The sequence below is a fragment of the Sus scrofa genome, chromosome 12 (assembly GCF_000003025.6).
Source record: "Sus scrofa isolate TJ Tabasco breed Duroc chromosome 12, Sscrofa11.1, whole genome shotgun sequence".
Classification (NCBI taxonomy): domain Eukaryota; kingdom Metazoa; phylum Chordata; class Mammalia; order Artiodactyla; family Suidae; genus Sus; species Sus scrofa.
The window spans coordinates 21,743,226-21,886,490 of NC_010454.4; the positions used below are offsets into that span (position 1 = coordinate 21,743,226).

At 46.8% G+C, this 143,265-nt stretch overlaps 3 protein-coding genes and 1 long non-coding RNA gene across 8 annotated transcripts; all 4 read left to right on the plus strand.

Annotated features, from left to right (window-relative positions):
• On the plus strand, positions 24,828-35,668 carry KRT222 (keratin 222). Of its 2 annotated transcripts, none has more exons than XM_021067019.1 (6): positions 24,828-25,360; positions 28,982-29,110; positions 30,084-30,304; positions 32,559-32,635; positions 32,813-32,948; positions 33,352-35,668. In XM_021067019.1, exons 2-6 carry the CDS (start codon positions 29,006-29,008, stop codon positions 33,578-33,580), a joined length of 768 nt encoding a protein of 255 aa, XP_020922678.1. In that variant the 5' UTR covers positions 24,828-25,360; positions 28,982-29,005; the 3' UTR covers positions 33,581-35,668. The 2 variants fall into 2 exon arrangements, with proteins under 2 accessions (XP_020922678.1, XP_020922677.1); XM_021067018.1 differs by having other exon boundaries at positions 24,830-25,278.
• Positions 41,185-63,945, plus strand: SMARCE1 (SWI/SNF related, matrix associated, actin dependent regulator of chromatin, subfamily e, member 1). 2 transcript variants are annotated; one of them, XM_021067015.1, is made up of 11 exons: positions 41,185-41,685; positions 43,672-43,723; positions 43,899-43,942; positions 47,171-47,275; positions 52,608-52,688; positions 54,298-54,429; positions 54,691-54,862; positions 58,369-58,541; positions 59,065-59,166; positions 60,288-60,498; positions 62,663-63,945. In XM_021067015.1, exons 2-11 carry the CDS (start codon positions 43,717-43,719, stop codon positions 62,869-62,871), a joined length of 1,236 nt encoding a protein of 411 aa, XP_020922674.1. In that variant the 5' UTR covers positions 41,185-41,685; positions 43,672-43,716; the 3' UTR covers positions 62,872-63,945. The 2 variants fall into 2 exon arrangements, with proteins under 2 accessions (XP_020922674.1, XP_020922675.1); XM_021067016.1 differs by lacking the exon at positions 47,171-47,275 and having other exon boundaries at positions 41,206-41,685.
• On the plus strand, positions 85,105-103,078 carry LOC110256013. Of its 3 annotated transcripts, none has more exons than XR_002337112.1 (6): positions 85,105-85,315; positions 90,760-90,884; positions 95,507-95,698; positions 97,474-97,603; positions 101,908-102,040; positions 102,753-103,078. It is a non-coding gene; the product is annotated as an uncharacterized LOC110256013 (long non-coding RNA). The 3 variants fall into 3 exon arrangements; XR_002337114.1 differs by having other exon boundaries at positions 97,524-97,603; XR_002337113.1 differs by lacking the exon at positions 90,760-90,884.
• On the plus strand, positions 114,061-125,986 carry CCR7 (C-C motif chemokine receptor 7). The gene is made up of 3 exons (NM_001001532.3): positions 114,061-114,122; positions 120,801-120,853; positions 123,954-125,986. Exons 1-3 carry the CDS (start codon positions 114,113-114,115, stop codon positions 125,031-125,033), a joined length of 1,143 nt encoding a protein of 380 aa, NP_001001532.1. The 5' UTR covers positions 114,061-114,112; the 3' UTR covers positions 125,034-125,986.

The following is a 143,265-nucleotide window of genomic DNA, read 5'->3' on the forward strand; positions in this document are numbered from 1 at the left end:
GAATTGGCCCTGTGCCAGCTGACATCAACGGACCTGACTTTGTCCGAGACTGATCTGGAAACGCAGGTGGAAACGGGCAGAGGAGTTAGCTGATCTCAAGACGAAACACGAAGATGCCGTGCCCCCACACAGAGGCACAACTGGCCCCTTCCTTACGTAATTGGTGTCTTCATTTTCAATGTAATGATGACGTCAAAGAGAACATTAGTAAATGAAGGGAATTCCACCGTAGAATTCCTTGATGGTTGTTTCTAATTCAGGACATTAAAAGCCTACCAGCTGATGCAGGCTCTTTTTTTCCTTCTTTCTCTTTTTTTTCCTCTTTATGATTGTACCCAGTGGCATATGGAAGTTCCCAGACTGGGTCAAATCGGCGCTGCATCTGCAACCTACATCACAGAGGTTTCTTAATCCACTGAGCGAGACCAGGGATGGAACCTGCCTCCTGACAGACACTATTTCAGGTTCTTAACCCAGTGAACCACAGCAGGAACTCCTGATGCTGGCTCTTGATAGGTGCGTGGAGCTGGACACTGCCTCTGAAGCTGATCTAACCAAGCTAATCAATGGTTACTAATCTATTAGATCTCACTCTGAAGCAGTGACCAAGCCAAACTCCAGGGATGCTGAAATGACATTCAAAAACAAGGTAAACTAAAAACACATTCAAGGTCAGAAAATTAGTATGACCTCCCTTCACTGGTAAATGATTGTTTTGAAGGGTATTTCAGAGCAGAGTGCTACAGCAGCAGATGGCTATCACTGCTGATGCCTCCAATTCTGCTAAGACTGAAATGAAGTCACTGAAGCAGACTTTTCAAGCCCTGGTGCCAGAACTTCAGTCTGCAGGAGCCCTAGTAGGTAAAAATCTCCCCCTGGATCAATACACTGAACACCAATTTATCCATACAGATAATTTTATGATTTCACTTCAGCAACATGCTTCCAAAATATGATATTCCCTAATATTTATTTTTAAAATCCCTTAAGAAAATTCCGCCATCTTGGACTTCTTCAGCCAGTAACTTGGACAGGAAAGTTTCCATGTCTGGAAGCAAAATTATTAACTACACAGATTAGCCTCTATTCTGCAAATACTACAGGCCCTGAATTAGCTGAGACACCGCAGTTATCAATGTGAGATCATTGTTAGGGGAACACTAGGCTGGCTTGTTTCCAGAAAAAGATCACTTGTTTCTACCCTAGGTGGTGGGGTGAGATTGCTGTCTGAAAGCTTAAGGGTATTAATCTAGATAAAATGTCTTCTTGTAGATCAGCTAGGATTTCATTCAGTATCAAGGAGTATAGGAGTCCCTGGTGGCCTCTCGGTTAAGGAGCATTATCACTGCTGTGGCTCTAGACACTGCTATGACGTGGGTTCAATCCCTGGCCCAGGGAACTTCCACATGCCGCACACTGAGTTAAAAAAAAAAAAAAGTGTATATACTGCGTTTTAATTAAGGAAATTTAATACACTTAAACTTGAATAATAATGTTTCCCCCCTTTTTTGATCAGGCTTGAGGCACGTGGAAGTTTCCGGACCAGGGATCGAACCCGAACCACAGTAGCAAGCCAGGCAGCTGCAGCAACACCACCACATCCTTAACCTGCTGCAGCACAAGAGAATGCCTCGCTGCTTTTCTTAAATATCCTTACCTATCATTTTTTTTTCAATTGAAGTATAGTGGATTTACAATGTTGGGTTTTTTCAGGTGTACAGCAAAATGATTGCTATACTTTTTTTTCAGATTATTTTCCTTTACAGTTTTTTTTTTTTTTAATTTTTTGTCTTTTGTCTTTTTAGGGCTGCACCCAAGGTATATGGAGGTTCCCAGGCTAGGGGTCGAATCAGAGCTATAGTTGCCAGCCTACACCACAGCCACAGCAAAGCCATATCCAAGCCGCGTCTGCGACCTACACTGTAGCTCACGGCAACGCCAGATCCTTAACCCATTCAGTGAGGCCAGGGATAGAACCCACGTCCTCATGGATACCGGCCAGGTTCATTAACCACTGAACTACGACGGGAACTCCTCCTTTATAAGTTATTACAAAATATTTTATTTTGCTTTTTAAATCAATTTTCACTTATACTCCAAAAACTAAGATGGTTCATGATGAGCATTTATAGTGTCCAATGTTTCAGGGTCAGAGAGATTGGAGTCAGGACAGAGGTAGCATTTCTATCTTCTGGGAATTACAATTTCACCGTAGGGAAGCTTTTATTAAACTAATTCTACATTAGCAAGTTGCTATATTTTGTATCAACTTGGTAGACCTGAGCCCTAGTCCCGGACTGTCTCTAAACTCAGTATATAACCTTAGATAAGTCACTCTTATCCACCTCATTTCTCCACCTCATTTTCCCTTTATTTGTAAAACAGTGGAGATGGTGATCCCTAACTGTTCTAAAATCTACGACTCTATGCAACTCAATTTTAAAAACAATCAGAAAATTATCAAGGTGGTGAAATGAGTGTTATAGCGAATTAAACTGAGATCAGGAGTTCCCTGTGTGGCTCAATGGGTTAAGAACCCCATATAGTGTCCATGAGGATGCAGGTTCAATCCCTGGCCTCACTGTGGGTTAAGGATCTGGCATTGCTGCAAGCTACAGCGTAGGTTGCAGGTGCAGCTCAGATCTGGTGCTGCCATGGCTGTGGTGTAAGCCAGCAGCTGAAGCTCTGATTTGACCCCTAGACCAGGAACTTCCATATGCCACAGGTGTGGCCACAAAAAGAAAAAAAAGGGGGGGGATCAGATTTACCCTAATTCAAGGAATTTGGTGAAACTTTGGTGATCCATTACCTCCAACATCAGGTTCTAAGTACAGTGTATCAACTTTGGCACTCTACATATTTTAGGCTGGTTAATTCTTTGCCGAGGGGGTGGTCGTCCTGTGGTTTGTAAGACATGCAGCAGCATCTATGGTCTTCAACCACTAGACACCAGAATCATCCCCCATCACCAGCTGTGACAACCAAAATGTCTTGAAACAGGGTCACCCGTGTCTCCAGCCCCATGCTCCACCCAACCCCCAGCAAAGGAAGTGCATATATAACCCCTGTTGAGAATTCCTTCTCTCCAGTATGAAAGCAGCTTCTTCCTACCCACCAAAGCAAATGTTCACCGTGGTACCAAATGCTCAGCTTGGTAAGAAACACACAGTATGACATATCCCCCTTCCCTCAAATCCAAAACCTCACCCCCTTAAAACATGGTGTCCAAGTGGGAAAGGTCACCTCTGGTGTCTTTTGTCTTTTTAGGGCCGCACCCCTGCTTGAAAGAGAAGGGGTTAGAACAGAAGAGAGAGAATGTTTGTGTTATCGACTTCTTTCTTGAAAAGTGAATAGAAACACTTTCTGAAACGAATCTACCTAAATCTTCCTTTCGTCTTTTCTCTTGAGAAAATGTCAAACTTCACTGCACCCTCAAGAAACATCCCTGAAAGCCGAGCTAACAGAACCAAAGGCCAGCTTTCATAGACCGGGGGCAGACGGGCACCTTGTTGATCCAGTTCCTCGCAGTCTGCAGGGAGACCGAGAGCCAGAGCACAGACCGCCGGCAGCTCCTGGACACCAAGCAAGATGCACCTGCGGGAGGAAATTGAGACCTGCCACTGCCTGCTCTAGAGGCAGGGCTGCTACGGGAGAAGCTTCAGGTTTAATGAAGAAGGGGATCGGGTGGGGCTGGTGGCAAGGGGTTGAAATGTACACCTACATAAATAATAATAAACATCTTAGAAGCGCTTACTACATCACATTTAAATGATTTCCTTCCATTGTTCAACTCAAAATGTGGGGAGACATTTTTATGTACATTTACTCTGAAAGGTCAAAGGAGGTAAAGAAGGAAAGGAGACAGAATAGGGTAAAATGTTCAATGGAAGATAAAAGGTGATGAAACAAAGTTTAAACTTTGGTTGTAGACTAGTTTAAGACTGTTTTTCAAGCCACGGGTTGTGAACTGTTAGTAGATCTTTTAAAATATGGGGACACAATCAGCATTATTAAATGGAATGGAATAGAAATGATCAAAGTACATGTTATCTACAAATGGTAGATATTATTTTATAAAGGTCTTTTTATTTATTTATTTATTTATTTATTTTGTCTTTTTAGCTATTTCTTGGGCCGCTCCCGCGGCATATGGAGATTCCCAGGCTAGGGGTCAAATTGGAGCTGGAGCCACCGGCCTACGCCAGAGCCACAGCAACGCGGGATCCGAGCTGCGTCTGCAACCCACACCACAGCTCACGGCAACGCCGGATCCTCAACCCACTGAGCCAAGGGCAAGGACCGAACCCGCAACCTCGTGGTTCCTAGTTGGATTCGTTAACCACTGCGCCACGATGGGAACTCCTATAAAGGTCTTTTTAAATTATAAATGTGTGTGTGTGCTGTGTACTGAGGTCGTGGTATAAAATGTATTTCCTCTTGTGAGCTACAGTGAAGAGTTGGAAAGCTACTGCGTTGTTTTGTTTTGAAATCTGGGGGATGGATGCAGGCTGTCTCTCCCTCCGTCAGTCCCCCTTCCACACGGCTGCCCCAGAACAGCTCCCAAATTCACATCACATCATTCTGAGGTTTCACATACACCGGCTCCCTGCTTGCTCCCTCCTGCCTTTATAAGACCCCACACGCTTCACCATCTGACTCGCATCTACTCCTCTCTCCATTCCTCTCTCCTATAAGCCACCCCCAGGTCCTGCCCTGCATAGGCACCTTAAACTCCAGCCATACTGAACTTCCCTCTGTTCCCCAAACTTGCAAGTTCTTTCACCTCCCTGTAGAATAGACATTGGTCTAAGGATTCTATATTTATCAGCTAATTCACCACTCACTATGACCTGAGGAAGAAAACTCTTACTATCCCCATTTTACAGGTGAGGAAAATCAGACACAAAGCAAGTTAAGGAATTTGTCCAAGGCAGCTGTTAAGTGACCTTTCCAAGTTTCCAACACAGGCAGTCTAGCTCCAGAGCCCATGTTCTTAATGCTTTGCTAATTTTTTTATTCTTTCCCTTAATGGTCCTCCCTGACATTTTCTTTGCTTTTTCTACTTGGCAAACGCCTATTCCTTCCCCAAGACCCAGTTCAAAGTCACCCAACTCATCTATGAAAACTTCCTCCACAGTCCTAGACAGACGTAGTTGTTCCATCCTTTGTACATGTTATTTTTTATTGTGACAAACTGGACTCTTAGGATGGAGAGGGCACCTTCGGAGGTGAAGAGGGGCCCAGATGTAATAGCCCTTTTTTTTTTTTTTTTTTTTTTTGGCCCTGCTCATGGCATGTGGAAGTTACCAAGCCAGGAACTGACGCAAGTGACCCAAGCTGCTACAGTGACAATGCTGGATCCTTAATCTAATGAGCCACAAAGAAGCTCCTATAAGAGTTTTTTAAGTTCCATTTCCTCATCAAGGATCATGAAAGGCACTCCATTCAAGGAGGGGTGTGCAATCTGATGCTCTTCAGGGAGGTCAAGACTCAAAATCTACGGGATTCAAGGAAAGAACTTCTCTCTCTCTCCGGTTTTTTTTGTTTGTTTGTTTTTGTTTTTGCTTTTGTTTTGACCTCCCCCATAGCATATGGAAGTTCCCAGGCCAGGAATCAAATCCAAGCCACAGCTGTGACCAATGCCACAATGGGAACTCCAAAAATGTTTTTGAATGTTTTTGTTTGTTTCTTTGTTTTTTGGTTTTTTTAAGGCCACACTCACGGCATATGGAAGTTCCCAGGCTAGGGGTTGAATCGGAGCTGTAGCTTCCAGCTTACACCACAGCCACAGCAACACCAGATCCGAGCCACATCTGCCACCTACACCACAGCTCAGGGCAACACCGGATCCTTAACCAACTGAGCAAGGCCAGGGATGGAACTAGTATCCTCATGGATAGTTGGATTCATTACTGCTGAGCCATGATGGGAACTTCCAAAATGTTTGAATTTGAAGGAAGGATTTGAATAGGCAAGACATGAAGCCAACATGAATGAAGACAAAGTAATGGGATAGACCATGATTTACATGCAACTATGAAGCTGAATCTGCAGAGTGAAGAACTCACCTTGGAGAACCACAGGGGTAAGACTAGATACGTGAAATAAGGTCAAACCATGAAGAGTCTTTAAGGGCTTCTCTGAGGAGAAAAGAATAATCTTAAATTCCACAGTGAACTCTTAAAAGCCTTAGCTTAGGAGTAAGCTACCAAGGGTTGAGCAAGAAAATTAATATACCCTCTGCATGCAAGACGGATTAGAGAGATTGGAATAGAGACCAGAGACACAGTGAATAGGTTACTGTAGCAATTCAGGGATACAGTGACATTTTTCTGAACTGAAATAATCCTAGGAGAAGTAAAGAATCTGAGAGATAGGATTTGGTTCATTATAAGACTTTAAAGAGCTCAGAGTAAACAAAATTTTTTAAGTTTCAAAGTGGAATAAAAATTAACACATGGGGGGAGTTCCCGTCGTGGTGCAGTGGTTAACGAATCCGACTAGGAGCCATGAGGTTGCGGGTTTGGTCCCTGCCCTTGCTCAGTGGGTTAACGATCCGGCGTTGCCGTGAGCTGTGGTGTAGGTCACAGATGCGGCTCGGATCCCACGTTGCTGTGGCTCTGGCGTAGGCCGGTGGCTACAGCTCCGATTCGACCCCTAGCCTGGGAACCTCCATATGCTGTGAGAGCGGCCCAAGAAATAGCAAAAAGACAAAAAAAAAAAAAAAAAAAAAATTAGCACATGGGGAGGAAGAGCAGAATTCGAAGGAAAGATAATAGAGCGAGTTGTAAGTATATTGAGTTTGATGTAACAATGGAAGACCCAACTGGAAATATTCAAGAGAAAACCAGAGATACAAATGGACAATTGCCTACAAGTTGCACTAAGATAGCTAAGTAAAGCATGAAAAACACAACAGTCTTTTTTGTTTTTCTTTCTTTTCGGCTGCGCTGGTGGCATAAGGAAGTTCCCAGGCTAGGGACTGAATCCAAGCCAGAGCTGTGACCTAAGCCACAGCTGCAGCAATACCAGATCCTTAATCCACTATGCCTTAATTGCTATGTAAAATTTATTATACACAGCAAAAGTCCTAACCAACTAGGAAACATTCAAATGTTTAGAGTACATTTTAAAAATCACTTTACCACTAAAAAAACTCTAGAAATTTCAGAACTAAATATATTTCGAGGTATGAATTATCTCAACTCCAGAACCACAACAGAGAGGTCCTTTACAGAAGTGAGTCAGACACAAAAACATACATATTCAGAACAGAATCATGCAAAGTCTGTCTTATAGGTACCCGACTTCACTCCAAAAATAGTTATTGATTGTTTATAATAGGCAAGGACAGTAATAAGGTAATAGAACTAAACTACTGAAAGTATCCTATTCATACGGTTGAAAGAAGATCAGAGTTAATCCTAAAAGATTAACATTTTGGAGTCAACGAAAACTGAAAAACGTTTCCCTAGTTTTCAAATAAACACTGCTGACTTCAATGAACATCTCTTTCAAGACATGAGTCACTAGTTTTCTGCCTACTTGGAGAAGTTTCAAAGATAATGATTTTTAAGGGCAAATGAGCTTATGGTACCTATATGTCCACATAGCACCACGTTTCACTTCTGGAGTCAAAAATGATACGTGGAGTGAGCCACGGGTGAGAGGAGACATTTGAAAAAAGCAATTGCAGAGTTCCCATTGTGGCTTAGTGGTTAAGGAACCCGACCAGGAACCATGAACATGTGGGTTTGATCCCTGTCCTTGCTCAGTAGGTTAAGGATCTGGTGTTGCCATGGGCTGTGGGGTAGGTCACAGATGGGGCTGGGATCTGGTGTTGCTGTGGCTGTGGTGTAGGCTGGCAGCTGTAGCTCTGGTTCGACCCCTAACTTGGGAATCTCCATATGCCGCAGGTGCGGCTCTAAAAAGACAAAAGACCAAAAAACAAAACAAAACAAAAAACAAATTTGAAAAAAGCAATTGCGAAAGAGCTGAAACTTAATGGATTAAGTTCCTGGTCGGGTTCCTTAACCACTAAGCCACAATTGGAACTCTGCAATTGCTTTTTTCAAATGTCTCCTCTCACCCGTGGCTCACTCCACGTATCCTTAATGGATTAATGGACGTATTTGCAAAGTCCAGCAGAATGTGGAATCACGGAAAGGCTGCTCTTCTCACCTACCAACAGCCTTGTCGATCATATAGGCTGGACTAAACTTCAGAAAGTTTATTAATTTCCAAATGCAATTGTTTGTATCTTAAGCTAAAAGACATCTAAAAATGTATTAAACTTTATTTTGTTTATCTTCACTGAAAGCACCAGTGGTGTAAGAAGTAGAAGAGAAATAAAAGTCAAACTGAGGGGCCCAAAAAGTGAAAAGGAAATTTTTAAATGTTCATAAATGTCAGAACATTTTGTACCACAAATAGTTTTGCAGACTACAGTCTTCAAGAAGTCAGCAACATGCTCGCTTCTGCGGCACATGTACTAAAATTGGAAAGATACAGAGATTAGCATAGCCCTTGAGCAAGGATGACATGCAAATTCATGAAGCATTCCATATTTTTTGAAAAGGAACAGATATATGTATATGTATAACGGATTTACTTTGCTGTGTACCTGAAACTGACACAGCTTTCTAAGTCAACTATATTCCAATAAAATTTATGTTTAAAAAATAAAAATTTTTGTCATAGTTCCCTATTAGATTATGTGAAACACAAACATTACAATCTGAACTAGTCTGGAAGCTGGAAGCTTTTAAAACAAGGAGAGATTGGAGTTTCCTTCACAGCTCAGTGATTAATCTGACTAGCACTCATGAGGACACAGGTTCGATCCCTGACCTCACTCAATGGGTTAAAGATCTGTTGTGCCGTGAGCTATGGTGTGGGTCACAGACGAGGCTCGGATCTGACATTGCTGTGGCTGTGGTGTAGGTCAGCAGCTACAGCTCCAATTCAACCCCTAGCCTGAAAACTCCATATGCCACAGGTGTGGCCCTAAAAAGCAAAACAAAAAAACAAAACAAATAAAAAAACAAATTTAAAAAAAATCTTAAGGCGTTCCCATCAGCAGAAAAGAATCCGACTAGGAACTATGAGACTGTAGGTTCAATCCCTGGCCTCGCTCAGTGTGTTAAGGATCTGGCGTTGCTCTGAGCTGTGGTGTAGGCTGGCAGCTGTAGCTCTGATTCGACCCCTAACCTGGGAACCTCCATATGCCACGGGTATGGCTGTAAAAAGCAAAAAATAAAAATAAAAAACAAGTCAACAACTGTGTTAAGCACTAAATCAGAAAATGAATCTTGGACACTTTTACCTTATTAACAGCTTATCTTTCAAAGATAGCTCAAAAGTTACTGTTAACTACACAAAGTTATAGTTAAAAGTAAAAAAGGGACATAGCTAAACCACTGATGGTATCATATAGCATCACACAGCTGAGAAAAGGGTGAGCTCTGTTACACTCAGTTTTTAACACTGAGAATTTACCAAAGAGAATAGAAAATGTTTTCCTAATTTTCAAACAGTGCTGACTTCAATGAACATCTTTTTCAAGACCTAAGTATCTAGTCTTAGGGCCGCTTGGGGAGGCTTCAAAGATAATGATTTCTTAAGGGTAAAATCTCCAGACTCCAGCATTTCCTCCAAATGCTCAGAATTATTCCACGGAAGTAGAAATGTTATATGCATGTAAAATGATACAATCTATAGGTGTAATTAAATTGCATTAAACTGAAAATTGCTGGTATGCTGGTGTCTTTAATCGGAACACAGTCCCACACCCAAGAGGAAAAGATTATCACATTCAATCCTAAGCATACAACAGTAATCCCTAACAGAGCAACTTCTCTCCTGATTGTACAATAAGAAAGTCAAAACAAACCTGGGCCTTGCCATGAACATTCCAGACCTCAAAACATACTTTTAAGAGAAGTTCAACAATTACCAACTTATTTTCAGGACAAGCTATGAAGTCAATGACAGATAGTCTACTCTGGTCTTCATTCATTTATTCAAAAGCGCTAAATAAGCGTTAAGTCTAAGGGGTTTGTGGGAACACCCACAAAATTAGTTAGTGGGAATTAGGGCGGGTTCCAAAGAAACATGAGACATGCACATGTTGCCCTTGAGAAGTTCACGGTCTAGTTAAGGAGAAAACAATTACCAAGCATTGTGAACCTCACGTAAAAGGTCCTGAACTAATAAAATCTTTATTAACCCATGTATTTTATTTTTATAAGTTGAAAGTTATGTTTCATTCAGTGGATAAATCTGAGGACTTAAGCCTGAGAGGCAACACCTCAAGCAACCCTGAGAAAACTGCTCCTATATAATATATATAAAGCCTTTTTAGGGCTACACACACACATCTTATGGAAGTTTCCAGGCTGGAGGTGGAATCAGAGCTGCAGCTGCTGGCCTAGGCCACAGGCACATCTGAGATGCATCTGTGATCTACACCACAGAGTGCAGCACCACTGGATCCTTAACCCACTGAGCAAGGCCAGGGATTGAACCTGCATCCTCATGGATACTAGTCGGGTTTATAACCCTCTGAGCCACAACAGAATCTCTCTTTTTTTTTTTTTTTAACTTTTTTGAACATATATAAGTGTGTGTGTGTGTGTGTGGCATATGGAGGTTCCCAGGTTAGGGGTCCAATTAGAGCTGTAGCCACCAGCCCACCCCACAACCACAGCAACATCAGATCCAAGTCACATATGCAACCTATATCACAGCTCATGGCAACACCAGATCCTTAACCCACTGAGCGAGGCCAGGCATCAAACTCGCAACCTCACAGTTACTGGTCGGATTCGTTTCTGCTGACCCACAGCAAGAACTCCCATCTTTGGGATATTATGATTAGTGTTTCTATCCATAAAGATAGAAAGCCAATTGACGGTTACATGGGCTGGGGTATCAGAATGGGAATAGTTTGGAATTAAATAGATGTGTTGGCTACCCAAGGTTGTGAAATTACTAAATGAACTGTACATTTCTTTACTGGTTCATTTCATTATGTGAATTTCACCTCAATTAAAATGTTTTAACTGCAAGGCAAAGCCTCAGTTGCCACCTACCTAAAATAGGATCCTACCTGTGGGCTAAACTACAAATAAATAGGAAATGTCAGATATTTTAAAATAGCTTGCCTGTAACATGTAGGCTATCCTTCATAGATAAGATTGGACACTACTTGCTCTGGGAAGCTGATTGGGGAAATACAATGAAAAACAAAATGTTATCCTCATCCAGAAAGCCTCTCCACAAAGGTATTAGAGAAAGAAAACACTTTGGGGAGTTCCCGTCATGGCTCAGTGGTTAAAGAATACGACTAGGAACCATGAGGTTGCGGGTTCAGTCCCTGACCTTGCTCGGTGGGTTAAGGATCCAGCGTTGCCATGAGCTGTGCTATAGGTCACAGATGCAGCTCAGATCCCACGTTGCTGTGGCTGGGCGTAGGCCAGTGGCTACAACTCCAATTAGACCCCTAGCCTGGAAACCTCCATATGGCGCAAGTGCGGCCCTGGAAAAGACAAAAAGACCCCCCCCCCAAAAAAGAAAAGAAAAACAAAACACTTTGGCTAGTGTAAGCAATAAACCAGAATGTGATGCAAATCACATTCAATCCACTAAGACTGCAGATAGGAGGAAACCTTACACTTTTATAGCCAAGCAGATACAACCCATTATATCCCTGTTCTCAGGATAAAGGATAACTAGTCCTCAAGTAAGAGGACTTGACATCATCATTTGTCACACACAGTTCATCTGGTAGTCGGGGTGACTTTACCTGGCGATTGGGGTCACCATCTGTGTTTGCTAATAGGCTTCAAATAAAGGAAAAGTACACTTCCTGTAGCAGGAGGTAGTTTAGAATGGATTTCCCAAAGGAACTGGGAGAAAGGGGTGCTATTTTCCTTGGATGTTTACATCCGAAAGTATGGTTCCCAGGTCCTTGAGGAAGACATTCCCAGGTCATAAAGCTGGCCAAAGTCTTACTTAGCTTTTAAAAAGATTCGCTTACATTTGAAAGAGACAGAGAAAGAATTCTAAAGTAATTGCCCTAAGAAAAGGGGTGGGGGAGGCCGGTCCCTTATTTTCAATAGGGTGAATTAAGCCTCTTATTTTTAATTTGTATTTGCCCTTACAAGCCTTCTCTGATCTCCTCAACAAAAAGTAATTACTCTCTCCTCAGAGGTGCCTTCCCTGTGGCATTTCCCAGCTTCTACCTTGAATAAACACATATATATAGTTACAGAAATGCTATAAAGAGAAATACATTGGAGTTCCTGCTGTGGCACAGTGGGTTAATGATACGGCTTTTCTCTGGCGGAGGCACTGGTTCCATCCCCAGTCTGGTGCAGTGGGTTAAGGATCCACCATTGTTGTGGCTGTGGCCAAACATCGCAGCTCTGGCTCAGATTGGATCCCTGGCCTGAAAAACTTCCATTTGCTGTGGGTTTGGCCAAAAAAGGAAAAAAAAAAAGACAGTTGCCATAACTTCGGCGCAGGTTCAGTCCCTGGTCCAGGAACTTCTACATGCCCCAGGTGGAGCCAAAAAACAAAAAAATTTAGCAACATGGATGGACCTAGAGATTATCATACTAAGTGAAGTAAGTCAGAAAGAGAAAGACAAATATCATATGATATCTATAATATCACATATATGTAGAATCTAAAATATGACAAATGAATTTATCTCCAAAACAGAAACCGTCTCACAAACATAGAGAACAGACTTCTGGTTGCCAAGGCGGTGCGGGGAATGGAATGGGAGTTTGGGATTAGCAGATGCAAACTACTGTATATAGAATGGATAAACAAGCTCCTGCTGTATAGCACAGAGAGCACTATTCAATATCCTGATAAACTAGAGTTCCCATTGTGGCTCTGCAGGTTAAGAACCTGCTGTTGTCTCTGTGAAGATGCGGGTTCAATCCTTGGCCCGGCTCAGTGGGTTAAGGATCCATCATTGCTGTAACCTGTGGCATAGGCTGTAAGCTGTGGCATAGCCTCAGCTGCAGCTCCAGTTCGGCCTCTGGCCCAGGAACTTCCACATGCTGTAGGTGCATCTGTAAAGAGGAATATATATATGTGTGTGTGTGTGTGTGTATATATACATATACATATATACACACATGCATACATGTTTACACACATATATATCTATATCTTATGATAAGCCATAATGGAAAAGGTTATGAAAAAGAATGTGCATATATATGTGTATATATGTGTGTGTATGTGCATATATGTTTATATACATATGTGTGTATACATATACACACACATATGTACATGCATAACTGAATCACTTTCCTATACAGCAGAAATTAACACAATATTTTAAATCAACTATACTTCAATAATATAAATTTTTTAATATTTAAAGAGAGACAAAAAGAGGATAAAAATATAAAATCCAAGAAAGGATGAATGCAAGTAAAAGGGATCAAATTGTCTATAGAATAAACTCAGATGAAGGGAAAATAACTAAGACTAAACTCTCCAGGACAATTACTAGAAGACAGCAGGGTCAATGCCATCAGTTAGAGAAAGGAGCTTTAGAAAAACCAGTGTTTCAAAGGCAGGAAGGGAAGCCAAGGGAACACCTGTCAAATTAATGATGTCCTTAAGACCCAACAAAGATCTCTCCAGGGGACCAGAAAAGAAAGGCTATATTGTTGCTCAAGTGAGACCAGTGATGGGTGTACAACTTTAGCCTAAGAACTGTAACTTCAAAGATTGGGACTGCCAGATGAAAAAGGGATGGAGAAAAGGAAACTGGATTTCTAAACAGTTTTGTTTAGTGCTTATGGTCTGCACTGCTAACAATACAACATGAATTGTATTTGTAATACACTGAATCTGTATACAGTTGGGATCCTAAACAGGCCTCACCCTTTAGTAATGAAACCTAAACACCTCTGACTCAAACCCAGCCTAAACCCAGACTGGGACTTGAACCCACAGTTTTTTCATTAGAATCACTCACCTGGTATCTGGACTTACGGAGACTCAGGTTCTTTGTGTCTCAGTGCAGAAGGAATTCAGCAAGAGACAAAGTGATAGGCAAGACATAGATTTATTAAGATAGGACTCTTGTGAGGGATACAAGCAGGCAGGCAAGGAGGCTGTGCCCTGAGGATGAGGTGGGCTACAGTTTTATAATCCCAGGAGAGTAGGGAGGGGGGAAAAGACCACCTTCTTCCTCACTCTTGGAGCAGACATCAATCAGGCTTACATCACCAGCTCCTCCTTCGTATTGGGTAAGAGAGTATTTAACCTCCCTATGGGGTCAAACTAGGACTGTCATGATGTTTCTTCAAGTCAGCAGAAGGGTGGTAACATATGCAAAACATGCTGAACAATCTCAAGTTTCCGTATAATGAGGGTCTCCTACTTTGGAAGGTCATCCTTCCCTTCATTATCTTGCTGAACTTGAATGCGGGCCTCATTTTAACTTTCACCTTGATCTAAGGCATAGCTCATGCTTTTACTTACAGTTTTATAGTTAAGCAAGCCTGTTCCCACGATGTTCTGATGGCTTTTTTTGAGCAATTATTAACTTACGGTGATCTCCCAAAGTTCCCTAGGTTTCCCTCTCTATCTATGGTCCCCTACTGGGACTTGTACAACTACCTGTGTAACTATCCTACTCCGTCCCTATCAGTAATGCTCATTTTGGGAGCATGAGACATCCACATGTTGGACTGCAATGAATACGATAGAAAGGGGAAGCGCTACAGAAAACGCCAGAGGACCCAAAGGCCAAGTCTTTGGTTCAAGAAGTAGCCCTGGTTTTCACTTTTGCGTTACAGCAGCAAAGAATGTGTTCGGTATCTGCCAAGAACACACCCCTGTGTGTACGATGCCCTGATTCATCATTCCAATGCAATGCACGTGCTGGACATACGAAATGCATGTCAGCATTGCTCCTGCAGCTTGAAACATGCCGGGAAATGCTGACAAACACGTTCCAACACAAATCTGTCTAATTATATTCTTAATTCATACATGAGACACAAGATTAATCCATGTCATGTGGAGACATGCTCCTGTGAGAAAAATCAACACGATAACAAAAAGGGCACAAACAAGTAAAATAAAAGCCCGTCGCTCATAACAATTTTTTTAAGTACCAAAAAAGACATGTATGTTCTCTGCTGATGAATTATGCATCTATAATACTATTAAATAGGTGATTGATTTAAAAAAGAAACGATATCTTAAGGTGCTGAAGAAATTACACTTAATAAGCAAAATAATACCCAAGCTCTATAAGATTATCCCCCCAATTAAAAGATCAGCTGATATATCTGCCTAAAGAAAAGAGATTCATATTGATGACTGCCTGAAGGAGAAATCCATTGGATAGAAACTTGTGGCATCATCAGTTCTATCTGGTACTGATCATGACATTTATGTGTAGGACAGGCAAAACATTAAATGGGTTAAGATTTGTGACCCCGTATAAAACAAATTAAGTACCTTAATGGATGTCGGAGCGCATTACATCAGTAGCACATGCATATGTGCCCAAAGGCATTATGCACAAAGAAATTAACCTATTATTTTCCTTTCAATATTTTTTTTCCTTCAAGCAGAAATCCAATCTTAAGTGCCAACAGCTTAGAAGAGATGCTATTTCCCTCAAAGGTTAAATGCCAAAGTATTAGGGGACCATTGACTGAAACTTCCCACCTTGGCCAAGCACAGTAACAGCCACTTACAAGAGTTTTCTCACAACAGGAGGCCCTGATAAGAACGTGGTTCTTCAGGGAGGAAGGGGGAGGGGGCAGTAGGAGGGAGGAGATGACCAACCTCCCAGGAGCCTTGGCGCTAGAATCCATCTTGACTGAGAGGTGCATGTGCCACCAGGAAGGTCCCTGAGTCAGATCGAATATGGGCCAAGTAAGACTGGCCAGAGAGGACCCAGAAACTAACCCCGTTCCCATAAAACCTGAGACTTTGAACCACATGGCAGAACAGTTCTGGTGGGTTCCCTGAACGTGCTGTTCTCCTCCCAGGTGCTCCTGCCCAACGAAGTCTTTTGCTTTGTCAGCCCCTGGGTCTCCTCGGACAATTCATTTCTGAGAGTTAGACAAGAGCCCATTCTCAGGCCCTAGAAGGGGTCCCCCTTCCTGCAAAAGTCCCAACACATCACTCAGTAAAAATCCCCCAATATGGAGAATGGGAGTTCTCTTGTGTGGTGCAGTGAGGTAAGGATCCAGCGACTTCACTGAGCAGTGTGGGTTGCTGCGATGGCGTGGGTTTGATCCCTGGCCTGGGAGCTTCCACAGGCTAAGGGTGGAGCCAAAAAAATTCGTTGTTTTTTTTTTTTTTTTAAAGATGGAGGATGGACATGTGCGTGACTTGTTTGCATTTATGAACACTAAAAACGTGGGGAGTGTAATGGTTCTGAAGTACTTCTCTGTCTCCTGGTCTCCTGGTCGTCCACCACCCCCACTCCCACCTCCTCCAAACAAACAGGTACCCTGTGTTCCTTGCCTCAGGGGAGAGGGAAGCAAAGTCCTTGGTCTTAGAATGAAGAGGACTCAGAGTCCAAATGAAATTTTTATTTATTCATTTATTTATCTTTATGGCTGCCCCTGTTATATATGTAAGTTCCTGGGCTACAGGCCAAATCGGAGCAGCAGCTTCCAGCCTACGTCACAGTCAGGGCAACACTGGATCCAAGCCACATCTGCAACCTACACCAAAGGTTTCAGCATTGCTGGGTCCTTAACGCACTGATCAAGGCCAGGGATTGAACCCACAACCTCATGGACACTATGTCAGGTTCTTAACCACTGAGCCACAACAGCAACTCCCAATCCAAACTTTTAGAAGAAGCATCATTCCTTTTACACATATTTCCTGTCTCCCGTCTCACTGCCAGACACAGAGCTAGAAAGTGTTAAGGGAGCGAGGAACAGAACAGATCTTGGGGCTTACATTCTAGGATAGAATCTTCAAGAATAGGAGAGCTTCCCTTGGACAGAAGGGAGGGGGGAGAAAGGAGTGAAGAGACAGGGGGCAGCAGTGGGTCCCCAAGAGAGGAGCCCTGAGTCCTGCTTCTGAGTCAGAGCCCCTGCAAAGCAGCCAAACGGGATGTGAGTGCGGGGACCTGATGGCTTAAGAGCACTGCACCCTGCTTCTTGGAAGGAAGAAAGGGATGGGAGCCAAAAATGTCATGGTTGAGCAGTGTGTCTGGGCAGATGGAGCCACAATCTACCTGATATTTCCATGCCACCAGTGCACTGAAGCATCAGGATGGTTCTCAAGCAGAGAAGGAAGTATGGAAGGGAGCGGTGGGAAGCTACAAGGGCAAATACAAATTCAAACTAAGAGGCTTACTCTTCCCTGTTGAAATAAGGTAAGAGACACACACACACCCTACTCCTTTTTCTTAGCGCATTTATTTTAGAAACCGTGTAACTGTATGTTTTTCCTCTGTCTCTAAATCTAAGTAAATCTTTTTGAAAGCTAAATAAGTCTTTGGCCAGCTTTACAGACTCAGCAATGTCCTTCTCAAGGACCTGGGAACCACATTTTGGAATGTAAACATCCAAGGGGAAAAAAATAAAACCCTGTCTCCCAGTTTCTGCAGGAAAGTAGGAACCTCTCTCTAAAACTACCTCCTGTTAGAAGGAATCTGTTCTCCTTTATATGAAGCCTATTAGCAGACACAGATGGTGACCCTAATTACCAGATGAACTATGTGTGACAAATGGTGCCATCAAGTCTTCTTACTGGAGGACTAGTTAATGTTTCGGCTGAGAACAGAGATGTAAACGGGTTGTATCTGCTTGGCTACAGAAGGGTAAGATTTCCTTCAGTTTTTGCACTCTCTTGGCAATTCCTGAGATGTGCATCACATTCTAATGTAATGCTTAGCCAACAGCAAAAGAGGTTTTTTTCTCTACTACCATGGTGGAGAGGACTTCTGGATTGGGAGATTTTATTAACTGTTTCCCCATCAATGCAAATGGGACAAGTGAGAAGAATAAGGACTGACTCTGTGACCCCAGATTTGGACAGATGACATCAAAGATGATATTGGGGGCGGGCCTAGTCACAACTATAGAAGTTCCCCCAAACTTAGATGCAATGTTCTGAAGAAAAGGCAAGAAGCCCAATCGATCAGATTTAATTGCACAACCTCCACAGAATCAACGTGCAAGATAAAGATTAATTTGTTACAGAAAAATACAGCAACGTATATGTCCTGTCTGCCTGCGTCTATGGACTCAGATGTGCACCAACTACAGCCAGCGCGAGGACTTGCCAGGGTTTAACTTTGAGAGTCTGATTTCAGACACTTGAACTAACAACCCATTTTCTCTGAGTGAAGCATGAGAGGGAAATGACTGGAAGGAAACCTAACATTTGTAAGAGTGTCTCAAATTTCGTTGCACATTAGACTAGTTAATTGGAGGACTAGTTAATGTTTCATCTGCGAACAGCGATGTAAACGGGTTGTATCGGTACCTGGAAAATTTTTTAAACGCTGAGAACGGCTGGAGGGCGGCGCCAAGAGGGGGCGGAGCCAGGGAAAACAGGCCCAGGCAACGTCCTGAGTTGATTAAACACGGTCTGTACCGGCTTTGAAAGTTCCCCAAGTGAGTTCATTGCGGCCAAGTTGGAGAACCAGTGATTTATTTATTTATTTAGTCTACTTTGCGCGCGTCCCCCCACCCCCCCGCACGGCATATAGAAGTTCTCAGGGTAGGGGTTTAAATCAGAGCTGTAGCTGCCGGCCTACACCACAGCCACAGCAACACAGGATCTGAACTTCGTCTGCGACCTACACCACAGCTCATGGCAACACCAGATCCTTAACCCACTGAGTGAGGTCAGGGATCGAACCCTCAACCTCATGGATACTAATCAGGTTCATTACCACTGAGCTACAGCAGGAACTCGGAGAACCAATCATTTAAAATGGTCCTTCTCACACTTCAGTGTGCATGCAAGTCACTTAGAAATCTTGTTTAAAATGCAGCTTCTAGGACTTCTCTGGTGGCCTAGCAGTTAAGGATCAGGCATTGTCACCACAGTGGCTCAGGTCACTGCTGAGACCCAGGTTCAATACCTGGTCCAGGAACTTTCACAGCCAAAAAAAATATATTAAAAATATGCAGATTCCAATCTATGAGGTCCAGGATAGGGTCTGGGAGTCTGCCTTTCTAACAAGCAAGGATTTAAAGCCCTTTAGTATGTGCCAAGTGTTTTACTGTCTGATCACCAAGAAATTACCTAGCAGTTATGTTCTAAAGGGTAGGCTCAGGAGTCAGACAGCCTGGCTTTGGATCTTGGCTTTGCACTTCACTGGACTGCCAACATCTCCATTTATAAAATGAGGACAATGATGATGATAGTACCTCCCAATGCTAGTAGTAGTAATAGTATGAGGGGGTGTACCATTAGTCTCGTTTTACAGATGAGGAAGTTGAAGTTCAAAGAGTGTCAGTAATTTAACCCAAGCACACCTCGCTAATCATTGGCAGGCAGAGGCTTGACCCCAGATCTTTTCCCTTTTAAGGGTCTGGATTGAATTGAATCACTAACCACTAATGTTCTATTCCCAGAGAGTAAATCTGAATCATCTCTGCCCTCCCCTCCGCTCCCTTCATAATCACTTGCTAAAACGCCCTGATTTCATGCATGCCCCCGCCCCATGCCCATGGTTACTCAAACCCAGTTTCCTATGACCTCCCAGCCAGAACTTCAAAATATCTTTAGGTTCCTTTTCGTGAACACTGGTTCTCCCATTGGTGTCCTTACTCTGAAACCTTCCACACTACTCCCAAATTAATCTGGCCAGGTGGCTCCCCATGTCATAAAGCAGCAATGGTTCTCCATCACCTGTCAAATAAAATTCAGTCTTTGTAGGCTGCCTTGCTGTGGTCTGACCCTGAACTACCACCACTTTTTTTTTTTTTTTTTTTTTTTGTCTTTGTAGGGCTGAACGAGCGGCATATGGAGGTTCCCAGGCTAGGGGTCTAATCAGAGCTGTAGCCGCCAGCCTACGCCAGAGCCATAGCAACGTGGGATTCCCAGCCATGTCTGCAACCTACACCACAGCTCATGGCAACACTGGATCCTTAACCCACTGAATGAGGCCAGGCATCAACCCCACGTCCTCATAGATGCTGGTCGGGTTTTTTAACCATTGAGCCACGACAGGAGCGCCACTTTTTTTTTTTTTTTTTTAACTTTTTCTCTATAACACCTTCTCTACCCCTTCTCTCCACGGTATGCCCCCAAAGGTCACCTCTTTGGAAGTCTTCTAGCACTTTATCTGTACTGAATACACCTCTGTGCAAACAGTAGCCATCATTCAAACCGAAAGAATGAATGAATGACTTTCATCTTGAATTCTAACTCCAGAGGATCTGGGGCTCACTCTTGTGAATGTCCCTAGAGCTGGTGCTCTCAGTCATAGCATTTTGGCAGTTGTGAGGCATGCTTTAATTAATTTGTTCCTAAAATACATTTTTTTTTCTTTTCCTTTTTTTGGGCTGCATCTGAGGCATGCAGATGTTCTCAGGCCAGGGAATCCAACCCACACCACAGCATTCAAGCCACAGCAGTAACAATGCTGGATCCTTAAGCTGTTGGGCCAATAGTGAACTCCTAAAGTTTAACATTTTCAAATGTATTACTTCTCTAATAACTAGAATGTATTCAAGATAATCCCTATCAGAACGACTCCCTTGTCTTATGTGCACTCTGTTATTTCTCAAGCATAAAGAGTGGGGTGTAGGAGTTCCCATTGTTGCACAGTGGAAACAAATCCAAATAGGAACCATGAGGTTGAGGGTTCAATCCCTGGCCTCGCTCAGTGGGTTAAGGATCCCTCATTACCGTAGCTGTGGCATAGATCACAGATGAAGCTTGGATCTGGCACTGCTGTGGCTGTGGTGTAGGCTGGCAGCTGAAGCTCCAATTAGACCCCTAGCCTGGGAACCTCCATATGCCGAGTGTGCAGCTCTAAAAAGCAAAAAGATAAAAAAGAATGGGGTGTAACTACAGTTTATGCACTGAGAACTGCATGGATCCTGCAATGTTATATACGCCACAGCCTTTAATGAGCTATTATTATTGATTTCTTTAATAAAGGACAGTATGTTTTTAAAGTAAATTAGCAGGGAGTTCCCGTCGTGGCACAGTGGTTAATGAATCCGACTAGGAACCATGAGGTTGCAGGTTCGGTCCCTGCCCTTGCTCAGTGGGTTAAGGATCTGGCGTTGCCATGAGCTGTGGTGTAGGTCGCAGACGCGGCTCGGATCCTGTGTTGCTATGGCTCTGGTATAGGCCAGTGGCTACAGCTCCGATTTGACCCCTAGCCTGGGAACCTCCATATGCCACGGGAACGGCCCAAGAAATGGCAAAAAAGACCAAAAAAAAGTAAATTAGCAAAATTTTTCCTTGATAAGTGACATTTGAGATCTTGAATTAATAAACTTTATTACTCACGTGCTTGTAGAATACATTTCTCCTCCTCCCCCCCCAATAAAAAAAATCAGGCACTGTTTCCTTTAGTCTAGTATGCTCGTAAAATGTCCCATAAATGGAACTCTCATTTGTGTGGCCAGCAGGGCCCAAATCTTAGAACTGCACTGTTAAACCCTGTAGCCACTAGCCACATGGTTACTGAGTGCTTTAAATGTGACTCATCCAAATTGAGATGGGCATAAAAATACACATTGGATTTCAAGGACAGTATCAAAAATAAAGAATGTAAAAGAGCTCATTAATAATTTTTTTTGGGGGGGTCTTTTTGTCTTTTAGGGCCACACCCGCAGCACATGAAGGTTCCCTGGCTACATATCAGAGCTACAGCTGCTAGCCTACACCACAGCCACAACAATGCCAGATCGGAGCCTCATCTGCGTCCTACACCACAGCCCACGGCAACGCTGAATCCTTAACCCACTGAGCGAGGCCAGAGACCGAACCCACAACCCCATGGTTCCTAGTCGGATTGATTTCCACTGCGCCACGACGGGAAATCCTCACTAATAATTTATATTAATAACGTGATACACCTTGGATACATCAGGTTAAATAAAATGTGATATGAACATTCATTGCACTTGTTTCTATTTCTTCATATGATAACTAGAACATTTAAATTACATATGTGGTTTGCACTTGTGGCTTGCACTCTATTTCTATTGGGAAGCACTGCTTTCAGGTACCTAATATCCAGAGGGAGCTCCCATGTGGCTCATGGGTTGGGAGTTCCCACTGGGGTGCAGTGGAAACAAATCCAGCTAGTATCCATGAGGATTATGGTTCGATCCCTGGCCTCAATCAGTGGCTTGGAGATCTGGCGCTGCTTTGAGCTATAGTGTAGGTCACAGTCACGGCTCGGATCCTGTGTTGCTATGGCTGTGGCGTAGGCCAGCAGCTGTAGCTCCAACTTGACTCCTTAGTCTGGGAACTTCGATATGCCACAGATTCAACCCTAAAAAGCAAAAAAAAAAAAAGGATCTGTTGTTGTCACTGCTGAGTTCGATCCCTGGCCTGGGAACTTCTACATGTCATGGGTGTGGACAAAAAAAAAAAGAAAGAAAGAAAGAAAGAAAGAAAGAAAGAAAGAAAGAAAGAAAGACCTAGAAGTCTGTTTAAGATGATGTGGGTTGCCAGGCTATAGACTCTAGCTCAGTTCTCTGTATTTTAGGCAGAGATCAGCAGGAACTCCACCAAGTAACAAGAGTTTAATTCTTTCTTGATTCTCCTCCCACTACCAATGCCTGACTCCTCCTATTTCTCAGTTGCAATTACTAAAAGGGGGAATCACTTTGGCCTAAATAACCATAAATAATGCTCTTCAATCAGGAGTTCCCGTCGTGGCACAGTGGTTAAGAAATCCAACTAGGAACCATGACCTTGCGGGTTCAATCCCTGCCCTTGCTCAGTGGGTTAAGGATCTGGCGTTGCCATGAGCTGTGGTGTAGGTTGCAGACGAGGCTCGGATCCCACGTTGCTGTGGCTCTGGCGTAGGCCAGTGGCTACAGCTCCGATTGGACCCCTAGCCTGGGAACCTCCATATGCCTCAGGAGCGGCCCAAGGAATGGCAAAAAAGACAAAATAATAATAATAATAATAATAATAATGCTCTTCAATCAGACCTTTTGGGTCAGGCTACCTCATAGGTCTCAAAGACAGACTGGCTCTCCTTAGGTCAAGTGTCCACCCCTTGGCCAATCTACTGTGACTAGTGAGGAGGCTGGAGGAGGTGTGGGTCAAATTAAACAGAGTACAGAAGTGACCTGGAACCCCACCTCTCAGCAGGGACTCTGGGTGGTGAGCTTTATTTGGAGGGGACTATGGGACTGTCCTGCACAGACTGGGCTGACTGGCAGTGAATGAATTCGGAAATTAAAAGAGCGTGATGCACATTCAAAGGCCCTAGGAGCACTAGAGCCAAAGATTGATTATTTCCTGAACTACACTCCAGGTACAATTTCAGCTGAGCCACTATGCAAAGAACAACAGCAATAAATCTGTTCTCAAAAACATTGCAGTCATATCTAGCAACCAGCTGGCTGGATTAAACAAGGAATTTAGGTGGGGAGAGACAGAACGCAGAGTCAGATGGGACGACCTTTGAAACACAGCCAAGGATGCCTTACATCACCATATGACCTTGGGAAAGACGTCTTAACTCCTGCCTCAGGCATATCATCTTTACAGGTTAGAAAGTAACAGGGATTGTGACAATTGGATAGAATGATGGTATAAAGGTGCTTTTTAAAGTTAGAAGAGGAGTTCGCGTTGTGGCGCAGTGGTTAACAAATCCGACTAGGAACCATGAGGTTGCGGGTTCGGTCCCTGCCCTTGCTCAGTGGGTTAACGATCCGGCGTTGCCGTGAGCTGTGGTGTAGGTTGCAGACGCGGCTCAGATCCTGTGTTGCTGCGCCTCTGGCGTAGGCCGGTGGCTACAGCTCCAACTGGACCCCTAGCCTGGGAACCTCCATATGCTTCGGGAGCGGCCCAAGAAATGGCAAAAAGACAAAAATAAATAAATAAATAAATAAATAAAGTTAGAAGAGCTGCACAAGTGTTATATTTACAAGTAGGAGTTGTCCTTAACTATTGCTTCCTCATGAAGGAGTAACCCCACTGTACATCTTACCTCGATGAATACGCCCTGCATAGGGACCATATGGTTATATTTCCTCAACCTTGTTAAAATGTTAATTGTCAGGTCTCACAGTATATTAGCATTCCAGCCATAGATTCATCTGTAATACACCTTCGAGAATTCACCTCAATACATCAAACCCTGCCATCAGGCGGGCAGCCCACCATGAGCCACGCAGCTAGTATTTAAGAAAAACACACTCAGTCAGTCCTGGGGCGAATGACAACTGTCAGCTGAATCTGATGGTAGCTTTTCCCAATGATGGTCAGGTTTACAAACTATTCCAATGCCCTCCCACAGCATTTCTGTTGAATTCCTCCAAATCATGAGGAAAATCATAAAAGTTTAGGGATCGCATTTGGGGTCCAGATTTATTTCCATGCACTATCTTGGGAAAACAAAATACAGTTTTCTTTACGTCATGCCCCATTTCCTTTCCACAAGCTAAATTAACTTCTTCCCCCAAAATGTGCTCTTTTTTTTTTTTTTTTTTTTTTTTTTTTTACCATGCCTCTGGCATGCAGAAGTTCTTGGGCCAGGGATCGATCCCACACTACAGTAGTTACCACAGCCACAGCAGTGACAACACCAGATCTTTGGCCTGCTGTGCCACAAGGGAACTCCTCAACTTTTCAAAAAATGTTATGGAAGTATAGTTGATCTATAATGTTGTATTAGTTTCAAGCGTACAGCAAAGAAAATGTGCTCAATTTTATAGAGAACCAATCCAGGAATACTGAGAATGTTTTTATTTCTTTGTTCCTTTATGGAGTCTGATAATTCTACTAGACCAACAACAATAGGAGAAAGGGATTACCAAATACTTGCATAATTGATCAGAAACCCAGGGTTTCCAATGGCTTCTGAGGAAAAAAAAAAGGAGCTCTGCATCTTTAAGGCTCCTCGGAGCTCTGTTTGCTCGCGATGCAGACAGAGCAGGCTCTGCCGCAGAGACTCATCCTATCAATAAGGTTCAGTTAGCCAAGGTGGAGGATGGGAAAAGAATGGAGCTGTCCCAGCTACTCAATGAGATCAGGGCAAACTATGAAAAGCTCCTCACCAGAAATCAGATAGAGACCGTGCTTTCAACAAGGATCCAGGTAATGATTTCATACAGACAGGCATCTTCCAGGATAAGGAGACAATCCATGTCTATCCAATTCCTGTCCCGGCCTCTCTGAGGTACAGTATTTCCTTTTCAATGCAGCATATACTGGGGAAGGAATTTAGGTTTTACTGCGATGTGACTGGGACTACAGGGGGCAAGGCTGTGATTATACTGTTGGGTGACCATTAAATGAAGGTTGATTGATGCCTTTGATTTTGCATAAAGCAGGACGTTACTGTCATGAACAAAACCTGGGATCAACATACAATAAAATGGTGCACTCTAACCTCTTTTAGACATCCGACAGGAAGGAAGCATTTCAGATACCCTTCGAAGGTATTACGGAGTTATTTATAGAGATCATTTAAATGCCATCGTTAAAAGAACAAGCTTTAGAGTAAGATTGATTAGCTTGCACACTTTGCAAGATAAAACCAAGCAAAATATTTCTAAAAGGTTTCTGTCGTGTTTTTAATGAGTTCGATTTTATACCACCAGATTGTTATAAACAGAAATCAACTGAATTTGTGATCATAGCATTCAAAAACAATGATATAAATTAGGACAATCAAAATTACCCAAATTGATAAAGACTCCCCACTTATAGATTTTTGCTTTTTGTACTAAAAGATGAGAACTGTTTATTTCTAATACTAAGCATGCAAATGTAAGTATTTATTTTAAAGAGAGCCAAGTTAAATAAGGGCTAAATTCTAATTTCATAGACTTACTTTGTTTTAAAGTGATAATCACCTTTAGTGATTAATTAAAGTCTCCTCGTTAAACAAATGTACAAATATTTTAAAAAGAAAAATTCAGAAATTCAGGGGTTTGTTTGTTTGTTTAGCTATCATATCTGAGTTCAAGATCTATTCTAAGCACCCAAATACAGCAAAGAATTTACTTAAGAAAAATTCCGAAAGGGAAAAAATATTGCTGGGAAATCACAGGACATTATTGCATTAGCAATTCATATTTAGTAACATAAGTTTAGCCTCTGGGTAACATTTTCAGTTTTCATAAAGAATGATTGGCATCCTAGATTAAGCAAATTCACTGGGATATTTGATTTAAGTGTTGGAATAGTTCACCCACCTTTTCAAAGTTATACCAGATAACTGTAAACCAAATAAACATTTTAGTTTGCAATAATAGCAATATATAAGTCCCTTAGTTTACAAGTCACAATGCTGAAATGAATAAAGTGAAAAAAATAAGACTACAGTAAATTTTGCTTAGTCTTCCTAACATAAAACTATGTTAGAGTTTTGTTTTTTTTTTTCTTTTCAAAGAATTCTAAAAAGTCAAGTGGAATAAATTCAAGAAATCTTGATTAGTTATTACCAAAGAAATGTAGGCTATTTTAGTTATTTACTGCTGTATGACAAACCACTCCAGAATGTGGTGGATTAAAACAATTATATCCTCTTTCTTGATGCTGCGGGTCGACTGAGTTCAGTGGGGGTGATTCTTCTGCTGCACATGACATTGGCTATGCCGGCAGATATCTTGGGGCACAGCTAGGTGGGCACATCCAACATGGCTCACTCTTGTGTCTGCTGCCTTGGCAGGGCATTTCTGGAGGGTTGGCTCAGCTGAGACAACTGGGTCTGTTTCTCTCCATCTGGCTGCCCCTCAGGATCTCTCCCCAGGGTATCCACACTTCTTAATGTTGGCCCAGGGCTCCCAAAGGCACAGAAATGGAAGCTGTCGGGGCTTCCTAAGGCTTTGGCCTACAACTGGCACTTTGTCTGTATTCTACTGGCTAAAGCGAGGCATGGGTCATCCGGATTCAGTGTGGAAGAGGACCAAACAAGGACATGAATTTAGGAGGTGTGATTCACCAGGAGCCGTCTTTGGAATCTAGCTACCACCCAACCTAGCTGCCAGTTCCTCACTCAAAATCCAAAGACCAGGAGCTACCAGCATTTTTATGCCCTCCCATTTCCTAAATTCTTGCCATCCTCTTTTGTAGTTGCTCTGATATGTGTGGCTGCTTGGTTTTGCAACTTAACCCTAAGAATAAGTGATACGATACAATAAACCAAAAGAAATGAATGAATTCTGTTCTCTAATACCTTGCGCTAAACTTTATTCGGACTTCTTTTGGGCTGCACCTGTGGCATGTGGAAGTTCCCAGGCCAGGCACCAAGCCCAAGCTACAGCAATAATCACCGCCACAACAGTGACAATGCCAGATCCTTAACCACTAGGCCACCAGGGAACTCCTATGAAGCCTTTCACTTAATCCAACATTTCCATTTTTAAAAAACCTATTATACCATAAAATTAAAAATTTGGGGGTCACAGCTGCAGCATGCGGAAGTTCTTGGGCCAGGGATCAAACCCCAGTACAGCAGCAACACCAGCTGCTGCAGTGACAATGCTAGATCCATAACCTGCTGATCCGCATGATAACTCCTAAATTTTTTACATTTTTTTCTTTTGTCTTTTTAGGGCCGCACCCGTGGCATATGGAAGTTCCCAGGCTAGGGGTCTAATCAGAGCTACTGCTGCTGGCCTACACCACAGCCAAAGAAATGCCAAATTCAAGCCCCAAGCCTGTGACCTACAACCACAGCTCACAGCAACACCAGATTCTTAACCCACTGATTGGGGCAAAGGGATCAAACCTGAGTCCTCATAGATACTACTTGGGTTCGTTACCACTGAGCCACAATGAGAACTCCAAATTTTTTACATTTTAAGATGCATTTTTATATAAACATTTAAAAGTTCTTATTTTTGCTTCAAATTATTATAATCAGTAGTTTCCTTGCGGCTTAGAGGGTTAAGGATCCAGCGTTGCCACTGCTGTAGTTCTGGTTATTGCTGTGGCGTGGTTCAATCCCTGGCCCAGGAACTTCTGCCTGCTGTGGGTATAGCCAAAAAAAAAACAAAAAAAAAACTACAATCAATTCCATATATTGCTCCGACTACTCCTGGGGCCAAGTGTTGAGAATTCTGTCAAAAGATACTTCCCTTTAATTCCAGCATCAGCATGAGAACACTTAAAGCTGAATACAAAATAATCCCCTTATCTAATAGAATGTTTACAAAACAATCTTTAAGAAAGTCATTTCTGCCACTACCCTAGATACCCAAAATTAACATGCCTCCTTAAAAGATCATTTTGAAGAAGGTACATCAACAGTGGGTTCTCTTAGGTCTGTTTTAGAACTGCTAATCCCTATATCTTATTTCTCTAAATTATTTATAAAATACTTTCTAGCATTATTTACTCCCTGTCCACATACCCAGTCTCAGAAATGTTCAGTTTAGGATATATAGCTGTTTATCTGTTTTTATAAAGCAGCCTACAAGAAAATATGTAACTATATTTCTTTCTTCCCTGATAATGCAATAAATAATGGAAAGAATCCGAGATCTCAAACTTAGGTCCTACAAACTTACTTCTTAAAATCCCTCTTTCTGCACTTCATAGACCACGTGGGCAAGAAGGGACTTTTGAGGTTCGTTTTACATCTGAGAAAACTGAGGCTGACAGTACGACTGCCTTGCTCACATATTTAATTAATCAGTACCTGAGCACCAGAACAAACATCTGTAATATAACAACTTGAAGGAAAAAAAAATGACTTGATGTCTCTTTTTCTATAAGTGCTTTTAAGTGTCTCATTCTCAAAAGAGTACTCTTTTTGTTGCTGTTATTGTTGTTGTTGGCTTCCTTCTAGCTAGAAGAAGATCTAAGCAAAAAAATGGACAAAGATGAAGAGGCTTTAAAGGCGGCTCAGGCAGAGCTCAAGGAAGCCCGGCGCCAGTGGCACCACCTGCAAGTGGAAATTGAATCTCTCCATGCTGTGGTGAGAATGACCTCAAAAGCACCTGGCCCACTGAGTCCCGAGGTGTTCCCTGATTAAGAGAGGGAAAGGAATAATGTCCATCACTGGACAGTCAGAAACTGAAAATCAGGCCACAGAATTCTATCTGTGGACCTAGTTCAACTAATCCCCTGCTTCTGTCATGGCGATGGCGATTATCAGTTCCCTCAAGGCTTAGTCCACACCTATAAACATGAACTATCCCTTGCTTATCACCTGGGTGCGTTTGCTAATTGTTGGAGTGGGAGGATAGAGCCTTGGCCATAATGACCCCAAAGTCAAAACAGTATGATTATGACCCAAAACTCTGTGATTATGACCCAAAGTCATAACAGTGGAGAGTCCTTTCTCCACACCACTGAGACTGCTAATAGAAAAATATTTAAACCCTCTCCTAAAATGCCTTTTATAAGCAGTCTGCCCTGGCTGTGATATTCCATATTCTGTATTTTCAATATTTAAAAAATCAAATAGGAGTTCTGGCTGTGGCAAAACAGGACTGGCGGCATCTCTGGAGCCCTGGGATGCAGGTTCAGTCCCCAGCGGGGCACAGTGGGTTCAGGATCCATCGCTGCCACAGCTCAGCACAGGCTGCAATTGCAGCTCAGATATGATCTCTAGCCTGGGAACTCCAGAGACCTCCGGGTGAACAACAACAACAAAATCAAATAAATCAGCGTGGTAATAAACTAATCGCTGTAGATTGGGGGGGATAAAAATTATCACAGGATTCCTTTGAAACAGTAAGCTCTCTAGCCACAGACAGAAAAATATAACTTTTAACAATTTGGGTCATACATAAAGCTATCAGGAAACACCTCTTGCATAAGTGATGTACAATTATTGCAACCTTTTTAAGAAAGAAGGGAACTCAGTAGAATGGAGACATTGCATATCAGGCTTCAGAAACACATTTTGTTTCCCTGATTTACTGATGAAAATCTGTGTAAAACAGGAAAGGGGCCTTGAAAACTCCCTCCATGCCAGCGAACAACATTACCAGATGCAGCTTCAAGACCTAGAGGCAGTGATTGAAGGACTAGAAAAAGAGCTACAGGAAGTAAGGCGTGGCATCGAAAAGCAGCTTCAAGAGCATGAGATGCTTCTCAACACGAAGATGCGGCTAGAACAAGAAATCGCAACTTATCGCCGCCTCTTAGAAAAGGAAGAAATCAGGTACCTCGTTCCATGTAGTTAATAACTAGAAATACAGAGCCACCTGTGTCACTGCTATAGTCAGAGAAATTAAATCTAAAAAAGAAAAAAAAAAAATCATCGGAGTTCCCTGGTGGCTCAGTGGGTTAAGGATCCAGCATTGTCACTGCTGTGATGTGGGTTCAATCCTTGGCCTGGGAACTTCCGCATGCACCAGCTCTGCCAAAAATAAATAAACAACAAAAGATTTAAAACCTCATCATTACCTCCACGGTGCACACTCACTGGGTTCCTGCCACAAAATAGGATTAGAAGGCACTGCAAAAAATATGTGGAAGAACTATTTCCAGCCTCCCCAAATTACCAACAGACTAGCCAAAGTCAGGAACATTAGCTACAACAAAGAGCACAGCAAGCCTAGAACGAAATGTAAATAATTCTCCACCGCTACTAAAATGGCCTTCCTTAACTTCCTCATTTTCCTTGCCATTCACCTCTTTTCAAATTAGTCAGTACCTTTTGTGAGCCGCCCAAAAGAAAGTTTTGAAAAATTCTCATATTACCATATTTCCCCTCCCACAAGGGCCCACTCCCAGTACACATCAAACACTAAAATAAAAACAATAGCAATTATTACTATTAAGTTTATTATTATCATTATTATAGGACAACCATGGAAAGCAATACTGTTCAGTGTACATGATTTGAAAGTCTTCCAATTCCCATTGTGGCTCAGCAGTAACAAACCTGACTAGCATCCGTGAGGATATGGGTTCGATCCCTGGCCTTGCTTAGTGGGCTGGGGATCTGGCATTGCCATGAGCTGTGGCATAGGTTGCCAACATGGCTCAGATCCGGTGTTCCCGTGGCTGTGGTGTAGGCCGGTAGCTGCAGCTCTGACTCGACCCATAGCCTGGGAACTTCAATATGCCGAGGGTGCAGCCCTAAAAAAGAAAAGAAAAGAAAGACTTCCAGATACTCTAGTAACAAAAGATGTCAAAAGAGGAATTCTTATTAATTCACACAATTTCATAATCTGCAATCACTTATAAGGTCCTATAGCTCTAAGCACAGTACGACCAACAATTTTCCATGTTCCCATAAAAGGAAATTTTTATTTCTGTCTGCTTCAGAATTCTGAGTCTGCTACAAAACCAAATGAAAGTACTTTCACCTATAATAAGTCTTAACATTTACTAAATTTTTGAAAAACATGAATTAAATCTATACCACTTACTAGCTGAGTGATGCTGGTAAGTCACAAGTTATTGAACTTCTCTGTCTCAGTTTTCTCATCTATAAAATGGGAATAATACTGCCTACTTCATAGAATTGCTGTGAGGAATAAATGAATTAATGTTTGCAAAGTGCTTAAAACAATGTGATGTAAGTATCCATAGAGCTACATACACATAATTTACTTATTATTAAATAAAATGGTTGTGAATTTTAATTAATGCTTAATCATTCAAGATGTTGATAAAGTGGTCTTTAATATTCCTTTAATAAAATTTAAAATTTTTTCTTATGCTATATTTGAGATACACAGGAAAGTATCAAGAAAAATATAATGAACTCTCATGTTCATACATTCACAGTGTTGTCAAAGTCTCCCCCAATTCCTCCCCCTGCCCCCTAAACCACATCCCCACTGATCTCATCCTCCTCCCTCAGTCTAACCTCGTTCCCAAAAGTTAAGGCTTATTGGAGTTCCTGTTTGTGGTGCAGCAGAAACGAATCCGACTAGGAACCATGAGGTTGTGGGTTCGATACCTGGCCTCGATCAGTGGGTTAAGGATCTGGCGTTGCCATGAGCTGTGATGTAGGCTATAGACGCGGCTCAGATCTGGCGTTGCTGTGCCTGTGTCGAAGGCCAGCAGCTGTAGCTCTGATTCGACCCCTAGCCTGGGAATCTCCATATGCCGCAGGTGCGGCCCTAAAAAGACCAAAAAAAAAAAAAAAAAAAAAGTTGAGTCTTATTAGTCTCATTAGTTTCATAATGTACCCCTAAGCAAAATATGAAATTGTTTTGCATATTATTTTAACCTTTATAAAATTAGCTACAATCTGTCTTTTTTTACCCCACTCAAGTGTTATACTTGGGAGATTGTTCCATACAGATACAGTTACCCTTAGTTCATTTATTTTCACTGCTAAGTAGTATTTCCTTGGTATGACTATACTACAGTTTATCCATTCTCTTATTGGGGAGCATTTGTTTCAATTACATGCTAATACAATGTTGCTCTTATAATATAATTCTTTCCAATTTCAGATATTATGGTTGTATCCAAGGTGGGAAAAAAGAACAAAAACCTACCACAAGTAGAGTTGGGTTTGTGTTACCTTCAGGTGAGTTTCTGATATAAATAAACTAACTTGAAAAGTGAAGTACCATATTTGGGGATTATAAATAACCACTCTAAAGTAGCAAAAACAAGCAATATTTGAGTAAAGTTTGATATATAAATTAGCTGTGATTAATTCCTCAACACTGTAATTTAATATTCATAAATAATATTTTCACAGCCATTATAAATGAAATATCTTTTTCAACAAAAGTCCCACAAAAGTATGAGAATGAAAAAGTAGAAACAGTGACCAAACAGGCAATATTAAATGGAAGTATCGTGAAAGAAAGCACTGAAGCTCACGGCACTATTCAGTAAGTAAAATAATTTTAACAAAGAAATAATAATGAACATATGCAAAAAAGTTAACTTCAGCTGAGAAAACTCAGTAATCTTTGAATGTTTCCAAAAATAATTTTATATATTTGTGATTTTTAATATGACATGAATAAATACATATCAACAAAAACTCAATCCTTAATTCATCATTTTTCCAAAAATACAACCGAAACATGAGAATCCTATAGAATCCATCAGAACTTATATTCATGTGATTTTTAAAGAATATAATTATAAATGCTACATTGTAAATTATAAATTATAATTTAAAATTTAAATTATAAAGTTCTCTATTTCTCTGTCATGTCTAATACATATTACACATTTTTTACTGTAGCCATACTTCTTCATATAGAAAGGTTTATTTTATCATTTCAGGACAGAGAGAGTGGATGAAGTTATTAAAGAATGGGAAGGTTCCTTCTTTAAAGATAACCCTCGATTAAGGAAAAAGTCTGTTTCTCTTCGCTTTGATCTTCATCTAGCCGCCACTGATGAAGGGTGTTTACAGACTAAGCAGGATAATCTACCAGATATAGAAGTCAGGCTTATCATGAGAAGATCATGCAGCATCCCCTCTATCAAACCTCCATCAGCAGCTAATTAATCCAAAGACAGTATTTGGCTTGATGTGAAAATGCCATTAGGATGGACCAAGGTGGGAGGCCACGCTGACCACCTTCTGTCCCAAAACGTAAGTGATAAAGTATGTTCTGACCAATGGGTGACTCTCTTTGGGAAAAAAAAAAAAAAAAAAAAAAAGATGGAGGTACAAAATTTCTCTGACCCTAGGTATAAGCTGTTGGGGGTGTTTTTGGACAGGGGGAGCTTAAAGTCGGAAATGTAAAACAGTTTCCATTTTATTTTTTAAAAATACAGTCTTTTTTTTCCCTAGAAATTTTTATCAGAGACTGGAGGCATTAAAATGGTTTGCTTAAGTCTTTTAAATTGTACTCGATGGCTGAACACTCAAAGAGAAAAGGAAGAGTCTGTTTACTTCTGATTATACCATGTAAGGAACCACACTACGTTATTCATCATTAGTCCATGACTGATTATATCTAAAAAGACTTTTCTACTTAAAAAGGAAAGCAATCATAAATGAATTTTTAAAGAGGACTCACTATTCCCTTGACCAAATGTTTTCCTCTGGGGACAATAATTTGCACCCATAGAAAAATAAGTGACTTTCCACTGAGATATTTTGAGCGAACTATAGAACATACCCCAGGGCTAAAGTGATGATTAAACTAATCATCACCTAATAGTTTTTTGTAATCATTACCTGATATCCAGAAGAGTTACTTTATTCAAAGAACTTTAAAGGTTGTGTCCTCCCCCACAGAAAATCAGAAGGCCAGCTGCAAAAACAAAACATGAAAGCTAGTTACTGCAATTACTAGATCAGAGTTATCCAAACTCTCACCATCCCAACTTTTCCATCTGTAAAGTTAAATGTGATTAATTTGTCTTTGATGCGAGCATTAGATAAAGACACTATATAAAATATTATAAATATTTCTTGCAGTCATTTATGTGAATTAAGATAACAGTATTGTTATCAAAGCTAACAGTATCTGCAGGATTTATGTTTTTAAATTGTTCAAACTGTAATAAATACGGATAGAAAATATATTTGTGAATAAGTCAAGTATTGTTGCAAAGTTTTTTAAACAAACTAATTTGTTTAATACAGGTATAAAGACATTAAATAATAAATTTCTGTTTTAAAACATTAGAGGAGTTCCCACCATGTCACAGTAGATTAAGAATCTGACTGCAATGACTCAGGTCACTGTGGAGGCACAGGTTCGATCCCCAGCTGGCACAGTGAGCTAAAGGATCCAGCACTGCTGTAGCTGCAGCCCAGGTTGCAGCTATGGCTTGGATTCGGTCCTTGGCCCCGGAACTTCCATAAGCTGCAGGTGCAGCCATTAAAAAAGAAAAAGTTAGAAATTTATAAGTTATCAATTTTTTTCTAAGCAGAAAAAACATTGAGTACAAAGCAGTATAACTTTTCCAAGCTAAAGTATCATCTAAGGGCTACAGCTGTTAGTATACTAATACAGCCTTTGCAAACTCTCTTCTTTATTTCAACCAAAAAATAATAATAATGAAAAGAAAAAAGAATATTTTAACCAGAATACAATTATGTTAAATAATCTTTAACATAATACAGGGAATAACACTTAAATTTTCTTTCAATTACTTCATATTTCTTTCAGCCTGGCTTATGCTCTTTGTGAAAGGGATGATTTTGTTTTGTCAAGGATACAACAGCATGTTAAGTGCTTATTCTTGCATAAGCATCTGACCTAAAATACACCCTGTACATAAAAGTGTTTTCATTGAGTATTAGTTAAATGCTGCCAGCTTTACTAAAGCTTTGAAAATGCAATCATATATGCTATTGTACTAAAGTTACTGTACTAAGCAACAGTATCATAATAAAGGAATATATCTAGTGAAATCTACATGCAGTGTTAAAAACTTAGAACTGGGCATCATGAATGTAACTGCTTGTTATAGTAATTCCACTATGCAGCTACTGTGCGTATAACGTGTACATTTTAAAATACAGTACCTGAATTTATAACAAACTTTGATTTGATTTGCTTTGGGGCATTTTAAACTGGGATATGAATTTACCAAAGTAAATGATACCACTATAATAAAAAAATTGAAATATGAACTATAAACCTGCGTTGTATTTGAGTTTGAGATATTGTACTGAATTTAACTGTTCCAATATTGTTAGCTGGTTTGGAGAATGAAGAAAACTGCAGCCATGGTGGAGAGAGCACAATTTTCATATGTTTTTTAACAACAGAAAAATTAAGAATGGCATATTCTAATAAATGACATATTCCAATTAAAATAAAAATAACCCCATAAACCTGGGGAAAGTATCATAGCAGCAGCCACCATTTACTGAGTGCTCACTCTGCTTCTGGCCTTATACTCGGCATCTTCACCCACACTGTCTAATCCTTACAAAAATCCTACGAGATGAACAATATTATCCTCATTTTATGGATGAATAGAAATTAACATTCTTCAATCTCTGTACAATGGTTCAAAGATATGCTTCTATAACAAAATATAACAGTAAATATTAATTCCAGCTACCAACACTTGTAGAATCCCAGCCCTGGAGCTGTTGCTAATGACACCTGTAACCACAGAGGAATCACAAATTCCCTGGGTCTCCATTTTCACACCTGAAAACAAAGTGGAAGAGGGTGCCTGGTCACAATTCCTACTCTGCCTACCTCACAGAACTGTTTGAAATAATACACATGTGGGAGATCCCACTGCCACTCAGTGGGTTAAGAACCTGACATTGTATTCGTGAGGAAGCAAGTTCGATCCCTGGCCTCACTCAGTGGGTTAATTATCTGGCACTGCCGTAAGCTGCAGCATAGGTCGCAGGTACAGCTTGGATTCAGCAGTGCCATGGCTGTGGCCTAGGCCTGCAGCTGCAGCTCCAATTCAGCCCCTAGCCTGGGAACGTCCATATGCCACCGGTGCAGCTGTAAAAAAAAAAAGTACTACTACTGCTATAATGTGAAACTATTTGGCAAAACACAACCCAGTACTATTTGGATGAAAACTGTCACTGGGAGAGAAGAATTTGTGAGGACAGTGATAGCTGACAGTAATTAATACTTCAAAACACAAGAGGTAAAGAGAATTTTTTAAATTCTTCAATTACTGCCAGAAGAACTGTTCATTTCCAATGAGTTACTCAATTTGAACTGTTCTACCATGACAGTTTAAAACACAAAATGTTCTCCAAAGTCAAAAAGAAAAATGCTTAAAATAATCTGAAATTTTCAAATGGAATGGTGTTCTGGGGCAGGGGCCAGAAATAAACTTTAAATAATATGCATACACACATTACTCAAATTAGCAACACATGAAATGAAAATTCGTGCATAGGGTAGAATTTGGTTCTGTGTTTATAATTTAGGGCCATCATGTACACACAGATTGCCAATATTCATGAGCACACTACAAACAAACATTTTGACATAAGGCATATGTGCAAATCAGTACGAGTCTTTTCCAGTTTCCCTCACCCACTTAGACCCAAGACAAGGGTTGGAAAACTTTTAAAAACCTACATAGCAATTATTTTAGGTTTTTCAGGCCATACACTCCCTGTAGCAACTATACACCTCTGCCCTTGCAGCTGAAAACAGCTGTTACACAAATAATAGGCAAATAAGTGAGCATGGCTGTGTCGTAATAAGACTATAAAAACAGGAGGCAGCCCGGATCTGGCCAGCACCTGCAGTTTGCTGAGACCTGCCCTAAACCCTCAAATAAGGGGGTTATTTATGGTTATCTTTGGATGACAGACCACTCCCTAGATTCTCCAGGACCACCCTGTTTTCAAATACTTCCTCTGTTTTCACTCCACATGTCAAAGTTCATGTCCCAAATCCCCAGGTGTTTTGATGGCAATGCAGAAAGCTGTAAAAGCAAACCATACTTGGGAGTTCCCGTTGTGGCAAAGTGGAAAGGAATCCAACTAGTATCCAAGAGGATGCAGATTCACTCCCTGGCCTGGTTCAGTGGGTCGGGGATCTGGTGTTGCCATGAGCTGTGGTGTAGGTTGCAGACGAGGCTCAGATCCCCCATTGCTGTGGCTGTGGTGTAGGCCGGCAGCTGCAGCTGCAATTCAACCCTGAGCCTGAGAACTTCCACATGCCCCCAGAGCGGCCCTAAAAAAAAAAAAAAAAAGCAAGCTATACTTTGTCAAAGTCTAGAAAAGATCATTAATCACTCAGTCCTGGAAATGGCTTTCAATATTTCATAACTGTTTCTAGTGACAGCAACTGAAACAGCCATCACTTCTTTCACAGAAATGGCTGAGGAAACTAGCTTATTTCACAGTTTTTCCTATAGCCAGACTTTTATAAGCGAATTGGCTCAGACAGAATTCTGTCCTCCCTTTCCCTATTTTAAGGGGGAAAAAAATCCATTTTAAAAAGAGAAGAACAAGGAGTTCCCATTGTGGCACAGCAGGTTAAGTGTCTGGTGTTGCTGCAGCTGAGGCATAGGTCACTGCTGCAACTCAGATTCGATCCCTGATCTGGGAACTTCCATTTGCCACGGTGCGGCTGAAAAAGAAAAAAGAGACAGAGTGAGAGAAGGACAAGAGCACTTACTTGTATCAGCTCACTGGAGATGACATGAAAGTAGAACAAACCAAACACCAAACAGCTGAACAGCAGCACTAAATGAACTACAGGTAAATTGCATGGCTCAGTGTTTGGTTCAAAATCTTTTCTGAGGAGTTCCAGTTGTGGCTCAGTGGAAACAAATCTGACTACATGAGGACACAGGTTCCATCTCTGGCCTCGCTCAGTGGGTTAAGGATCTGGCATTGCTGTGAGCTGTGGTGTAGGTTGCAGACGTGGCTCGGATCCTTGGGCCAACGGCTACAGCTCCGATTTGACCCCTAGCCTGGGAACCTCCATATGCCTCAGGTGTGGCCCTAAAAAAAAAAAAAAAAAAAGACCAAAAAAACCGCCAAAAAACAAAATCTTTTTTGAGTCACAGACCTCTCTGTTCAACTTGAAACCCTCTGTTTTGGAAAGAAAAAAAGAAGAAAAATCCCCTAAAAATTTTGTACAATTCTAAAGGATTTTAAAGGAATAAACCTCCTAGAGCCAATTCACGGACTACTAGGAGTCCAAGGACTATGGGTTTTTCCTTGTTGTCTCCCATGCTCTCCTCTTCTTCCTTCCCAGACATGGTTCTCTTTTGCCCCCAAATGTCTCCCTCCCAGCTTCTCCCCATAGCACTATGGAAAGAAATCAAAGACATTTGGGTTTCAGTCCCAGCTTAATCACTTAGTAGCTCTGGCTTCCCTGGTTGGAAAGAAGACGACCCTTAAGGAAGTTTGAACAGCATCAGAGAGGAAAGCAGGCCAAGTTTCTGGATTTTGCTGCCAGAAAGAAAATTAAACTACTTGGTCCTAAGACTATCTCTGGGGTTTACCATTAGGCACCTGCAAGGGCTCTCAACTTTACAGTTACATGCAGCGTAAACAGTCATATTAATGATGCACCCCATATTTTCCAGGAATAATCACCATTCCAAAAGTCTGTCCTGTGGTCCCCATAAATATCCCTGTACACACAAGGTCCTATGTCCCCATGTTTGCCTGGGGGGAAAAAAACAGCAACTCAGTGTAAGTAGAGTCCATCCTGCTGGATATTTCACTGTTTGTTTTTTGTTTGTTTGTTTTAGGGCCACACTGGCAGCATATGGAAATTCCCAGGCACGGGGCCAAATCAGAGGTATAGCTGCCAGCCACAGCAACATGGGATCCAAGCCACGTCTGCAACCTATACCACACCAGATCCTTAACCCACTGAATGAGGCCAGGGATCGAACCCACATCCTCATGGATACTAGCTGGGTTCATTTCCACTGAGTCACAATGGGAACTCTGATATTTCACTCTTTGGTCTTAATTTCTAGGGCTTTCTCTGTAATAGTTTGTCTATATACTTCCTTTCTTAATTTTGCAAATCTTTGGAGAAAGACGAAAGAGAAGAAAATGAGATAGCCACTCAAGTATCTCCCCACAAATGTTGAGCATCTAGGTGTCAAAAGTCCCCACTCTCAAGGAGCTTTCATTCTGATGGGAAGAAAAAGACAACAAAATAAACACATAATGGCTATGTTGGGTGGTGATAACCACTGTAGAAAAAAACAAAGCACAGACCATGAATAGAGTGGAGATTGGCCAATGAGTTGCAATTTTAAATAGGTCAGGAAAAATCTGAGAAAGTGACATCTGATTACAGACCAGGTGAGAAAGATATCGATGTCACTGCTCCTCTGAGATCCCCTTCTTCCCTTCTCCACCATCTTTGTGCCACCCATTTCCCACTAGCATGCTTTGTTCCTAGCACCCAGGAATGAATACATATGTATGTGTGTGGGGGGAGGGTGTATTTTTTTTTCTTTTTTCTTTTTTTCCTTTTGCTGTGCCTGTGGTGTGCAAAGCTTTCTGGGTGACAATGCCAGGTCCTTAACCACTAGGCCACCAGGGAACTCCAATGCCTTTATATTTTAAAAAAGCAACTTCGTGTACATTACCACAAGCACCACTCAGGCTGCCCGTCATCCTTTGATGATTTCTTTTTCAGTCTTTCCCTTCAATATGCTTTTCAATTTCACTCATCTCTAATCATGAGTATAAAAATATTGGAGGTGGAAGAACTAGACAGAGAGTCACTCGTTCTCTGGCTTGGCAGACTTCTAGAGTTGCCCTAGTCTCTGATGGCACACTCAGGATGGCGGATGGCGGCTAAGGGTAGCAGAGGAATTCACGCAGTCACTCTAAACGTCAACAGTGTTTTCGGGTAATTTCAGATCCTTCTCCCTCCACTGTGGCCTGCAACATCGGCCAAGTGTTTATATATCCAAGGAAAGGCTACTATCCATTCAGTAAACCAACTTATTTATGATTTAGTAGAAAGAGCCCTGGTCTAGGCCAGAATCTGCCTCCATAACGTGTTTACTGATCATCTGACAATGAGTCAAGCTCCTCCTGGGTACTGGCGATGCCAAGATGATCAAGACTGAACCTTTGCTTTGGAGGCTCTCCTGTTAAACGGAAGATGACAAAGACGGTCTGATACAATGTATCAGGTAAAGTCTATAATAATGCTACCAAAGAACCTTGGGAGTTAGAGGAAGGATTAAGGGTGGAGAAGAGAGCTTCCGAAGGGCATCACAAACAGAATTTGAGCTGGATCCAGAAGGTCACTTGCATTTAAGCTAAAAAGTGAAAACCATCGTTCCCAGGGGAGGGAACCGAATGAGCCAAGGCGCCTTGGGACAGGGACCCTTGCCAAGAGCTGCAAGGGTACACAACCTGGGGCAAGAGGATTAACATTTCCGGGCCTTGGATCAGAAACCTGTGCCAGTCACACCAGGCTCGCGCTTGGGAGACCTAGAAAAGTGCCACGGTGCTTTCGCCAAGCTCCTGCCCGGCCTTTAAGGCAGGCAGCCCTGGGAGGCGCGCGGGACAACGCAAACTCGGCGAACCGGGCGCTCCACGCCTCCATCCCCGACTTGTTGACGTATACACTCCGGCTCCCACAGAAACAGGAACGAAGACCGGAAGAAAGAAAGAAAAAAAAGAAAAGAAAAAAAAAAGCCCGCGGAGGCGGGAGCGTGCGCAGCCCCAGCCTCGCCCGGGTGGCGCGCGGCCCGCGCGGCCACAGTGGTTCCGGGGCTCGCGGCCGGGCGCGCTTCCCGCCGCCTTCCGGCCCCGCGCGGGGAAGCCGAGGCCGCGCTCCCACCTCCCCTCGGCGCAGCCTCGCACCTCCCGCCGCGTCACCGGTTGCCGCTCCAGCTCCTCACCGCCCGGGGTCCGGGCCTGCCCCGCGGTCGGGCCACCTCCGCCCTCTCCGCCGTGACGAATCGGCGCCGGCTGGCAAATGCCCAAATTCGGGGAGTTTTGAGGAACACATGGAGCCTGAAAAAAATCCTTGACTGTACTAAGCACCACCGCGCCCCCTCGAGAAGGTTTATTTTTCTAAAGAGAGTCTGGTGGGGCTTGGAAAGGAATTCAGAAGAGTGTTGAAAGTGCGAGTGCGGAAGCTCCGGACGCGAGGGGCGGGGCGTGCGCGGGACAAAGGGAAGCGAGGCCGGAGCTGCGGGCGCTTTTTCTGCCCGCGGGTGAGTGTTCCCGACTGGGCCGGACTGGGTTGGGAGGGTGCCGAGGCGTGGTGTCCTGGCTTGGCCGGACCCGGAGTTCCCCGGGGTTGCTGGGGTTCAGGCTCGGCCGCGGGGCCGGAGCCAGGGGCCAGTTGCGGCCTCTCCGAGGCCTAGCGGAGCGAGGGTGGGGAAGCAGTCCCATCTGGGGCTCCTTCTTAGCGGCCAGATGCGCCCCTTCCACTAACCCCGCGAAATTGATCAAAGCACCCCTGCCCACTCCTCTTTAGTAGAGTTGCTGCTCAAGTGCATCCTTCACAACAAACCTAAAGGATACGACCTCAGAGGAAGCCCTTGGGGCAAGCCAAGCCCGTGCTCCTCACCCCCAGGAAGGTTGTTTCCCCTTGCTTCAGGCAGCGAGCTGAGGACTCACGATGTGGTTCGGAAACAGACTGGCCTGGGTTTGAAACCCAACTCTGGCGCTTTTTGGCGGTGTGTTTTTGGACAGGTTACTTAAACTCGCTGAGACTCCCTTTTTTTCCTCTGTAAAATGGGAATACACACATCTCGTTGGTAGTTGTGACTGTGAAACCAGATGGTGTAAGTAATAAGCCTGTCCCGGTGTAAGGTATTCAAATATTTATCTAGGGTTTTATGCCAGGCGCCGGATCCAGGGATGGATCCGGTGGTGGACAAATGTACAAGTTCACTCATGGAGTTTAGAGTCTAGCAAAGGAGATCAGTAATTTTAAAGTATTAACAATCAAGTGTGATGTACCAGGGAGTCTGTGGCAGTTATTGTCAGGGCTCCCCACAGCAAGGCCTACTGGACGTTGACAGCCTACCTGAAAGTGAGCAGGGAGGAAATCTGCACCTGACTCAGTAGTTTCCTGCCTGTTCCTTAAGGAGAGAGGGAGATTCCCAGGTCGGGCCATTGAGAAACACCTTTTTTTTTTTTTTTTTTTTTTTCCACACCATGCCTCTTATTCATAATGCTTCAGGAATTCCCTTCAAATGCAAAATAGAAGCAAAAAACTAAAATCATGTTTGTTTCACATAATGTTGGATGAAAGTACTCCAATAGCCATACAAGTTGTTTGCCTTTAAAAAAAAAAAAATGACATGTCTTTGTAGGCACCGTGTGTGATATGTTTTGAGGTAAGGAAGATGCTCGTGTGTGCACGGTCACGCAGTGGGCTGGTAATACCAAGACAAAATTCCTCAAGGATTGAGGCGGGTCCTGGGACTACAATAATGAATTCGATGGTCCCTGTTTCCAGTCTAGCCGTGTGAACAGGTTTAATAGGATACCATAGAGCTGTGTAAATTGGGTAGGAGTGCAGATGAGGAAGCAATTCATTCTGCACGAGTGATTTGTCAGGAAAGCTCCATTGAGGAAGCTACATTTTGAAACGGGCTGAAAGGTTTAATAAAGAGTTTTTTCAGGGAGACTCTCAAAATGTATTCCCAGCAGTTATAAAGCTATTTATCACCGTAAGAGAATGTAAAGTTCATGACCACACCAATTGCCTTTTGCACTGCCTCCCGGAATAAAATATGGCTCCATTTTAATAGAAGTTGTTGTCCCAAAAGGAAGGCAGAGCTGCGGCTGATCTGGTAGGCCTTGTTGAGGTAGGCCCCGATAATACATCACATTCTATTGTCACTATATTTTTATCAATCTGGTTAAGTATTGCCATGGCATCGGCAAATTGTTTTCAATACAAGAGGTGGCTCGGTATCCCAAAAAAAAAAAAACAAAACCTTTTGAGTACATGCCTAATATTACTTTTTAATATCCCCAGTAATTTGTTTTAGTCATTTAATTCTGATCAACCAAATGACCTAAAGGCTAGTAAAAATTTTAAAAAGCTTGATTACTAGAAGATAATGTAATTTTACTAAGAAATACCAATTAAACTACCCTTTTCTTTAGGGAAAAATTCTCTCTTCTGCTTACCGAGTTTTGATTATCTTTTTTTTTCTTTTTTTTTCTTTTTTTTATTTTAGTGTCTCAGATTCATTCTTAAGGAACTGAGAACTTAATCTTCCAAAATGTCAAGTAAGTTTCATTTTTTATATTTATCAATCTATATTAATAAGAGACTAATGCCCTAGCAAATGGGAATTCCAAAATACTCTCATTTTTTTTCTTCAAAACAGGACCATTGGTAGTTTTGTTGCATAGTATTATATCTCAGTTGTTTACAAGAAGTTATTTATTTTCTTTCAAACAGAAAGACCATCTTATGCCCCACCTCCCACCCCAGCTCCTGCAACAGTAAGTTTTAATTTTCTTGTTAATGTAATAGCCAAGTCTGGCCTTGATACAAAAACCCAGATGTCTTCCAGTGACAGTCACTCAGTCATCACAGCAACAGGATGAAAAATTCAGCTAAAAAAAAAAAAACAGCGCTTCCTATTAAATAGAATAACTCTGCATCTTACCTCGAACCAGCCCCAATGTTTAAAGAAACATACTGCTGAAATGCCAACCTCCTATGCTCAGTTCTTTTTTTAATTGGGAATAGGTGACAAGTTTAGCACTTCTTTCTTATTAATCTCTTAAGAGTCTTGAAAGTTAATATGAAATGAATGCTCATTCTGGCATTCATTATTTCTAAACCTAACCTTCAATTGGTTACATTTTTCTCTCCTTGTCAATATATAATTTTCATGTTAAATCAAACAAAACTTCTCTAATAACACTTACTGTAAATCTTTATTTTCAAGCTGTTCAAGTGAGGATTTCATTATCTGTGGGTCAGATCCTGCTATTGAATTTTACTCCATAAACAATATTTTATTGGTTTGAGAATTGGTGTTTCAAAGTGTCTCAATAATAGTTGTGAACTAGTTTTTTCACCCAGCAAGCTCTGACCCAGCTTGGTCAGCATGTAAAATAATTGTCCACAAAACAGATTTAACAGTAACTATTCAGGCCTTCCTGAAATGGATTCCTTGCTGTTTAAAAACAGAAACAAAACACTGTTAACACTGACCATATCCTACAAAAGTAGTTCTTTAACTAAAGCTGTTAGCCCTTCTTCCACACCCCCTACCCTTAAAGTTCAGGCTAGTTTACTAATTAGACCCTTGTGTAATTTTGTTTTCTCCACTAGATAAACTTTTATTTACTAACCCTCAGCTGTATGTTTTGTTGTTTGCCAGCAATTTGTTTTTCCTTAGTAAGATGCTTTTAAAAAAAGATGCTGTATCACACGTTCCCAGCTCAATTTATATAACATGCAGTCTCTAAAGGTACTTCCAGTAGATTTTAAAGTCCTGTGTTTGGTTTGTTTTCTTTCCTAAATCAAAGAACATTTCTTATGACCATCTCCTTGGCACTCTGCTAGTGGCTATACAGGTGGACTTGAACAATTGAGATTCCTGACCTCAAAGAGCTAACCACGTACTTCATTTTTGGAAATGGTATTATTGTAATGTTTTAGTTTCAATTTTTTTTTTTTTTTTAGTTCCCTAATTTAATTTTCTTACGTTATTGCCTCATAATGTTGAACAGTGAATAGCATTTTTTATGCAGCCTTTGAAGGTGTCATTTTGACACAGACACTACCTCTGACGGTGTTTAATATCTTGAAGACAAACTTGATTTTTTTGAGATAATAAAAATAGCTCAGAAACGAACCCTATGACTTCTTAAGTGTAGAAGGGAATATTTTTATCTTTCTTTAGTCATACTTCTTTACCATTATAATTTCACATTTACACATAAAATACAGAAGACTAGGGGTTAGGACATCCAGCAGGATGGATATTAAACGAGTTATCCTCCTTCCTTTTTTTTCCATTTCTTCTACCACCACCACCATCACCACCACCACCACCACCACCACCACCACCTAAATGTACCACTACAAGTAATAATACATTTCTTTTGTGCCTTTGATACTTCATCTTTGTTTTGCCTACTTATATATGCTTGATTTGCGTCTCCTCTAACTACATAGACTAGAAATTGATGAGTTGTTCTCTTCTAAAGAATATCAAATATTTTATCTGCTGGAATGTCTTTCTTTTGGACAGTACGGATATGTGCAGTGGCATGTTTTAGAAAATTGAGTTTATAACAACTACAGCTTAGTTGGGATGCTTTACGTTTATTTTACATTATACAATTCAGCACTGATCCTGTTAATTGCATGTTAAAATGAAATAACTGTCCCTTGTTTTGATTGAGTTTCCTTGGGTAAAATACCCTACTTTTGGTCTCTCTTTGCTACATCCTTTTTATGCCTTATACCTTGATTCTCATGAACATTGGATGTCATTTTAGTAACCACACAGGGCACTGCTGTGTAAGAGCCCATTTGTGATCACATCATAATTTACACAAGCCAAAAATTCTGTTGCTGCAACAAGCACTTGTGGTTTGAAAGAGCTAGAGCTATCTGGAAACTAGATGAGAAATTTCACCTCTGTCTACTAGAAAAGTAGTTCACATTAAAACTAAATGCAGAGGGAGTTCCCGTCGTGGCGCAGTGGTTAACGAATCCGACTAGGAACCATGAGGTTGCGGGTTCGGTCCCTGCCCTTGCTCAGTGGGTTAACGATCTGGCGTTGCCGTGAGCTGTGGTGTAGGTTGCAGACGCGGCTCAGATCCCGCGTTGCTGTGGCTCTGGCGTAGGCCGGTGGCTACAGCTCCGATTCAACCCCTAGCCTGGGAACCTCCATATGCCGCGGGAGCGGCCCAAGAAATAGCAACAACAAAAAGACAAAAAAAAAAAAAAAAAAAAAAAAAAAACTAAATGCAGAGTTTTCATGATTGACCTGTGGACGATGGATCAAAGAAGAGATGGAAAAGAAAGCCTGTAAAGGAATAGCTGGGTTAAAAAGATCAGGCAGTACCCCCAGAGTGAAATCCATGCATTTCTTACAAGTCTTTGTTTTGAAATCATGTATGTGACATCCATTGAATCCCACATATGTTCTTTTCTATTGACAACTTCTGGCTTCCTAATTTGAATCTCTTCTCATTTCTCACACTGTATAAAATGATTTAAAGCTGTCATTGAAAGTGATCCATTTCCTATTTTTGTTTTTGGTAGATAAATACATTGGCAGCATTCATTAATTGTCAAATAAATCATAGTTTGTTTTGCATGTAAAATGTTTTCAGACTCCTAGATGATCACATTTCAAGCTTTCCTATTTCAGACATATATTGCTAAGTTGTTATATCCTACTATGGACCATAAAGTAATCCTGAATGTTTGAGACACTTCAGTCTATTGCTTATCCCCCCAAACAACCACACATTCACACAAACACCACTTGCCCCTGTAAAGAGAAAGAAAGAGAGAGCAAAAAAAAAAAACCACTTGCAGATTGGTTTTTTGATGAAAGAAAAAGAACAATTACAATCCATCATTGCTTGTTTAAATTCAGGTTGCTTTTGCATGCCATATGCAGATCATTTTTCATTTCTGTGTTTTCCTCGTTTGAGCTCATTTCTCATTCGTGTTTTTGTCTCATTTGTTTCCATCAGCAAATGCCCAGCACACCAGGGTTTGTGGGATACAATCCATACAGTCATCTCGCCTACAACAACTACAGGCTGGGAGGGAACCCGGGCACCAACAGCCGGGTCACGGTAGGAGAATCAACTATTACAGCATCCGGCAAACAACTGGAATTGACCAGAAATGCCTTCAGAGTTAGGTCCTTTTGAATCATCAGCACAGCCATTTAAAAAAGAAAATTTCACCTGGCTTTTAAATTATTTTAAATATTCATTGTGCAATCTTACACTGAAAAACAAAAAAAAATAGTGAGATCTGGATATGTATGTAAAAGAAGAGAATTCATTCTGTTTGGTGGTTGCTAGAGATAAAGCCTTGGGCACTTAATGCTAATATTTTATGTAGACAAACCTAGGATTCCTATGGGTAAGATGCCCTTTTTGAGATGGAGAGTATCTTTCCCTTAAGGTAATTGGCTCAAGAATTCAGTTTCCTAATAAAGGCTGGGCTTACATACCTGGCTTTTGCTGACTGCCCTACAAGTTTGAATTGCTGCACATAATTATTTGTCTTTTGGATTTAACATTTGACCTGAGATTCATTGCTCTCTAGTTAAAAAGATTTTTATGTCACTTCGAAGAATTGCAGAATGAAAGTCAAATGAAATTCAGTTTGAATTACTATAGATACCTAGAGCTAGAAGTGTATTTTAACCCATACAATAAGGGATATAATTTCTGAAACTTAGTATGTTTTATTTATTTGTTTATTTGTCTTTTTAGGGCTGCTCCCGTGGCATACGGAGGTTCCTAGGCTAGGGGTCTAATCGGAGCTGCAGCTGCCGGCCTACGCCAGAGCCACAGCAACACCAGATCCGAGCCACGTCTTCGACCTACACCACAGCTCACGGCAACACGGAATCCTTAACCCACTGAGCAAGGCCAGGGATGGAACCTGCATCCTCATGGATACATACTATGAGATTTGTTTCCGCTGAGCCATCATGGGAACTCCAGTATGTTTCATTTAAATGGTCAGCCTAAGTTACCAAAATTGGATGATGTACTTCAGACTTTGTATTTGAGAATCATCTAAACTTTAAGGAGGTTTAGATACCAAAGAAGCAAATAACTGCAAAGATGATTTACCAAAAATAAATAATAAATCCAAAAGCCAAATACCAACATGTATTGGAATGTGGTATTGATGAGAATTTATACAACCCTGAATGGCTGTTAACTTTTTAATACCTGGTTTTTGTTTGCTGTATTCATAAAGTAATTCATTTAGTGTGACTTCGAAAAAGCCCTCTCACCCTGTAGTAAAGCTAGAGCAGAAAGCTTGTAACTATCCAACTGTATGTCTATCTTGGTAAGCATATTGCTTAGCTCGATAGGTTTTGTTTGTCTAAATTTTTCATTGTTTCTTGCATAATTTGTACTTCATAAGCATATTGAGTTTTATGTGCCATGCACATTTCATGGTATCTGAAAAGAATTCTGACCAAGTGTGTGTATGTATGCATTGCGAAATGCATACAATTTTTATGTGCATCGATACTTGTTTTTCCCTGGCCTGAATGTGTTATTTCACAAGTGTAATGGGCGGCCAAGTTATCCAATGATAAAGAACATTGTAATTTAAACAAGGAGCAGAATCAATTTTGGGTCATTCGTGTTAATACAGAAAATTATTCATGGGCAGTAAATAAAAATATGATCACATTTTAATGTAGCGCTATACAGTCAGCTCTTGATTATCCGTGTTAATGGAAAAGAAGCGGTGGTAACTGTAATACTCGAATCATTTGTATTTCTGTTTCCTGAAAGCATTTTGTACTGAACGCGGATGTATCTGTGGATGTATTCTTTGTTAATAAAGTGAGGTCCTTCAGTGGAGACTTAAGGAAAAGGAAAAGTGCAGTCACCGTCTCAGGGTCTGGCCCAGTGATCTGTTTGTCCCCCTTCCTTCTGGGGGATGTTAGACCCCAGTGTTTAGGGGAGGCACTAGCTTCAGGGTAGATTAGTCTGGGGGGTTGTGGAGCATGGAAAAGTTAGTGCTCTGGTTCTTTACGGTTGTTTTCTTTGTACTATTGTCCTTTCAAAACCAGACTGAAATGTAATCTGAGTGGTCTGTAGACTTAACCTAAAACTCCTCGAAAATGTGGGTGTTTTTTTGTGTGTTTATCCCAGCCACTACAACTTTATCAGTCACCTCTCAGGTCATTGAGTCATTCTCTAAGAAATTTAGTTATGCCTAAAGTCTTACACTAATTTTTTAAAAAATACCCCTAATTTAAGCTCTGTTAGGACTCAGTAAATCTGATTTTGACTTTTATAAAAGTATAGCTTAAGATGACCCCACTTAATGTGTTACTTTTTGCAGGGCGCTCCCCTTTGGTGTTACTGTCTGCAAATTGCTTGAAGTCATAGATTTGAAGGAATGAGTCGGTGACACCCTGTGAAGTAGCTTCTTGTAGGGTCTACAGACCATGTTTTCCCAAAGACTGCAGTACACCTGAGTAGTTTTTAGACAATAAACACCATATATGTGTGTATATATATGCATACATGGCGTGTTGAAACCTTTTGGGGTGCTTACAGGAGCTATGAGATGGAATTCACTTCTAGTCAGTTCTTCATCAGATGATGTGAAACATTCTTTTAAGGACAAGTGTGAAAACAGACTGAGACAGAAATGTTAAAAGCAGCTTGTTTCTGTGCCTTCATGGAAATTCCATCCCAGAAGAAAACTTTAAATAAGATCTTACCGGAGTTACAGCTAAAAATGGGGAAGTAAGAACAAAAGTCTCTTGAGTAGCCACAGTTTCACAAAATCATGGACTGTGTTCATCGGAGGTTCCCAGGACCTTCCTCTTCCTGTAAGCACAGTCTTAACGAGTGTGATGGCTTTTTTCCCCCAACCCATTGCCAGGGGGAAAGGGGGACAGTTGTGCTAGAGAAAGGTTTCCTGAGAGCAGCAAGGGAAAGAAAGAGCTGAAAAAAGGAGACATGCCCTCTGAAAACATAACCACCAGGCCACTTAATAAAGGGGCCAACAAGTTTTCACACCTCAAACCAGAGGTTTATAGCAAAGCAGTGGTTGTTATAAGTGTGTTCAGAGCAAACTGCTTTCTTTTTTTTCTTATTTTTTTTTTTTAAAGAGTGGAGAAACAAACGTTTGAGACATTGTAGGAAGATGTCTGTTTGAGATGGTTAATAAATTACAGGTGTTTAATGATACCAACCTTTATCTTGAAAACCAGCTAGAATTTAACTTTATGTTGTTGTTTGGGGTTTGGTTTATTTTGGTTTGTATTCGTAAATTGACTAATCAGTGTAATGAGAATAAGACCTCACCTTGTAAAGGATTTGGGTGCCTTCCTTTGGGAGAACAGAAGAGAAATAAGTAAATTCATTGTTTTAAAATACCGTTCTTTGAAAAAAATCAAAGAGCAAATATTGCTGTACTTTGTTCTTAAAGTGTTTTAATTCATATTAAACATAGATGTTTTGGAATTCTTTACCTCTTTTTTGAGAAGTTGTTAACACTGTTAATACCAGCTTTAATTATTGGCCCAATTCCAGCTTTCTTTGTACCCTCCTTCGTGGAATTCTGAAGGTTTGTGTTGGATATAAGTTGGAAATGCTTTTTAATAACTCTAAAGAATCAGACTTGGGTTTCTTGCTCTGAATTTATAACATAAGGTTAGTTTTGTAGAACTTCCCCCCCACCCCACCCCGCACCAAAGAACTCCCACAGCCCTGAGACACATCTCCTCTTACTGGCTGTTCATAGCACCTCTGTGACGGTTGCCCTCCCCCGTGGCTCACCTCACCCCATCGCCCAGTGCTGGCTAAAAAAACAAGCTCTGTCCATGGGCATCAGCAGGAGGTGTGGTAAGAATACATGGGAGGAGTGGGAAGAGAGGAAATACTGCTTCCAGGGTGACATACTTTCATATAAGTCCACGTATGAAGAAGCAGAGCTATTGGCAGGTCTATAGGGATGAAGGGAAACCTCCCCCCCAGGAAGAAGCAGTGTTCGGCAGCTGGGGAGGGGGATACAGACCCGCCAGTCCCTGAGCCCTTGGTTGAACACTAAGGTTATGATTGGGGTCTCAGCCCAGAATGGAGGAGTTTCCCTTGGGTTTTATCACAGCAGCATCGTTCAGGGCAAGGGAACAGACTGTCACCTTGGTTTCCTTAAAGGGAGTTGCTGATTCCTGTCTTTTGATATTAGTGTGAAGCCAGCATTTGTTTGTTCCCTCCAGCCGGGCCAGAAGAATCAGTATCAGGAGTCTCTCAGAAATTTGGGGAAACAGATGTGATTCAGCCCTGACTTGATTCGGGGACCTTGGATCAAATGCAACCACATGCATAGAGATGAAACTGGGTTCAGAAGCAGGCACCCTTGCCTTGGAGATGGTGGGGTGCCCGCTAGGAGCTGTCTGGTGTCTCTTGCCTAGACTGAGCCCTTCGAAAGAGCTGATCTCTCCTTTCTTTCTTTTCCTTTTTTTTTTTGCTCACCCTCTTTCTTCTTTACCTTTTTAAAAACTATTTTTCATTCTCCTTTTCTTCTCTTTTCCTTTCCCTTCCTCCCTCTGTCTTCCCCACGAAACCAGAATTTTTTTCTTTTTTTTCTTTTTTTTAACCTAGTGGAAATTCTTGATAGAAAATTCTCAAAAATAACTTAATCGAGCCCTGTTTCTGCCATTTCTCTGTTCCTGGTAAACCTGATACACTGATTCGCTCCTACACAGTGATTATGACTAAAAAAAAAAAAAAAAAGGCGTGACTTCAGTTCACACTTCTTGATCTCCTTTATAAGAAAGCACTATTAATACCACGTTGAACTTTAAGAAAGATAAAAAATCTCTAGTCAGAGTGGAGGAGCTAAGTTCTTTTCATTTTCCATGTTCGAACCTAGGAAGTAGAGCTCGAGGTGGCTATTGTTGATGCGGGGCTGCGTCCCTGAAACAGTACGAATAGTCCGTAGTCCCGGTAGGCAGTGCGGGGAGTGATAAGAGCTGAAGGAGTTCAGCTTCCGGTGAGATAATCAAGTGTTGACTGTATGTCTTAACGGTAAATTCAGCAAAATAAAAGGGTGCCAGGTAATGTCCTAAGTCTGAGGCATTTGCTGTGTATAACCATATATTTTTGCTGTATGGATTATTGTGTAATATTTTATTTGTTCTTACAGCCAAGTTGTCAAAGCAGTGGCAGTTAACTGCTAAGTAACGTATCAAAAACTTATGTGCTCCAAGTCCTTTTCTTTGTTTTCTTTTGATGCGAACATTTCTGAATTTGCAGTGATAGCTATTTTCAGTGAAGAAAATCTAAGACTCTTGTATCCATGGACGAGTAGAAGAAAGGCGCATTAGAATTTTTTAAGGGGCTCTCTTTTCAGTTTGCTGGTGAGCTTCTTGCAACTGAGTAATGAATGTGTTTAACTCTTTTGTAGGCATCCTCTGGTATTACGATTCCAAAACCCCCAAAGCCACCAGATAAGCCGCTGATGCCCTACATGAGGTACAGCAGAAAGGTAGGTGCCCAGGAGCCAGCAAGAAGTGGACTGCCTCGTTGCTTTATCAGCTTTCAGACTGGCTTAGCCAGCTTTTTGGTGCATGATCAGAGGAAAGGATAAAGAATTGCAGTCTTTAAAGAAAATTAGTTCTGATTTCAAAATTCCAGAACTGCAATCCAATAAGAACTTGATTTAATAAACGGTTAAAATAAGTCTTTGGGAAAATATTTAGTGACATGAGAAACATGTTACATGACAAAAGGAATACTAGACAACATGTATTAGTATCTTAGTTTTATAAAAATAGTAGCAACTTCATGTTAGTTTGAAGGGGAAAAAAAGCCTAGAAGACAGTGGTTCTCTCTAAATATAAGCCTATGGTAATTTTTATTTTTTTCGTGCTTCCTTGAATTTTTCTTCTTCGGGGGGGGAGGGGTGATGAACCTCTGTATTACTTTATTTATTTGCTTATTTATTTTTTGTCTTTTTAGGGCCCCACCCACGGCATACGGAGGTTCCCAGGCTAGGGGTCGAATCGGAGCTGTAGCTGCCACCTGTGTCACAGCCATAGCAACTCACAATCTGATCTGTGTCTGTGACCTACACCAGAGCTCACAGCAACACCAGATACTCAACCTGCTGAGCAAGGCCAGGGATCTAACCCGCGTCCACATGGACACTAGTCGGTTAACCACTGAGCCACGATGCGAACTCCATGTATTACTTCAGAATAATGGTAGAGGAGTTACTGTCGTGGCACAGCAGAAACGAATCCGACTAGGAGCCATGAGGTTTTGGGTTCGATCCCTGGCCTCACTCAGTGGGTTAAGGATCCGTTGTTGTCATGAGCTGTGGTGTAGGTCACAGACGTAGCTCAAATCTGATGTTGCCGCAGCTGTGGTATAGACCAGCAGCCCTAGCTCCAATTGGACCCCTAGCCTGGGAATCTCCATATGCCGCGAGTGCAGCCCTAAAAAGCAAAAAAAAATAAAAAATAAAATAATGGTAGAGCTGATATCTTTATTAAAGACAAGAACATTTAGCTGTTTTCACCACTATTTAAAAATATTTAAGTCTTTGGTCATAATTGTTGTGTATGTGTTTGACGAGATGGTGTATTCTCTTATGCAAAGTAACCACATTCCTGCTAAGCTTTCCTGAGTTTTTAGGAAGAAGTAGACTGTTAGGGAGTTAGCTCTTTGTAAGTGTCTGCAGTGATTGGAGGGGTCCAAGCTCCAGTGGAGAACTCTTGATGATTGTTACAGCGGGTTTATGAGAACCCAGGGATTTGATACTTAGTGTTTTTGTTGTTGACTAAAGGTTTCTATATTAAGAAGTACAGAGTTCCCACTGTGGCGCCATAGGTTAAGATTCGGACTGCAGTGGCATGGGTCACTGTGGAGGCACAGGTTCGACCCCCAGCCCAGCCCAGTGGGTTGAAGGATCCATGATTGCTGCAGCGTAGGTTGCAGCTGTGGCATGGGTTGCAGCTGTGGCTTGGATTCACTCCCTAGCCCAGGAACTTCCATATGCCACAAGGGCAGCCATAAAATTTTTTTAAAGTATTTTTAAAGATCTGTGTCTTAGTAGGCATCGATACTAAAATTTCAACTCTTTCCTTTTCAAGGTCTGGGACCAAGTAAAGGCTTCCAACCCTGACCTAAAGTTGTGGGAGATTGGCAAGATTATTGGTGGCATGTGGCGAGATCTCACTGATGAAGAAAAACAAGAATATTTAAACGAATACGAAGCAGAAAAGGTAGAATGGGGACTATAGTGGGATGGGTACAATGTAGAATTCATAAACATACACTTATTGTTTATAAAAGAAACGTAAAATCCCATCTGAGGATGGAGGCTACACTGAGGCGTTGTCTGCCTGGGTCAAGTCACTTAATTTCCCTTGACTTCAGACTCCTTGTCTGTAAAAAGGAGATTATTAGCATGTCTTTTGATATTCAGATGAGATGATGTAACCTACAAAATGTTAATTCTAAAACTGAAAAAATTTGAATTTCAGATAGAGTACAATGAATCTATGAAGGCCTATCACAATTCCCCCGCATACCTCGCTTACATAAATGCAAAAAGTCGTGCAGAAGCTGCTTTAGAGGAAGAAAGTCGACAGAGGCAGTCTCGCATGGAGAAAGGAGAACCTTACATGAGCATTCAGCCTGCTGAAGATCCAGATGGTAAAAAAAAGTGGGGTTTCGTTGATGCTTTCTCTGGAAATTGAAATATGAGAAAGCTCTTAAGTTTTAGTTCCTATTCTAAATGGAAAACAAAGCATAATTTAAGTGCCATTTCAATATTTTGGATAATTCTTAAGACTTGTATGTGAATTTCCCACAAGAAAAAGAGATACCCTTTTTTCGTGCAGAAAATAACAAAAACTGAAAAAAGGAAAATAGCGAAACTATTTATCATTTATCAAAATCTTTGTACTCAGAATGCATGAAAGGTTTTTTTAGTCACAATCAGAATTTTTCCTCAAATGCTTTAAAAAGCTAAATGCCTTCAAGTTAGATTCTGCTTTGTTACTGGTTCCCTAAATTGGCTGAATTAAAGACTCTTAAGGGAGAAAGTTAATGAGTGGGCAGAGGCATTATGAACTCTCTTCTAGCAAATTCAGAAATCCAGCTAGACTTCACAAATACAGTTCACAACAACACTTTGGCATGTGAGGGCACACACATACAAATTTTACACACACACACAGCAGAGTTTCCTGATTGGCAGGCTGTGAAGAGTTCGCAGGTGTGCTCTTGCACCTCTGGTTCTCTGCAGCCATGCAGGGTCTGAAGTTGCAAGGAGCTTCAGAGCCAGCTACCTCCAGCTGTGAGTGTGCTCATCCACATAGCAAGCGTGCTATGCAAATAATATTTCCTTTGTGTGCTGCTGTGATGTGGGAAAGGTTGGACGCTCTAGCTACAAGCAACAGAAACATCAAGAAAATAATTTAAGATCCCATTTTTAAATAATATTGACAAAGAAGAAGCTTGTAAGCACTTAAAAAAGAGACTTTTAAGAAAGGAAGTCATAGAGGAGTTCCCATGGTGGCTCAGCAGGTAAAAGACCCAGTGTTGTCTCTGGGGACGTGGGCTCAATCCCCGGCTTGGCTCAGTGGGTTGAGGATTTGGCCTTGCTACAAGCTATGGTGTAGGTTGCAGATGTGGCTCAGATCTGGTGTGGCTGTGGCATAGGCAGCAGCTGCAGCTCTGATTTCACCCCTGGCCAGGGACCTTCCATATGCCACAGGTGTGCCCATAAAAAGAAACAAAAAAAAAAAAAAAAAGAAAAGCAAGAATACCACCTAAAGACATGAATTCGCCAATATAACAGGCAAGAAAAAAAAACTGGGTTTTTTTTCAAATGGACAACAATATTGACAGATATTCTTATAAATACAAAATACAGTAATTTAATAAGAATAGGATAGGGAATAGAAACAGTTGAGCATGTTAAGCAGAATCCGACAAGCTAGAGACACACTAGTGTGTGCAGACTTTAATTGCTCAAATTGGATAATGAATGCAGGAAACATACAGAACTGAAAAGTAGAAGAAAATACAGTCTACAAATATTTGGAAGGATTTGGGGAAAAGAATCCAACTAGGAACCATGAGGCTGCAGGTTCGATCCCTGGCCTCCTTCAGTGGGTTAAGGATCTGGCGTGGCTGTGAGCTGTGGTGTAGGTTGCAGATACGGCTTAGATCCCATGTTGCTGTGACTGTGGTGTAGGCCAGTGGCTTCAGCTCTGATTAGACCCCTAGCCTGGGAACCTTCATATGCCACAGGTGCGACCCTAAAAGGACAAAAGAAAAAAAAAAAGGATAGGATCTCAAAGCTGCTGGTAAGGAAAGGTGGTAATAATTAAGATGTCAGGATAAGAATGACTTTAGACCTTAGACCTTTTCCCTCAGAACTGAGCAGAAAGAAGCCGACTTGGGAGGTGGAAATGTACATAAAACCAAGAGAAAGACAGCATGTCTAGGAGTAAAACAGCTGCTAACTTCTTTAACAAAGACTCTTGAGAGGCCTACCAGACAAAGGCAGTCTTATCCACACAAGACAGTGAAGGTCCTTCTAACTGACATTCCAGAGAGTATTCATGACATAAAGTAAATACCTGGTGAATTAGAAAATATAAGCCCCCCTCCACCCAAAAATCAGACAACTAAAGTGCAAGGAAAGACAGGCCCAAATTGCTAAGAGTTTATTTCCCCTACCAGTGGTCAGCACTGGGGACATATAAACAAAAGGAGAAAACAGAAGAAACCTAGATGGATAACCTAGCACAGAGGTACCATATTTGGTCTTAACTGTGAATATGAAAAACTCTTCCTTAAGAAGTAAAAGTATCAGACCTTTTATTTCAGTAATTTGAATTTCAGGTATATATATTCTAAAGAAATTTCTTGAGACAAAAAGCAATTTACACAACAGTTCTTGTAGTGGTGGTTATGGTAAGAAGAGCTTTAGAAACTGCTTAGGAACCAGATGCTAAGGGAGGCGCTAAGCTATGACATTGCAGCACAACCTGGGCCTTTGTAGCAGAGTTACCTAAAGTGTGGTCCCCACCCCTGATGGCACCCTGAGATGGTTAGGTGATTCAGAGAGGAACTTTTGTTTTAATGTGTATTGCTCATAACCAGATAAGCTCTTTTTTTTTTTTTAAAGTAAGTTGATGTAAATAAAAATATGAAGTAAATAATAGCAGAGGTTGTTCACAGATATGTCAACAGCTAGTAGTAGTAGAGTAGCGGTTGAGATTAAGGCCACACTGGTGTGATAGCTATTAAAAGCAAGCATATAGGGAGTCGTCCCCCCCCAAGCCCCCCCCGAGGCACGATGGGTTAATGATCTGGCTTGTCTCTGTGGAGGCACAGGCTCGATTCCCAACCCAGCACAGTGGGTTAAGGATCCTGCATTGCTGAAACTGTGACATAGGTTGTAGCTCCAGCTCAGATTCAATCCCTGGCCCAGGAATCTCCATGTGCCGCAGGAGTGGCCACAAAAGAAAATAAAAATAAAAAATAAATAAGCTTATAAGCCAGATCTAAACTATACGTTTATGAACATATTTGAGTGGATGACAACAATGTGTAATACCTTTGTACACTAACAAACGTGTGTGTGTGTCGTTTAAAATTAAAAGTGAAATTTAGAATTAAACATGTTTAAGGCCTTAGTGGTTTTTTAATCTAATAAAATATATATGCCAGTCTGGGGAATCTTGCTGGAGATACTGTTTTCTCTGCAGTGGTCATTTTCATTACTTCAAAGTGCTGTGGTAACAAAGACACCAGCTAGTTGCTATGTATCATCAGTTGTAAAGGCCTTAAATTAGTACCCAGAAAGCAAAACATTTGGCAGAAAGCTCAGTTTTGCTCTCACGGGCAGTCTTCAGTCAACTTCGAGGCCAAAGACACATGGTTATATCTCATTTGTGCTTCAGCCAGGCCGTCTCAGACTCACACCATCACTTAAAGACTTGGTGAGAAAAACCAGTGCCTTAGCCAGTGTATCCTATGTGGGATGATGAAATGGCTGCCCCAGTGTTCCCTGGATGCCTTGTAGGCCCACTTGTTAGACCAGTGAGGGCCCTGGCTCCTTGGTAATTAAGAGTTAACCTTGTTCCACGCTCCCAGTTACGGTTACTGGTGACCTGATTTCCAGATCATCTTGTTTTTTCCAGATTATGATGATGGCTTTTCAATGAAGCATACAGCCACTGCCCGTTTCCAGAGAAACCACCGCCTCATCAGTGAAATCCTCAGTGAGAGTGTGGTGCCAGACGTCCGGTCTGTTGTCACAACAGCTAGAATGCAGGTCCTCAAACGACAGGTCCAGTCCTTAATGGTTCATCAGGTAAAGTCACAGACCATTTGGTACAATAAAATGTGCCTAGGCCACAGGTGCCAGGCGACCTGATTCTGTACCATGCGTCCGTGTGCCTCTTAAATTTATGTTCAGTCTGACCTGTTCCTGATTCGGGGAAGAGGCTTGAGGGAGTAGCTAAGTTTCCCAGAGATTTAATAAGTTTGTCATTAAAACGGTGACAGAGCCTTTTGGCAGAGAAAGTATTTGCATTAAGAATTTTGAGACATCCTAATAACTTCTACGGCTGTCATAAATATTTTTTTCCATAGAAATCCCTGAGGCCAGAAACCATATGCCTCAACATGTACCTCTCAGTCGTTCCTCTCCACTGCATTTCACACTTTTTAAACCTTAGCTGGACACATGTGATAAATAATTTAAATGAAAAATTCAAAACATCTATCCCACTATGAGAAAGTATGGACTCTTAAAAAAAGAAGATTTTCTGTGTTTGATATTTGCTCTCGAGAAGATACTCGGTAGTAACAAAGCCTGGTCATATGTTTTACAGCGAAAGCTGGAAGCTGAACTTCTTCAAATAGAGGAGCGACATCAGGAAAAGAAGAGGAAATTCCTGGAAAGCACAGATTCATTTAATAATGAACTTAAAAGGGTATCAGTTTTAATATGTTAATTATGCTTTTATCACTGTGTTTTTTCCGAAAAGAGTGTTTTTAAGGAACGTTGTTCACTTTGAAACAGTGTTAACTTTGCTATAACTGGTAAGATGTTTGCACGGTAAAATAATTCCCATTTTCTGGCAAAACTACAATATGTTTGAAATATCATGTAGTGTACACGTATGTACTGGGCCTTGGACTCTAGAACCCTCTGATGTTTTAATGTACACTCAGGCAGTCATAAATTATTTTCATTTTTTTTGCAATTTTTTCATTAAAGGTCTTCATTAGCTGTAGTTCACAATTTGTACTTTTTTTTTTGTCTTTTCTAGGGCTGTACCCACAACATATGGAGGTTCCCAGGCTAGGGGTCTAATCGGAGCTGTTGCTGCCTGGCCTACACCACAGCCACAGCAACGCAGGATCCGAGCCGCGTCTATGACCTACATCACAGCTCACGGCAGCACTGGATCCTTAACCCGCTGAGCGAGGCCAGGGATTGAACCTGCAACCTCATGTTCCTAGTCGGATTCATTAACCACTGAGCCACGACGGGAACTCCGTACTTTGTTTTAAGACATTAAAAGTAATGTTTGGCAGCCTGAAATATAAAATGGGAGGTTTGTATATAAAACAGTACTTTTTGGGGGTTGGTTTTTTTGTTGGTCTTTTTAGGGCCGCACCCACAGCATATGGAAGTTCCCAGGCTAGGGGTCGAATCGGAGCTGCAGCTGCTGGCCTACACCACAGCCACAGCAACTCGGGATCCAAGCCACATCTGCCACCTACACTGAAGCGCCTGGCAATGCCGGATCCTTAACCCACTGACCAAGGCCAGGGAACAAACCTGTGTCCTCATGGATGTTGGATTTGTTTCCACTGAGCCACAGCAGGAACTCCCTCTCCTGTGATCCTTGATGTCACATGGCTGCGAGGGCAACTTTTTCTGCAGACCTGAGAGCTTCAGAGAAGACCTCCAGCTTCTTTTTTTCTGCCTTATACGTGTGTACAGTTCTTAGCCAAGGAAACTCACTTTTGAGACAGTGTCTCTGGTTCAGAGATTATGAGGAAAGAACATCACTAAGAGAGCTTCTTGGGTTTTGTTTTCTATTAGTTGTGTGGTTTGAAAGTAGAAGTGGATATGGAAAAAATTGCAGCTGAAATTGCACAGGCCGAGGAACAGGCTCGCAAAAGGCAGGAGGAAAGGGAGAAAGAGGCAGCCGAGCAAGCCGAGCGCAGCCAGAGCAGTATCGTTCCTGAGGAAGAGCAAGCAGCTAATAAGACGGAAGAAAAGAAGGAAGACGAAAGCATGCCAGTGGAGACAGGTAACCTGCCAGGTCACACCACCATGAAGGTCAACCCAGGGTCTCTCCCGCTGTCTTTAATTCCGCTTTCCCTTTCTCGGTGCTGCTCGGACATCGCTCTGTTAATCTTGCCTCTTGAGTTCTTCTCCATCTGACCCTCCCACTTCTTTGCACATCTTAACCTCTCACAGTAGATTCACTTAAACCGATGGTTTTGGTTCAAAACAGCAGTGATGTGTTGTCTTTAGTGTTGCTGTTTGAGGTCTTTGCCTGGATTGATTCGTGTCATTCCCTGGCTTGAGAATATGAAGCGTGATGCTATAAACGGTTAAGGATACAGACAGATCTAGGTCTACTGCTGCTGCACCACTGCTAGCACTGTGACTTTGGGGAAATTATTTAGTCTTAGTTTCCTCATTTCTGAGCATTCTAGCTCCTGTATCTGAGAGAATTCTAAAGGATAAATAAGAAAATGTACATAAAAGCATATAACTGGATTTGATGTGGTGTAAACACTCAAGATTTTAACCTTTTTGCGGAAGTTATTCAAACAAGATGTGGTCATTGCTCTTAAGTCATCTTTGGTGTCTTAGAACAGGCTTGGGCAAATAAAACCTGCAGCCAAATCCTGCCTGCCACCTGTTTTTGTAAATTAAGTTTTGTTGGAATCATTTGTTTACATATTGTCTGTGGCTGCTCTGGGGCTACAGCAGTAGAGTTGGGTAGTTTCGGCAGAGACTGCCTGGCCCACAAAACCCAAAATATATTGACTAGCCTTCGCAGTAAGCAGTAAGTGTTTGTTGACTCCCTCCTGGAGGAATTCAGACTTCCAGATCTACTGATTTTTCCTGATGAAAAGCATTCCTCAAGGCAAACAGTAACATGTAAGGCTTACCTGAGGTACTGATTAAATAGATACTGCTTGAAATTTTGAGAGGACCCTACCTTATGGCATGTTTTAACCCTGCTCAGTGCACTGCGTAATACAAAGGACTGAGCTGAAAGTATGGGAAACGGGGAGTTCCCGACATGGCTCAGTGGTAACGAACCCAACTAGTATCCATGAGAACATGGGTTCGATCCCTGGCCTTGCTCAGTGGGTTAAGGATCGAGTGTTGCCATGAGCTGTGGTGTAGGTCACAGATGCGGCTGGGATCCTGTGTGACTGTGGTGTAGGCCGGCAGCTACAGCTCTGATTCAACCCCCACCCAGCCTGGGAACTTCCATATGCCATGGGCGCGGCCCTAGAAATGCAAAAAAAAAAAAAAGCAAGGCTGCCGGGACCATCATTACAAGAAGTGGGAGGGACCACAGGCATACGTGGTTCTCAACTGACGACTTCCGATTTGATATCTGGAAAACATTAAATGGAATATAACCACTTTACCAGATAATTCTACACAGTTTAATTCAGCAGATTAATATTTCAGATAGTCAGATTTTAAGTTTCATTATCTGAGCCGTTTTCTGTTTTGTGTGAACAAGTTTATCTTAACTGGTTTGGAGCATGAACACCTTTTGTGGTTAAAGCAGGAGCTTGAGATTAGAGGATGGTTCTTTTGCTCATTTTGCAACTAGAAACACTCAGTCCTCTGCGTCTCTTTTATAGCCTATGAAGAGAGAGTGCCTGTGGGTCCTTACTCGCATTTATCCTTCTAGCCGAAGGGGGAGAGACTGCAGAAAATTGTTGGGGCCTATTAGAGTGAAAAACCTCATGCTCTTGATTTCTAGCAGGAAACAGCCCAGGGTGACTTTTAACAAAGTACCTTAGATAGCAGACTTAAAACCATTTCCACACCGGCTTTCACACTCATCCAGTGCGAGCATTGCACGGCAGCACTGTCCCGTAGGAATATAAGTCACTGTAATTCGAATTTCTACTGCTGACATGTTTTTAAAGAAAAGTGAAATTTTTATTAGTCTTCAAAACCTGATGTATATTTTATACTCATAGCACAAGTTCGGAACTAAATTTGTAACAAAAACATTTGATCTGTGTTTCGATTTCAAAATTTACAGTTAAAAAGTAAATGGTTTTCCAACCCCCAATTGTTTTAAACGTGCTCAGAGTGCCTTGTCGCACTAGCTGCTGTGCCAGGCACACGTGCAGCTCTGGCCTGTCAGCACAGTGAGGAGAGTAAGCTTGGGTCTTGGAACTAACAGTGAAAACCATGTGTGATTGCAGAGGAGACACACCTGGAAGAAACGACAGAAAGCCAGCAGAACGGGGAAGAAGGCACGTCTACTCCTGAGGACAAGGAGAGCGGGCAGGAGGGGGTGGACAGTATGGCAGAGGAAGGGACCAGTGACAGTAACACTGGCTCAGAGAGCAACAGCGCAACCGCGGAGGAACCACCAACGGATCCCGTACCAGAAGACGAGAAAAAAGAATAACTGTTGCCTTGTTTTATGTGTTCTAAATACTTTTTTAAATGAAAATGTTTTTTGCGTTTTAACGGTGTTATGTGGTTTGTGTATATAATAAGTCTTCTTGTCCATATCACACCACCAAAGGCTTTTGGACCATTTAGCATCATGAGCTGAATGGCACGGTCCCCCTTCTTAAGCGGTTGTGAAGGTGGTTCCTTTCTTGGGGTCTTGTGTCTAGCCCTCTCAACTGCTGAAGCCTCAGAATGTAAATTAATTGAGAAAATGCCCACCTCTCTTAGAGAATCAATGCTGCAGCGTCTCCTCTTACAAATGCCTTCCTACAGCTCACCTGGGTGCTCACCAAAGCCATAGCTTTAACCCGTCCCAGTCCCCTTCAGCAGCTCCCTGCAGGTTCCCCGCCTGTCTGCGTCCAGAGTAGCTTCTTGAGAACGTAATCATGTGTGAGTATGGATTTGTTCACGTGCCCTTTTTTCTTTTTAATCAATGTCAGCTACCAAGAGTTGTGTTAAGGTGTTGAGTGTACCTACAACCACACTTGGAGTGTATTGATCCAGAGGTAGTCTCCATAGTTAGAGTAGTTCCTGGCTTACGAAACAGTCATTAAAGTGAACATGGCACATGCACACTTAACTGTACTGCCTTTTGTTACAATTAATAGTGGATATGGTCTGGTGAATTCATCTCTATTGTACAGGGGCGGGGGGGGAATGCTAACTTTTTTATCAAGTTTTCCAAAGACAGAATAGATCACAAAGCTGAAGGAATTGAATATTCCTGTGATGGAGTATATACCGTCAAAAGGATTAGCCCTTTCTCGAAGGAAAACAGCTGGGAATTAAGTTCATCCACTGGCAATTGTTTTACAATAGTCAAAATATTTAAAACCTCAAGGCTCAGGATCCCATAGATCGGAGCCCACATTTCTGATAAACTCTTAGTAAAGTTTTAGAGACTAGAAACAAGATAGTTTGTGACACATACGCGTTTCAAAAACTAGAGTAGATTTTTACTGAATAGTGGTTTATCTGATGGTATATGTTTCTTAAAAGTCCAAATGTAATAAAAGAATGGAAAAAAGAGTCTCAGTGTTTTTAATGCACTAAATATTTTTACACAAGACAAGCTCATAATGTTACAATGCAGTGGCAGTACGCCGTGGCCTCTCTCGGCTGTTAGGAATTTGCACCTTTAGATAAAGTCATTTCTCACCTAACTCTGTAAACCACTGTGAGTAGTAAGGCCGTGTGGACAAGACACGTGAAAATTACTTTCCTCACATTATAGCCATGCCACGTGCAGTCTTTGGCTCTAAATGTACTTGTTTCTACATTTACATCTAAGGGAAAAATAGTACATTGAAAATATGGCTCGATAAATATAAAGGTAAGCCCTCGGCTTCCATGTAGGTAACTTTTCTACGGGGCAAGATTTTCTTTTTCTTTCCTTTTTTTTTTTTTGGGGGGTCTTTTTAGGCCCACATCTGCAGCATATAGAGGTTCCCAGGCTAGGGGGTCCAATTGGAGCTGTAGCCACTGGCTTATACCACAGCCACGCCAGATCCAAGCCTCATCTATGACCTACACCACAGCTCATGGCAACACCAGATCCTTAACCTACTGAGCAAGGTCCTGGATCGGACCTGTGTCCTCATAGATACAAGTCAGATTCGTTTCTGCTGAGCCAGGACGGGAACTCCTGGGCAAGATTTAATTTATAGTGAATTCACTGCTACTGAGCTCAGGGCACGTAGTGACTGACTCCACTGTTTTCAGCCTCTTGAGAGAGAAGGAAAGAAAGCAAAGATGGGCAGAAGCATCACTCAGTGCCTGTTTATCTTAAAACATGGAATCCGTCTCCTGTTCATTCTCCTTTTTTTTTTTTTTTTTTTTTTTTTTTTCTGTTTCTTTCTTTTAGGGCCACACTGGTGGCATCTGGAAGTTCCCAGGCTAGGGGTCGAATTGAAGCTGCAGCTGCTGGTCTATGCCACAGACATCTGTGCCGCATCTGAGCTGCACTTGTGACCTACACCACAGCTCACAGCAATGTCAGATCCTTGACCCCCTGAGCGAGACATCACAGACACTGTGTTGGGTTCTTAACCTGCCGAGCCACAACAGAAACTCCTCTCCTGTTCCTGACTCAAACTGTAATTTATCAGTTCTGGGTGTAGGGCATTGTAGGGCTAAGGACTTTAGTTAGCCACCTCATCCCCAACAAACTGGATACCCTTTCTTGAACATTATCAAAACTGGGCAGAGATGCAAAATAATGTGAATGGAAAACAGTGCCCGTTCAAGAGGGCAGGTTATTTCTCTGGTACTGAAGTCTCTCTCCCTCTCCCTCTCTCTTTTTTATTTTATTTTTTTCTTTTTGCTATTTCTTTGGGCCGCTTCTGCAGCATATGGAGGTTCCCAGGCTAGGGGTCGAGTCGGAGCTGCAGCCGCTGGCCTATGCCAGAGCCACAGCAACTCGGGATCCGAGCTGCGTCTGCCACCTACACCACAGCTCACGGCAACGCCGGATCGCCAACCCACTGAGCCGGGGCAGGGACCGAACCCGCAACCTCATGGTTCCTAGTCGTATTCGTTAACCACTGCACCACGACGGGAAATCCTCCCTCTCTCTTTTAGCTGCACCCGCGACGTGTGGAAGTTTCCCAGGCCAGGGATCAGACCTGAGCCACAGCAGCGACAATGCTGGATCCTTAACCCACTGTGCCACAAGGAAACAAAAGTCTCTTTCAGTGGATGGAAGTTCCTTTGCTCAGCTGGAGATGGCAGAGGGAAAATAAGCATATCTAGACCACGCCTGCCCATACGATGCTAGGGAAACCTGCTGAAATTAAGTCAGGTGGGATTCGGCCGCTTTTACCCACAACGGGATGGGGGGGGGGAGACCGAATTAAAATCCCCCCTTGTCACAGTGATAACGTAGAAACCAAGAATATTTGAGTTGTTTCCTAGTTTCTTCGAGAATGTGGAATATAGTCAAAAGTCTCTGATTTTTGTCCCATGTTTAATAGACATTGGGCATGTCCCTTAAACCCTCTGAGCCTGTTCCATCCATGAAATAGATTGAACCACTTTCCATCCCCTTCTCCAAATATCCATGATTTTTCATGCATTTCTTTTGAGTAGGAATGCATAAAGTGTGAGGGCTTACATTATTACTCTTTTTTTTTTCTTTTTTTTTGTCTTTTTGCCATTTCTTGGGCCGCTCCGCGGCATATGGAGGTTCCCAGGCTCGGGGTCGAATCGGAGCTGTAGCCTCTGGCCTACGCCAGAGCCACAGCAACTCTGCGACCTACACCACAGCTCACGGCAACGCCGGATCGTTAACCCACTGAGCAAGGGCAGGGATCGAATCTGCCACCTCATGGTTCCTAGTCGGATTTCTTAACCACTGCACCACGACGGGAACTCCACATTTTTATTACTTTTTAACAACAAACGGGAGAGAGGGGCATCCCGCAGAGTTCCCTGGTTTTCTTACAGGAGTTTCCAATGTCCTGTTTCCTCATTTGTCGACAAGCATGTCTTTTTAAGTGGCTCTCCTGCCATCCACGAAAAGCATGTACTCTGTTAAGCTGAGCTTTCAGGAAAGGTTACTAGGAGTGAGCTCATTTTAACACGATAATACGAGCATCCTATTGAAAAGATAGAATCCTTGAGTCCCTAGATTTGAAAGAGACTCTGGAGTTTAAATCCCTCCAGATTTTCAGTTTTGATCCTTCCCATTTTTAGAGACTCGTTTGAGGTTTTAGACAATTGGTGCTGACAGTATGAAACTCCTATCGCTTGCAGTTAAATTGAAGCTTTGGTCTCTCGTGTGAACAGGTGATGAAGCGAGGATTATCCTGTGTTAAAATCCTCACCTCAGAAGCCATTCCCCTTCACCCCAAGCACTGCCACACAAGGTCTCCCCGCCTGGTTTCAGCAAGTACAGGAGTTTTATCTTGTTGGCTTTCACCACTGGGCAAACTTTGCTGGAACAACCACAAATGCCGCCTTAGTAATTTGCACCTAGGGGCTTAGCATTTTTACCAGTGAAAAAATCCACTGTGCGATAGATAACAAGCTGAAAGGAACTCTGGGACTTTTGAGAAGAAATCGTGCTAGATTATCATCTGGTTTATGGTGATAATTTTTCTTGATCTGTGTGGTCGAGAAAATTCTGAGTTTAGTCAAAAACGTCTATAGGCATTAGTAATCATAAAACTGTTTACAAACATCTTGGTATTAGGTTGAACCAGAGGAAACTGCCAGTGTAGGGGCATATGGAAGTTCCCAGGCTAGGGGTCCAATCGGAGACATAGCTGCCAGCCTAACCACAGCCACGGCAATGCATCTGCGAACTATACCACAGGTCATGGCAATGCCAGATCCTTAACCCACTGAGCGAGGCCAGGGATCAAACCCGGGTCCTCATGGATCCTCGTCGGTTTCATTAACAACTGAGCCACGAAGGGAACTCCGATGAGCTCTTAATAGCAGTTTTCTGAGTGTGTAAGGCTGGAACTTTGGATTGTCCAGACTGACTGATACACTTTTTAATCATTCCTGCATATTGTTAAACACAACCCTGACTAAAATGCAAACCCCTAAACCATCAGGTATTTAACAGCCTGGTTTTTAAAATATATCACAGAAAACAGATAGTTAAACTAACTGGTTTAGAGTCATATGTTTCCCCAGTTAGCACCAAAAATATATAATTTTTTTTTTTTTGCATGTATTCAAGAGTAAAAACTGTTATGTGGGGAGGGGAAATTCCCAAATGATTTGTTTTTTACATAGAACTGAGACAGTAACTGCAGATAATGGCCCCCAATAATGAGCCATTTGAAAGACAGGAAAGGCCGCCTCAGACTCCTTGGCATTCAGAAGTGGCAAGGACTGTGGGTCAGCCACCTGGAGGACCCATCCAGCCTTGGGTAATGGAGCGTTCCCTTCCCCGTGTCCCCTAAGGGTGTCACCTAAAAATGAACACCTCTAGGGAGTTCCCCTTGTGGCTCAGTGGGTAAGAAACCCAACTAGTATCCATGAGGCTGTGGGTTCGATCCCTGGCCTCACTCAAGGGGTTAAGGATCCGGCGTTGCCATGAGCTGTGCCATAGGTCATAGACACAGCTTGGATCTGGCGTCGCTGTAGCTGTGGCTACGGTGTAGGCCGGCAGGGGCAGCTCCGACTTGACCCCTAGCCTGAGAACTTCCATATGCCGCAGGTGTGGCCCTAAAAATAAATTAATTAAATTAAATTAAATTGATAAAATGAACACCTCTAGACTTAGGGAGCCCATCCTCTCTTAAGACAGCGCGTTCCTTCTTGAGTGAATGAAAAGCACTTCCTCTCATTAAGCTAAGATCTTTCTATAATCTCACCCCCTGGTTCTGCTTCTACACCTCGACGTCAAATAGAATAAATGTAACCCTCTTCCAAAGAAAAGACCTCTGAATATTTCAAGATGAAATGGCGTACAAGCCCCCGAGTCTTCGCACGTTGAAGTAAAGACTCTTCCTTTAGCCTCCAGGCCTCCCCTCAGTCTCAAAAGGCTGACCTAAGAGTTAAGGATTAGGAGTTAAGGATTAAGAGTTAACGGCTAAAAACCAGCCCAAACAGTCTCCATGATGTTATGTCCTGCCTTGCCCACTAACTTACTCTAACTGTCTTTTCACAAGTAATCTCTTCCAAGAGTTCCTGTTGTGGCTCAGTGGTAACAAACCCAACTAGTATCCATGAGGATGAGGGTTGGATCCCTGGCCTTGCTCCAGGGGTTAAGGATCCTGAGTTGCTGTGGCTGTGGTGTAGGCTGGCAGCTCCAGCTCCAAGTCAACCCCTAGGCTGGGAACTTCCAGATGCCTCCGGTGTGACCCTAAAAAGACAATAATAATAATAATCCCTTCCTTGCTTAATTGCTTTCTTTGTCTTTGTCTTTGTGTGTGTGTTTTCAGAGCTGTTCCCGCAGCATATGGAAGCTCCCAGGTTAGGAGTTGAATTGGAGCTGCAGCTGCCAGCCTACGCCACAGCCACAGTAACACCAGATTTGAGCCGCATCTGTGACCAACACCACACACAGCTCACGGCAACGCTGGATCCTTAACCCACTGAACAAGGCCAAGGACCGAATCTGTATCCTCATGGATACTAGTCCGGCTGATTACCGCTGAGCCACAGCAGGAACGCCTTAATTGCTTTCTTTTACAATGGTTACTTTCTAGTTAGAGGCGTATCGCACCTCGTGTTTTCTTTGCCTTTAAAACACTCCCTAACACCCACATCCTTTTGTGAGCAATCTTCACTGCCGAGAGAAGGTCAAGGTGAGATAACCCCAAAGACCACCAGAAGCTGTCACCAGACCACCTGACTCCAGCCTTCATGACTTTGAAATGATCTGTGGCGGAAGAAGATTGCAGGCACCCTTATTGGCAGCCCTGTTTTTTCAAACTAGACCCATACAACCTCTCGCCATCCTCTCTCAAAGGAGGACACAGTTTGGAGGGTGGTAGCCTGCTGCGGCCCCCTTTGCTTGGCAAAGCAGTAAAGCCCTTCTTTCTGCTTCACCCAGAACTCTGTCTCCGAGACTTAACTGGTGCCGTCGGACAGAGGCCAGTTTCGGCTACAAAGACAGGTGCCCCTTCAGATCCTGCCACAGAACGAAGTTTCTTCCGACGTATCTCTTGATGCACAGGGGGAAAGGACCATCCCTGTCCTTCTTCTGAGGGCTAGACCACCAAGAAAGCAGGAATGTTTTCTCTCACTGGGTCAAATCCCTGAGCCTCCGCCACGTACTGATCTTAATCAAGACACAGCATCTCTAGACCTCAGAAATCACCTGTCTAAAACAAGGAATGATGGCCTGTGAGGATCTCAAGGGCTTGTCCAGCCCGAAAATACAGCTGTGCAATAGATGCAAACTCTATGCGTGTTCATGTTTTCATAGGTAGCAAAACGGGGAACAGGCAGACTCAGCTCATCACCCAGCACTTCTCAAAACTCAATCATTTGCATACCATCACCACAATTTTTACCATTTCTGGGTACCACCTGGACTATTATTACTTAACAGCTTTCTTTTAATCAACTTACTTATTCCACTTGAACCATTTATTTGAAAAGGAAACTTTATATAAGCATAAATGCAAAACCACTGCCTTTTGTCATAAAAATATATTCAAACATGGATATTTTCTTGGTTATGTATATGTTTAAAGACATACTATTTTTTTTTTTTTGTCTTTTTTTGCTATTTCTTGGGCTGCTGCCGTGGCATATGGAGGTTCCCAGGCTAGGGGTCGAATTGGAGCTGTAGCCACCGGCCTACGCCAGAGCCACAGCAACACAGGATCCGAGCCGCGTCTGCAACCCACACCACAGCTCACGGCAACGCTGGATCGTTAACCCACTGAGCAAGGACAGGGATCGAACCCGCAACCTCATGGTTCCTAGTCGGATTTGTTAACCACTGCGCCATGACGGGAACTCCAAGACATACTATTTTGAAGAACATGGTTTAAAAGGTCTGCACACCATCTAAAAGCATCTGAGGGATCCCACAAAATCTGAATAAAGCTTTTGGGGGAGGACTGCCCTTAAGGAAAATTATATTTCCTACTACCTGGAGTTCCAGGAAACTTGTCTTTTTAAAAACTGTCCCTGGATCAACAGCTGTTGAAACTTGACAGCAAATTCTTAAAGTTAATCCCATGATCCCCTAATAATAATAAAAGCTGGCATTTGTTGAGCACTTAACATATGCCCATGTGTCTCCCATACTTTTGAGTCTTATTTTCAAACTCAGTATTAGTGTCGCTCACTTTACCAAGGAAATCTACATTTATAACCTTGGGCTCAATCAATTCCTCCAAATAAGTTTTCTTAGGGAAAAAAAAAAAAAAAAGCTTCAGGCTGTAGCACAAGGTGCAAAATGATGTGGCAATTGAAGATTTGTCCTAGAGCAATCACCCCCCTGAATCAATAATCCAAAAGACTCAGGACAAAAGAATCTACTTGGCGATCAGTGGGGCTTTTTTTGGTTTTTTGGTTTTCTTTATTTTTTTGTCTTTTTAGGGCTGAACCTGTGGCTTATGGAAGTTCCCAGGCTAGGGCTCAAATTGGAGCTACAGCTGCCGGCCTACACCACAGCCACAGCAACACCAGATCTGAGCTCCGTCTGCCATCTACACCACAGCTCACGGAGACATGGGATCCTTAACCCACCAAGTGAGACTAGTATCCTCATGGATACTAGTCAGGTTTGTTACCGCTCAGCCACAAGGGGGACCTCGTGGAGATCAGAATTCTTATAACAGGAGAGGTACATGTGAAAAAAATTATTTCCAGGAGTTCCCATAGTGGCTCAGCAGAAAGGAATCTGACTAGTATTCATGAGGACACAGGTTCGATCCCTGGCCTCACTCAGTGGGTTAAAGACCCTGCGTTGCTGTGGCTGTGGTGTAGGCCAGTAGCTATAGCTCTGATTTGACACCTAGCCTGGGAACCTCCATATGCCACAGGTGCAGCCCTAAAAAAAAAAAAAAATTCCCAGTTGAATTCTCACCTCCTTTCCTCCAGAACTGTCCATATCATACCAAAATGAAACAAACACACAGATTTAAAACAAACTGCTTAGAAACTTTTCCATGATAAGAGCCATCATTCGGCTGAGAGAACTGCCCTGGCTTCTGAGAGGGCGGGCGTGTTGTGTTTGCATTTTACCCCTGTTGTGGTTTCCTGTCAATCGGTGAGCCCTGGGGAACATTTTAGAAGACCTCCTTGGTTGAGTTTCTGAAATTTCAGCAAGTACCAACATCAGATGGCTGTTAGGCTGCATTACTTATGCTCTGAGCTTGACCTGCCCCTCACCCATGTGGGTGCTTTGGCTGGATTGTCCTCTGCCTCAAAAAACACTCCACATTTCCTGGGATATTAGCTTTAAAGTCAAATATCAGTCTAGGTAGACATTTCTCAAATTAATGGGGATCAGAATCTTCTCAGGAAAGGCTTCCTGGCCCCAGCCAAGCCTGCCGAATTACAGGCTACCTAGGAATCTAGTGCATCAGAGAAGCAGCAATTTGGTCTCAGAATGTTGTAGCAAGAATTTCTTTTTTTTTTTTTTTTTTTTTTTTTTTTTTTTACTGTCGCCACTCACCTTGAAAGTAAACTTTATGATGTCCAGGAGTTCCTGTCGTGGCTCAGTGGTAACAGAACCTGATTAGAACCCATGAGGACACGGGTTCCATCCCTGGCCTCACTCAGTGGGTTAAGGATCCGGCGTTGCCGGGAGCTGTGGTGTAGGTTGCAGATGCAGCTCAGATTCCGGGTTGCTGTGGCCGTGGTGTAGGCTGGTGGCTACAGCTCCAATTGGAACCCTAGCCTGGGAAACTCCAAATGCCGCGGGTGCATTCCTAAAAAGACAAAAATAAATATATAAATAAAAGAAGGGAAAAACAAGAAAGTAAACTTAATGATTTCCCAAGGTAGGTCCATAAACCAGGGCAAGCTGGAGGGTTGATAGACACACTTGAAAGAAAGCAACTAGTTTGCTCTGCTGTGGCTGAAGGTCTTCTAGGTCAGTGCAACTGGGTGTCCTGCTGTCCAGGCAGTTAGCGCTGGAACAGAGCACACTGGGCGGCTTGATAGCCTGAAACTGAGCTGCGGTTTATTTATCTGTGGTTTGCTTTCTCAGGAGCCAGAAACAGAGAGGGCTCTGAGCACCAGGTTTGGGGCTAAAGTAACTCCCTCTTCTCCAACAGGGGTCAGTTCCCTGCTGCGAGGGAAGGAAGTGGTCTATTTTCTGGCCAGAGGTGGAACCGCTTCTCTGAAGACGTCTGTGATATTAACCTCCCGCCTGGGAGGGCAGACAAAGGCTCCATCCTCCGCCGCACCTGTCTCCTGCGCTGTGCCTCCAGCGCCCTCTACAGGACGTTGTTATGAACTGGATGCAGGGAATGAGGACAAAACCGGCCTTGTTTCCGGGGGACGGGGTCGAAGGGAGGGGGCTTCAGGACTAAACCTGGGAAAATCCTGGACGAACTGAAGCAAACTGGCCACCCAGTAAATAAAGGGGGACCTAAATCTGGGTGTAGGGGCGGGATGGGGATCCTGCACTATGAAATGGTCGTCACCGCTTTATGGTTGAAGTTGCGGGGGTGGGAATGGGAGCAGAATTCGAAGGAAAAAGGTGCAGGGGCAACCTAGGAGGGAAAAGTGAGCTGTTGACTAACGCGGCTCTTTGCCCTGAGTCCAAGCTCTTCAGCCCTAAAGCAGAGCCATGTGCCAAATCAGCAGCCCAGGCTGGGAAAAGAAGGTTATAGGATTCCCTGTGAGATGTAGCTCCTTCCTTTGACTTTCATTCATGCAGCCCCCAACTGCTGAGATCTGTTATATTCCAAGAACCCTCCTAGGCACTGGTAATAAAGATCCAGCATGACACAGTCCCTTGCCTTTTGTCTGGTAGAGGAGGTGTCTACACACGTGGTCAGAGCCCAGTGGGTGAGTACTTTCATGAATGAAAAACGTGGCCAAATTGTGCCCTGGAAATGCCCTTTTCCCTCCAGAGTGCTGGAGAACTCCTTTTTGTGGGAACCTGAGCATAACAGGAACCCCATGGCAGAGGTCAGGGTTCCAGGGAGCCCAGGGTTCCAGGGGGCACAAAAGAAGTCGTTTAGACTCTGTTCTGAAGCTAGATCACGTCCCTGCCTGGCCCACAGGGACTAACAGAGCCCAGAAAAGACGGGGGAACACCTTGATTCAAAGCCAAAAAGAAGCAGCCATTCGGAGTTCCCATCGTGGCGCAGTGGTTAACGAATCCAATTAGGAACCATGAGGTTGCGGGTTCGGTCCCTGCCCTTGCTCAGTGGGTTAAGGATCCGGCGTTGCCGTGAACTGTGGTGTAGGTTGCAGACTCGGCTCGGATCCTGCGTTGCTGTGCCTCTGGCGTAGGCCGGTGGCTACAGCTCCGATTCAACCCCTCGCCTGGGAACCTCCATATGCCGCGTGAGCGGCCCAAGAAATAGCAACAACAACAACAAAAAGACCAAAAGACAAAAAAAAAAAAAAAAAAAAAAAGAAGCAGCCATTCATTTTCCAGCCACAGGCGTTTGATGAAATAAATTGTGACACTAAAGGTTTTCTGTGCGTTAATGATGGTGAGAAAGAACATGTAGCAAGATGGGGCATTGGATGCATTCATACACTCTCAGATTAGGGTCTTTCAGAAAGTAGATGTAGGAGTTCCCCTCATGGCTCAGCGGTCAACAAACCTGACTAGGAACCATGAGGTTGCGGGTTCGATCCCTGGCCTCGCTCAGGGTGGCCAAAAATAAAATAAATGTCTATTGGGATCACACACGTGTACAATGAAATATGCAGTCAAAGACTAGAAAGGAAAATGCAGAAACTGCAGCCGGTGTGTTTGCGGTTACATGAGGTGTGATCTTTTATTCCTCTCTTTGCAAAACTGGGTTTGATATAGTTAAATCATTTTCATAGGAAACAAGGAAGATATCTTTGATGCTATAGAGTTCACATGTACTACATTCTAATGAGAAATACAGTTGAAAAAAAAACAAAACAAAACCAAACAAAACGGTGCTGGGTTTGATCCCTGGCCTTGCTCAGTGGGTTAAGGATCCGGTGCTGCCGTGAGCTGTGGTGTAGGTCGCAGACGCGGCTCGGATCTGGTGTTGCTGTGGCTGTGGTGGAGACCGGCAGCTGTAGCTCTGATTCGACCCCTGGCCTGGGAACCTTCATGTGCCGCAGGCGTGGCCCTAAAAAGCAAAAAGGGTGCTGCTATAAATTAGACCTTAAAAGGAAAAAACGAACAGTCCTGGATTAACACATCTGAAGTCACCCAGGAAGAGGAGACACAAAAGTTTGTACAGGGGAATTAATTCTCCTTTCTACTCATGAGGCGTAGTTATTTTGTCCATCTTCCCACTCAACTGGTGCCAGACGTGGTATCGGAACACCCAGGCCAGAAGTGAATCCAGGAGCCAAAGATGCTGGATTAGCTGAGCAGCGCCCCAGGGGGGCTGGGAGATGTAAGAAGAGGCTGATGTCCTTCCAAGAGATGATCCGTGAAGGATAACAATGCCAGGCTGCCATCAGTATGAAGAGATGGAGACGGATTCAACCTCCGGGCTGGGCTGAGCTTCCTACAGCCCTGGGTGTGTGCAGATGACTAAGGAGAGATGGAGGCCAGCGGTACAGGTTCCCAGCCAAGTGGGCCCTGCTCTGGGCATCAGAAGTGGGTCCGGTGCCAGGGCGAGGCTGCGCCCTCCCTCACGGCACTGCAGGTTCTCCCCTCCCCTCTGTGGATCCTTCTGAACAGGCTGTGAGATAGTTTCTGTGCGTTTTAAACAGGATGCTTCCTGTTCATCCAGTTTCAAGACTCCAGGGAACACCAAGGAAGCCGCATCACATTAAGGCTCCACCTGTTTAGGGACCGGGCCCCCCTCCCTGGATTGGGGAGAAGGAAGTAGGTATGGGCTTGTAGGAGATTTGAAGGGGGGTTGAATCAACTCTGTCCCTGAACTTTAGCCACTTAGAAACATGGTCCTGGGGCGAATGGGGGGCCCCCTGCAGGTTGCCCAGCATCTTGGCTCCTTTCATCCAGCCCCCTCTATGCCCTAGGAAGCCAGAAGCTGGAATACGCCTGCATAGACCCTTCCTGGTCTCACCTGGAAACCGATCACACACACACACACACACACACACACACACAGCCCCAAAGCCTGGAGGTCGGTCAGATTCCTCCAGTGCCTGGGCCCTGTTGGTAAGGATTTCTGCCCCATCCTTCTGCCCAGACCAGCAAACTGCTCTGTTATTCCGAGTCACCCCGGCTGGGGGCCCCTAACCCTCCCCCGATGAGATTCCCTGTCTCCTAGATCCTGGAGCAGAAGGGGGAGGACTTGCTGGCTCTCTCCCCCACCTCTTCTCAGATGCAGACAAACTGACTCTTCTCCAGAAAGAAGATGGTAGGCAAAGGCAGGAGGAGCCGGTGATGGGTCTTCGTGCGTTCATTCATTCAGTGCTTCCCGATAGTTTAAAAGGGAGCCCTGTGATGGGTACCCTTGGAGATGAGGGGGACCTGGGCCCTCGGGGGAAGAGAAGAGAAATGCACTGACCACCTCCGGCGGGAGTCGCAGGCGTGGTCCCTGGAGCGTGTGGTCCCTGGAGCTCATGGTCCCACGAGCCAGAAGAGAGAAGCAAACATTCCTGGACACCAGGGAAGCCTTTGGAAGTGCAGTGTCTGAGCTGGATCCGAAAGGGTGGTAGGAGACAGAGAGGCACCGCTGGGAGGTAAGGCAGGCCCTGGTGGAAACAGCAGAGCAGAGATGGAAAGAGCAGCAATTGAAACGCCGAAACGAGTACCTCTGCTGAATTTTTGATTAACCTCTCTATTCCTAAACATTTTTTTCTGTTTTGGTTGCACCCACGGCATACGTAAGTTCCTGGGCCAGGGATCCAAGCCTCAGCTCCAATCCAACCCGCTGCAGAGACAACACCAGATCCTTAACCCACTCTGCCAGAGCGGGAACTCCTCTATCCCAAACTTTATGCTCTTTCTTATTCTCACCTGCTGCCCTTCAAGACTGAGGCGTATTGAAGAAAAGGGGGATTATAACCAAGCAGGACCCTATGGGGTCTTCCCAGGACTGACTCCCCCCAACCACGTCCTCCATTTGCCTCTTGTTTGTAGAAAAACTTTAGCCTCCTAGACCTTCCCCAAGTTCCAAAGAGCAGATTTAATCAGAGAAGTGAGAAAATGCAGAAACAAAGGAAAACACTCAAGCAAGACAGAATAACAATTGTTTAGCCATTACACAAAGTCAAGGACTTTTAGTTCCTCTTCAAGGGCTATAGATAATATTCTGAGCCATGTTTTGCTGAGGCTGAACCCCCCCACCCACCCCCACCCCCTCCCCCCTGGGTGAGGAAGTTTACCACGTGCTGACCACAAGTCCGCAGACCCCAGAGCTGTTGGAACCAGAAGGTTGATGACTTTGGCTCCTAATTACCTCACCACCCACCAATCGGAAGAATGTTCACAAGCAACCCCCTCCCTCACCTTGTCTTTAAAAACCTTTCGGAGTTCCTGTCGTGGCTCAGCGGGCTAATGAATCCGACTAGGAACCATGAGGTTGCGGGTTCGATCCCTGGCCTTGCTCAGTGGGTTAAGGATCCAGTGTTGCCATGAGCTGTGGTGTAGGTCGCAGGCGCAGCTCAGATCCCGCATTGCTGTGGCTGTGGTGTAGGCCGGCGGCTACAGCTCCGATTCGACCCCTAGCCTGGGAACCTCCATACGCCGTGGGTGGGGCCCTAAAAAGAAAAGGCAAAAAGGTAAAAACCTTTCCCTGAGGGGAAGGCTCAAGATGCCAAGGGGGAGGAGGAGGGAGCAGGATGCACTGGGAATTTGGGGTTAATAGAGGCAAATTATTGCCTTTGGAATGGACAAGCAAGGAGATCCTTTGCAATAGATAAGCACTGGGAACTATATTTAGTCACTTACGAAGGAGCCTTATGGAGGATCATGTGAGAAAAAGAATGTGTATATGAATGTGTGACTGGGTCACCTTGCTGTACAGTAGAAAATTGACTGAACACTGTAAACCAGCTAAATAAAAATCATTTAAAAAAAATTAAAAACTTTCCCTGAAATCCAGGCGCTCCCACTGTGGCCTGGCAGGGTAAGGATCTGATGTCGGCTCCATGAGGATGCAGGTTCAATCCCTGGCCTCGCTCAGTGGATTAAGGATCCAGCATCAAGCTGGGGCTTACGTTGTAGGTGCAGCTCAGATCCAGCGTTGCCGTGGCTGTGGCGTAGGCAGGCAGCGGCAGTGCCAATTCCATCCCTAGCCTGGGAACTTCCATATGCCGCAGGTATGGCTGTAAAAATAAAATTAAAATGAAATGAAATAAAAAGGAATTAACATAAAAAATAAAGATAAAATAAAACAAATAAAATCCTTTCCCTGAAATCCCCTGGGGAGTTCAGGTCATTCAAGCATTCGCCACTCATATTCCTTGCTTCACGCCCTTCGCCACAATCCCCAGTAGACTGGCTTTACAGCTCAGGGCAAACCCAAGTTTGCTTTGGTGACACAATCATCCCATTGCATAAGCGGAGCGGGCAAAGCTGTTGGGAGGGTTCTGACCCAGTCCAGACCGACTCTCAGCCTCACCTCGGTCCTCCTGACATAGGAGACAAGAGACGTAGGAACGAGCTGTTGCAGAGATTTAGTGAAGCAACCAGGGAGGTTGAGACATGCCTGCTGAGGCTCTGCGGCTTTCTCTGCAGCAAATACAGCGATCAGGAGCTCTCAGAGGTCCTGAGCTTTGGGGTAGGGGAACCCCAGCACCCTGGAGAGTCCCGTGGCTGGGAGAGCGCAGCAGATGGTAACTCAGTGCTGGAGAGCCCAGCTCTGCTGCAGCCCGCGGCTGGAGGGCTCCTCCAGAAGACAGCTCAGATCCTGGTTCTCTCTGGTCTTTCTCCACCAGGTATGGAGAAGCGTCCACCCAGACTCCCCAGAGAAGCTCAGAAAGCCCCGGAGCCTCTCCAGAAGATTTACCTCCTCCCGCAATAGGCAGTCCCAGCCCTTGCCTCCCGCCCCAGAGCTCGGGAGCAGCAATGAGGGCAGCTCAGAATTGTGCCACCCACCTGGGGGAGCTCTGAGAACTGAGGGAGGTAATCCAGGGAAGGAGAGGAGCTGTAGAAAGTACGAGGCTCTGTTCACAACCCAGGGGGTTTTTGGTTGTTGTCTACAAGGCGAGAGGTGTTGTATGAAAATTCTCCCCTCCTGTTTTCACTTCCTCTTCTCTCGCCTTACCCTGGGAAGGGGAAAATCCTGCAAAGATGAGCAGCTGATGTGTAAAAGTACCAAACAACATTCTTCTTGTGGCATTTTAATGGTATCTTTCGGTAGCAGCCACATGACTGGGTTCTGACGTTTCAGACCCAAGGCCTGAGGAATGGCTACATCAGAGCAAACCATGGGGGCGGAAAGGCCCGCAGGTCCAAGGTGCCGCCACATGGCCCTCAGAGGGTCTCCAGCCTGGGCAGTCTACCCTGGTGGCCCTGGCTCTGTGTTATGCTAAACAGCGGGGACCCACCCTCCACTGGCTCTCAGTGGGGCCTTGAGAGATTTCAGCAGTACAGAGAGCCTAGGAATCCCTAATCCTGCTCACCTGCCCCCCCCCCAAAGTTCCCAAGGGAGTCGGACCAACAAACAGCAGCTAAAGGGAAGTTCCCAAGCCATACCAGCACCAATAGTGTCACCGAGGTCTGGAAACAATTCCTACATTTACTGGGATTATTATAATAATCACACACGCCTGTGCTATAGAGCCAGGCCCTGGGGTGAGCCAAGCGGGCAGTAAACCATGAAGGACCCATTCAGTGGTTTTGGTGGTGGGGTGGCTCTGAGTGAGGAGGGGTTGCTGGAGGGTGGCCCCAGGGTGTCTTTGAGAGATGCCACATCTTGACACCTGGGGCCTGAATGCTCCCCCAGGCCCCATCCCAGCCTCACAAACCATCTAGATGCAGCCCACACGTGCCCTCCTCTCTCGTCCCAGCCCCTCCTCTCCCAGATGGAGTGAGATGCTCCCAGTCTGTCCTTTTAACAGTCTGTATCTCCTGCTGACCATGTGGTCCCAACTGAGTCCCCATGGAATCCCCAGAGCACTGCTCCAGGAGGATATTAAAGAGTATTTCTTGACTTTCATCTTTGGGCCCCAGTGACTAGTACACATCGTATACACGGTGTATATTCTATTCTCTCTTTATATATGTATATGCTGCAGAATATATTCTATATATAAAATATCTTATGTATATATATATTCTATATATGACTACAAAATATATTCTCTCTGTATATCTATATACATTCTCTATATCTACAGAATATATTCTATGTATTATTCTATATATGTATCTCTCTATATCTCTATATATCTACAGAATATAGTCTATGTATAATATTATATATATATTCTATATTTATTATATTCTCTATATCTACAGCATATATTCCATATGTGTCTATATACATTCTATATATGTCTACATATTATATTCTATATATATCTACAGAATATATATTCTGTGTATATGATATACACAGAAGAGGGGCTGGGTCAATGTCCCATGAACGAATGAATACCAAGGGGTCACAGGGCTAGAGGGCTAGCCTATGGCCAGACCTCAGGACAGTCGCCCAACCTTCACCCCATTTGCTGCCCATTAGGTTTCATGGTCAAGTGACCGCACCATTGGAAGGACTTGCTCCACTCAGCATGTGAGCATCCCTCGTTACACAAATATTTAGTGAGCCCCTAAGAGGTGCCAGGCTCAGTTCTAGGGGCTGGGATCACATCAATGAACAAGACACAAAACCCTCCACCCTCGAGGAGTTTCTGTTCAACGCGGAAGAAGACCAACTGCCTTTTGACTCATAGACACACTTATCTCCTCCCCTCCCCCCCTCTCCTTGCCCACCCCGGGCCCCGAGGCTTTAGCACATTAAGGCGCCAGTGATGCCTGGCTTCCTTCCAAGAGAACTCATGAAGCATAACTAGAAGGGTGACATGGTGCCATTTCAGTCATCAGTGACAGATGCAGAGGAGGTGGCACTTTTGCTTCCTGGTCCTCAAATCTCACTCTGCATCCACAGAGAGGGTCCTCCATCCTGAGGGGGACCTGGCCCTCTAGTGTTAACTCAAATGAATTAAATAGAGTCAGTTTTTCACAATCAGATGAGGCAGAAATGTCCTGTTGGCTGCTCTCGCCCTGGGCACCTTGCCCGCACTGGGGCTTCGGTACGTCACTGTCCCAGACTTCCGCCACAGCTTCCCTGGCTACCTGGTTTCCTGCAGAGTCTGTTAGACCCTTGCTCATGGTGTTTGGCAAGTGTTTGGAGAGAGGTCGCCAGCCATCAGGACGGCCGTCTGGGAGAAAACGTGGGTGCTGTTCCTAGGCAGCATTTCCCACTTTCCTGGGAGGTACGACCCTCTCACTGGGTGCTGGAGGCAGGTGCCAAAAGACACCAAAAAACTCACTTGCACAGAAGAAAAGGGCGTGCATCCGCCTTCAAGACCTTCAAGACCTGGCTTATGTGGTTTTCCTTCAGAGCGAGGCACACATTGCCATCTCAACAGAGATTCATCTTTGAAAAAAAAAAAAGAAAGAAAGAAAAAAAGGATCTAAAACTCGCGAGAACTATCTGCTTCAAGTCGTCACGGGGTGAATTGCTGCAAAGTGATCTGTCCTTTCTTACAGAAGAACATCTCAATGGTATGTTCATTTCGTGAATCTGTGAAAGGTTTGAGGTGAATTGCCTCCTTCCCGGATTCGCTTTCCCTACGTCCTCGCTCAAGTTGAGGGACTGCCAGCTCCTAAAAGTAGCAATGATTTACATAACCCTTTTCACACCCACCGCCCGAGGGAGGGGTGTCAGTATAATCCTTCACCAGAAGAAAGCCTTGCATTTCCGTCATCGAAGGGAATCCAAAGGATGGAAAACAGGAGTTCCGTCTCAGCTCAGTGGTTAATGAATCCGACTAGGAGCCGTGAGGTTGCGGGTTCGATCCCTGACCTCGCTCAGTGGGTTGAGGATCCCGCGTTGCTGTGAGGTGTGGTGTGGGTTGAAGATGCAGCTCAGATCCAGCGTTCCCACGAGCTGTGGTGTAGGCCGAAGATGTGGCTTTGATCCTTCGTCCCTATGGCTGTGGCTGTGGCCGGCATCTACAGCTCTGATTGATCCCTAGCCTGGGAACATCCATATGCAGCGGGTGCAACCCTAAAAGGACAAAAGACAAAAAAAAAAAAGTTCACATCTGGTGAAGCAGAAACGAATGGAACTAGGACCCATGAGGTTGCGGGTTTGATCCCTGGCCTTGCTGAGGGGGATAAGGATCCAGCGTTGCCGTGAGCTGTGGTGTAGGTCACAGACACAGCTCAGATCCTGTGTTGCTGTGGCTGTGGTGTAGGCAGGCTGGGAACCTCCACATGCCGCGGGTGCAGCCCTAAAAAATATATATATATATATATATATGTTCTGCATTGCTCAATTAATAGATACTTCCTCTTTATTCTTTTCCCTTTTCTGCTGGTAAAACTTAGCTCAGCAGGCCTGCTTTGGCCCCTGTAATGCCAACAGATGAAATCCCTCCCCCACCCGCCCTCAAATGCGGGCCACGTTCATAAACACCTAAGAAGGAACTAAGAGGACTTGACCTCTCACCCCAAAGCTGGGGAGGGAGTGGTGCCTCCCTAGATCCAAAAAGCACTTTAGGAAGTTCCCTTGTGACACAGTGGGTTAAGGATCCAGCTGTTGCCACAGCTGTGGCGTAGGTCGAAACTGTGGCACGCGGGTTTGATCCCTGGCCCAGGAACTTCCACGAGCTGTAGGCATGGCCAAACAGACAACGAAACAAACACAAAGCACTTCAGAGTTTCAGATCTGATAAGGTATCAGGGTGAAGATTTTCCCAAGAACATGTCTTGTTCTTGCGGGCAAGGTGCAGATTTGATCTTCATCGCTCTTCTCAGCCTCAGTTCGAATAACTCTGTCCCCATATTTCCCATCATGGCACCGGGGAAATGAATCTGACTAGTATCCATGAGGACGCAGGCGTCGCTCAGTGGGTTAAGGATCTGGCGGTGCCGTGAGCTATGGTGTAGGTCGCAGACACAGCTCAGATCCTGTGTTGCTATGGCTGTGGTGTAGGCTCAGATCAGATCCTGCAGCTCTGATTCTACCTCTACCTGGGAACCTCCCTATGCCACAGGTATGGCCCTCAAAAGACAGACAAAAAAAAAAAAGAAAGAAAGAAAAGAATAACTCTGTCCCTGGACATGTTCAGTCAACCAAAGGGTCTGGTGAGATCCCTGTAAAATGCTTTAGAAATGTTTGCTGTGTCCTATAAAAAAAGAATTCCCAAAGGAGTTCCTGCTGTGGTGTAACAGCATTGGTGGCATCTCTGCAGAGCTGGGGATGCAGGTTCGATTCCTGGCCCAGCACGATGGGTTAAGGATCTGGCATTACCTCAGCTGTGATGGAGTCGCGACTAGCTCGGAAATCCATGTGCCTCTGGGCAGCCAAAAAAGAAAAAGAGAGAGACAGCTCCCAAAGACATCTGTAAGTCTGACTGGTTTTCTCACTGGAGAATGGGTTGTTTTAGAAATCACATTGCAGGAGTTCCGTGGTTCAGCGGGTTAAGGATCTGGCATTGTCACTGCTGTGGCTTGGGTCACTTCTGTGGCAAGGTTTTGATCCCTGGCCCAGGAACTTCCACATGCAGCACTGTCCCAAAAAATGAAATTAGGAGTTTCCATCATGGTGCAGTGGAAACAACTCTGACTAGGAACCATGAGGTTGCAGGTTCGATCCCTAGCCTTGCTCAGTGGGTTAAGGATCCAGTGTTGCCGCGAGCTGTGGTGTAGGTCGCAGACGCGGCTCAGATCCTGCGTTGCTGTGGTTCTGGTGTAGGCCAGCGGCTACAGCTCCGATTCGACCCCTAGCCTGGGAACCTCTATATGCTGCGGGTGTGACCTTAAAAAAAAAAATGAAATCACCTTGCAGCCGACATCTCTGCCTCCCTCAAATGCTCTGCAGGTTTTCTCTATCAAATCACAAGAAAGTTATTCACACGTTCCTCTTCTCCCGCCTGCAGGATGGAGCCAAAGAAACTTAAGCATCTTTCCCCTTCTGACCTGCCCTTTGGGTCATTTGAAATCCACGCGGGTGGCATCCACCACCCCCACCCCCCACCCCCCCTCCCTGCCTCCTCTTTCTCTTAGAAGCCCTCCTGCTCCACCTCGAACTTCCCGTTGGCCTCCTTTAGCATCTTCAGTGTGAAACAAGACGAAAAAATCTCCAAGTCCCGGGGTGCCTGGCTTCGTTTTACCAAAGGTTTCTCCTCGCGGGGAATGAGCAGTGGGGAAGACAAGAGGGGAGGGGGGGATGGGGACAGCCATCATGCTGAAGTGTCACTCAGGAAAAAAGCAGCATCTCCATTAAAATGGTTACGTGTTCATCGAATTCGGTCTCATGTTGTAGAGTCAAATATTGAATTTCCGTTGACCTTAAGGTCTAAATGAGATGCTCATGAGTCAGACGTAAATCGCACCGCTGGCCCATTCTTGGGACCCTTCAAGGCTTCTCAGAAGCGGCAGCATCCGCCCATCCTCAGTATATCTTCACCTCCACCCCCCCCCAAAAAAATTATACATTCTTCTAAGGGTAATCTACACGATTCTGAGAACTCTCGGGCTCCGTTTGCTGAAGCCCATGGGACCAACTACTGTGCCCCTCGAGTCAGATCATTCCGTCCATAAAGGCACGTCTTCTCTACCCCAGTCTGGCTATTTGAAATCCCACCATCCGTCAACTACTTTGAGTATATCCTCAGAGCAAAGTGGTCAAGTGAAAATTGCAGGCTATAGAGTTCTCGCTGTGGCACAACAGAATTGGTGGCGTCTCTGCAGCGCCAGGACGTAGGTTCGATTCCCGGCCCCAGCACAGTGCTTTAAAGGCTTCTGCACAGCCACAGCTGCGGCGTGGGTGGAAACTGCAGTTCAGATCTGATCCCTGGCCCAGGAACTCCATACACCACAGGACATGCCCCCCCCCCAAATAATCGTAGGTTACAAAACAACAGGTGGCCCCTAGAACTGTGAGAAAATAAATGTGTCTTGTAGGCCGCCTGGTTTGTGGTCTTCTATTTTGGTAGCCTGAGCAAATTAACACGCCACCCATCCATCAGAGACCAGCCCCAGGGCCAGCCCTGCCATGAAGCCTCCTCTCCGCCCTGAAGCTCCCCGTCCTGTCTCTCTGTTGCTACTGCTTTTGGGTCCCTTGGCCTTGTTTAGAATAACATGGGCTCACGTGCCCCCTGCTATGTTGTAAGCCTGGAGGTGAAGTTCAAGGGCCTTTCCTCTTTTTCTGTTCCACAGCTGCTTGCTCAGAAGGCCTGGAGTTCTTCAGGAGTGGCTATTGAAATAACCAAAGAGCAAGGATGCCGGGAGATCAGACCAGCTGGAGGTTTGCTGCTGGTGCTGGCACTGTGTGCGTGTGTCTGGGCTGGGTGTGGGTGTGGCTATCCCGGGAGGGCACCACCTTGTACCAGTTGTGTGATCTCGGGGACCATCACACTTCACACCTCAACCTTAAAGAGGTTACAAAGCATTTTCATAGGTAGACTCTTATTTGGTTGTCATAACAATCCACCAAGATCCTCCCTTATTTCCTCCTGTTCCCAGGGAAGGTAACCCTGAACAACGTAAGGCAGAGAAAACAAAACATCGTTGGTTGTGAAACTCGCACCATGAAGAGTTAGAAGGTGCTGAGTGCCTGGCGCCACTCTCCACACTTGGCGTGGGTGGTCTTGGTTAATCCTCTCGAGGAGCCTGGGGGGAAGGAATTGTCTCTAGAGCTATTTTACAGGTAAGGACACCGAGGCTCAAGGGAGTTACCTAAGATCACGCAGCTAAAAATGGTAGAGCTAGAACTTGAAGATAGGTGGGTTCGGGGGTTTTTTTTGTTGTTGTTGTTCTTTTAATTTCTTATGACCGTTTAGTTGATTTACAGTGTTGTGCCAATTTCTGCTGTACAGCAAAGCAACCCAGTCATACATATGGAGACAGTCCCTTTCTCGTAGTATCTCCCATCCTGGTCTATCCCAAGAGACTGGATATAGTTCCCTGTGCTGTACAGCAGGACCTCTTGCTTATCCATTCTGAATGGAATAATTTGCATCTACCAACCCCAAACTCCCCATCCATCCCACTCCCTCTCCCCTCCCCCTGGGCAACCACAAGTCTGTTCTCTGTGTCTGCGAGTCTGTTTCTGTTTTGTAGACGGGTTCATTTGTGTCACAGTTTAGATTTCACATATAAGTGATATCACATGGTATTTGTCTTTCTCTTTCTTTTTTTCTTTTTAGGGCTGCACCTGTGGCACATGGAAGTTCCCAGGCTAGGGGTCAAATCAGAGCTGCAGGTGCCAGCCTACACCACAGCCACAACAACACCAGATCCGAGCTGCATCTGCAACCTACACCACAGCTTGCGGCAACGTCAGATCTTTAACCCACTGGCCAAGGCCCCGTGGATACTAGTCGCGTTCTTAACCTACTGAGCCATTGTCTTTTTCTTTCTGACCTACTTCACTTAGTATGAGGGTCTCTAGTTGCATCCATGTTGCTGCCAGTGGCATTATTTTGTTATTTTTTTTTTTTTGGCTGAGTAGTATTTCAGTGTATACAGGTACCACATCTTCGTAATTCATCCATCTGTCATTGGACATTTAGGTTTTTTTTTTTTTTTTTCCCTTGGCCACACCTGCGGAATATGGAGGTTCCCAGGCTAGGGGTCCAAACGGAGCTATAGCTGTCGGTCTATACCACAGCTCACAGTACTGCTGGATCCTTAACCCACTGAGTGAGGCCAGGAATCAAACCCGCAACCTCATGGTTCCTAGTCAGATTGTTTCCGCTGCGCCACAACGGGAACTCCAGACATTTTTAGGTTTTACATCCACAGCTTACAGTTGGAACCAAAAGGCCACACTGCCCTCTCCCCATTACATTAGTGGAGAGAGAGTCCTGCATGAAAGAAACAGACAGGAATTGCTAAAGTCTGAATATAGCATGAAACTCATATTTTTAACAAAACAAAAGGAAGAGAGAGAAAGAGAGAGGAAATTGGATATAAATGATAGACACTGATAACTCAGTGGGTTAAGGATCCAGCATTGCTGTGAGCTGTGGTGTAGACCGCAGATGCGGCTTGGATCCCATGTTGCTGTGTCTGTGGCATAGGCCAGCAGCAACAGCTCCGATTCAACCCCTAGCCTGGGAACCTATGCCACAGGTGCGGCCCTAAAAAAGACAAAAGACAAAAAAATAAAAATAAAAAGTTTCTTTTTTCTTTTTTTTTTTTTTGCTTTTTAGGGTCACACCCACGGCATATGGAGGTTCCCAGGCTAAGGGTCGAATCAGAGCTACAGCCGCCAGCCTACACCACAGCCACAGCAACACAGGATCTGAGCCGCGTCTGTGACCTACACCACAGCTCATGGCAACGCCGGATCCTTAACCCACTGAGCGAGGCCAGGGATCAAACCCACAACCTCATGAGTCCTAGTCAGATTTGTTTCTCCTGTGCCACTATGGGAACTCTGAACGTTTCACATTAAAGTGGTCAAAGCAAGGAAATAGGCTTAAAAGTCAATCACATACAGATAAAGGTCACAGGAGTCAATGGACACTCAAGGTGAGATGTTAGTTAAACACAGATTAATTAATCCATTCCCCCAGGCACACCTTAGGGTTCCACACCATCAAAAACTCTACCCCTGGCAATTACACTTTAGAAAGGCAGCTGCTCCTCGAGGAAGGAGATGGAAATAAGGCCAATCACCAGTCACCTCGCCCTGGGGTGAAGGATGATTTCAGAGGAGATGGGGTAACTGGATTAACCACTTCCTCGGGAAGCTGGAGGGAGACGCTTGGGCGGCCAGCAATAATGTGATGCCAAGAGTCGCACCAATCTGATGCCAGAGCTAGAATGGTGGGGGCCTCTCCTAATTCTGCCCCTCGTGCTGGCCCCTCTCCCCTTAGAATAGGCACCTCAGCAGTGGAGGCGTATTTCTCAAAAGACAAGGAGGATTCTTACGGAGTTGGCTGAGCAACGTTTTCTTGTCTTTACACAAGTTGAGTAAATGGAAACCTTCCACTGGTGGGTCCAGTGGACCCACAAAAAGTCTCTTTAGATTTTTTTGACATCTTGATATATATAGTGGCTTTTTTTTTTTTTTTTTTTTTTTTTAAGGCTGCACCCGAGACATATGGAAGTTTCCAGTCAAATCAGAGCTGCACCTGCAGGTCTCTGTCACCGCCACAGCAACACCAGATCCAAGCCGCATCTGCAACCTACACCACAGCTTGCGGCAACGCTGGAGCCTCAACCCACTGAGCGAGACCAGGGATCGAACCCGCATCCTCATGGATACTTGTCGGGTTCTGGATCTGCTGAGCCACAATGGAAACTCCTGCTTTCTTTCCTTAGTATTTTCTTTCTTTTTTTCCTTTTTAATGACAGGAGAAAAACTATCTGCCGATGAAAAATTTTTCATGTAAATCGAACCCTTCCACCTTTGTCATCCCAGCTTTAAGAAATACCCACTACAGTAAGATGACCCCTTCTCTGGAAGGCAGGAAAAGAGGGGTCTTCCCCTTCCATGGGAACCCCGTTCTACAATCCCTGGGCCGCCTTCAGAGTACTGGGTCTCTCCTGATCGCTCCCTAACTTGGTATAATCTACAGCTCACCCAGCATATCAAAGACCTGGGCTCTGTAAGAAAACCTCCCCTTCCTGAGCTGCGGCAGAACCTGAGCAGATGAGAAAAAGAAAGACTTCCCCGCAACGGTGCTCACAGGGTTCCAGGGACCTCACAAGCTGAAGCCTGTGCCAGGTGACTCCTGCCTGAGGACCAAGCAGGACAAGCTCTTGGTGCTGCCATTCGTTCAGTGCAGTCATAAAATGTACCCAAGTCACCTTCGTTTGCTCATCGGATAGACATCAGTAGGAACCTTGCTGCCCAGCATCCTTTTCTGTACCGGGGATACAGGAAAGACAAGACAAAACCCCTCTCCAGGAACTCAAAACCTAGTGTGGATGCAAAGGAGCCTCCATCCTTGCTTTCTCACCCTCTTGCCCCCAACCCAGCCCCACAACCCTGATGTGAGGAAGTGAGACAAGATGGGTTGGGTCAAACTGGAAAAGTGCTCTGTGAGGTTGTGGGTTGGATCCCTGGACTCTTTCAGCTTAGGTTGTGCTGTTGGCTGCCATTTGGGCCAAGAACATAGTGGAATCTGAGATGTTTAGAATTGGCTGCAATCAGAGTTCCCGTTGTGGCTCAGGGGTAGCAAACCCAACGAGTATCCGTGACGACGCGTGTGGGTTAGGGATCCGGTGTTGCTGTGAGCTGTGGCATGGGCCACAGACATGGCTTGGATCTGGCACTGCTGCGGCTGTGGTGTAGGCTGCAGTTGAACCCCGAGCCTGAGAACCTCTATATGCCGCAGGTTGAGCCCTAAAAACAAACAAACAAACAAACAAAAAAAAAAAAGAATTGGCTGCAATCATGGTAGCTTCAGACCATCTTCTATGCAGCATCATTTGGGCATGAGGGGGTAATACGCTAGGCTCCTAGTGAGGGACAAGCCTACCAAAAAAGAAAACATTCAAAAGCCTGGACCCACTGCCTGTTCCCCTGAAAAAAAGAAAATGACACAAGTAGAAAAGGGTGCAGGCCACAGAGGTTTAGGTAGAACAGGTAGCCAAGTGGGGAAAAGTGGAAACCCAGGTGCCAGGCTCCAAGCAGGGGCCCTGAGGCTGAGGCCCAGGGTCTGGAGGTAGAAAACTGTTACCATCTGCTGTCTCTGCCCTTTTCTGATTGGGTGAGGGGTTTGGAAGGTGAGTGGAGAGGTTGCTTAAGTAGACTAGACTCATGCAAACCCTATCCCACCCCTCTCCCTGTCAACAACAACTTGGTGCCAAGAAGCTGGGTCTGGTTGGGTCTGGTTGAGTCTGGTTGGGTCTGATTGAGTCTGGTTGGGTCTGGTTGAGTCTGGTTGGGTCTGGTGGGTCTGGTTAAGTCTGGGTGGGTCTGATTGGGTCTGGTTGGGTCTGGTTAGTTCTGGTTGACTCTCGTGGGTCTGGGCTGAGTTTCAGTGGGCCTGGTTGAATCTGAGTCTTGCTGTGTTTGGTTGGACCTGGTAGCATCAGATGGGGTCTGGTTGATTCTGGTTGGGCGTGCAGTTCAAACACTGCCCATGACCCCTGTGGGCCAACAGTCATCACAGAGTTGTGCGTCCAAGTCTCAGCACTGCTTCTTACTTAGCAAAGCCTCAGATTCTCTTTAAGCTTCGGCTTCCTCGTGTATAAACTGGGGGATTTTATCAGTACCTGCCATCGTGTTCTGAGGATTAAATGAGACAACTGTGTAAAATACTTGATCAGTGCCCCGCAGAGGTGAAGGCTCGTTAACTGTTATTATCTGCTACACAGAGTCTTTCCTGATCCTTCCGGGAAAAACGGCTTCTGTCCCACCTTGAACTCACGTCATTGTCTGGCTTTATCTGTCACTTTCTGCCCTTGAAAGGAAGATCCCTGTGTGATACACAGCCACAGCTCCTAATCAGTTCAAACGGTGAGAAGGGAAATGATTCTTAGGAGACGGAGGAGAAGGAAAGAGTGTAGAAGAAGGAGGTCTGTTGGCAGAAACACGCAACTGCTGCCAGCTACCAAAGCAACAAGCAGAAACAGAGAGCTTGAAATTCAGCTTCCCGGTTAGAGCAAAGGGGTCATTAAAGATAGATTTGTGGCGTTCCCGTCGTGGCGCAGTGGAAGTGAATCCGACTAGGAACCATGAGGTCGTGGGTTGGATCCCTGGACTCTTTCAGTAGGTTAAGGATCCAGCGTTGCCGAGAGCTGTGGTGTGGGTCCCAGACGTGGCTCGGATCCAGCGTTGCTGTGGCTGTGGTGTAGGCCAGCGGCTACAGCTCCAATTTGACCCCTAGCCTGCGAACCTCCATATGACGAGGGTGCGGCCCTAAAAAGACAAAAAGACAAAAAAAAAAAAAAAAGACTTGCTATTGCTCCAAATATAGTTGTGAGAAAGGCAGACTCTCAGGCCCTACGCCAGGCCTATGGAATTTGAATCTCAATTTTAACCAAATGACGCCTAGGTATGATTCATTTAGAACTTGGATAGACCAGTGGTTCTCAATTCTGGTTACACACTGGAATCATCTAAGGAGCTTTGAAAAATCCTGATGCCCAGGCTGTATCTCAGAACAAGCAGAGTCTCATTTATTTTTGCAGCTCACTGCATTATTCCAACATGTCACCTGGCTTGAGAACCACTGGTCTAGACCAACCCTACAATTTACAGGTCAGGAAACCAAGGTCCAGAGGGGTAAACGGACCCACCCAAGGTCACCCAGCAAGTAAGTGACAGCGCTTGGGACTTGAGCCAAATCCTGCAACCCCAGGGCTCTCTTCACTGTCCTTCCCTGCCCTGTGGCAGAGTTTGGGAAGTGGAGGTGGAAGGGGAGAGGGGTACGAAGCTTCCTTTTCTGGTTTAGCATCTTCATGGTTGAGTCCTGAAAGGGCGGCTTCCCAGACATGGGTGGCCTGTGCCTATGAAATCCTTTTTTTTTTTTTTTTTTGCTTTTTAGGGTCTCACCGTGGCATACGGACGTTTCCAGGCTAGGGGTTGAATCAGAGCTGCAGCCACCGGCCTACACCACAACTCACAGCAACCCACTAATCGGGCCTGGGGTTCGAACCCACATCCTCATGTATACTAGTCGGATTTGTTTCCACCACACCACAATGGGAACTCCTGCCCGTGAAGTCCTTGATGGGCTACATCTGCCTCTGCCCATCCACCTCCCAGGCGGTAGGTCCCACCTTCTCACTGGCATTAGTCTCTAGGGTAAAGCAGCCCCCCAGGCTCCGCCCCCAGCCAGCCAGACCCTGCCATTCCCACACACCCTGTCTTCCCAGAGACTCAGCGGTGCTCAGGGGCTGTCCCACCACCGGGCCACGCAGTTCTCAGAACACAGGTGAAGTTTCTGAGCCCCCACAGCCCCAGCTCCTGGCTCCTCTCAGAACTGGCTGGGACAGGCCCGTTCTCAAAGTCAGCAACCGCGACTGTCTCGAAACCAGAAGGTCTGGAGGCTCTCCCTTGACTTGTTTTTGCTCTCTTGTCAGGGTTTTAGGTGTGTGTGTGTGTGTCTGTGTGTGTGTGTGTGTATCTCAAACTTTTGATTGCCTGTGCTTTCTGACTTCTTCTGGGGTGTTTTTGAAGTGGCTTTTTGTTATTCTGCCTCTGCTCACTCCCCTTTCTCAGCAGCGGTGGAAAACACTCAACCCCCTCTGCCCTCCACGGAGCGCTCCGCTTCCATGTAAACAGCCTGCCTGCTGCTGGCCCGACCAGGCTGCCCAGGTCGAGAGGGCCTGGGCCTGCCGAGCCGTAGAGAACAATCTTGTGGCAGAAACTTCCCCGTGCTCAAGGAGGAGGATGGGGGAGACCCAAGAAAGCAGAAGGAACTTTCTAGGCACATGGTTACTTTTGTTTTAATTGAAATATACTTGATGTACCATGTTGTGTTCATTTCTGGTGTACGGCGGAGTTCCCGTCGTGGCTTGGCCGTAATGAACCCGACGAGTATCCATGAGGATGCAGGTTTGATCCCGGGCCTCGATCAGTGGGTCAGGAACCTGGCATTGCCGTGACTGTGGTATGGCTTACAGATGTGGCTTGGATCCCACATTGCTGTGGTTGTGGTGTAGGCTGGTGGCTGTAGCTCCAATTGGACCCCTAGCCTGGGAACATCCATATGCCGTGAGTGTGGCCCTAAAAAGACAAAAAAAAAAAAAGAAAAAATTCTGGTGTACAGCAAGTGATTCCATTATGCATATATATATATATATATATATATATATATATATATATATTCTAGTCCATATTCTTTTCCATTATAGTTTATCACAGGATATTAGATATAATCTCTTGGCTATAGAGTAGGACTTTGTGGTTCACCCATCCTCTATACAATAGTCTGCATCTGCTGGTCCCAAACCCCAGATCTTTTCCTCCCCTCCCCCTCTCCCTTGGCAACCACAGATCTGTTCTCTGTGTCTGGCACACAATTACTGATGGCCCAGGCTGATCTGGAGCCGGCAAGGCTAGGGACCTTCTGGTTTCACGAGCATCGGGACTGCTAGAAGGATTTGACCCCAAGCCTGGGAACTTCGTATGCCACAGATGTGGTCCTAAAAAAAAAAAAAAAAAAAAAAAAAAAAAAAAAAGACAAAAGAATTTTTACAGGAGTTCCCATTGTGGCTCAGCGGAAACGAATCTGACTAGCATCCATGAGGACACCAGTCCAATCTCTGGCCTCCTTCAGTGGGTTAAGGATCCCGCATTGCCATGAGCTGCAGTGTAGGTCACAAACGTGGCTTGGATCCCAAATTGCTGTGGCTGCAGCATAGGCCATCGGCTACAGCTCTGACTTACTCTCTAGCCTGGGAACCTCCATATGCCAAGGGTGTGGCCCTAAAAAGACAAAATAAATAAATAAATACATTTTAAAATTAAAAAAAAAATTTACTGGAGTTCCCGTCGTGGCGCAGCAGAAACAAATCTGACTAGGAACCATGAGGTTGAGGGTTCGATCCCTGGCCTCGCTCAGTGGCTTAAAGATCTGGCATTGCCGTGAGCTGTGGTGTAGGTCGAAGACTCGGTTCAGATCTGGCGTTGCTGTGGCTGTGACGTATGCTGGCAGCTGTAGCTCCGATTCAACCCCTAGACTGGGAACCTCCATGAGCCACGGGTGTGGCTCTAAAAAAGACCAAAAAAAAAAAAAAAAAGTAAAAAGGTACTTATTTTTACTTGATTTCAATGCACTGTTAATAACTGTATGTGGCTGGAGGCTGCCGCTCACCAGCAGCTCACAGTTGGCTGCACAGCAGAGTCACTTGGGGAGATGTGACGCTCAGATGCCCGCATCCACCCCATTGATTCTGATTTGTTCACATAGGGCGTGGCCCAAGCTGCAGAGTTTGGAAGCTCCATGGGTGACTCCAGTGAGCCGCCAAGTTTGAGAACCTCTAGCCCAAAGGATTTCCCATGGCTCTTCCAACCTCGACTTCCTACATTTTTTCCTACATTTTCCTAGATTTCTTTTTTTCTCTTTTTCTTTCTTCCTTTCTTTGTGTGTGTGTGTGTGTGTGTGTGTGTGTGTGTGTGTGTGTGTGCGCTGGGCCACATCCGCTGCATATGGAGGTTCCCAAGCTGGGGGTTGAATCGGAGTTGCAGCTGCCAGCCTACGCCACAGCCACAGCAACATGGGATCCGAACCGCATCTGCGGTCTACACCACAGCTCACAGCAATGCGGGTCCTTAACCCACTGAGTGAGGCCAGGGATCGAATCCGCAACCTCATGGATACTAGTCGGATTCGTTTCCACGATGGGAACTCCACTTTACTTTGCTTTCTGCGGTTTTCAGAACTTGAGGACCAACGAGTTTACTCAGAGAATCCACTCAAGACATTGAAGAATGTTTTTCCAGAAATGCCCCTGTGGCGCAGCCGGTTAAGGTGGTGCCCACCTCAACGTGGGTTTGATCCCTGGCCCAGGAATTTCCACATGCCATGGACATGGCCCAACAATAAATAAGCAAAAGCAAATTTGAATTTTAAAAAGAAAGAAAAATATTTTTCCATGTTCCAAACGTGATACACGTTCATGGTAGAAACTTGAGAAAATTCAGAGAAATAAAAAAAGATAGTCAAAATGCCCTAAAATCCCACCACACAAATAAAGGGTTAAAACAGTTAGGTATAAATCCTCCAAGACATTTTCCCAAAGATATATTCTTCTGTTTTCTTCAAAACTGGAAGCAACCATACCATGCATCCTATTTTGTAATTGGCTTTTTCACTTTATTTGGTTAACAAACATTCATGTATCATCAACTGTAATGGTTACATGGTACTTTATCATATACCTTAAACCACAGTTTATCCAAATCCATATTAACACTGGTCCCTTTTCTGCTAGTGTTTAAAAAAAAAAATTGGGAGTTCCCATCATGGCGCAGTGGTTAACGAATCCGACTAGGAACCATGAGGTTGCGGGTTCGGTCCCTGCCCTTGCTCAGTGGGTTAACGATCCGGCGTTGCCGTGAGCTGTGGTGTAGGTTGCAGACTCGGCTCGGATCCCGCGTTGCTGTGGCTCTGGCGTCGGCCGGTGGCTACAGCTCCGATTCGACCCATAGCCTGGGAACCTCCATATGCCGCGGGAGCAGCCCAAGAAATAGCAAGAAGACCAAAAAAAAAAAAAAAAAAAAATTGCTATGAAGGAAACAGTAGTGATACTTTGTGAAAAGCCACTCACCTACTCCTCGAGAGGAAAGAAGAAGGAAAGGGAGAGGAAAGGAAGGAGAAGGAGAGAAAAATGAAAGAAAATAATGAGGTCAAAAAGCATACAGAATTCAAAGTGATTCAAATTACTCCCCCCAAAAAGCCAGTTTACCTTCCTACCAACGGAGTGTGACAGTGCCTATTTTTATGCATGCTGGCAGTGAGCTAAATGCATTTGAGAAACATTATCAATTCTGCTTGCCGAATGTAACAAGGTTAAAAACAAAAACAAAAGCCACCAACAGGCAGTAGTAACTCCTTGTTATGAAGTCCAGCACAGCTTCAGGGAGGGCTGACTCTGTGCCGGGTGCTGCTCTGGATCGGGTGACAAAGATGAACAGAACCCATCCCTGCCCTCTGGCAGCTCAGAGAAGGGAGGAACTCAAGAGCTTGGCTGTAAGTCCGGGAGGGCAACAGGGATGCTAAATAGAGGTACCCAGAGTCACGCTGCAGAGGGAAGAAAAGCCCATGATTCTTCACGGCAATGCCGGGAAGTCTAGGGTACAGGGTGCATGTGAACTGGATCCAGAAGAATGAATACAGTCACTACTGAGCGTTAAAATGTGGTGGTTGGGCCCACACCAAAAGCTGCTAGAGGCTCAGGGGACCAGAAAGTTGTCACTTCTATCTTCCAGAGGCTCCTACATTTATCCACCCCCGACAGCCACGAAGCTCCCCCCTCGGATCTATCCCACAACCTCTTCTTGCCACTCAACTCCCTTTCCTCTGGTTATTTTGTGTGGCGGAACAAGGGACACCTTGGCGGCCTTCTCCATAAAGTCACCTTCAGAGACTTCAAGGTCAATGCAAATACCAGTCGTCATATGGTATGTTTTCATTTGGATTATTCACTCCTTTTCAAAAAGAGAATGACATACGATGTCATTAAGTCCATTTAAAAAAAAAGAAAGTTGGAGTTCCCATCGTGGCTCAGTGGTTAGCGGATCCGACTGGGACCCATGAGGTTGCGGGTTCGATCCCTGCCCTTGCTCAGTGGGTTAACGATCCGGCGTTGCCATGAGCTGTGGTGTAGGTTGCAGACGCGGCTCAGATCCCTCGTTGCTGTGGCTCTGGTGTAGGCCGGCAGCTACAGCTCCGATTCAACCGCTGGCCTGGGAATCTCCATATGCCGCGGGAGCGGCCCAAGAAATGGCAAAAGAAAGACAAAAAAAAAAAAAAAAAAAAAGGAAAGAAAGAAAGTTGCCAAAGTCAAGGTCACAGAGCCGATTTCAAGAGACTTGAACCCCAAGCCTCAGGTCCTGAGCCCAACGTGCTCACCATTATTAGGATAGCCAATGCCAGCCTTGTATAAAAAAAGAGGCGACACAAAAATCAAAGCCACATTCAAAACAAATAAAAGAACAAAGAGGCAGCCAATTCAACCCCTGGCTCTCCCACTTAGGACTTGTGGGGGAATTCTCTTCATCTCCCTGTGTCTCTAAAGCATGGGTTGCAGGATTGACAACTTAGATTTGAGCAGTGGGGAAGCATTGTGTTGAAAGTAGCAATCGGAAGAATCAGAAGAAGCTGACGCCCCTCAATGGGGACCACGGTCCAGTTAGCCAGCCTCTGGCTTTTTCTGTTCGTGAGTCTGTTTCCCACAAAAGCACACATATACCCTTTAAGCCAAGTCTCTGACGTAGCTGCATTTCAGGAATAAGTCAAATCCTCGGAGCTGACTTTTCTTCAGAAGTTCAGCAAAAATGAATTAAGGAACTTGCCCAGCTGTGATGCGGAGCTGGCGGTCCGAAGGTCATGACAGCCACGGGATCTCTGAGTGTGGGGTCCCCTTTTTCTACCTAGGGACTGACACACCCCCTTCCCCTGCCCACTTCTGCCCTATGACCTCAGAATCAAATTTCCCACCTGCCTGCCCTCACCTCCCCCAGCCCCTCGCTGCTCTGTGACACACAGCTCTGGAGAGTCCCCCACATCATCACAGAACAAAAACAAAACAACAGAGAAAAAAAACACCAAACCTTCCCCCTCGCCACCCACCGCTCCACAATGAGTCGCCCACACGATAGGGGTTCTTTCACTCCCATTTCAAATACTAGAAATGAAATGGCTTTTTTTTTTTTTTTTTTTTTTCACTTCTGCTATTTATACAGAAGTCCCGGCCAGAGACCTCAGCGCTCAACCCACCATAATTCAAGTTTATTTTTAGGTTTCTCAGCTGTAGAAGGCTACACAATGCCAAAATGGGCTCGGGGTGATTCAGTCAACAGGACGAGGTTGGGGGGGGTGAGCTGTGAAAACCTGCCTCCCCCACCGCCCCCCACCAGGTGTTGTACGGATTCCACTTCATTTCACTGTCACGGAGACTCACAGAAGAAACCCATCTATTTATTATTGATCTATTTTGGCAGATACTGAAACTGAGGTTCTGGGTAGTTGAGCGACTTGGTCAAAACCAATTAGTCAGTAATGGGATCTAGATCTGAAACCAGAACTGACTCAAAAGCCAGAGTTCTTTGGGCTGAAACCCTCCTCCTCTCCCTTTCTTTCTCTTGCTCCCAAACCTTCTTTACCTGAGCGTTCGCACCCTCCCCGCTCTCGCTGTCTGAGCCTTGCCCCCTTTTCTGCTTTGGAATCAAAATAGGGTCAGCCAGAGAAGCTTCTGGAAATGTAACCTTTCCCCCGCCTCCAAAGCCAGGGCACAGGCTTCCCTGCAACCGTGTAAGCGACGGACTCCTTGCTCCCTTGCGAATCGTGGCAGGAGGAGAGCAGAGGTAAGTTGGACCCTCCCTAACAGGATCTGGGCTACACAGACCCGGGCTGGAATCCCAGCTTGGACACTGAAGGCGCTTCCATGTCATCAAGCCTCCCCTTCCTCGTCTCCGGTTGGCAGGGATATACCCGCCTGGCAGGGTAGTTGAGAGACCCAGATGAGGTCGTGCGAGGGGAAGCGCCAGGTCAGGTTCAGGCGCATAGCTGGCACCCAGTAATGGACTCCTTCTTTCCTCCTCTCTCACCTCCTCTGGAGAGGGGCACGGGACTACCACCAGGGAGCCTGGCCTGGAGGGAGCTTGGGTAACTACCTCTGAGGAAGCGCCATAGATTTATACAGGCCTGTGCCTCCAACATTTGCAGGGGAGGGACATATGGGTACAAGAGAAGCCTACATGCCACAGGTTCAACTTTTTTTTTTCTTTTTAGGTTCTCTCATGGCAACACCAGATCCTTAACCCACTGAGCAAGGCCAGGGATTGAACCCGCAACCTCATGGTTCCTAGTCGGATTCGTTTCTGCTCTGCCACAAGGAGAATTCCATCACAGGCCCAACTATTTACATTATACGTCACGCTAGTCAGCTGATAAGTAACACAGGTTCGACCCATTTCAAAAATATATGTCTCTGGAGTTCCCTTGTGGCACAGCTGTTAAGGATCTAGTGTTGTCACTCCTGTGGCTCAGGTCGCTGCTGTGGTGCAAGTTCCATCCATGGCCTGGGAACTTCTGCATGCCATGGGTGTGGCCCCCACCACCCCACCCCAAAAAATATATGTTTCTATAATGTGAAATTTATTTTATAATGTCCTAAAAAAGCCATGTTTAAGTATAGAATTCTTAGACTCCTTGGAGGGTGTCCCACCAGCCCCCCGCCCTGGGCCTGCGGCTCGCTCCCCTTCTCTCCCATCTGATCTCCATCTGCACCACACCCCCAGACACAGCCAGCCTTCAGCCACCTCTTGAGCCTAGGGGATTCTGGGTCCTGGAACCTGGAGCATGACACAGAAGGGGGCACACAGACCTGTCCCCACTTCATCTGACAGAGAGGCATGCATTCAGAAGGACAGAGATGCGCCTTCCTCTATCAGGATGGGTGGACAGGTCTGCATTTGTTCAAGGGGCTGTTTTATTGTTTGTTTGTTTTTTGGGGTTTAGGAGGGGGTTTTGCATTTTGCTTTTTTTTTTTTTTTTTTTTTTTTTGCTTTTTAGGGCCGCACCTGCAGCATGTGGAAGTTCCCAGGCTAGAGATCAAATCAGAGCTACAGCTGCCTGCCATGGCCACAGCCACAGCAATGTGGGATCCGAGACGCATCTGTGACCTACACCACAGCTCACGGCAACCCTGGATCCCTGATCCACTGAGCGAGGCCAGAGATCAAACCCACATCCTCATGGATATTAGTCAGGTTCTTAACCCCCTGAGCCACAACGGGAACTCCCTGTCCAAGGGACTGGTTGCCTGTCACTTTAAGTGGGAATTCATGCAGTGAGCTGGAGCCACCAGAGTTACCTCATCCTTCTTCCTGCATTAAGCCCTAAGCCTGACAGCACAACATTATAAATCAACCATACACTAGTTAAAAAAAATTTTTTTTTAAACCCCTAAGCCTGACATTTGAAAGGAAATTGTATTTTTGACCACTTCAATTAATTTCCAAGAATCTTTGTCTTTCCCCACCCCTGGGACAGGGGCCAAGACGGGGGAGACTTTGGCACGCATAGATTGATATTTACACATAGAATCTCCTTAGTTCGCATTTTGTTCTTTGATTTGAAAGTCTTTGCTCCAAAAAGTATAGAGGCAAACTAGATCTGTCATTGCCAGCGGCTGAGGATGAAGGAAGGGGTTGACTACAAAGGAGTATGAGAGAATTTAGGGGGGCAGTGAAACTGTGATACACTCTTCGTGCTTGTGGTACTAGTTACACAACTGTATGTGTTTGGAAAAATCCCTAGAACTGTACACTAAAAGACGTGGACTTATTGTATGTAAATTATATATTGAAGACTTATGCAATACAAATTCTTTGAACCATATTTAAAGAAAGGAGGAAGATGGGAGTTCCCTGGCGGTTCAGTGGGTTGAGGATCTGGTGTTGTCATTGCAGTGGCTCTGGTTACAGCTGTGGCGTGGGCGTGGGTTTGATTCCTGGCCTAGGAACTTCCACATACCGTGGGCACAGCCAAAAAAACAAAAAACAAAAACAAAAACAGAGCAAGATTTGAAAGAGGAGTATATTCAGTCATCTAAAATAATTTCCTTTGGGAAGTTCCCATCACGGCACAGTGGTAACAAAACTGACTATTATTCATAAGGATGTGGGTTCAATCTCTGGCCTTGCTCAGGGGGTTAAGGATCTGGCATTGCTGTGAGCTGTGGTGTAGGTTGCAGACGTGGCTTGGTTCCTGTGTTGCTGTGGCTGTGGTGTAGGCCAGCAGCTGCATTTCTGATTCGACTCTTAGCCTGTGCACTTCCATATGCCACAGGTATGGTCCTAAAAAGAAAAACGAAATTCTAAAATAATTTCCTTTGGTGCAATATGCAGGGTGAGTCAGAGGAGAGGACATCAGTCACATTTGTAGCTGCCCATCATTATATGAATAGCCTTTCTTTCTGGAGAAAACTCCCTTGTTATGGTCCTGCCTCCCCAAGTAGAAGTCGAGAACTCAAACTCCCACCCTCCCTTGCAGCTAGGCATGGGCATGTGACCTGCTCTCCACCAATCAGAAGCATTCATGAAAATTTTGCCTTCGTAGTGAGTAGTGTGCTGACACCAGGGCTGCCAGGGGCTTCCATTTTTGCTGGTGTGGCCACAGCAGAGGCATTCGATTTGGAGGCTTTCACCAGTTGTGAAGCTGAGTTCCTGATTACAAGCTCAAATTGTGTAGGCAGAAGAGAATGGACAGGGCAGCACCATTCCTTGCTCTTGGCTACTGGCTCTGACTCTCCTTTGGGAAAGCCCTTGATTTCTCGGAGTCTCTATTTCCTCATCTGTACAATGGGTACCTTGCAGAACTGTTGTGAAACTAAATGAGATGGTTCAGGGTCTGGCACGCAGTAGCTGAATAGTATCAGCTCTTATCCTCCCTCAAACAATAGGGGAGATGCTTGAAATTGGTAACCTGCCTTAACAACCTGCGAACTCCCCCAGAGCTGGAACCCCAGGAGTTTTTCTCAGAAGCCAAAGCTGACACTAACCTTTGAGGAGTGGGAGCAGGTAGCTGGGCAGGTAGTTAGAGATACATGCCCATTACGGATCTCTCCTCAGCCAGCTCCTTTCTGGCTATATCAAGGAATGGCCACTATTTCATGAGCTCTCAGTGGAGCTTGTTTGGGGTCAAATCAATTTCCAAAAATGCTTCAGTCTATTGGTTGAGCACAAAGAATATGCCAGGTTCTGTGTTAACCATCCAAGAAATAAATAAGGTGCCACTTACAACCTGATGGAGGGAGAAAATATTTACATGCCTATGATAGAAAATGGACCGAGACGGAGTTCCCGTTGTGGCTCAGCAGTAAAAACCCAACTAGTATTGATGTCAATGCAAGTTTGATCCCTGGCCTTGCCTAGTGGGTAAGGAGCCCATGTTGCCACGAGCTGTGGTGTAGGTTGCAAATGTGGCTCGGATCCTGCGTTGCTGTGGCTGTGGCATTGGCCAGCAGCTGTAGCTCTGATTAGACCTGTAGGCTGGGAACTTCCATATACTGCAGGTACAGCTCTAAAAAGACAAGAAAGAAAGAAAGAAAGAAAGAAAGAAAGAAAGAAAGAAAGAAAGAAAGAAAGAAAGAAAGAAAGAAAGAAAGAAAGAAAGAAAGAAAAAAGAAAGAAAGAAAGGAAGGAAGGAAGGAAGGAAGGAAGGAAAAGAAAGAGCAAAAAGAAGGAAGTTAGGTAGGACAGAAAGAAGAAATTGGACTGAGGGGTGGACTTGAGGCGTCAGGAATTCTTCAGGAGGGAAGGGCTATTTAAGCAGGATCTTGAATGATGAGTTAGAGCCTAAGAGGGGAAGAGGGAACCAGAGGCATTTTAGCCTGAGAGAAGAGCGTGTAGAAAAGCCTAGAAGAACGGAAGTACATGGTGCCTTCGAGGGAACTCAGAGCTGGTCCAGAGTGATGGGAACACAAAGTGGGTACAGGTGGGGAGTCAGAGACTGAGGCCAGAGATGGCAAAAGGGCTGGTGGAGAAGGGCTTTGAAGGCTGTGAAGAGGGCGCGAGAGGAGGATGAAGCAGACACCATCTCCATAGACAACTGACTGGGAAGGAAGCGCATGGTTCCAAGACTCCATCTTTTCTTTCCAATCAAGGCTCTACTAGGATCTCCTAAATGGGCACAACTTCGGCCTCTCTGAGCCCCACGGCCCCTCCAGAGGATGCTCAATGGACTCCCCCAGTGTGCCACCAGAGAGGACATCCACGGTCCTCTGGTTCAGTTCTCAGGTGAGAAAGCAAGAGAGGAGAGGCTTCTGGAAGCTGGGCTGGCTGAGCTGAGACCAGACCCGCATGCTCCGAAACAGAGAGTCTTGAGCTAAACAAGCATAAAGACACCTGGGCTTTCTAATACCTACGATGGACCAGCTCCGCTGTGAATGAAGCACACAGGGCTGGCCCCGTGGGGGGCCGGGTCCGGGGCGGGGAGCAGGCAGGCTGAATTTCTCACTCATCGCTTGTCACGAGACCAGACATCATTTCCTGCCCCTGCTTTCACCACAGAGGCTATTTCGGTCTGAGTTTCTGGTGGCCCTTGCCACCTGGCAAGACCAAGGCCTACGCAGAAGTCAACACTGGGTTTCATTGAGAGACAAAAGGCGCCACGGAGGATTCTGGGCCACCCTCAGCCACACACAGGGGCTCCAGCTTGGAGCTCTTGGGGACAGGAGGACAGTGTGGCTGGCCCCATCCTCTCAAAGTGGCCAAAACTAGAATGGCATGAGGTTTTGCCCAGCCATTCGGGGACGAAGAGGCTGCCTTCCCCTGCCTGCCTTCCCCTTCACCTGCCCCCAGACCCCCGTCCTTACCTGCCCCCACCCCTTCCCTCAGGGAACTCGGTGACATGAAAAACACAGACATATGAACCCTGCCCCTCGAAGTCTGACAATGAACCACCCAGCAAAACAGGAAGCATCTCCTTGTCATTGTGTTCTCTGTGCAGGCGGTGTCCTGACAAGTGACAGGAAACCACCACCGGGCCGTGGCAACAGGTGTCAGGGCAACCTGAGGCTTCCCGCCAGCCTGTCCACAGCCCTCCTTTTTCTTCCTCCTCGAGAGCTGTCTCCTTCCTCCCCACAGCCTGACAACCCCTCACCTCTCACCTTCAGGTCCTGTCCTTCTTGGGGGCCTAAGGCCTGATCAAGACCTTCAAAGGCCTCCACACAAAAAAGACCGTCGTCTCTCTCTCCAAATATAATTCCTGATACTGAACAACCAGCACAAAATGTATATACATAAGCTGAAATTAAAAGAGCTTTTTTGTTTTTATTTTAATTTTTTTTTTCTTTTTAGGGCCACACCTGCACGAGATGGATGTTCCCGGGCCAGGGGTGAAAATGGAGCTGCAGCTGCTGGCCTACACCACAGCCACAGCAACTCGGGATCCGAGGCACGTCTGCAACCTACACCACAGCTCAGGGCAACACCAGATCCTTAACCCACTGAGCGAGGCCAGGGAGCAAACCCACATCCTCATGGATACTAGTCGGGTTCTTAAGCCACTGAGCCATGGCAGGAACTCCAAGAGCTTTTTAAGTTTTTTTAGATTTTTCTGATTACGAAATTCTAGGTATGTTCAAAGCAGAAACTGTCTCAGATTTGGGAGTGTCCCTGTCTGACTAAGGCCCTACATCTCCCCTAAATCAGCCTGTGGGTTACCCAGAACTGGAGGAGACCCAGTTTCCTTGGCTTCACATGGGGACAGGTTGTTTCCAAGAGAAAAAAACAAAACAAAACAGGGATTGGAGATGGGGGCAGGAGCATAAGAAATGTGATCTTGAACTTGGCCCATTGAATTACCAGCCCAGGAGACTGGCAGCCATGGGACACTGCGTAGAGCCGAGGAACTGGTACTTTGACCAGGGCTCCAGCTGCGTGGGAAGGAACAGGATGACTCCAGGACTCCGTCTTTTCTTTCCAATCAAAGCTCTACCAGGATCTCCTAAATGTGCACAACTGGGGCGTCTCTGAGCCCCACAGCCCCTCCGAGAGATGATCGGTGGACTCCACCACTGTGCTGCTGGAGGCTGATACCCAAGGCCATCTGGTTCCATCCCCAGGAGAGGCTCCTAGAAGCTGGGCTGGCTGAGCTAAGACCTGAAAGCAATGCTCCCTCAAGGGCACTCTGCATCTGCTTGCTTCTATGGAGTATCTCCAGCTCAGACCTTCTAGAAAAAGTCTCTGCTCTTCCTTACCCTGTTTCTTTTTAGAATAAGAGGGGGCTGAGGAGTTCTGGTCGTGGCGCGGCAGAAACAAATCCGACTAGAAACCATGAGGTTGTGGGTTCGATCCCTGGCCTTGTTCAGTGGGTTAAAGGATCCGGTGTTGCCGTGAGCTGTGGTGTAGGTCGCAGACGTGGCTCAGATCTGGCGTTGCTCTCAACTCAACCCCTAGCCTGGGAACCTCCATATGCCACGGGTGCAGCCCTAAAAAGTTAAAAAAAAAAAAGAAGAAGAAGAAGAAGAGGGGGCTGAGCTATGGTAGGCTAAGTTCTTCTTTATTCTCACGGTCCCTAGAGCGTCAGTGGCTGATGGGACGGAATGTGAAGATTTCTTCGAGGTGCAGCTCCCTGCTCCTTCCCAGAAACCTTTGCTCAAGGGCAGGACTTCCTCAAAGGCAGTGTGGCCGATGTCAGAGAACAGGGCAGCCTGCAGGAAGCCTGGTCAGAGGGATCTTCTCCAGGCGTGGCCCAAGCCCTTTAGGTCACGCCTCACGTCAGCCTGGCACGGAGGGAAAAGCCCCGAGCTTGGAGTTAAAGATCAAGGCATTTCTTCTCTTCGCAGTCTCAGTTTCCTTAGTCAGAACATTGAAACCTATCAAACAGGGAACACCTGAGAGTTAAATGGCACAAGATATAAGAATGTGCTTGAAGAAGTTTCTGCTGTGGCTCAGGGATAGCCAACCTGACTACTGTCCATAAGGGTGTAGGGTCAATCCCTGGCCTCGCTCAGTGGGTTCAAATCCTCACCTCCCTCACTCCGGGGTTGCCACAAGCTGCAGCGTAAGTCGCAGCTGCAGCTCAGATCCCACGTTGCTGTGACTGTGGCGTAGGCCTGCCACTGCAGCTCCAATTTGACCCCTAACCCGGGAGCTTCCATATGCCACGGATGTGGCTGTAAAAAGAAAAAACACATAAGAATAGGCTTGGAGATATGGACGCCCCATACAAATATGGAGACATCATTTTCCATGAATTGACAAATGTTCTTTGGTTATGAGCTGACCATGGTTTCCTGGGTTCTCAAGTCCTAGCACTTGGCCCAATACCCAGCAGAGTAGGTATCCAATAAATGGCTACTGGATGGACCAGTGAGGGGACAGATGGACAAATGGACAGTAGTGGGGAGCAGTCAACTGTGGGACTTAAAAAAACAAAACAAAACAAAACAAACCACCGCATACCATCTGTTTCACATCTCACAGCTCACAGCAGCAAGGAGAAGGTGATTCGAAAGACACAGCCACAGCAAAATGATTCACGTACCAAACACAACCAGATCATTGTACAAGTAGCAAAGGCCAGAAATCTGGCCCACAGGCCACATCTCCCCTGTAAGGAAGCCAAGTTAAAAAGTGAGGCTCTCCCTGTTTCCCGAACACCCAAATTTAGGGATTCTGAGAAATTCTGTTCAAGGTCTTCCAGGTAAGACTTCAGGCCTAGCCTTCCCGTCCATGAACAGGACTAGTATCCATGAGGACGCAGGTTCAATCCCCGGCCTCGCTCAGTGGGTTAAGGATCCAGTGTTGCCGTGAGCTGCGGTGTAGGTCCCAGATGTGGCTTGGATGCCACGTTGCTGCAGCTGTGGTGTAGGCCGATGGCTACAACTCCAGTTAGACCCCTAGCCTGGGAACCTCCATATGCAGCAGGTGTAGCCCTAAAAAGCCAAAAAAAAAAAAAAAAAAAAAAGAGAGAGAGAGAGAGAGAAAAGACTTCAGGCCTTGGCACTTGCTCCCGACTTCCCATCACTACCTTCCTCCCTTTGCCTGGGTCACCCCTGCTCCCCTCAGATGCCACCTTCTCTAATTTTTTTTTAAGGGCCACACCTGGGGCATATGGAAGTTCCAGGGCTAAGGATCCAATTGGAGCTGCACCTGCCAGCCTACAGGGCAGCCACGGCAACACCAGATCCTTAACCCACCGAGTGAGGCCAGGGATCCAACCCACATCCTCATGGATACTAGTCAGGTTCGTTTCCGCTGAGCCATGACGGGAACTCACACAGATGCCACCTTTTCCACAGTCTTTCTGATTCCCTTCTATGGTTCCTAAGGCATGTTGGCTCTTCCTACATTAGACTATAATTTTGTCTTCCATTATTTTTTAAATATTATGAATTATTTAATTCATAAAAGTATGAAGAGAGATCCATTGAGAACTTCATCTACCACAGACAAAGCATCACTAACAAAGTTTAAGCTCCTAGAAATCCCTCTCCATGGGCATCCCCCTCCCTGCCCGTCTTTTTTTTTTTTTTTTTTTTTTGTCTTTTTGCCATTTCTTGGGCTGTTCCCACGGCATATGGAGGTTCCCAGGCTAGGGGTCGAATCGGAGCTGTAGCCACCGGCCTACACCAGAGCCACAGCAACGCGGGATCCGAGCCGCGTCAGCGACTTACACCACAGCTCACGGCAACGCCAGATCATTAACCCACTGAGCAAGGGCAGGGATCGAACCCACAACCTCATGGTTCCTAGTTGGATTTGTTAACCACTGCGCCACGATGGGAACTCCCCTTGCCCATCTTGAATGTAGTGCATACACTTCCGTGTATTTTTTTAATACTTTTAATGCTTATGGGTAATTGCTTCTCTATTTTTCAATCTCCCTCACTCTTTTGGAATGAATGTTTGCATCCCTGGTGGGGTGGTATTTGGAGATGGGGCCTCCAATGAAGTAAATAAGGTTAAATAAAAGTCATGAGTGGGGCCATAGCCCAATAAGATAAATGTCCTTATAAGAAGAGATACCAGGGAGTTCCCGTCGTGGCGCAGTGGTTGATGAATCTGACTAGGAACCATGAGGTTTTGGGTTTGATCCCTGGCCTTGCTCAGCAAGTTAAGGATCCAGCGTTGCCGTGAGCTGTGGTGTAGGTTGCAGACGCCGCTTGGATCTGGCGTTGCTGTGGCTGTGGTGTAGGCCAGCAGCTGTAGCTCCAATTGGACCCCTAGCCTGGGAAACTCCATATGCCACGGGTGCCGCCCTAAAAAGCAAAAAAAAGGGAAAAAAAAAAAAAGCCCCAGATATAAGCAAGCACAATGCATTTGCTTCTCTCATGGACAGGTCCTTTGTACAGACATTAGCCCCTGAATAAGGGGTTTCACTCCTAGAGTGCCTTCTTTGACTTTTATGATTCTCCAGACAGGAGTTCCCACTGTGGCAGAGTAGGTTAAGCATCTGCTGGCAGTGGCTCGGGTTACTGCAGAGGCTTGTGCTCAACTCCCAGCCCAGTGCAGTGGGTTAATGATTGAGTGTTGCCTCAGCTGCAGTGTAGGTTGCAACTGCAGCTCAGCTTCAATCCCTGGCTTGGAAACGTCCATATGCTGCTGTTAAAAAAAAAAAAAAAAAAAAAAAAAGTGGCGGTCTCAAGGGTCTGGCTTCAAGTCTCCTGCTGGGCACGCAACCCAGGCTCTTGACAAGTGGGATGAAACAGAGACGGTCACCCATGGGACCCATTATTGAACTAGACCAAATGACATTAAAAATATATTCTTAAAACTAAGCACGGTTTGAAGCAATACAGACCACCCCCCAAATACATGGCACAATCTGGTTTCCAAGAAGCACACCGTCTGTCTTAGAATGGAAAATAGTATACATGCCATTGCTGGTTGTGCCAAGTGGAGTGTCCCCAAAGTTAAGTGCTGTGAGAGTTCAGAGAGGGAGGGCAGTGAGCGGGGACCTGCTGGGCCTCGAAGGATGGGAAGCAATTTGGAAAGTCACCTGGGCTCCTCCTATGCTGTCCCTCTCACAGAGAGTGGAGCGGCCATGGAAGGTCATGCCAACAGGCAGAGGGGAAACTCCCAATCCGTGTCGAGAAAGACTAGGGAATCCCCGTTGCCTTGCTCAGAGACCAGCTGAGAAACTGAAACTAGCGGCTCCCAGCCCCCCTTGCGTGCAATGTCCACACAGCCAGAGTTGGAAAGGACAGTGAGAGAAGGGAAAGGGTCTGGTGTGGGCACCACTGCTTAGCATCAGAGGAGATCAGAATCAGAAAGAGCCTTTTATCCCCTGAGAACATGATGCATCTACTACAAAGCTCTCCAGTCCTGCCCTGGATATCATGGACTCTCTTGATCCTGGACTTTCCATGGGGCCTACACTAGCTGGAGAACCAAGAAGATGCTTGAGGATAACAAGCATTATCCTGAAAAGGGAGCCTGGAGCTTTTGAGGTCCAATCCCATTACCTTTCAGACAAGCATCCAAGAATCAGAGAGGAATTGACCTTACTAAGGTCTCATAGTAAGTTAGAGAAGAGGCGAGACTGGAACTCAGGTCTTCTGTCTCTAAGCGCAGTTTTTCTTCAAAGCGTCTGGCACATGGGAAAGGGCTTCAGGAGGAAGTTTCTGGAATAATTCCAAACTGAAGTTGCCCTGCCCTTCCTTACCAACACCCTACCCAGATATAACCCCTGAGAGTCTTTTCCTCCTGGTTCAAGAGATTGCTCACATCCCTAAAAGCAGGAGGACTCCAAGTGCCACTGATGGGAGCAGCCAAAGCCTTTAGAATGGAAGGGAGTTCCCGTCGTGGCTCAGTGGTTAACGAATCCAACTGGGAGCCATGAGGTTGCAGGTTCGATCCCTGGCCTTGCTAGTGGGTTAAGGATCCGGCATTGCCGTGAGTTGTGGTGTAGGTTGCAGATGCGGCTCAGATCCTGCATTGCTGTGGCTCTGGCATAGGCCGGAGGCTACAGCTCTGATTCAACCCCTAGCTTGGGAATCTCTATATGCCGTGGGAGTGGCCCAAAAAAAATGGCAAAAAGACCAAAAAAAAAAAAAAAAAAAACCTTTAGAATGTAAGGAAATTTCCAGTTCTGGGAGGGCTTCTCATGCCTCCTTTTGGGGGATTTGGAATAACAGAGAGAGGTTCAGCAGTGGGCAGGGTGCCACAAGAAAGTTCTGCACTTCAGGGCCTCAGAGGCCAAAGCTTAGGTATCTCCTAGGAAATCCAATATCCTCACTTCGTACTTGAAAAAACTACAGGCCCCACATCTCCCCTGCCCTATTTCTGGAAATTTCTATTGAATACCTTCAGACCATGGTTGACCATGCATACTGTAACCAAAACTATGGATAAGGGGTGACTATTTTACCTTAAATTCCTTGGGAACAGAAATCACCTTCCATCAGTCAGAGTAGAAGCAAAAAAAGACCCAATCTAGGTATTTCAGACGAAAGAAACTTAACTTAGGGAGCCAGTTATACAGGTGATAAAAGAGCTAAGAAATCAAACAAGAGATGATGAGGTCACCAGAGATTAGTAACAGCAGGAAGATGTCATCAACCCTAGAGCTGGAGACACATAGGAAGAAGATAGTGCTACCAGACCTCAGAAACTAGTGCAGGAGCTGGAGCCAAGGTGGGGATTATTCATCAAGTGCTGGCACCACAGAAGTAAGGGCTGGCTGATAGACTCTAGGATTAAAAACATGTAGCTATGGCAGAAGATGCCACTGGAAGCAGAGAGAGGAAAGAAATATTCTAATGATGAGAGTTCCTGTTGTGGCTCAGTGGGTTAAGAACCTGACTAGTATCCATGAGGGTGCAGGTTCAGTGTGATAAGGATCTGGCATTGCCACAAGCTGAACAAGATGCAGCTCAGATCTGGCATTGCAGCAGCTGCAGCTCCAATTTGACCCCTAGCCTGGGAACTTCTATATGCTGTGGGTGTAACCCTAAAAAAGGAAGAAAAAAGAAAAGAAATATCCTGGTGGTGAGAAATTTACAACCAGTACTCCCATCCAAAAATTGGAAAGGTGATACATACTAATGCCAGATAAAATAGACTTTAAGATAAAAATTGTTTATAACTTTTTTCTTAGGGTCACACCAAAGGCATACGGAAGTTCCCAGGCTAGGAGTCGAATATGAACTGCAGCTGCTGGCCTACGCCACAGCCACAGCAGTGGAGGATCCAAGCCACATCTGTGACCCACACCACAGCCCATGGCAATGGCAGATCCTTAACCCACTGAGCGAGGCCAGGGATCAAACCCATGACCTCATGGATACTAGTCAGGTTCGTTTCTGCTGAGCCACAACGGGAACTCCGAAACTTGTTTATAGAGACAAAGGATATGTTATAATGATAAAAGGGTCAATCCTTCCAGAAGACATAGCAAATAAACATGTATGCACCTAAACAACAGAAGCCAAAAATACACTGACAGCCCTGAAGGGAGAAACAGGAGAAATACACAATTCAACAATCACAGAGACCTCAATACCTTACTTTCAACACCAGATACAACAATGAGGCAGTAGATGAATAAGGAAATAGAATTTGCAAAAAATATTATGAATGAACTGCATCGGTCAGACATATATAGAATACATTACCCAACAAAAGAAAAACACACATTTTTCTCAAGGGCACAGGGAACTCTCCAGGATAGACCATACGTTAGGATGTAAAACAAATCTCAATAAATCTAAAATTATGAGAGCATACAAAATACATTCTCTGATCACAGTTAATAAGAGAAGGAAATTTGAAGAATTCACAAATAAGTGAAAATTAAGCAACACACCCCTAAATAATCAATGGGTCTAAAAAGAATTCAGAAGGGAAATTGGAAAATACTTAAAGATGAATGAAAATCAAAACATAAAATATCAAAATGTATGCGATACAGCCAAAGCAGTGCTTAGAGGGAAATCTACAGCTGTAAATGCCTATATTAGAAAAAAAAGGAGAAAGATATCAAGTAAAGAACCTAACACTTTACCTTAGGAAATCAGAACAAGAAGAGCAAACTAAACCTAAATCAAGCAGAAAAGATGAAATAACAAGGACTAGAATGGAAATACAGGAAATAGAGAATAGGAGAAACAGAGAAAAATCAATAAGTTAAAAGTTAGCATGCTGAAAAGATCACCAAAATTAGCAAACCTTCAACTAGACTTACCCTGATACTAAAGCCACAAAAATACATCACAAGAATATAAAACTATAGTCCAACATCCTCTATAAACACAGACGCAAAAATTTTCAGTAAATCCAGCAACATATAGAAAAAGATTATACAGCATGACTAAGAGGTTTATCCCAGGAATTCAAGATAGGTTCAACATACAAAAATCAACCTCTGTAATATTTAATAGACGAAAAGCCAAAAAAAAAAAAAAAAAAAAAAGATCATCTCAATAGACACAAAAAAGGCATTTAGCAAAAGCCAACAAAATAGGAATAGGGGAGTTCCCATCGTGGCTCAGTGGTTAATGAACCTGACTAGGAACCATGAGGTTGCGGGTTCGAACCCTGCCCTTGCTCAGTGGGTTAACTATCCGGCGTTGCTATGAGCTGTGGTGTAGGTTGCAGATGCGGCTCAGATCCTGCATTGCTATGGCTCTGGCATAGGTCGGCGGCTACAGCGCTGATTCAACCCCTAGCCTGGAAACCTCCATAGGCTGCGGGAGCGGCCCTAGAAATGGCAAAAAGACAAAAAAAAAAAAAAAATAGGAATAGAAGGGAATATGCATGATAAGCAAAAATTAACTCAAAATGAATCAGCGCTAAATGGCAACTAAAACTATAAAATTCTTTGAAGAAAACATAAAAATTAATGTTCGTGAACTTGAATTAGGCAGTGGTTTCTTAGATATGACACAAAAAGTACAAGTGACAAAAAGAATTTGACCTCAAAATTTAAAAGTTTTATGCTTCAAAAGACACCATCAAGAAAGTGAAAGAAATCCGCAGACTGGAAGAAAGTATTTACAAGTTATATATCTGATAGAGAGTTTATATCCAGAATATGTAAAGAACACTTACAACTCAACAATAAAAAGCAAATAATCCAATTTTTAAATGGGCAAAGGATTGGGAGTTCCCTGGTGACTCAGCAGGTTAAAGATCCAGCTTTAGGATCAGGTTACTGCTGTGTCTTGGGTTTGATCCCTGGCCCAGGAATTTCCACATGCCATGGGTGCAGCCAAAAAAATTTTTTTTTTTTTTTTGCTTTTGTTGTTGTTGTTGTTGTTGTTGTTGCTATTTCTTGGGCCGCTCCCTCGGCATATGGAGGTTCCCAGGCTAGGGGTTGAATCGGAGCTGTAGCCACCGGCCTACACCAGAGCCACAGCAACGCGGGATCCGAGCCGCGTCTGCAACCTACACCACAGCTCACGGCAACGCCGGATCGTTAACCCACTGAGCAAGGGCAGGGACCGAACCCGCAACCTCATGGTTCCTAGTCGGATTCGTTAACCACTGCACCACGACGGGAACTCCCAAAAAAATTTTTTTAATTTTAAAAATGATTAAAAAAATAAAAACGGGAAAAAAATTTTTTTTCTTTTCTGGCTGCCCCAAGGTATATGGAGTTGCAAGGCTAGGGATGTGACCCACACAGCAGCTGAGGCAACGCCGGATGCTTTAACTCGCTGTGCCAGGCAAGGGATTGGTGTCCTGGTGCTGCAGAGATGCCACCAATTCTGTTGCACTACAGCGGGAGCTACAGCAAAGGATATAAATAGAAAGAAAACTTTATGGCTAGAATCATAAAGATGGACAATCGGAGTTCCCCTGGTGGCACAGCAGAAATGAATCTGACTATATCCGTGAGGATGCGGGTTGGATCCCTGGCTTCACTCAGTGGGTCAGGGAACCAGCAGTGAGCTGTGGTGTAGGTCAAAGACACAGCTCGGATCCCGTGTTGCTGTGGCTGTGGCTGGTGGCCGTGGTTCCGATTGGACGCCTAGCCCGGGAACTTCCATATGCCACAGGTGCAGCTCTAAAACATAAATAAATAAGGAGATCTCGCTGTGGTGCAATGGGAACGGCAGGGTCTTGGGAGCGCTGGGATGCGGGTTCAGTCCCTGGCCCCGGACAGTGAGTTAAGGATCTGAGGTTGTCTCAGCTGTGGCTTAGGTGGCAACACCAGCTGGGATCTGATCCCTTGGTCCAGGAGCTCCACATGCCATGCATCAGTTTAAATAAATAAATATTTTGAAATAAAATGGTGATGCCACTTTGGGAGAAGTTGGACAATTCCTCAAAATATTAAACATGGAGTTACCATGTGACCCAGCAATTTCACTCCTAGATATGGACTTTAGAGAAATAAAAGCTTATGTCCACACGAAAACTTATATATGACTGTACCTGGCAGCATTTTTTATAAACAACATGGAGTAGATCCATACAGCAGACCACAAAAGCGGGTTAAGGATCGTGTTGTCACGGCTATGGCTCAGGTCACTGCTGTGGTGCAGGTTTGATTCCGCATGTCTCCAAAGAAAAAGAAAAAAGAAGAAGAAAAGAAAGAAGGCAAGAAAAGGAAACAGAAAGAAGAAAAGAAAAGGAGTTCCCGTTGTGTACAGCAGAAACAAATCTGACTAGGAACCATGAGGTTGCAGGTTCGATCTCTGGCCTCCCTCAGTGGGTTAAGGATCCGGCGTTGCCGTGGCTCTGGTGTAGGCCAGCAGCTCCAGCTCCGATTAGACCCCTAGCCTGGGAACCTCCACATGCTGCAGGTGTGGCCCTCAAAAGCAAAAAGAAAAAGGAAAAAAAAAAAAAAAAAAAAGGAAAAAGGGAGAAAAAGAGACACCCTGCCACATCCCTACCCTTTTGGCTTCTACCATCTGTCAGTGCCTCCCATTGGCCAAACCAGCCCAAAAGCCAGGGGGCAGAGAAGTTTGGGAATCGTAGTCTGTGAAGCTGAGCAGGCAAGGGAAGGACAGGGATGGATCTCTCACTTACCCCGGGCACGTGGTACTCAGGCTAGAAACAGGTGTCCAATCAATAAATGGCCCCCCCTCCCCTGCTTTGGGCTGGGCCCCTGTCTGGGATCAGATGGCCTGCCTTGGGGGCTTTTTGAATGTAAATAACCTGATGATTCATGATCCTATGATGAGTGAGTGGGACCGTCACTCTCTGTCACTTTCTCCTACACCTCACACGCCTTGGTCCCAGAAGGCACCTGAGTCCAGACCCCAAGTGAGGCGGGACTGGAGGGAGGAGCGGGGTGGGAGGGGCAGGGAAGAGGGTGGCTCCTCTCACAGCTTAAAAGGGGCTCCTACCACTTCCTCCCCAGACAGAGGCCCGGCACAACCTTCCTGTGTGGTTTCAGCAGCCAAGAGTGACATGGACCTGGGTGAGTGAGCCTCCCCCCGGGGTGAGAAAGAACAGCAACTGGGGGCCTTTCATCACCCAGACCGATCTTGTGGAATGGAGGGGGGGGGGTGGAAGACCTGGGGGAGCCTCCCAGAGGAATCAAGTGGCTTTGGTGGGGATCAGTGGCTACTCCCGGAATACCACTTTGTTCTCCCAGGCACCAAGGGTGCACCTTTTCAGGCCTGGGGCAGGGAGTGGCCACTGACCCCAGGAAAGTCAAGGAGGTCGTATCTTTCCGGAGCAGTAGGGATTGCAAAAGGCGGCCAGGCTGGCGTTGCTGGAGATCTAGACAGCACTCAAGCAGTCTCAGACCAGGCTGATGGGTGAGGCTCTCTGGGACCTGTTTCAACCGAGGAAATTCTCCTTGGAGGGCCCCGGACCCTCCATTCCCCCTCTGATTCCCACCTTTCTCCCCTGCTAAATAGAGACTAGACTTTCTGCTCTCTTGGGGTTACAAGGAAGAGCAGATTAAAGGTGAGGGCGTTGTGCAGAGGGAGCCAGGCAACACCCCGCAAGCGGTGTGTCTTTTCTCTCCGCTGCCACCGGCGAGCCTCTTGCAAGTCAAAGGCTGGGTGGGCAGCCTGAAATGAGACACTGGGGGGAAGCCAGGGCCTCCAGCACAGCCCCCAGCCCCACTCACTTTTTCTACCTGGGGAGCTGACTCTTTCCTTGAAAAAGCCCGACCTCTCTTCTAACCTCTTAACCAGAGGGAATCCAAGGGATGCCCTAAGGGGGTCCTGGGGGCGTTCATCCAGCTCTGGAGGCCCCCACTTATAAATCTCAGCTGAGGCTACAAAGGCCAGGTTCTTGGGCAGCTCATTCTCACCAGCAAGCAAAGCACCACGGCAGCCTCAAAGCCACAAGGGGTTGGCTTTAAAAAGTGAAGGTTCCCTGTGCTGTCCTCACCCCTCCCCACCACACCACAGCCTCTTGCCTTCATGCCTGCTTTTCTCTCCCACCCAGAACCCTGGGTGGGCCTGGCGAACAGCCATCGAAGGGCTAAAGGGGCTGTCCCATTGAGCTGGCAAGGTCTGATTCTCGCACCTCTGATCCCCAGGTGTTTTGGGGACATGAGCAGAAAATGTCTGTGGAGTGAATGAATGAATGGCATCAAAGACTCTGATGGGAGGGGTGTTATTGGCCACCCTGAGGCATATGGCGTTCCCAGGCCAGGGATCAGATCCGAGCTGGAGTTGCAAACTAACCTGAAGCTGCAGCACCCACCGTGCGGGATCAAACCCGTGGCCCAGTGCTCCCAAGACACCACTGATCTCATTGCGCCACAGCAGGAACGTCTCATTTTAGTTTTTTAAAAACCTCTTCCAACGTCCCCTCCTCCCAGCAGCCTGCCCTCTAATCCCACTCCCCAGACGCCCACCCACACTGACCGCAGTCCCAGAATGCAGATGTCATCCCTTAGAGACCCCACTCCTGCCTCTGGGTTTGACCTCCACAAAGGAAGGCAAGCAGGTCCCCGTGGTGTGCTGATAAAGGCTGCAAAACCGGCTCCCCTGAATTGTAGTGCATGCCAATTTCCACGGTGTAAATTTTCCCGCCATAGTTGATCTTAAGCTTCAGTCAATGACCAGCCATGAAATGACTGAGCACAGAGTCGGAGAGATGCACACGGCAGACTCAACGAGCCGTGAGAGCAGGCCCGGGGCAGCATGGAGGGGTCTCTTCCAGGACTAGGTGGGGTGATGCCAGATTCACGGGCATTAATTCGAGGAAGAAGGTTCCTTTAGGGCAGGACACCTCTGGTCCAGGAGAAAGGGATGTTTCCACTGCTTCACTCAATTCGAGAGCGCCCCAACGGCCGGCTGGCTGAGCTCCAAATACTGGTAGGAGGGGACACCACTGAGGTGCTTTGCTCAGATCAGTCTCTGGGGCTCTAGCCGTTGGTACGGCGGGTGGACCACGAAGGATCTGTTTCTCTCTCTTTGTCGGCCAAGTTTCTGTTACACAAAATGAAAACACCCAGCAAGGCTGAGCTGGTCTTTTTCATGATTTGAATGAGCAACCCTGAGGCACCTTCCCCATCTTCAAGAAATGGGGCCTAAGACCTCAGTTAGAATCTTCCTTGGTTAGAAAGCAGAGAAGAGAAAAACGAGCTGGGAGAAACTCATCTCCTGCAGGCATGGCAGTAGAGGGGATGCTGAAGGAATTCAGGGCCAATCCCTCCTGGCCTTCGGGGAGCCTGGCTGCGGGGAGCAGTTAGGAAATCTCTCCTCTTTGCTCGGTACTTTCAGGCAACTGCCACGGTGGAGGAATTCAGACACGATCAGTCTGGTGTTGGGGAAGAAACACATGATGTCAATAAACCACTGCAAGCCAGGGGAAGAGACAGTGCAAGTGGGGTAAGAGCAGGTTGATTATGAAACTCCAAGAAGAGAACAGTGAATATGAGTCAGGGGAGCATTTAGGTTGGGTTTTGAAGGACGTGCAGGAGTTATCACACCAGACAAGGAGGAGCAAGGGGTCCAGGAGGCGGCAGGGGGAGCAAACTTGATCACCATCAGAGACCAATAATGTCATTGAGGGAATGGGCATAAGATGTAGTAAATGGAGGGGAGGGGAGGGAATTGATTCGCGGAGGGTATAAGCCCCACATAAAGGCATCCAGATCCATTTTGTTTGTTTGCTTTTGCAAACTCCAAGTAGCCAAGCAGAAGATCCTGGGGACTCAGACTGCAGGCTCCCAGCTGGTCAGCTCTGGCCAAAGCTAGTGGAGACAAGAAAGAAGCAAGCTGAGGAGGGTAGAAAGAACCGGCCATGCCAACGAGGAGGGAAGGAAGAGAGTCAGAAGGAAGGACAGGTGGGCTGATCTTTAAGATTCCATGCGGCGTTGCTAAAACATTACTGCTTTTTCCTGAAAGCAATGAGGAGCCAGTGAAGAGTTTTCTATTTCAACTAGGGCAGTTAAAGGACATGACTTGTGTTTCAGAGGAACTCCGGAGCACAAAGCCTTCTGTCAGGGGCCAGCTCTGAGATATTTGGGGAGAGAAGCAACAGAACCGGGTGGCCAGGGGGATGGAGAAGAGTGAGGCCTCCCTTTATGCTCCACACAGGCCCCTAAACACAGCAGGCTCATCAGAAAGGAAGGAGCACGAGGGCCATTCAGTTTTCAGATCCATCGCTTAGCAGCTGTGTGATCACAGACAAGTGGCTTAACCTCTCTGGGTCTCTCTTTTCTGGAATATAGAATGGGACTCCCAAGAGGTAACTCACAGGATGTTAGGAAGAAGAGGTACATGAAGCCAGAGCGACAGCAGGGAAGAGAAGTTAGGGGTGTGATTTCTGAAGTTAGATGGATTCAAAGCCCAGCCCCACTAATGGCCAGTTGTATGACTCTGGGAAAGTTACTAATCTCTAGTTTCTCTAGCTGGGAGCTAAGGTTGGAGTTCTAGGGAATTTCCTTCTCATTGTGATCATTACTAGAAACTCAAGAACTCAGAAAACACCCAACACATAAGTCAACCACTCCTCAACCCCCGGAGATGCCCAGCTTCTCTGGTTCTACCCAGGCTGCTGCCCAAGGTCGGTTGCTTTATGACTTTGTAACAGACAGAAATAATTTGAGTCAAGGCCGTTGACCAGGCCCCCCCTCTGCCACCCACACCAGAGTTTCCATAAGTTCCAATTTGGTCACCTGTCTTGAAAACAGCCTATTCTGGTCCTGTAAGATCCCAGCCCATCTACCATCTCCAGCACACCTGGAATGAGACCCCATCTATACCCACACCCCAGCCCCCCCTCCTCCCCTCCCCTCCCCCAGACTGAGGTGAAGAACTGGGCCAGGGCCCAAGAGAGGGGATTGATGGAGTAAAATAGAAACACAACTCTTGCTCCTCGTATTTCACCCGTTGTGACATCAAAACCTTGAGGTTTCTCGGTTCTCACTGACAGTCAGAGCGGGCTTTCTCTAGAGTAACCGAAAGACGTGTACGTGTTCAAAGAAACCTCGAGCGCTTCACACCAAGATGAGTCAGTGGAGGACGGGCAGCGCGTTGGACCCTGAAGAGAGTGTGCTTAGAGGTAGAGAGGGGGACTCAAGGTTCAGGGGCTCGCGGGGTATTTCGGCCAGAACAGGCGATGAGGGAAAGGAGCGGTGATGTTGCACGGGATCCATTCCTGCCTCCCGCCCCCAGGTCTGCAAATACTCAAGTGCAAGCTAGGGATGATGGGACAGTGGGTGCCCGTCCCCAGAAATAGAAGACACAGCTACCAAGGCAGGTGCAAGTAGACAGAGGCGGGCTTGACTGCCACGCTTGGTATCTGAGCATCACGCTTACGGCTGGGTAGAGAGGTCCTAAGGATTTGGGAGGAGGGCGCGATGGGGGTTGACTTCAGAGCTGCGCTTTAGGAAGGTGTGTCTCGCAGTAGCATGCAGCATAACTCGGGAGAAGTACTTGTTTATTTATGTGGCTCCATGTCCTCGCCCCGTTCCCCAGAATCCCCCAAGCCCAGAATCCGGCGGCGTTAGGCACACTCTCCCGAGCGATACTGCAACTTGGGTGTCGTGCCACGATATTTCCAGCAGGTGGCGCTGTGGTCAAGGACACAGACTCCCTGAGACTGCTGCGCTGCTTCTTGGGAAGCAGAACCTCTTGCTTGCTAGAACCCGGCCCCCCAGTCCCCAGAAGGGGCCAGAAGAAGGGTCCCAAGCATTTCTCTATTGACCCTTCTGAAACTGGAGGTGCAGTGGGCTGGGCTAGTCCTGCCCTGTACTCATTCCTGGCATCACGGTTACTGAGTCTCTCCTGTGGGCCAGTCCAGTTATAGGAAGGGAGCTACAAAGGTGAGGAGGGCATGGCTCCCAGGCTGTTAAGTGAGACGCAGCTTCCATATAAATTACCTGGTGAACTGTGCGCCCTGCTCAGGCCTCGGAGGAGATAAGTTCTGGGTCCAGGATTCAGCTCAGCCACAAAGCAAGACTGAGCCACCAGGTCCCACAAGAGGCCTAGGGAGAACCTGGGGTCCCAACCTGCTGTTCAGACCCAAGGAGAGCCTCCTAGCTTCCAGAAAGTGCTGAGGCTCTGACCCTGCTCTGGGCAAGTCAGGCAAGGGCCCTTCCCACAGCCAGCGTGCTTCCCTCTCACCATCTCCCATGAAAAAAGTTAAAGGAGAGAAAATGCATCTACACACTTCAGTCAAAAAAAAAAAAAAAAAAAAAAAAAAAAAGGGAGGGAGTTCCTGTTGTGGCGCAGTGGAAACAAATCAGACTAGTATCCAGGAGGATGCAGGTTCGATCCCTGGCCTCGCTCAGTGGGTTAAGGATCCAGCATTGCTGTGAGCTGTGGTGTAGGTGGAAGACAAGGCTCAGATCTGGCATTGCTGTGGCTGTGGTGTAGGCTGGCAGTTGCAGCTCCTTCAACCCCTAGCCTGGGAACCTCCATATGCTGAGGGTTTGGCCCTAAAAAAGGGGGGGGGTAGCTACCACAGGGAATAGTCTCCATTTTACCCACAGGGCCACAGGGCAGGGTCCCCTCAGGGCACCTTGGAAGAAGGGCAAGCCGGACATTCATTCATTCATTCATTCACTCAGCAGCACACAGTTCCCCGGGAACCCCCTCAGTGCTGGGTCTGCACTGGGTAGAAGGGACAAGGTTCCGGCCCCAAAGGCAGGCTGTCGGCGTGGGTGGGCCAGGTGGACAGCCGGTCAGCGCTGGCTGGATGTCAGCTGGATGACTGGCTGCGGCAAAGCCTCGTGGGTCCCCCAGGAACCTTCCTATCTGTCCTTGAGAGGCCAGGAAGGAGCAGTCTGCCATCGAGCTCTGCGAAATTCTTCCTCAGCCGGCCTCCCTCAGAAAACTCTCAGGGCTTCACATGTGGCTGCCCACTCACCTGGGTTCAGGAGAAATGCTCCCCACTGGCTCCTGGCACCCCAGCAGTGTGCAACACACACACACCACGCACACACCACACCACACACCACACCACACCACACACACACCACATGCGCCACACACACACCACACCACACACACACACATACACCACACACACACACACCACACCACACCACACACACACCACATGCGCCACACACACACCACACCACACACACACACATACACCACACACACACACACCACACCACACCACACACACACCACATGTGCCACACACACACCACACCACACACACCACACCACACACACCACACACACACACACCACACACGCGCCACACACACACCACACCACACCACACCACACACACACACACACCACACCACACCACACCACACACACACCACACATACACCATTTCCACCACCTCCACTTTGGGGCTTTGTTTCCTGTATAACCTGGAGCATGAGGGAGCCTCTCTGACCCAGGAGTCAAGGTCAGGTAAAGCTCAGCCTTGAAGGGTGGTCTAAGCCTGAGTGGGCTTCCCCACTCCAGGAGAGGCCCAGAGCCAGGGGCAGGGTAGTCTGCCTCGGATCCAGCTCCTTTGCAGGACCTTGGGGAGTGCAGCGGGAAAGGAGGCGAGGGCAGAGAACCTGGGCCCGGGGCCCCAAGGCACGGCCGGGTTCCGGGCAAACATGGCGCCTGGAGTGTGTGCTGAGTTCCCCACAGGCTCCCGTCTCCGTGGCCCTTTTTCATCACCGAGAGCCATCCTGGCCAAGCACTAACTCTCACCTTGTCCCCTGCAGGGAAGCCTATGAAGAAGAGCCTGCTGGTGGTGGCTCTCCTTGTCATTTTCCAGGTGAGGTCGCCGTCAAGGACACTCCCTCCCGGCCCCCACGCCCTCTTCCCTGAGCCCAGCCCTCTCCCGACCCCAGCCCTGGGGTTCTGGTGGAACCACCGGGCATTTACTGGAAAGAAACAGACCCAGACACCCATTTGCCATTCATGAAGCTGATGGCTGCCCCTCTCTATCTGCTGAGGGACCCTAGAAAGCCACAGGGGTTCCCTGCACCTCCTTTACTCCGTTTACGTGAAAACGTGGGGGGAAGCAAGTTACCTCCCCTCCCCAGCCCACTTTCCCGCACCCCATCCTGGAGACAGAAACGTGGGCTCCACCTGAGTTCTTTGAGTTCTTGGAGAGAGAAGAGCTGCCAAAAGCAAAAGCGGTGAGGTTCCTGGGTTTTGCAACCACACCCACGCCTGTTAATCTTCCTATGTGAGCTGGTTTTTATCTTATCACCCGAGAGGCCTCCCTCCCCCAGCCTCCAGCCAGAGGCTCCCCTGAAGGCCCAGTCCCCTTTTTGAAACAAAGAAACTGTTCCAAGCCCTGAGCCTCTATGGTGGCAGTGGGGGGCAGGGGATGGGGGGCCTGGAGCACATCCTTTCTGAGAGCCCTGAGCTCTGTGGGAGCAAAGCACCCTCACCCCCACCCCCCACCCCCAGTTTACAGGTTTCAGCTTCTTAACCCCAGAACTGGAGACAGAAAATCTGCCCCCACCAAGTACCAGAGTTAGAAGAAACTAACTCAGGGAGTCGCTGCTCCCCCATTTGTTGGTGGTGGGGGAGCTCACTTGGAGAGGGAGGGGGCGGCTGAGGCCAGAGCTGGAGAGGCTGTGCCTCAGATTCTGGCTCTTCCCCAGGCTCTGCAGGCCAGAGAGGCAGCTTTCCAGGAGCTCCGGCCAGAGGCAGGCCCCAGGCTGGGCACTGCTCCCAAAACCCCATCCCAGAGGCCCCCTGGAGCTTGGGCGGCAGCCCACAGCCTGGCCCCCGGCCCATCACCACTCCCTCCCCTTCCTCCCCGGTTTCCAGGGCTCCGGAGGGGCTGGAGCGCTACCAGTGGAGCCTGGAAGGTTGGGGAAGGGACGAGGGACAGCTGGGCTCATCCTTCTCTTTGAGGGGCAGGGGTGTGGGGGTGGCTCAAAGGGGCAGGATGTGGTGGGGCTGTGGGCTGCAGAGACGTCAAACCTGGTGGCCCCTGGTGAGGGGGCGGATATAAAGAAGGAAAGAGGAGGCAGGATGGGGCGGTGGGAAGTACGTTTGGTGGAGGCCGGGTGTACAGCTCTCCGAGGCCCAGAACCCCCTCATGTCCTGGGACCCCAGACTGAGGCCTCGGGGCCTTACCCTGAGTGACCGAGGGCAGCCAGCCTCTTCCAGGACTCCCAGGTGGTGACTGCACCCAGAAAAGGGAAAAGGGGTTGCCACCGACATTTCTTCTCGAAATAGCCATGCTCCCCAGAAAAGGCTCCTGGACATGATCTGGTCCTCAGCCTGTCCCCAGGCAGCGTCTGGAATGTGGACGTGAGAAAGAGACAGGATGCAGGGAAGCCAGGAAACTGGGGTCCCCTGCTGGCTGAGTAACCTTGAGCGGCTCCATCGCTTCTCCCAGAGCCCCCCTTTCTCATCTCTAGAGCCCCTCCAATTCCACAATTTATGACAGTCTATCCCATGGAGCTGCCCAAGGCCCAATTCTCAGAGGAAGGGCCAGGAGCTTCCGGAAGCTCTCCTCCAGCCCAGCCCCCAGCCCGGACAGCTCAGCTATGGCTGTCCCCTCTCCTTCATTGATAAAATCACAACAGGCTGCCTGAACCTTCACCCAGCCCTGCAGTTAGGCTAAAAAAAGCCCAGAGCAGCTGAGCCCGGCTGATTGGGATCTGCCAGAAGAGACAGCAAGCGGGTGGGGGGGATGGCAGCACAGAGGGAGGGTGGAGACAGGACTGCGATTCCTTTCTGGGCCCGAGAAGACTCTGTCACAGCTGCGGCTGCGGCCCCACCATCCGCTCCTGAGAGAGCCGTGGAGGTCAGTGCTTGGGCCCACAACGCCGGAGCTCCCGCTGCATGTGGGGTGCTGTGCCTCGGGCCCTGGGGATCCGTAAGTCTTCAAGTCGCTCACCACCTAGGATCTCAGCAGCTTGCCCCAGACCAGGGCTTTGTGGCCTCTTAATGGGGCTTTGCCTTCCTCTCTTCTCACTCAACATTAGCCCACGAGCCATTTGCCCTCAAAAGTTGGGGTGTTTTTGTAGAGCCTCCTCCACCAGAAAGTTCTTTCTACAAGGTGCCAAAAGAGGCTCAGAAAGAAAGACACACAATCCCACTCTCCTGGAGCTTCCTGTGGGCCAAATAAAACCTCCATGGAGACACAATGGTGCCAGAACCTGGGTGAGGAAGCTCGCAGCAACTACATGGAGAGGCACCTATCTCCATTTCACAGACGAGAAAGCTGAGGCTTGGAGAGCTGAAGTGTGTTTAACCAGCTCCAGGCTCACGAGACCCCAAAGCCCAGACTCTTTCCGGTTCACTGTCTGCACGTGTCAGGTCAAGTCTCTCTGAGCTGGAAAAATCAGACCCTGGCTACTTATCAGAACTGCACCAGGCCTCTGAAATCATCTGGACAAGATCCCCTAGGTCATATGCATGTTGAAATTTTGGGGGGGGTCTTTTTGTCTTTTTAGGGCTGCACCCACGGCATATGGGGGTTCCCAGGCTAGGGGTCCAATCAGAGCTGTAGCCGCCGGCCTACGCCACAACCACAGCACCTCAGGATCCAAGCCTACACCACAGCTCAAGGCAACGCTGGATTCTTAACCCACTGAGTGAGGCCAGGGATCAAACCTGCGTCCTCGTGGATGCTAGTTAGATTCATTTCTGCTGAGCCACGACGGGACCTCCTGCATGTCGAAATGTAGGAAACACAAAGTCAAACCACAGAATCCCCTGGGAAGTTTAGAAAAGGTGATTCCTGGGCCCCCAGCCCCTGAGAGGCTTGATTTGGTGGGTATCTGAGAATGTGCAGGTGATGCTGAGCAGAGTTTGAAACCGGGGCTCTGGACAATCCCAGGGCAGTGGGGGCTAGATCCGCTTAGCTAAGCGGGACGGCGTGTCCCCTGGGTCCCTCCCCGCAGGTGTGCCTGTGCCAGGATGAGGTCACGGACGACTACATCGGCGACAACACCACGGTGGACTACACGCTGTACGAGTCCGTGTGCTTCAAGAAGGACGTGCGGACCTTTAAGGCCTGGTTCCTCCCGGTCATGTACTCCATCATCTGCTTCGTGGGCCTGCTGGGCAACGGGCTGGTCATGCTGACCTACATCTATTTCAAGAGGCTCAAGACCATGACCGACACGTACCTGCTCAACTTGGCCGTGGCCGACATCCTCTTCCTCCTGACCCTTCCCTTCTGGGCATACAGCGCGGCCAAGTCCTGGGTCTTCGGAGTCCACGTCTGCAAACTCATCTTCGGCATCTACAAGATCAGCTTCTTCAGCGGCATGCTTCTGCTTCTCTGCATCAGCATCGACCGCTACGTGGCCATCGTGCAGGCCGTGTCGGCGCACCGCCACCGTGCCCGCGTGCTTCTCATCAGCAAGCTCTCCTGCGTGGGCATCTGGATGCTGGCCATGGTGCTGTCCACGCCGGAGCTGCTGTACAGCGGCACCCAGAAGAGCAGCAGCGAGCAGGCGCTCCGGTGCTCCCTCATCACCGAGCACGTGGAGGCCCTGATCACCATCCAGGTGGCCCAGATGGTGGTGGGCTTTCTGATCCCCCTGGTGGCCATGAGCTTCTGCTACCTCGTCATCATCCGCACCCTGCTCCAGGCGCGCAACTTCGAGCGCAACAAGGCCATCAAGGTGATCATCGCCGTGGTCGTGGTCTTCGTGGCCTTCCAGCTGCCCTACAACGGCGTGGTCCTGGCCCAGACGGTGGCCAATTTCAACATCACCAGCGGCACCAGCTGCGAGCTCAGCAAGCAGCTCAACATCGCCTACGACGTCACCTACAGCCTGGCGTGCGTCCGCTGCTGCGTCAACCCCTTCTTGTACGCCTTCATCGGCGTCAAGTTCCGCAGCGACCTCTTCAAGCTCTTCAAGGACCTGGGCTGCCTCAGCCAGGAGCGGCTGCGCCAGTGGTCCTCGTGCCGGCACACCCGGCGGTCCTCCATGAGCGCCGAGGCCGAGACCACCACCACCTTCTCCCCCTAGGAGGCTCCTCCGCCTGGACCAGAGGCTCCTCTCCCAGGGACACCCCCACCCCCACCCCACCCCCACCCCAGGGTCGAGGGGGCGATGGTGGGACTCCGAACCCGACGGCCGCTGCAGGAAAGGCGGTTCTGGCCATTCTGGTTTCTCGCGTGATGAAAAGCCCAAGGCCACGGAAGACAGAGGAAGCCCGACCCTAGCTACCTCAACCCAGGCTGCCAAGAAACGGGTGGCGGAGGAGCCACCCCAGCTCCTGCCACACTCCAAGAGCAAGGCCGCCGTCCCCACACCCAAAACCAAGGGTCCAAGACAAGTTCACACCCTCCGGGGGGAAGGGGCAGGCGTTGGTGAGAGCTAGGCTGGTGGAGGGGACCTGGCACCTTCTTCCTCTGGCCTCGAAAGAAGCCCTCCCCGAGATGCAAGGGCGGAGGCAGCCTCTTCCAGAAAGCAAGGCGACCAGAGACAGGGGGGGGCGACTTCTTGCCTGGGCAGGGGGAGGGGGACGGGGACGCGAAGGGGTCCAACCAACTCTCGGAATCCCTCCCTCCATCTCTCTTTTTCCGCTGTCATCCGAGCCAGCAAGAAACAAGCTCCAAGCGTCCCGAGCGCCCTCGCCTGCCGCCTCTCCTCAGGCTGCTGCCTCCCAGGCTCTCCAGGCCAAAGGGATGTGGTGTTTCCCCACAGGCCAGGGCTCTGGGGCACAGAGGACTTGAGGCCGGCCCATCTCAGGTCTCAGCTCTGCTAGGGTGGGAGGAGAGCGCCAGGAGGAAGGTCAGGGGGCCAGGGGTGGGTGACAGTGCCGGCCGCTGCAGGCCAAAGAGCTGCTGCTTTGTTCTTTGCTAGACGGGGACAAAAAAAAAAATCTCTCATCCTGTTCTGCTTTCAAGTCATGAAGAGAGCACGTTTTACTCGTACACAAATAAAAGTTTTCCTTTGAGGAAACAACAGCTTTAAAAGAAAGGGAAAAAAATATTTTTTGGTAAATAGCAAATGAGAGTGTTCTTGTTTTGCAAGCCCCACACCCCGCCTGACGTCCCCCCCTCATCCCTCTTCTCCCCCAGGCCTCGCTGCTCGGAGGGCCTCAGAGCCACGAGGTCTGCTGAGCTTTGCTCTGGGCCCTTCCAAGGGCACAGGCCAGAGAGGCAGAGAAGGGCAAGGAGGGCCCGAGGCGCTCATGGGATGGCACCCAAGCTTGCGCGATCAGCAGTGGCCCAGAGATGCTGGTTTGAAAAGAACCCAGTTATCCCTGTCACCTCCATGGCTGGGAACTGTCCCGGAGCTTTGGTCACCTTTACACACCATCCTGCTGCTCTGTTCCAGCTCAGTCTGGACCTAGGGCCCCGGACCTTTGATGGGTCCCCTCTGGCTCTCAAAATTGCTGTTCAGAGGGAGGGCCTCTCCCTGGCCTCCATCTACCACAACATCCTGGATCCTGGGCTTGGGATGGGACCCTGTGATAGGCTGCACCCTTTGCAGGATGCTCGAGAGCCAGGTCCGCCCATAACCTTCCCTGCCAACAGCATCGTCGCAGCAACGGGCCTTCTGTGGTGTGGGTACCAGCCGTGGAGGGGCAAGGATGGAGGAACCGCCACTGTCCCCACCACAAGTCTAGTATCCATGTCACTAGGTGCCCTGATGGCAGCCCAGACCCCGACTTCTCCAAGCCAGAGAGGTTAGTCCGAACTGTGACGTATGAGGAAGTGTCCGAAGGGCGCGGTGCTACAGGGGCTCGGTTGGAGGTGGGGGGAGCTGAGGCCCTCATGCAAAAGGTGATGCCATCAATTTTCCAAAGTGAAAAGAGCCTGGTTGGAAACGGAGCCTGCCTGGTAATGAAGCCCCTTCTCTCATCTCATAAGCACATCACATGACCTCCCTCCTCGGGATGCCCTGGGCCCCACTTGTCAGCTGGCCTCCGAGACGGGCACCCATGCCCTGAGAAGGATGACCCTGGCACAGGCACAGCAGCGTGGAGCCGTGGCACCAGCAGCCGCGTTAAATATTAACAGGTGCAGCTTCGAGGGTGCGAGAGCCATGGGGCGGGAGGGGTGACCCCAGGGCCACTGGGGGGGCCCCCCCGAGGCGACCAGGACTGGGGTGTGGGGGTGTGGGGGCCGCTGACGTGCACATGCTAGTGAGGTTCCAGATGGGAAAATGATCCTGGGTTCCTGAAGGGGAGGAATGTAACAGAGCAATCATGAACAGGAAGCCAGGCCAACCGCACAAACACGCCACCTCGGCATCGATACATTTTTCTAAAATAATTGGACATCTCCAAGCATTTACAAAACTCCCAGCAGCGTTCATTCCCCAAACTGCTGTATCTCGGAAGCTCTGACCTTGGCCGTTTGCTGACCTGCTCCCCGCTCCCTCGCCCAGTTCTCTCACATGCCTGACTTGAATTTGGGGTGGGCGGTGGGGGTGCTGGGAAGAAGGAAGGCCCTCACTCCTCCTCCCCCGGCCTCTCTTTCTCTCTCTTTCTGTCATCTTCTTCATAGCCCTGCCCCACCTCCCCAGGTTCACAGCCCCCACGGCCCCGCTGCCTCTCTTGCAGTTCCCCCACTTCTTTCCACCTCCAGCCCCTCTTCTGCAACCCGCCCCCCCATCCTCCCTAGTAACAACCCCAGGCTACAGATCTGCCATATTGGCCAGAAGCCCCAACCTCTCAAGTCACAGACTTGCAGAACTCCAAGGGACCTCAAAAATCGGCTGGTCCAACCCCAGTTATTCTCTAGTTGGGAAAGCTGAGGTCCAGAAGGAGGAACTAACTTGCTTTAAGGGATGATATTACAACCCAGGGATAGTAGATAAACTCGCTTTGGGGGCCTGAGGATCTGGCAGGACTACAGGAGGCAGGCGGGGGAGAGCAGAGTCTCTGGAGCCCGGCCAGCGGTGAATCTCATCTCTGCTGCTTCCCAGCTGTGTGACCTTCAGCTGTTGCTCAACGCCTCTGAGTCTCAGATTTCCCAACTGCAGAATGGACAGCATTTGGCAAACATGTAGCACCGCGCCTGGAATGTTAAGTGCGGTGTGAGGAGCAAGGACTGGGCAGCCAGATTGCGTGGTTTGAATCTCAGCTGCACTCTCTGTGCCTCGATTGCCTAATCTGTACAATGGGGTTGATCACCATACCTACCTCCAAGGGTTGTCGTGAGGGGTAAATGAATTCATATGTATATACAATGCTTAGAAATCTGTACAAAAGTGTTGGTGGTGGGAGTTTCTTTGTGGCACAGTGGGTTAAGGATCCAGCACTGTCACTGCAGAGGCTTAGGTCACTGCTGTGGCTCAGGTTTGATCCCTGGCGCAGGAATTTCCATTTGCTGTGGGCATGACAAAAAAAAAGTGTTCTTGGTAATTATTAAGACTTTTAATAAGAAGGTCGCATGGTGGTGCAGCAGAAACAAACCTGACGAGTATCCATGAGCAAGCGGGTTTGATCCCTGGCCTTGCTCAGTGGGTCAAGGATCCGGCATTGCCGTGAGCTGTGGTGTAGGTCACAGACGACGCAGCTCGGATCCTGAGTTGCTATGGCTGTGGCTGTGGTGTAGGCTGGAAGCTGCAGCTCTGATTCACCCCCTAGCCTGGGAACTTCCATATGCTGCGGGTGCGGCCCTAAAAAGCAAAAAAAAAAAAAAAAAAAAAAAGACTTTTAATAAATGATAGCTTAAAAAAAAAAAAAAGCCACTAACTACAAGGAAACCAAATTCATTTCCTTCCCCATACATTTTTATAAATCGAGCTGGAGCAGCTTTGAGATTAGTCTCCCCTGCCCACCCATTATGCAGATGAGTCAACTGAGGCCCTGAGAGGGAAAGGACTTGCCTGAGGTCTCTCACGAGCTCTTGGCACTGCGAAACTCGAACCTGGGTTCCCAAGCCCCAGAGCTCTTCCCCCCACCCTCCTATTCTCACTCACACATCCCTACGCATCCACCCTGGCACACACCAGCCTCCTCCCAGACTGCCTAGCTCTTCTCTGGCAGGTCCCATCCCTCTTGTCCTGTGGCCAGGTCCCCTCTCCCCTCCGGTAGTGCCCACCTTTGCCACAAGATCAGGGAGAACAAAATGCAAAAGACATACGGCAGCAAGTCCAAAAGAAATCAGGCAACTGTTCTTTCTAAGAAAGGACCTTCTCCACAGGGAACTACATCCATTCTCTTGGGATAGACCATGACGGAAGACGGAAGAAGAGGAATGTTGTACAACTATAGATGTGATAAAATTCATTCAGTAATTTAAAAAATATAAATCAAAAAAAAAATTTTTAAGAAAAAAAAAAAAGGAATATATAGGAGTTCCCGTCATGGCTCAGCAGAAACAAATCTGACTAGTATCCATGAGGACGTGGGTTCGATCCCTGGCATTGCTCAGTGGGTTAAGGATCCGGCATTGCCGTGAGCTGTGGTGTAGGTCGCAGACGTGGCTTGGATCTGGCGTGGCTGTGGCTGTGGCTGTGGCCAGCAGCTGTAGCTCTGATTAGACCTCTAGCCTGGGAATTTCCATATGCCACGGTGCAGCCTTAAAAAAAAAAAAAGAGAAAAGGAATGTGTGTGTGTGTGTATATATATGTGACTGGGTTGCTTTGCTGTACAACAAATAATTTGCACAACATTGTAAATCAACTATACTTTAATTCTAAAAATGCAAAAAAAAAAGCAAGAAAGGGCTTTCTCTGGGAGTTGGGGTCGCAGTTGCATTTCTATATTGAGAGGGAACTGTTGGAGGGAGAGGAAGCTGGCCTCTGCGGTGGGGGTTAAGGCAGATGAGATGGGGAGAGGGAAGGAATTCTGAGTGATGAGCAGAAGGCAGGGGGAAGGAGGGCCAGGGTGGTCTAAGGATGAGAGGGATTGAACCTGCATCCTCAGGGACACACTACGTCAGGGTCTTAACCCGCTGAGCCACAACAGGGACTTCAACATAGCCTTGTTTTTGTCTGTAGTTCACCCATCCCCGGGGAATCCACTGGCTGGGCTGCTCTATGCGTCACAATGACCACTACACAGCGTGAACTCCAGGTTCTCATCGTTGAATAAATAAACATTTCCCTGCAGGGCAGGGTGCCCGCGGGCTTAGCCTGGGGCTGCCGGCCCCATTCCCTCTCAGGCAGTAGGTCTCAAGGTCAGACAGTAGGAGGGCAAGAGGGCAGGAGAGGAAACAGGACTGGTCCCAGGATCCTCCCGGTGCCAAGGTCAGTGCTTGCTCGGGACAGAAGAGTTGATCATTGGTCTGAGTAAATACCTGACACTGTGAAGTTCTGCAGATGCTGCGGATGAAATGTCCCCAACCTCTTTCCCAATGTTTAAAAAGAGGCCTGGGAACGCGGGCACATTTATCTTGTATGGTTTACGCAAAAGGCACTCGGTGCCGAGCCTCAACCTGATCACATGCAAAGCCCAAGGCGTGCGTTCTTCTCCCCGGACTAGGGGGACTTGGGGGGCATAGCCAAAGCCCAGGGGTCAAGCCAGGCACCAGAAGCCACCCACAGGGGCACCAACTCTGCCTCCAACCCCTCCTCCCCAGCAGCCTACTCCCTGAACACCGCCGGCTCACCCGCACCGACCCCTCTTTCCACCGCACACCTGCTCAGCTCACCTCCACTTCAGAGATGCTCACCTGCCCAGTGAGCAAGCTCGGGAGTCCAGGGAAAAGGGAGTGGGAGAAGGATGGAAGGCTCTGGGCGGATGGATACATCCCTCGGCCGGCCCCTCCCAGAACAAGACACAGACCTGGACCCTCCCCCCTGGGGATCCTCCAATCCCGTCAAAGGCAGAACTTGGGCTTTCGTCCAAGAAGTACACCTGTTTGGGCCCCACCCCACCCAGGCCCGCATAGCCTTGGGGAGACCCTGGGCTACTTGGAGCTTGTGAGCTTTCACTGCTGGGAGAGTCAGACAGAGCCGGGTGATAGCAGGGGAGCGGGGGGGCGGGGGGGACGAGGAGTGGAGGGTGATGGAAGGGATGCAGGAAACAGAGCCTCAGAGAACAGAACCTCAAAGAAGGCGGGGCGAGGGGAGGGGCTGTATTAAGTTCGAAGTGGGGACGGGCTTATGGGTACCCAGTGCCTATGATGTGCCAGGACTGTGCTAGATACACCACCTCCTGCTGAATTCTGTGACAGCAGGTGAGGAAACTGAGGTTCAGAGAGCTTGTGTAACTCACCTGCGGTAACACAGCTAGCAAGAATAACTACAGCTTCCTTAGGATGTTATCATGTGCTACACACTGTACTAAGCATCGTATCTTATGCCATTTAATTCTCACAATATCCCTACTAGAATCCTATTTTATTTTATTTTTATTATTATTGTTTTTTTTTAATGGCTGCACCCGGAGCATACAGAGGTTCCCAGGCCAGGGGTTAAATCCGAGCCACAACTGTGACTTACACTGCCGCTGAGGTAACACCGGATCCTCTAACCTACTGTTCCGGGCCAGGGATTGAACCTGTGCCTTTGCAGCCACCGGAGCCACTGCAGCCAGATTCTTAACCCACTATACCACAGCGGCAACTCCTAGAGTCCCATTTAGAAAATAGGCAGTTGATGGAGTTCCCATCGTGGCACCATGGAAAAAAATCCGACTAGGAAACATGTGGTTGTGGGTTCGATCCCTGGCCTCACTCAGTAGGTTAAGGATCCAGTGTTGCTGTGAGCTGTGGTGTAGGTTGAAGACATGGCTCAGATTTGGTGTGGCTGTGGCTGTGGCTGTGGCTGTGGCGTAGGCCAGCAGCTGTAGGTCCGATTCGACCCCTAGCCTGGGAACCTCCATGTGCTGCGGATGCAGTTCTAAAAAGACAGAAAAAAAAAAAAAAAAAAGAAAGGAAGGAAGGAAGGAAGAAAAATAGAAAATAGGCAATTGAGACTCAGAGGGGTTAAGGAAGTCTGTCGAAGTCACACTGCTACCCTGATTTCGGGCAGTTCCAGCTGGCTTTCAAAGCCCACACTCTGGCCACTCCTTTACGGGGCCAAAGAAATAACTCTTTATTCACGACCAAAAATGTATGGAGCCCCTCCTTTGTGCCAGCCATTGTGCTAGGTACAGCCACTGTTCCCAAACCCCCTGGACGACGAGCTCTGACTTAGGAAGAAGGAAAAGCAAATAACAAAGACAGAGCCTCACCGGCCCAGGGGGATGTGACCCCCACACTAGGCAGCAGCCCTGCTCTCCCCACAGGCTTCCTGCACAGGTCCGCCCTGTGGGGTTTTATGCTTGGGAGCTGATTGTCCCGGCTCTGCCATAGGCAGAGTGGGTAACACGGGCAGGTCAGCTCCCCTCTCTGGGCCTCGTCCTCCTTAGCCGTGAGATGAGGGCGCTGGATTCTATAATCTCCACCATCGCCTCCAGCTCCCAAGCGCTGCCAGGTACCTTGTCTGGGTGGGGTCAGCCAGACGGGGCTCTGGGCACGTCATCGGCGTCCTTGCTGCCTGGAAGAGGCCCAGAGTGAGTGGGTGAGGGGCTGAGGAAGCTGCCCCACCCCCAGCTGTGGTTTCTGGTGGGGCCACCGTGGCAGCAGGTGAAGGGAAGTGCTTGTCACCCAGGCAGTAAAACAAAAGCCTCCCTGGGGCACTGTGGAAGGAGGCAGCCAAGGCGCCAAAAATAAAACACACCTTTCCTTTGATAGACCCCAGCAGCTGCCTGGGGCCTGGCCTGGGGGTGGTGAGGAGAGAGCTCAGATTTCATGCCCAGCCCCCCTCCACCACCACCCACCACACCCACACCCACTCTCACACACACACACACACACACACACACACACACAGCATAGTCACACATATACACACCCCGAGCAGTCACACGGGGCCTGTGCTCAGAAGGGCCCACACCTGATATGAAGCTCAGCTGTCTTCATTTGAAAATTCTTAATAATTTTTGAACAAGAGACCCAGCATTTTCCTTTGGGGCTGGGCCCTGCAAACACTGTAGCTGGTCCTGCAGCTAGGTAGGCATTCATAGTACATGCATTTACAAGGTGTTTAGGAAGCACAAGGTGTTTAAGAGTTCCTGTCGTGGCTCAGTGGTTAAAGACTCTTGACTAGCATCCATGACGATGCAGGTTCGATCCCTGGCCTTGCTCGGTGGGTTAAGGATCCAGCGTTGTCAGGAAATGTGGTGTAGGTTGCAGACTCAGCTCCGATCCCGAGTTGCTGTGACTGGAGCACGCAAATATTGGAGTTCCCGTTGTGGCTCAGCGGGTTAAGAACCCTACTTGTATCCATCAGGATGCAGGTTTGATCCCTGGCAGTGGGTTAAGGATCCAATGTTGCCACAAGCTGTGGTGTATGTCGGCAGCTATAGCTCCGATTTGACCCCTAGCCTGGTAACCCCCATATGCCATGGGGGTCACCCTAAAAAGACCAAAAAAAAAAAAAAAAAAAAAAAGAAGCACACAAATATTTATGTTGGAGAGGACATACCCTGCACACCCATACATGCCCCCCCATCTTCATGGGCATTCACTAGGGCCCACTCACTGGGGCACACACATGACCCAGCTCAGACACCTGCAGCCCGTTAGCTGGGTTGACTTACCATTGGGGGTGTTGCCAAAAGATGACCTCTATCTGCTGGTGCCAAATAGAAAGGCCAACTTCTGAGGCAACCAAAGAATTCGCCACAAGAAAACTCCCGTGCCTTGACCTTTTAAGCGTAGCTTTCCCCCGGAGAGGAAGGAGGTCGCTTCTCTGGACAAAAGAGAACAGAAATCACTTGCTTTGGCCACAGAGTGAGGGGAGTGGCATTGCTACCCCTTGTGCTTTGATATCATGTGGTCCCCAACAGGTCCCAGCTGTACCCTCTTCTGACCACAGTTCCTTCCAGGAAAGGCGGCTTCAACCACCAAACTTAGCGTGTACAGATCAACTCCTGATTGGCTGGCCTAGCCCAGTGCCTGGCATAGAATAGGTCAAAAAACATTTGTGGAATCAATGTATGAATGGCTAATTTGGGGGTCTGCCCACGCTTTTGACTCATAAGTCTGAAATCTGCCCAAAACCCCCTGCATTGCCGAGCTATGCCCAGACCCATAGCCCCGCTGCGGAAAGAGTGCTGGTCAAAGCCAAAGGTAAGGGCGCCCTTTCAGACTTGCTGTCCTGGGAGAGTCCCAGGCAGTAAACAGACGACCCTGCCCTCCAACGTCCACCCCCGCCCCACCGGAGCACCCGGTCAGAGCCGTCTAGCTCTGACGCGGGCTCCACTGCAAATAGATGCTGTTTCCATGGGAACTGAAACCCCCGTTTGTTTTTCCCTCTAAGGCACTCTGTCATTTCCAGCACGGTCTGTGCCACGTCAGCATCGTACCCTCAAGGAGAGCGAGCCGCTCCTGTGAGTTTGCGTCCAGGGCAGGGAGGCTGAGCTGCCCCGGCGAGGTCACGCCAAGGCTCCCCCCGACAACCCCACCAGAAGGGCCTCCGAGTGGCCACAGGCACCAGCCCCTGCCCACCTCCCCACTGCAGAGGGGCCCCACAGAGCAGGCAAAGCCAGAGATGAGTCCTTGAACCTTCCCGAGGGAGGTGGGGCGTTTGGGGGGGGTGCTCATTTCCAGTAAGAAGTAGGAGGGAAAAAAAAAGGTCTCAGTCTGGCAGCCTGGGCCCCAGAGATGGGTAACAGATGATTTCTGGCCACGGGGCGGTGGGGGGTGTGTGTGTGTGCTCTCAGCAGTTGGATCATCAGCCTCTATTGTTTGAGCCTCTGAGGAAACAGTCACAGGAGCCAGAGCAGAACAGAGACGAGGGTTTGGGGAGAAGAGGATTTGGGGAGCTGGCGGGGGCGGGGGGGGGGCTGGTGGACAAGGCAGTGGTGGACTTAAAGGACCGGATGAGATGAGGATGGAGGGGCTGCCCTTCCTGGAAGAGGCTTGGCCCTCTGTCCCCCATCCCATTCAGGCTTAGGACCTGGGAAGGCAAGTCCTTCCCCGGTCGAGTCCTGTGATGAGGGCAGCCAGGCAGCCTCCCTTTGAGAGAAGATCCAGCTGAGCCTGGCCCTCCTGACGGCTGGGGCTGGGCCTCCCGCCACCTGCTAGGGCAACAGGGAAAGTTCGCTCTTCTGCCCCATCTGCCCCTGTCCCTGTGCCCCCCCTCTGCCGGGGTAGCTGGGCCCAGGTGCTGGAGGCTGGGGGCGGGGCAGCAGAAGGCAAGCCGAGCCAGGCTGGAGTCTACACGCCTTTGAACTAGGGTTTTGACCTCACTCTCACTCTGAGCACCCTCGTCAGCAACACCAGGGCATAACAATACCTCCCACTCGCTCCCCTTCCAAGGCTGTGTTGTGGGCGAGGTGAAGAAACTGGTGTGAAAGTGCTGGGAGGTGGGGGGGCCAGAGCCCTTGTCCTTGCCCTTGTTGTTGTTGTCGTCGTTATTAACAGTGCAGAGACTCCCACCCCCCACCCGGTTTAACCCCAGGCTCCTTGCTTCCCACCCCTTCCTGCCACAGGTCAGGGGGTCGAGTTTCCCCGATTACTGATTACTCCGCCGGGGAGGGAGGCCTCGGCCGGCAGGAAGGCGAGAGGAATGCTGAGATCGAGACAGGGGGAGGCCGGCCATGGCCTTTTCCCAGGTGGGCAGCTGCTTTCTGGGGACCCCACGGCCTGGGGAGCCAAGCAGCAGGGACCTGGCGGCCCCAGACTCCAGCCCCTCACCCTCCTACCCTTGGCCATCAGCACTTTCGGAGGCCAGGCCAGCTCGGGCCACCTCCTCACTGCACCATGCGGTTGGTGACAGCCATCAAACCACTGACCTGATTTTCTGCAAAAGGGAAAAGATAATAGGGCACTTCCATGTGGGTGGCGTACACACACACACATACACACACACCCGCAGTGGAAACTTTCTCTGTCTCCTTGACAGGAACCCAGCCCTGAGAGAGAAAGGGAGAGGCTGAAGCTTCTGTGCTAGGAGCTTCCTGGGGTTCAAAGCTCTGTGTTTACCTGCGGTGGGCGGGCTCCTGCATGGGCCCGGCTGCTCTGACATCCCTCCCCTGCCGGGGGACAGAAGTTCTAACTGATCTGAGTCTCTGGGGGGGCCTCTGCTTGTCCACAGAGGCAAAGGGTGAGGCTGTGGGCCAGGCCCCTGCAAATCCCTAAGAGCTTCAATCCCGCCCCCCAAAGGACCTGAGAGGTCCTGGATGGAAATGTTTGCTAACTAAACATTTCCCCGAGTTCTCAGCAGGTTAAGAATCTGACTAGCATCCATGAGGGTGCAGGTTCGATCCCTGGCCTCGCTCAGTGGGTTAAGGATCTGGTGTTGCTGTGAGCTATGGTGTAGGTCACAGACACGGCTTGGATCCAGAGTTGCTGTAGCCGTGGTGTAGGCTGGCAGCTGCAGCTCCAGCTGGACCTCTAGCCTGGGAACCTCCCCATGCAGCAAGTTTGGCCCTAAAAAAGCAAAAGTACAAAAAATAAAAAAAATAAATCTCTCATCCCTGTACTTTCTCTAAACCCAGAGTCCCACTGGCCTCAGAAATACTTGGGGCCCAGATTCTGCCATTTATAAAGGGTTTTTTTTGTTGTTGTTTTTCTTTGTTTTTGTTTTTGTCTTTTTAGGGCCACACCTAAAAGTAGTGAGGTTCTACTTAGGTAGAACCCTGAACCAACAGCACCTGGGAGCTTATTAGAAACGCAGAAGGAGTTCCCCTTGTGGCTCAGCAGGTTAAGAACCCGACTAGTATCCATGAGATTGTAGGTTCCATCCCTGGCCTTGCTCGGTAGGTTAAGGATCCAGCATTGCTGTGGCTGTGGTTTAGGCCAACAGTTGCAGCTCCGATTGGACCCCTAGCCTGGGAACTTCCATGTGCTGTGGGGGTGGCCCTAAAAAGACAAAAAAAAAAAGTCAGATGAGGTTGAATGTTTGTAACGTGGAAGATGGGCAGGATACAACAGCCCCTCCTGGATGTGGAGAAGCTTCGGGCCCCCTCCTGCCTCTCACCCCCACCTCCTTCCACCTTCCAGACTCTTCCCTGTTTAAAGCAAGGGGCAGTGGTGAGCCGTGAGCCACACACAGGTCTCATCCAGTATGGCTCAAACGTTTTGAGCCTTCTGGCTCACCTGCTCTCTAGAAGCTAAGATCACACAAGTGACCCAGTGCTCCAGTTCTGCCTGCCCGGGCCGCTTGGCTTGTGTGCCTGGTTAGCCCTGTCCCAGACCCCAGACTAGAGCCCCAACTCTCGGACCTCCGCTGCCTGCGGGCCACCAGAACTCCAGCTGAGCTCCAGCCGGCTTCAGGGAAGAGGGCTGGGTTGGTGAGAAGGCAGTTTGGCTGAACCGGAAAGCCATTAACAGCTATCAACACCCCAGGGTGTGAATATCATTGATTCATTTTTTGTTGTTAACATCTCAGTTCGAATTAGCTGCTGGCTCTGCTTCCACTGGCTGGCAGAGGGTGGGATGGGACATCTGGACTGTCTACTCTTGAGAGGGGAAGCTGGCCGCAGGAAGGAGAAAGCATGGGTCCAGTTGATTTCCGCCCCTCCCGCCCTACTTCAGGGGGCCTCTCCTGCTTGTCTCAGCTCCCTGCTCTTAGGGCAAGGGGTGCAGGAGGAGCCTCCATCCCAGGCGCCTACACCTGGGCAGGACTTCCCGGCTTCCTGTCTTCTCCATTCTCCTGGCTTGGGATTCAGGGATGGGGGGCAGGGGTCCACTTACCTAGGGGTCTCCCATCTCAGAGCTCTGCTTTTAAGGTAGCCATCATTTTCCCCAGGAAGGAAGGCAGGGAGGCAGGAGGGAGGGAAGGATGGGGGGGAAGGAAGGAAGAAAATTGAATTTAAGGGGCTCACTCTGTGTCAGTCATGTGCTAAATAACCATTAGCGCATTCGGTTCCCTCAACACTGTGACTTGGGATTGTTATTCTTCCCATTTTACGGTCAAGGAAACTGAGGCTAGAAGAGGTCAATCACATGCACAAGGTCACCCAGCTAATAAGCAGCAGAGTCAGAATGAGACCCAAGATCTGTCCGTCTCTCCCACCACCTGGCAGGTCTGGAGAGGCGAGGCCGTGGGGCCACTTGCTCTCACTCGGAGACCGGCTGGAGGAGGTAGGTGGCTCTAACGCATGCCTCGTCGCCAACTCTGGATGAAAACTGGCAAAATAAGCCTTCCTCCCGAAGGCTCCTGCCTACTCTCTCGCCTCCTGGAGAAAGCTGACAAAAGGAAAGAGAGAAGGCAAACCAGCCTGTGTAGCACCAGCTGGTGACCTGGATTCCTGCCCCTCTTCTGGACCCCGTGGCTGTGGCAGCATGGGCCTGGAGCCCAAGGATTCTCGGGGGGCCCCAGGGATTCAGGGGGCCCCGCTGCATTCTCATTCTCAGCCTGCCTTAGAAACTGTCACTCCTGGGAGCCCACGTGCCACTGGTGCTGCAGAGCTCTGGGGGGCCCGACATAACACCAGCCAGAATGGCACAGACCGCGGGGCAGCTGGAGGAGCCTGGCTGGGGAAGGGGCCAACGCTCCCCGCCAGCCAGGGCGGGCAGAGGATGAGAAGGAACAGGGGTGGCCTCTCCAAGGCTGAGCTGGGTCAGCAGCATCCAGCGTCTGATCTTCTCCCCTCCCCCACCCGGTGCAAGCCCCATATTTAGGAAGCTAATATTTATTGTATATGTGGTTATCACCTTTTGCCATGAGGCAGGTGCTGTTATCTCATGTCATTTGGAGGAAAACAAGGCCCAGAGGGCTCTACCCACATGCTGAGTCCCACAGCCGATGGGAACTGAAGCTGAGAGGCAATCCGGGCCGCTTGGGTAAACCCTCCCTGTGGACTGAAATTGCCTCCAGGACCGCAAGCCTTTATTATTTTATTTTGTTTTTTATTTTATTTTATTTCATTTCATTTCATTTTTTTGCTTTTTAGGACCAGACCCACGGCATAAAGAGGTTCCCAGGCTAGGGATTGAATCGGAGCTACAGCTGCTGGTCTACGCCACAGTCACAGCAACACCAGATCCAAACTACATTTGTGACCTACACCACAGCTCAGGGCAATGCCGGATCCCCGACCCACTGAGCGAGGCCAGGGATTGAACCCTCGTCCTCATGGATATTAGCTGGGTTCATTTCTGCTGAGCCACAGAGGGAACTCCAGGACCACAGTCCTTTAAAAGAACCTGGAGATCCTGTCGTCGTTCAGCAGGTTAAGGACATGACTAGTATCCATGAGGATGAGGATTCGATCCCCGGCCTCGTTAGTGGGTTAAGGATCTGGCGTTGCCACAGCTGCCGTGTAGGTCAAGGATGCAGCTCAGATCCCACGTTGCTGTGGCTGCGGCGCAGGCTGACAGTTGCAGCTCTGATTCCAACTCCTAGCCCTCATGCCACAGGTGTCGCCCTAAATAAATAAATAAGTAAGTAAATAAATAAATAAAATAAAAAGTGAGCCTGATTTGCTTCTGGGGACCAGAAGCAGAGTCTCTGTGCTCCCAAGTCCTCCGTCCCCTTGACCGTGATCAGTGGTGCTCCAGGCCTGACTCCTGCACCCCCTCAAGGCTGGAGGGTCTCACGGCAAGGCGAGGACAGCTGGGAAGCTATGTCCCACATGAAGAATGGGCTGCCAGCTCCGTTGTTATCCTTCCTCGGCTCAAAAACCTCTCAAGGCTGCCCACTGCCTGCTCAATGATCCCACACTTCCCTTCCGGGCCCTCCTCCCTTGACCCTCACCTACCTCCCCAGCCTCCTCTGGTCTCAGCCAAACTGGAGCGGTCTGGGTTCCCCCAGGGAGGCAGCTTTGCACGGGCTCTATTTCCCCCCCCCGGCAGCCCCCTCCCAGCCACCATCACCTGTCAGAATCCCATGCCTCCTGTGTGACTCATTACAGATGCCACTTCCTCCGTGTACCCTTTTAATGTGAACTTGTCTCCTTCACAGAGTTAATAACTTTCTTTTTTTTCTCCCCTTTTTTTAAGGGCCGCACCTGCAGCACATGGAGGTTCTGGAGGTTCCCTGGCTAGGGGTCGAATGGGAGCTACAGCTACAGCCACAGCCGCAGCAACGCCGGATTGGAGCCACGTCTGTGACCTACACCACAGCTCATGGCAACGCCGGATCCTTAACCCACTGAACCAGGCCAGGGATCAAACCCACAACCTCATGGTTCCTAGTCAGATTCATTTCTGCTGCGCCACAATGGGAACCTCGAGTTTTCTAAAGAACATTTTCTTCTCCTAATCTCTCCTGAGCTCCTGAATGCAGGGTCCTGCCTTGTTCCCCTGTGTATCTTTCGGGGTGTCCACTCCCAGTAAGTGCCTAGTGGGCCCCGTGGAATTGAACTGTCACAGCATCTCTCGGAAGCAGGTCTTGCCCCTAGAGGGCTGGGGTGGCTCAAAACAAGAATCGGATCTCCTGGGGTGTGGGGTTTTCTTGAGCAAGGCTCTGCCCCCTTTCCCAGGCTCCTGCCAGGTGCCAGCTCTGTCACCAGGAATAAGGAGAACTCTGGGAACAGCAAGCAAAGCCAAGGAATGTCCCACCCACAGCATCTGGAGCCATTTCCTTCCTGGAAGGAGAAGAAAGGAAAAAGAGGAGATCCAACCTCCCCCTGCAGGGAGGGGGTGGGGAGCTGGGCTCCAGGTGGGAGGACCTCCAGGAAAGGGGGCTGCCAGGGCACAATCGGGGGGCCCTCTTCCCTCCTCCTCCTCTCCCCCTTCCAGCCCTCTCCTCTGTGAACCCCAGACTTTTGTCCTCCACCCCCTCCCTCTCTCCTTCCTTCCCATCCCCCGTCTCTCACGCCTTTGTCTCCACGGCCGCCAGTCCCCTGGACCCCACTGCAGAAAGACCATGCAGGACTCTGAACTTCCACCCCTTATCTTGCCATTCCAGGCCTTCCTTGCGGGTTGCCAACACCTCCCCACCCCTTCCCGCCTCCGACCCCCCCACCTCATCCTGAGCTTTCCCACCTCTCGACTCCAGGCCCTGGGATTCCCTCCGCCCACAATGACTTTCCCACCCTGCTCTCTCCATCTCACCCAAGTGCAAGTCCTGCCTCTCCTCCAGGGTCCCCCCAGACTCCACTGCCTGACCCCCAGGTCAGAATACGTCATGCCCTTTCCTGGGCTCCCACTGTTTTCACACACACACACACACACACACCCACACACACACCCGCTAACTACTCTCTGCCCTGGATAGAAATACTACTCTTACCATCCTAGTGATAGAAATCTTTTTTTTTTACCCAGTCCTCTTCCCTTCCATAGTGGAGAGTTGACCCCGGGAAGTACCCCACTCCCTGGGGGGATGGAGTCCCCAGCGCCCCTGGCATTAAGAGGGGGCCAGGCAATGAGTTCTTACCAACAGAATGGCAGTGGAAGAGGCAGTTAAGAAGCTGATGCAGGAGTTCCCATGGTGGTGCAGCAGAAACGAATCTGACTAGGAACCATGTGGTTGTGGGTTCGATCCCTGGCCTCACTCGGTAGGTTAAGGCTCTGATGTTGCCATGAGCTATGGTGTAGGTCACAGACGCATCTCAGATCCTGCATTGCTGTGCCTGTGGCATAAGCCGGCAGCTGTAGCTCCAACTGGACCCCTAGCCTAGGAACCTCCAAAAACAAAAATAAAAAAAGAAGTTGATGTTCCTTCTCCACTTTCTCTTCCCCTTCCGCTGCCTGGACGCCAATGGCCAAAATGATCTTGAAAGCCACATATTAAAGATGGCAGAGCTGTCAGCAGCCTGGTGTCTGGATGAGGCCAACTGATAACCTGCTATTTCCTGAGACCATGACAGAAGCAAGAAACGAGTTTCTAGGGTCTCATGATATATTCCGGGCTTGTTACACCAGTTAGCCTACCCTGACCAATACAAGCAGTTGCCAATTTACTGAGCACTTACTCTATGCAGGAACTATATGAAGTGTGTTTACATTCGTTATCTCACTTAACCCTCCCAGGGCTTTCATGGGGGGGGCGCTACAGTTACGTCCCTATTTCATAGATAAGAAAACTGAGGCTTAGAAAGCTGAAGTAACTTGGCCAAAGTTACCCAGTTAAACACATGGTAAATCAACCATCCTTCAATACGATTTTATTTATTTTATTTATTTATTTATTTTTAGGGCCGCACCCTCAGCATACGGAAGTTCCCAGGCTAGGGGGTCGAATCAGAGCTACAGCTACAGGCCTACACCACAGCCACAGCAATGCCAGATCTGAGCTGCGTCTTCGACCTACCCCACAGCTCATGGCAACACAGGATCCTTAACCCACTGAGCTCTCAGCAATGCTGGATCCTTAACCTCCATTTTGCTGTGCCACAATGGGAACTCCCTTCAATACAAGTTTAAGAAATGAGTTTCCATCGTGGCTCAGTGGGTTAAGTACGTGAGGTAGTCTCCATGAGGATACAGGTTCAATCCCTGGTCTCCTCACTGGGTTAAGGATCCAGCGTTGCTGCAAGCTATGGCACAGGTCACAGATGCAGGTCGGATCCCACCTTGCTGTGGCTCTGGCATAGGCCTGCAGCTGCAGCTCCAATTTGACCCCTAACCCAGGCACTTCCATATGCTGCAAGAGCAGCCCTAAAAAAGAAAAAATTTAAGTTAATTAATAATAATACATGAAAAAACAAGAACCAACTTACCCAGTTAATAAGCTACATTCTAACTGGAACCAGAGGGCAGAGCCCTGGACAGTGAGTTTAGTACCCATCTGATATCCTGTCCCAGATTATGTCACCGGGGAAGCCCGGGGGTCCGACCCACACTAGCTATTTATAAAAGTGATTGCTTTTTCGCTCCCATTTTCTGAACCTGCTAGGTCCTACACAGAGTGGAGGGCACACCACACACGTCCCTATGAGCATCACAGAAGCCCTGCCGGGGGGTGTTTTGCTGATCTGGAAACAGGCTCTGGGAAGTTAAGGCACCTGCCCAAGAGGCCAAGTGTGGAAGGAGCGAGGTCTGTGGAGCCCTCACCTGCACCCCCACCCCTCCGCCTGCCTCATCAGGTCCCTTCTGACCCAGGAGGAAGCGGCGGGACAGGGCTGGGGGCGGGGGGAAGGGGCGGGATTTCCAGCCGGACAGGCTGGGGTCGGAGGCGCGCGTGCGCATGTCCTGCCTGCACGCGTGTCCTGCGGGCATCACTGTTCCCCCGCTTTCCATCTCTCTGGTTTTCCTATCTTCTGGGAAGGGGGTGGAGTATGACAGAAGAGGGAAAGGAAAGTGAATTCTTCATGCGCAGGGAATAAAAGATCAGAAAACAGAAGTTCCCACTGAGGCTCTGCAGTAATGAACCCAACTAGTGTCCATGAGGATGAGGGTTTGATCCTTGT

Excerpts from the sequence above, each read along its gene's own strand:
- CCR7 (NM_001001532.3), top strand. Across the intron at positions 120,854-123,953 it reads CTCTCCTTGTCATTTTCCAG|GTGTGCCTGTGCCAGGATGA; the intron begins GTGAGGTCGCCG and ends CCCTCCCCGCAG.
- KRT222 (XM_021067018.1), top strand. The coding sequence starts at position 25,183 with ATGGAGCTGTCCCAGCTACTCAATGAGATCAGGGCAAACTATGAAAAG. Across the intron at positions 25,279-28,981 it reads TGCTTTCAACAAGGATCCAG|CTAGAAGAAGATCTAAGCAA; the intron begins GTAATGATTTCA and ends GCTTCCTTCTAG. Across the intron at positions 29,111-30,083 it reads TTGAATCTCTCCATGCTGTG|GAAAGGGGCCTTGAAAACTC; the intron begins GTGAGAATGACC and ends TGTGTAAAACAG.
- SMARCE1 (XM_021067015.1), top strand. Across the intron at positions 52,689-54,297 it reads ACATGAGGTACAGCAGAAAG|GTCTGGGACCAAGTAAAGGC; the intron begins GTAGGTGCCCAG and ends TTCCTTTTCAAG. Across the intron at positions 54,863-58,368 it reads GCCTGCTGAAGATCCAGATG|ATTATGATGATGGCTTTTCA; the intron begins GTAAAAAAAAGT and ends TGTTTTTTCCAG.